Source organism: Rhinopithecus roxellana, chromosome 9, assembly GCF_007565055.1.
Source record: "Rhinopithecus roxellana isolate Shanxi Qingling chromosome 9, ASM756505v1, whole genome shotgun sequence".
Lineage (NCBI taxonomy): Eukaryota > Metazoa > Chordata > Mammalia > Primates > Cercopithecidae > Rhinopithecus > Rhinopithecus roxellana.
In genome coordinates this window covers 17,170,113-17,314,291 of record NC_044557.1, presented here as the reverse complement: position 1 = coordinate 17,314,291, position 144,179 = coordinate 17,170,113, and the positions used below count along the sequence as shown (strand labels likewise).

The 144,179-nt window shown below is 39.3% G+C and overlaps 1 pseudogene; it reads left to right on the top strand.

Annotated features, from left to right (window-relative positions):
- Positions 1 to 26,010: 26,010 nt before the first annotated feature.
- On the top strand, positions 26,011 to 96,462 carry LOC104667057 (annotated as a pseudogene).
- Positions 96,463 to 144,179: the final 47,717 nt, after the last annotated feature.

Here is a 144,179-nt window from a genome sequence, read left to right as displayed (position 1 = left end):
TTTTCAGGCTGGGAAGAGCCATGCTGGGCAGTGCTGGGTTGCCAGGATGACTCCGCGGTCCCCCACACCGCCTCCAGGCCCCCTCAGGCGCTGCAAGCCTAGCTCAGAAGCCTGGCCCAGGGAAAGGTTACCGCAGCAGGCTGGGTGCCTGCATTCTGAGTCAGGTGTGGACGAGCTGGGGCTCGGAGAAGTCAGGGGCTCTGATGCCTGAAGATGCAGGAGCCAGGCGCCCGAGGGGGTCTCTGGGGTAGGGGGTTCAGCTCTGTCACCTCCTACTCTTCACCTGCAGGTTGGGGAGCCCCTGCCACAGGGGAAGGAGGCTGTTTCTTTTGTAAACTTGTGGAGGTGTGCCTGGCCCCTGGGCCCGGCAACCTGAAGAGACATGCCTGAGACCTCGTGTGTTAGAAAATCTGCACTCAGGACTTTGAAGAAGTCCTTGCCCACTAGTCTTGGGCAATATTGATGATCTGACATATGAAACTTAGACAAACACGAAACAGGACAATAAACGCCAAACAGGACAATAGACACAAAACAGGCAATAGACACAAAACAGGCAACAGACCTTAGGGTATATAAACAATTATGGCAGTTTTTATAGACAGACAAAGGGGAGGGGGTCCCATGATGGGATCAGTCAGATGTCCACCTAGCCGCTCACCCTGAGGGGACTTAGGCTTCTCTTAGCATTGGCAGACCAGTATAAGCCCCTGGCTTGGATCAAGCTATGCCAAGTGCTGCCTTAAGCCTTATGAGGTTGCCACAGAACTGCAGGTGAGGGCCCATTCGAACTCTGTAGCTTTTGCCATAGAGCTACAAACTGGAGATTCAAGAGCAAGCCCTTGAATTCCGCATTCATGCACACATTCCCACAGAATTTATAACAATTTTTCTTATTCCCATTCTAAACAGAGGTCTCCAGAAGACCTGAATGAGAGAAGGAGGAGATAAAGAAAAAGCAGGGGGTGGGGGGGAGAAGGAGAGAAAGAGGGGGAGAAAGTGAGAGACGAGTCTTAATGGAGAGACCGGCCTGCCAGAAACCAGGACTCTGTCCTCCAGCGTCCTGGAATATGGACAGAGTCAAAGAGAGACACCCTCATCAGGGACAGTTCCCTCTCACCAAACCAGAACCAAAGGCGCCTAACAGAAAACCAAGGCGCTGTCATCCAGCATCCTGGAATGTGGGCAGAGTCAAAGAGAGAGATGCCCTCATCAAGGTCACTTCCCTCTCAGCAAACCAGAGTCAGATCTAACTTACCTTCCCGGGACCAGAAACTGAGGACTCAGAAGTTGAATTTTGTGGGCACACACTGGTGATCTATCCATTCTCCTCCGGAAGACGGGGTCTTATGGGGTCCTGGGACATCTTCAGGTGGTGCCTCCCCTATAAGTCCGCCATCTGTCCAGGGGAGCCTGGAATAAGTTTGACTCTCACCCGGTGGCAAATATCTCACTGGGGCCTTAAAATGTTGTAACCAAGTGAGTTATAGAGAAACACCACACTTTGAGACTAATTCAGGAGTCCTTTATTAGCCAGCGAATGAGAGATGGCTAATGTTCAAAATTCTCTTGGCCCTGATGAAGGGGCTAGATTTTCTTTTATACTTTGGTTTAGAGAAGGGGTGGGAAATTGAGCTGAAGCAATCTTACAGAAGTAAAACAGGCAAAAAACAGGAGAAAAGACAAATGGTTACAGGAAAACAAACAGTTCCAGGTGCAGGGGCTTTAAATTCATCACAAGGTGATAGGTGTGGGGACTCCTGACCCAAATGCAGGGGCTTCAGAATACTGTCACCAGAACAAATTCCCAGGAACTGTGGGCATAGATTGCCAGAGTAGCTTATCAGTTAATTGCACTCTTTGATGTGCTGAGAGTCAGCTTGCACTAGTTAAGTCCTTGAGGAAGGGGGTGGGTAAGGAGACCTTAATGTCTTGCAAATGAAGGAGCCGAATGGAATCCATCTGGCTTTCTCAGTTAAGGGAGAGTCAATCAAGTTAATACAAGTTAGGGGATCACACATCACATAGGAACAATTTAAACACAGCTGTTATACGTAACTCTTTATTGCCTATCAAAAAAGCTCCAAATTCCTTAACATAGGAAAGATACTATAATCTGATCCTCACTCTCCTCTCCCACATCAGTCTCTCTCCAGACATTCTCTCTTTGTAGACTCTTCAGTGCTGCTTTGTTTCAAAGCAAGGCTTTCATTTTTCAGCTCCTTTTTTCTCACTCAAATTTACCTTTTTTGTCCATATACGTTTTTGCTGTCTGTTTCTTTATATTCAGAAGTTTTATAACACCTATTGGAGTTTTAGGAGATTGTAATTAATAATATCCTGTTTCCTTTTTTGAGTTAAAAATCATTATAAATATGGCATACAGAAAGGAAAATATTACCTGAATTGGAACAGATTTTGAACTTCAGGCCAAATAGGCTAGGTAGGACTTGCTCTCCAGGTCTTCAGGAAGTCCACTCCAGAAGTTGAACTACAGGGCTGATACATTTATGCAGAATCACTATTTTACATCCACTGAGAAAGAGAGGGGAATCTTCTTACTGTTTGCAGCCTTTTTAAAAAATAAAGGAGCATCATGTGTTAATCCACTTTGCATTACTATAAAGAAATGCCTGTGGCTGGGTGATTTATAAAGAAAAGAGGCTTATTTGGCTCATAATTCTGCAGGCTGTATAAGAAGCATGACACCAGCATCACTTCTGGAGGGCCTCAGGAAGCTTCCATTCATAGTGGAAGGCAAAGGGGAAGTGGACATAACACATGACAGGACAGAGGGAGCAAGAGAGGGATGAGGAGGTCCCAGTCTCCTTTAAACAACCAGCTCTCATGTGATCTGCCAGAATGAGAGCTCACTCATTATCATCAGGATGGCACCAAGCCATTGATGAAATATGCACCCCCATGACCCAAACACCTCCCATTAGGCTCAGCTCCAACATTGGAGGTCACATATGAACATGAGATTTGGAGGAGACACACATCCAAATTATATCACATCAGTAGGTAGCAATGAGATCTGACTCAAGGACATGCATATACAAAACTTAGGCTTTCCTGGATATTTTTGGAGAGAAAAGCTAGGATAGGGAAAACCCTACTAATTTTTCAGGTACAATCTCAGAGTCACTGTAATTAGGGAGTTAAAGGAAATATGGTAAGCAGAAGAGAGATGGTCTATGGGAGAAACTTACTATTATATAAACATTCATATCTTAAGCATATGTTAAAATTATGACAAGATATAAAGCATAAACCAGCACATAGATAAACTGTATAAACGATTGTTTTACAAAAAACAACTCTAGGAATGTGTTTTATTCTTTTACTGTAAATTTTAAGGCATTTTTGTTTTGGTATATTACAAACAAATAAATAATACTTTACAACAAATTGTAGAGAATACTATAAAGGACACCCATATACTTATGACACAGCTTTATTAAAGCCCCCATGTAAAATTTAAAAAATATAGTTTAAATACAAAATGCAACTTTAAAAAAACTTCCCCAAACACGTCAACATTTCATGTTCCTCCAAATAAACTTTGGGGATCATGAGCATTGGGTTATGTGGCTGACAGTCTCTACGAGGGCTCTCAATGTTTCTCTGCTGCCTGGCATTTATACCTTTGCACAACCTACCCACCTTCAGTGTGGGCTGAGTCTAGTGACTCATTTCTAATGAACAGATTATGGTTAAAGGGAAGGGATATTACTTCTGAGATTGGATTACAAAGATTTGGGGCTTCCTCTTGGGGATTCCCTTTTGCTCTCTTGCTCACTTGCTCTGAAGGAAGCCAGATGTCACATTGTGAGCTGCTCCATGCAGAGGCCCATATGGCATGGACCAGAGGGAGACATGTGGCTGACAATGAGAAAGGAACTGAATCCTGCCAGCAACCACATCAATGGGCTCACAAGCAGGTCTTCCTTCAATTGAGCCTTCAGATGAGACCATGGCCCTGGGAAACACCTTGATTGTAGCCTTATGAAAGATCCTAAGATATGCTTTACTCAGAAACTTTAAGATACTAAATTTTTTTGTTGTTGTTTTGAGCTACAAAGTTTTGGGATAATTTGTTATTTGGGATGCCAAATGTGAAATGGTTCTTAGAAACATGGTTAAGCTAGGAGGAGTGTAACTCACAGACTCAATCATAATAATTTGCAGACAAGGAGACAACAAAAGCAATCTCTTTCAGTGGGCTTTAAATATAGTGTTAAGAAGGGATAATAATTCCCTTGTTAGTACTGAATGAGAAAAGTTCTACCAAGGGCTTTTTTCAGTGCATGGTCAACTCTATAAAATGAGTTATGATGTAGTATTGTGAAAAGTTTATAAGAAATTCAAGAAATTCGATTATGAGCAAAGTTGGGGATGTGAATGAAAGATGGGCGGTTTGGAAACCATAGGGGATGCAAGAAAAACAGAAGGAGTTAGATGTCTTAGCAAGGGAATCCAGGCAGTTTGGAATCCTAAACATAAGAGCAGGGAATATACAGAATATATAGAGTCTGCTGTGTGTAACTACACCAGAGGAAATTCTTTAAAGAAATTAATGTAGGCCAAATTGATACTGTCAGAAGTTGTTTCTATTCCTTTTTTTTTTCCTTCGAGTTTTCAGAGATACTGCCTTTTTCATTCATACTAGAATTGGGTGAAAATATTTGTCTTGCCTGTATCTCTTAGTCATTATTTTTCAGACTTCTGTTTTGCCACACTTTTTTCTTTCTTGAACAATGATCCCTAATCATTTAAGTATCTTTTGTCTCCTCTGACAATAAATTTGTATGCAGCCTCCAGTGAATTCTTTGGCATCCTCCCTTTCTCATTTCCCTGACACCTCCTTGTCCACTTCCTCATTGTCTCTTTCCTGGATAACTGCACAGCCTCTCAGCAGGACTTCCTCAGCACCGCTGACAAGGATTCTGAGCTGAGCTGTGAAAGTGCTTATTATACTTTATAAACAGTACTTCATATGAAAAAAATAACTGTTACTTTTATAATTATCCAGCAAGACTGTAGCAGAGAGATAAAAGGAGTCTGACAAGGCAGATGAGAAGGGAATGACCTGGGTAGAAGAGAAAAGCTACTAAACAATAAAGGGATATAGATGCCTAAAATCAGCATGACAATGTGGTCTGGGAGGTCAGTGATATTTACTAGGCTGATTTAAGGCTAAAAGGAGTGGCAGACTTCGTGAGCAATTACACTGAGGCCAGACAGGCCCAAGGAGCCAGATGTCTGAATTAGATTATCAAGCATGAGACCCGAGTAAGCTGAGCTGCTTGTGCACAGCATTTGCATTTGGAATCAATAAGCAGCAATGGTTATTCCTCCCAGACTTTAACCCTAGGGGTAGTCTGGATGAAATGACTGTGACAGCTTAAAAATAAACATTGTGGTTTATGTGACTCAAAAGAGACAGAGGTTAATTTATTTCTAGGTTGCCTCAAAGGCTTGCTTTCTCCTGATTGGTGTGTAATTCCCCTGGCCTACTGTTTTATCACTTGTGACCAGAGAGTCCATAATTCACATTTTAGTGATACTCTTACCCTTCTCTCCCAGCACCCAGAAACTGCTTCAGACCTAGTACAAACCCTTCCTATAAACCTGCCCTTGTTCTTTTCTGGCTATTTTGTGTCTAGGCCAGAATCTGTAGCTGACTGCAGCTTGTATTCATGGCTACAAGTGAAGGTGAAAGGGAACCAGTGTGTGCAGAGGTCACATGGCAAGAATGGAAGCAAGGGAGAATGGGGAGGAGGTGCAAGGATTTTTTCAACAATCAGTTCTTCTCAGAGCTAAGAATGAGAACTCACTCCATTCCTTGAGAATGGCACCAAACCATTCAGGAGGGATCTGCCCCCATGGCCTAAATACCTCCTACCAGGCCACACCTCTCATACTGGTGATAAAATTTCAGCATGAGACTTGGTGCAGCCAAACAAACCATATCTAAACCGTAACAACAAGTAGTTTATAATTTCAGAAATTATAACTAATTAGGAATGAATTCTGGGGTCTTTAACTATAGCCCTAGGGCCAAATCTGCTTTTGAAAATGAAGTCTTATTGGAAGCACAGCTATACCCATTTGTTTACATGTCATTTGTAGCCCACTGCTACAATGGAAACTTGAGTTGTTTCAACAGAGACATACATGACCAGCAGAGTCTAATATATTTACTCTCTGGCCCTTTGCAGAAACGGTTTTGCTGACCCTTCTAATCCATTATTCTTAATGGCTAGCCATGGATTCCCAGGAGCCCATTAAGCTGTTAAAAATGCCAGTGAGGCTGTATATTCTACAAGCTTAACTGTTATGTGAATGAATATGGCTCAAATATGAATTTTCATATTTACGTTGTCATAAACAAAATATAAATTAATTTCAAAGCATTAGGGGATTTATGGTAGCTTTTAATCTTTATGTATTTTTTTCAGCTAAGGGATAAATCCAAATACAGTTTATATAATTTCTATCACATAGAGTCCTGTGAAATGTTTTTTGCATTATGGGCTTCATTTTTATTTTATTTTTTTAATGATTGTAAACCATTGATCTAGTTAGACTCCATGGTCCAAGATTGCCTTAATGAACCATAGAAATCTTAGCCAATTTAAATATTTGAGATTAGTTATACCATGTATGTGGTAATTGATTCCCAGGGCCAAATTCTATTTTACAATAAATACGATGGGTGAAAAATAATAACTTGATACCGTTAAGATGCAATAATAATAATTTCTTGAACACTTGGCTTGTGCCAGACATTGTCCTGTTTTTCATGAATTTACTTCTTTAATCATCATAACATCATGTGGACATAAAGCTGCATATTAGATTCAGGACATAAAGCTGCATATTGTGTCAGGACATAAAGGTCAGGACATAAAGCTGTCAGGACATAAAGCTGCATATTAGATTCAGGTTTAGAAACTGTTATTAATGCTTTAATTTTACAATTTAAAATATTATAGGCTAGGCACAGTGACTCACACCTGTAATTTCAGCACTTTGGGAGGCTGAGGTGGACAGATCACTTGAGCCCAGGAGTTACAGACCAGCCTGGACAACACGGCAATATATTGTCTCTACAAAAAATACAAAAATTAGCTGGTGTGGTGGTGTGCACCTGTAGTCCCAGCAACTTGGGAGGCTGAAGCAGGAGGATCATTTGAGCCTGGGAAGTCAAGGCTGCAGTGAGCAGTAATAGCATCACTGTACTCCAGCCTGGGTGACAGAGTGAGACCTTGTGTCTAAAAAATAATAATTTTATTTAAAAATTAAAAATAATTGGTTTTATTAGCTTATATAAAAGGGGCCACATTAATCTTAGTCTTTATCAAAACAAAACACAATTTTTCTCTCTTGTGATGGCTTTTTGGAGAACAAAGAAGAGAAAAAGAAAAAATCACACCTTAACTGGTATACATTTTATTAACATTACCAGAAGAGTCCTCTTTTTTTTTATAGTGAAAAGAAGGAAATCACACAAGAGGAAAATTGCCATGACTTATATAGAGGAGTTTCATAGTTAAATGTATTCATATCATATTATGTTTTTTTTGTTGTTGTTTTTTGTTTTGACAGGGGCTCATTCTGTCACCTGTGGTGAAGTGCAATCTCAGCTCACTGCAGCCTCAACCTCCCAGCTTGCACAATCTTCCCTCTCCAGCCTCCTGAGTAGCTGGGACCACAGGTGCACACCACCACGCCTGGGTAATTTTTGTATTTGTTGTATAGACAGGATTTTGCCATGTAGCCCAGGCTGGCCTGAAACTCCTGGGGTCAGGTGATCTACTGACCTCACCCTCCCAAATTGCTTGGATTACAGGCATGAGCCATCACACCTTGCCAGCTTTGCCTTTACTTAATCAAGTTTTAGTACCATTTCCATTTCATCATCCACTCAAAATAAGACATTTACATCAACTGTTTATCAATAAAGTATCTGTAGTTTCTTCATCACTCTTTTGCCTTCAAGTTTCCTTAGCTGATTTCTTTTAACCAAGAATGGAAAAAAAAAAAAAAAAAACAGAACTATATCTTTTTAGCTCTTCTTTATTTTCTGTAAGAAAAGGGAGGTGTGTTTTAAAATTCCATAATAGTTACTGATGTTTTCTTAATTTTTCCAGAAGTGAGAAGCTGAGGCAGGAGGAGGCTGAGTAACTTGTACAAAGTTATATATATGGTCACCAAGAAGCAGAAATCAAAGGAGGCTGTTAACCTATGCTGCCTCTTATGTACACGAGGGTTTTATTCTGAACCCTTAAGGATATAGCTAAGAAATTTTTAAATGGCACCATTGAGACTTCAATGTCAAGAGTGGGGATGAAGTCAAGAAGAGATATTTCATAATAAATTTTACAACCGAAATAAAATTGCAGTCACATCCTGCAGTAAAATTAGAGTATATGAATTATTTTCCATTCTTCTCTTGGCTGCATATCCTTTAGTCATTCTTTCAAGGGCCATTCTGTGTAGGTTAGGCTTCCTCAGCAAAAGCAGAGGGTCATGGTGGAGAGAACATAGGTTCTGTATTCAGACAGACTTGGGGGTATGTGGGAGTCCTGGATCCACCCTTAAAACTTCTGTATCATTTACAAGTAATTCATTTGGCATTTGTTTCTTTCATTTGTAATGTGGGGAGACACCTATTTCTGAAAGTTGTTTGAAATTCAAATGGGATTGTGGTCGCGACTGTTAATAAATACTTATTTCTTTTCCTTTAGTGCTGTGCTTCAAAGTCACCCATGCTTGTTAAGTATACTCATGCTTAGGTGTACATTATATTGTATGAGTCTCTCATGAGGAGTGTTTTTTTTCTTCTTCTACTACAGGAGTCTTTTGAGGACTACTTGCTTGGGACATAGAACTTGAGGACTGGAAGTATTAGCTTGAATCATGTGAAATAGATGATTTGTAATCATTTTTGAACCACACAAATCCCATTTTCATCTGGGCCAATATTATACCTTAGGAAAACACAAAAGAGGGTAGCTATATGGTCAAATGTCATACTACTAGCTAATTATAAAACTGCACATAAAACTCGGTTGTCTTGGCTCCTGGCTAATGTACATACAGATTTTATTTCCTATAGAAGATAAGACTGGTCTTATTGGCAATCAAGTACCAATAAGATGTTGTACTGAATATTTTCATACCTGCTTGGTGCTTGGCCCCTGAGCTGGGTATCAGTTGTTAAAAGGTGAAGAAGAGCAGGTAGCTGTGTGCAAGCCACAGATCTGAGCACAGCCACAATATTTCAAATCCAAGATGTCAGTTCTATTGGATGTTCTAAGTGCTATAGGTGCAACCAGGAAAGAGTGGTTAATTGCCCTAGAAACAAATGTTAAGGACTGGTTCATTCTATTAATACTTTACATGTGATGAATCTTCCTCTAGCTAAACCCTCCTATCACATATCTCATTCAGCAGATATTCATGGAGCACCAACTATGTGTCAAACATTATGGAATGTTGGTGGTGGGATAATAAAAATGAACATTTATAGAATACTTAGACTATGCCAGGTACCATTCTATGATCTTCACAGGTATTAATTCCCACAATAACTCCAAGGAAGTAGCATCACTATTGTCATAATATCATTTTTATAGATGAGAAACTGTTAAGTAACACACCCAGTATTATACAACTGGTAAGTAGGGAAGGCAGCATGTGAATCAGGAAGCCTGTCTCTATAGCATGTGCTCATAACTGTGCTATGTGGCCTACTTACTTAAAGAGGTAAATAATGTCATTCTCAAAGTATATACAGCTAAGGAGAGAGGTATGATGAAATGGAGACAATAATCATTATGGTGAATCTTTTCATTTAAAAGTTGAAGTGAAGACACCACTCTTTTCATAAAACATTAGAGTTACTTCTCAAAAACCTGATCTGTGTGGCCTTTTTAAGAGACAGCCTGGTGAGTCAGAGAGCCAGGGCCCTGTCCTTCCAGTGAGCTTTAAAGTATCTAGATGCTTAAACTCCTCAAAAAATTAAATGTAGAGTTCCCACATGATCCAAAATTACTCTTCTAGGTATGTATCCAAGAGAAACAAACATATGCATTCATGCAAAACTTATACATAAATGTTCATAGTAGTATTATTTGTAATCATCAAAAAGTAGCATGTGTCTGTCAATAGATAAACGGCTAAACAAAATTGGCATCTACATACAATGAAATATCATTCAGTCTTAAAAAGGAATGAGGTGACTGACAAGATGGCTGAATGGGAAGAGCTCTGGTCAGCACCTCCCAGTGAGATCAACGCAGAAGGGAGGTGATTTCTGCATTTCCAACTGAGGTAGCCAGCTCATCTCACTGGAACTGGTTAGACAGTGGGAGCAGCCCATGGAGGGTGAGCAGAAGCAGGTTGGGGCACACCTCACTTGGGAAGCACAAGGGGTCTGGGAACTCCCTCCCCTAGCCAAGGAAAACTGTGAGGGACTGTGCCATGAGGAATGGTGCATTCTGGCCCAGATACTACACTTTTTCCATGGTCTTTGCAACCCACAGACCAGGAGATTCCCTCAGGTGCCTACACCACCAGGGCCCTGGGTTTCAAGCACAAAACTAGGTGACCCTTTGGGCAGACACCGAGCTAGCTGCAGGAGTTTTTTTTTAAATACCCCAGTGGTGCCTGGAACACCAGCAGGACAGAACCATTCGCTTCCCTGGAAAGGGGCCTGAAGCCAGGTAGCCAAGTGGTCTAGCTCAGTTGAATCCCACCCTCACAGAGCCCAGTAAACTAAGATACACTGGCTTGAAATTCTCGCTGCCAGCAAAGCAGTCTGAAGTCAACCTGGAATGTTCCAGCTTGGTGGGGATAGGGACACCTGCCATTACTGAGGCTTGAGTAGGTAGTTTTCCTCTCACAGTGTAAACAAAGTCTTGGGAAGTTCAAAGTGGGCAGAACCCACCACAGCTCAGCAAAGGCAGTGTAGCCAGACGACCTCTCTAGACTCCTCCTCTCTGGGCAGGGTATCTCTGAAAAAAGGTAGCAGCCCTAGTCAAAGAATTATAGATAAAACTCCCATCTCCCTAGGACAGAGCACCTGGGGGAAGGGGTGGCTGTGGGTGCAGCTTCAGCAGACTTAAACATTCCTGCCTGCCAGCCCTGAAGAGAGAAGCAGATGTCCCAGCACAACACTCAAGCTCTGCTAAGGGACGGACTGCCTCCTCAAGAGGGTCCTTGACCCCTCCTGACTGGGAGACACCTCCCTGTAGGGACTGATAGACACTTCATACAGAGGAGCTCTGGCTGGCATCTGGTGGGTGTCCCTCTGGGATGAAGCTTCCAGAGGAAAGAACAGGCAACAATCTTTGCTGTTCTGCAGCCTCTGCTGGTGATACCCAGGCAAAGATTGTCTGCAGGGGAACTCCAGCAAACTCCAGCAGACCTGCAGCAGGGGAACCTGACTGTTAGAAGGAAAACTAATAAAAAGAAAGGAATAGAATCAATATCAACAAAAAAATGTCCACACAAAAACCGCATCCAAAGGTCACTAGCATCAAAGACCAAATGGAGATAAATCCAGAGATAGGAGGAAACACAAGTATATAAATGCTGAATATTCCAAAAACCAGAATGCCTCTTCTCCTCCAAAGGATCATAACTCCTCACCAGCAAAGGAAAAAAACTGGAAAGAGAATGAGTTTGATGAATTGACAGAAGTAAGCTTCAGAAGGTGGGTAATAACAAACTCCTCTGAGTTAAAGGAGCATGTTCTAACCCAATGCAAGGAAGCTAAGAATGTTGAAAAAAGGTTAGATGAATTGCTAACTAGAATAACCAGTTTAGAGAAGAATGTAAATGACATGATGGCGCTGAAAAACACAGCATGAGACCTTCGTGAAGCATACACAAGTATCACACCCAAATTGATGAAGGGGAAGAAAGGGTTTCAGAGATTGAAGATCAACTTAATGAAATAAAATGTGAAGACAAGATTAGAGAACAAGAAAATGAAAAGGAATGAACACAGCCTCCAAGAAATATGGAAGTATGTGAAAAGACCAAACCTATGTTTGATTAGTGTACCTGAAAGTGATGGGGAGAATGGAACCTAGTTGGAAAATGCACTTCAGGAGATTATCCAGGAGAACTTCCCCAACCTAACAAGACAGGCCAATATTCAAATTCAGGAAATAGAGAGAATACCACAAAGATACTCCTTGAGAAGACCAACCCCAAGACTGTATAATCATCAGATTCACCAAGGTTGAAAGGAAGGAAAAAATGTTAAGAGCAGCCAGAGAGAAAGGTCGGGTTGCCTATAAAGGGAAGCCTGCCAGATTAACAGTGGATCTCTCTGCAGAAAATCTACAAGTCAGAAAAGAGTGGGGTCAATATTCAAAATTCTTAAATAAAAGAATTTTCAATGTAAAATTTCTTTTTTGTTTTTTCAATGTAGAATTTCATATGCAGCCAAACTAAACTTCATAAGTGCAGGAGAAATAAAATCCTTTACAGACAAGCAAATGCTAAGAGGTTTTGTCACTACCAGGCCTGCCTTACAAGAGCTCCTGAAGGAAGCACTAAACACAGAAAGGAACAACTGGTACCAGCCACTGCAAAAACATACCAAATTGTAAGGGCCTTTGACACTGTAAAGAAACTGCATCGACTAATGGGCAAAATAACCAACTAGCACTTTAATGACAGGATCCAATTCACATATAATATTAACCTTAAATGTAAATGGGCTAAATGCCCCAATTAAAAGATACTGACTGGCAAATTGGATAAAGACTCAAAACCCAACCAGTGGGCTGTATTTAGGAGACCCATCTCCTGTGCAAAGGCACACACAGTCTCAAAATAAAGGGATGGAGGAATATTACCAAGCAAATGGAAAGCAAAAACAAAACAAAACAAAAACAGGGGTTGCAATCCTAGTTTCTGTTAAAACAAACTTTAAACCTACAAAGATCACAAAAGACAAAGAAGGGCATTACAAAATTGTAAAGGAATAAATGCAACAAGAAGAGCTAACTGTCCTAAATATATATGCACCCAATAAAGGAGCACCCAGATTCATAAAGGAAGTTCCTAGAGCCCTAGAAAGAGACTTAGACTACCACACAATAATAATGGGAGACTTTAACACTACACTATCAATATTAGACAGATCAACAAGACAGAAAATTAACAAGGCTATTCAGGACTTGAACTCAGCTTTGGACCAAGCGGTCTTAACAGACATCTACAGAACTCTCCACTTCAAATCAGCAGCATATACATTCTTCTCAGCACCACATTGTGCTTTTTCTAAAATTGACAATGTAGTTGGAAGTAAAACACTCCTCAGTAAATGCAAAAGAATGGAAATCATAACAAACAGTCTCTCAGACCACAGTGCAATCATACTAGAACTCATGATTAATAAACTCACTCAAAGCTGCAGAACTACATGAAAACTGAGCAACCTGCTCCTGAATGACTACCAGGTAAAGGAGTAAGGGAGAAATAAATAAGTTCTTTGAAACCAATGAGAACAAAGACTGCAACATCCCAGAATCTCTGGGACATAGCTAAAGCAATGTGTAGAGGGAAATTTATAGCACTAAATCCCCACAGGACAAAGTGGGAAAGATCTGAAATTAACACCCTAATATCACAATTAAAAGAACTAGAGAAGCAAGAGCAAACAAATTCAAAAGCTAGCAAAAGACAAGAAATAATTAAGATCAGAGCAAAACTAAAGGAGACAGAGAGACATGAAAAACCCTGCAAAAAATCAATGAATCCAGAAGCTAATTTTTTTGAAAAGATTAACAAAATAGACTGCTAGCCAGATGAATAAAGAAGAAAACAGAGGGGGCGGAGCAAGATGGCCGAATAGGAACAGCTCCAGTCTCCAACTCCCAGCGCGAGCGACACAGAAGACCGGTGATTTCTGCATTTTCAACTGAGATACTGGGGTCATCTCACTAGGGAGTGCCGGACAATCGGTGCTGGTCAGCTGCTGCAGCCTGACCAGTGAGAGCTGAAGCAGGGCGAGGCATCACCTCACCTGGAAGTGCAAGGGGGAAGGGGATCCGTTTTCCTAGCCAGGGGAACTGAGACACACAACACCTGGAAAATCGGGTAACTCCCACCCCAATACTGCGCTGTAAGCATACAGGCACACCAGGAGAATATATCCCACACCTGGCCGGGAGGTTCCCACGCCCACGAAGCCTCCCTCACTGCTAACACAGCAGTCTGCCGCGATCTATCCGCAAGGCAGCAGCGAGGCTGGGGGAGGGGCGCCCGCCATTGCTGAGGCTGAAGTAGGTAAACAAAGCCGCTGGGAAGCTCGAACTGGGTGGAGCTCACAGCAGCTCAAGGAAGCCTGCCTGTCTCTGTAGTCTCCACCTCTGGGGACAGCGCACAGCTGAAGACCAACAGGGGAAGTAGCGGGAGCCGGTGCAGACACGAACGACTCTGTCTGACAGCTTTGGGGAGAGCCGTGGATCTCCCAACGCAGAGGTTGAGATCTGAGAACGGACAGACTGCCTGCTCAGGTGTGTCCCTGACCCCTGAGTAGCCTAGCTGGGAGACATCCCCCACTAGGGGCAGTCTGACACCCCACACCTCACAGGGTGGAGTACACCCCTGAGAGGAAACTTCCAAAGGAAGAATCAGACAGGTACACTCGCTGTTCAGCAATATTCTATCTTCGGCAACCTCTGCTGCTGATACCCAGGCAAACAGGGTCTGGAGTGGACCTCAAGCAATCTCCAACAGACCAACAGACAGTCCTTCTGACTGTCAGAAGGAAAACTATCAAACAGGAAGGACACCTATACCAAAACCCCATCAGTACGTCACCACCATCAAAGACCAGAGACAGATAAAACCACAAAGATGGGGAAGAAGCAGGGCAGAAAAGCTGGAAATTCAAAAAATAAGAGTGCATCTCCCCCTGCAAAGGAGCGCAGCCCATCGCCAGCAACGGATCAAAGCTGGTCAGAGAATGACTTGGACGAGAGGAGAGAAGAAGGCTTCAGTCCACCAAACTTATCAGAGCTAAAGGAGGAATTACGTACCCAGCGCAAAGAAACTAAAAATCTTGAAAAAAGAGTGGAAGAATTGACAGCTAGACTAATTAATGCAGAGAAGATCATAAACGAAATGACAGAGATGAAAACCATGACACGAGAAATACGTGACAAATGCACAAGCTTCAGTAACCGACTCGATCAACTGGAAGAAAGAGTATCAGCGATTGAAGATCAAATGAATGAAATGAAGTGAGAAGAGAAACCAAAAGAAAAAAGAAGAAAAAGAAATGAGCAAAGCCTGCAAGAAGTATGGGATTACGTAAAAAGACCAAATCTACCTCTGATTGGGGTGCCTGAAAGTGAGGGGGAAAATGGAACCAAGTTGGAAAACACTCTTCAGGATATCATCCAGGAGAACTTCCCCAACCTAGTAGGGAAGGCCAACATTCAAATTCAGGAAATACAGAGAACGCCACAAAGATACTCCTCCAGAAGAGCAACTCCAAGACACATAATTGCCAGATTCACCAAAGTTGAAATGAAGGAAAAAATCTTAAGGGCAGCCAGAGAGAAAGGTCGGGTTACCCACAAAGGGAAGCCCATCAGACTAACAGCAGATCTCTCAGCAGAAACTCTACAAGCCAGAAGAGAGTGGGGGCCAATATTCAACGTTCTTAAAGAAAAGAATTTTAAACCCAGAATTTCATATCCAGCCAAACTAAGTTTCATAAGTGAAGGAGAAATAAAATCCTTTACAGATAAGCAAATGCTTAGAGATTTTGTCACCACCAGGCCTGCCTTACAAGAGACCCTGAAGGAAGCCCTAAACATGGAAAGGAACAACCGGTACCAGCCATCGCAAAAACATGCCAAAATGTAAAGACCATCGAGGCTAGGAAGAAACTGCATCAACTAACGAGCAAAATAACCAGGTAATATCATAATGGCAGGATCAAGTTCACACATAACAATATTAACCTTAAATGTTAATGGACTAAATGCTCCAATGAAAAGACACAGACTGGCAAACTGGATAAAGAGTCAAGACCCATCAGTCTGCTGTATTCAGGAGACCCATCTCACATGCAGAGACATACATAGCCTCAAAATAAAGGGATGGAGGAAGATCTACCAAGCAAATGGAGAACAAAAAAAAGCAGGGGTTGCAATCCTTGTCTCTGATAAAACAGACTTTAAACCATCAAAGATCAAAAGAGACAAAGAAGGCCATTACATAATGGTAAAGGGATCAATTCAACAGGAAGAGCTGACTCTCCAAAATATATATGCACCCAATACAGGAGCACCCAGATTCATAAAGCAAGTCCTTAGAGACTTACAAAGAGACTTAGACTCCCATACAATAATAATGGGAGACTTCAACACTCCGCTGTCAACATTAGACAGATCAATGAGACAGAAAGTTAACAAGGATATCCAGGAATTGAACTCATCTCTGCACCAAGCGGACCTAATAGACATCTATAGAACTCTCCACCCCAAATCAACAGAATATACATTCTTCTCAGCACCACATCGCACTTATTCCAAAATTGACCACATAATTGGAAGTAAAGCACGCCTCAGCAAATGTACAAGAACAGAAATTATAACAAACTGTCTCTCAGACCACAGTGCAATCAAACTAGAACTCAGGACTAAGAAACTCAATCAAAACCGCTCAACTACATGGAAACTGAACAACCTGCTCCTGAATGACTACTGGGTACATAACGAAATGAAAGCGGAAATAAAGATGTTCTTTGAAACCAATGAGAACAAAGATACAACATACCAGAATCTCTGGGACACATTTAAAGCAGTGTGTAGAGGGAAATTTATAGCACTAAATGCCCACAAGAGAAAGCAGGAAAGATCTAATATTGACACTCTAACATCACAATTAAAAGAACTAGAGAGGCAAGAGCAAACACATTCAAAAGCTAGCAGAAGGCAAGAAATAACTAAGATCAGAGCCGAACTGAAGGAGATAGAGACACAAAAAACCCTCCAAAAAATCAATGAATCCAGGAGTTGGTTTTTTGAAAAGATCAACAAAATTGACAGACCGCTAGCAAGGCTAATAAAGAGGAAAAGAGAGAGGAATCAAATAGATGCAATAAAAAAACGATACAGGGGTTATCACCACTGACCCCACAGAAATACAAACTACCATCAGAGAATACTATAAACGCCTCTATGCAAATCAACTAGAAAATCTAGAAGAAATGGATAATTTCCTGGACACTCACACTCTCCCAAGGCTAAACCAGGAAGAAGTTGAATCCCTGAATAGACCAATAGCAGGCTCTGAAATTGAGGCAACAATTACTAGCCTACCCACCAAAAAAAGTCCAGGACCAGATGGATTCACAGCTGAATTCTACCAGAGGTACAAGGAGGAGCTGGTACCATTCCTTCTGAAACTATTCCAATCAATAGAAAAAGAGGGAATCCTCCCTAACTCATTTTATGAGGCCAACATCATCCTGATACCAAAGCCTGGCAGAGACACAACAAAAAAAGAGAATTTTAGACCAGTATCCCTGATGAAGATTGATGCAAAAATTCTCAATAAAATACTGGCAAACCGGATTCAGCAGCACATCAAAAAGCTTATCCACCATGATCAAGTGGGCTTCATCCCTGGGATGCAAGGCTGGTTCAACATTCGCAAATCAATAAACGTAATCCAGCATATAAACTGAACCAAAGACAAGAACCACATGATTATCTCAATAGATGCAGAAAAGGCTTTTGACAAAATTCAAGAGCCCTTCATGCTAAAAACGCTCAATAAATTCGGTATTCATGGAAAGTACCTCAAAATAATAAGAGCTATTTATGACAAACCCACAGCTAATATCATACTGAATGGGCAAAAACTGGAAAAATTCCCTTTGAAAACTGGCACAAGACAGGGATGCCCTCTCTCACCACTCCTATTCAACATAGTGTTGGAAGTTCTGGCTAGGGCAATCAGGCAAGAGAAAGAAATCAAGGGTATCCAGTTAGGAAAAGAAGAAGTCAAATTGTCCCTGTTTGCAGATGACATGATTGTATATTTAGAAAACCCCATCGTCTCAGCCCAAAATCTCCTTAAGCTGATAAGCAACTTCAGCAACTCTCAGGATACAAAATTAATGTGCAAAAATCACAAGCATTCTTATACACCAGTAACAGAGAAGCACAGAGCCAAATCAGGAATGAACTTCCATTCACAATTGCTTCAAAGAGAATAAAATACCTAGGAATCCAGCTTACAAGGGATGTAAAGGACCTCTTCAAGGAGAACTACAAACCACTGCTCAGTGAAATCAAAGAGGACACAAACAAATGGAAGAACATACCATGCTCATGGATAGGAAGAATCAATATCGTGAAAATGGCCATACTCCCCAAGGTTATTTATAGATTCAATGCCATCCCCATCAAGCTACCAATGAGTTTCTTCACAGAATTGGAAAAAACTGCTTTCAAGTTCATATGGAACCAAAAAAGAGCCCGCATTGCCAAGACAATCCTAAGTCAAAAGGACAAAGCTGGAGGCGTCACGCTACCTGACTTCAAACTATACTACAAGGCTACAGTAACCAAAACAGCATGGTACTGGTACCAAAACAGAGATATAGACCAATGGAACAGAACAGAGTCCTCAGAAATAATACCGCACTTCTACAGCCATCTGATCTTTGACAAACCTGAGAGAAACAAGAAATGGGGAAAGGATTCCCTATTTAATAAATGGTGCTGGGAAAATTGGCTAGCCATAAGTAGAAAGCTGAAACTGGATCCTTTCCTTACCCCTTATACGAAGATTAATTCAAGATGGATTAGAGACTTAAATGTTAGACCTAATACCATAAAAACCCTAGAAGAAAACCTAGGTAGTACCATTCAGGACATAGGCATGGGCAAGGACTTCATGTCTAAAACGCCAAAAGCAACGGCAGCAAAAGCCAAAATTGACAAATGGGATCTAATTAAACTAAAGAGCTTTTGCACAGCAAAAGAAACTACCATCAGAGTGATTAGGCAACCTACAGAATGGGAGAAAATTTTTGCAACCTACTCATCTGACAAAGGGCTAATATCCAGAATCTACAAAGAACTCAAACAAATATACGAGAAAAAAACAAACAACCCCATCAAAAAGTGGGGAAAGGATATGAACAGACATTTCTCAAAAGAAGATATTCATACTGCCAACAGACACATGAAAAAATGCTCATCATCACTCGCCATCAGGGAAATGCAAATCAAAAGCACAATGAGATACCATCTCACACCAGTTAGAATGGCAATCATTAAGAAGTCAGGAAACAACAGGTGTTGGAGAGGATGTGGAGAAATAGGAACACTTTTACACTGTTGGTGGGATTGTAAACTAGTTCAACCATTATGGAAAACAGTATGGCAATTCCTCAAGGATCTAGAACTAGATGTACCATATGACCCAGCCATCCCACTACTGGGTATATACCCAAAGGATTATAAATTATTCTACTACAAAGACACATGTACACGTATGTTTATTGCGGCACTATTCACAATAGCAAAGACTTGGAATCAACCCAAATGTCCATCTGTGACAGACTGGATTAAGAAAATGTGGCACATATACACCATGGAATACTATGCAGCCATAAAAAAGGATGAGTTTGCGTCCTTTGTAGGGACATGGATGCAGCTGGAAACCATCATTCTTAGCAAACTATCACAAGAACAGAAAACCAAACACCGCATGTTCTCACTCATAGGTGGGAACTGAACAATGACATCACTTGGACTCGGGAAGGGGAACATCACACATCCGGGCCTATCATGGGGAGGGGGGAGGGGGGAGGAGGGAGGGATTGCATTGGGGAGTTATACATGATATAAATGATGAATTGATGCGTGCTGACGAGTTGATGGGTGCAGCACACCAACATGGCATAAGTATACATATGTAACAAACCTGCACGTTATGCACATGTACCCTAGAACTTAAAGTATAATAAAAAAAAAAAAAAGAAATAAGAACAGAAAGGAAGAGATCTGAGAACTGAGCCCTGTGGCTCTGTAATATTTACAAGTAGGGAAGAAAAAGAGGAAACAGAAAAGAAGGCTAAGGAAGGGTAGCCAGGCACATAACTGAGCTGACTTTATGAATATGAAGCTACTGCTCTCTGCTCTAGATTTCTCCATAGTGAATTGAAGACCCCCAGAGCACAAGCAATCTACCTTTGTATTTTTCATGTTTTCACAAGAAACTGAATCCCAGGAAAATCAACTAGCTGATGCAAAGTCATGCTACAGAATTAGCATAACCATAACTAGAACCTAAGTCTGCTAATTTAAAAACACTTTATCACTTTGTCATAAAGGAGTACCTAAAGATTAACTAGACAGTGGGAGCAACAACAGAATAATAGTTTTTAGTTTTATTTACTTCCAAAGATTTGCTAACTTAACACCATGATTGTAAATGAACCTAAAGAACTGTTTGAAAACCAAACACCATATGTTCTCACTCACAAGTGGGAGCTGAACGATGAGAACGCATGGACACATTGGGTGGAACAACACACACTGGATCCCGTCAGTGGTGGCTGGTGGGGGCATAGGCAGAGGGAGAGCATCAGGAAGAATAGCTAATGGATGCTGTGCTTAATACCTAGGTGACGGGTTGATCTGTGCAGCAACCCATCATGGTAAATGTTTACCTATGTAACAAAGCTGTGCATCCTGCACATGTACCCCAGAACTCAAAATAAAAGCTGAAGAGAAAAACAGAACAAAACAAAACAAAACAAAACAAAACAAAAGAAGAAAACAGAGAAGGATTAAATAGACACAATAAAAAGCGATAATGGGGATATCACCACTGATCCCACAGTAATACAAACTACCATCAGAGAATACTATAAACACCTCTACACAATAAACTAGAAAATCTAGAGGAAATGGACAAATTACTGGACTCATACACCCTCCCAAGACAAAACCAGGAAGAAGTTGAATCATGGAATAGACCAACAATAAGTTCTGAAATTGTGGAAGTAATTAATAGCCTACCCACCAAAAAATGTCCAGAACCAGACAGATTCACAGACAAATTCTGCCAGAGATATAAAGAGGAGCTGGTGCCATTCCTTACCAAACAATTCCAAACAATAGAAAAAGAGGGACTTCTGCCTAATTCATTTTATGAGGCCAGCTCCAACCTGATACCAAAACCTAGCAGAGACACAACAAAAAAAGAGAGTTTCAGGCCAATATCCCTGATGAACACCGACGCAAAAATCTCCAATAAAATACTGGCAAACTGAATCCAGCAGCACATCAAAAAGCTTATCCACTACAATCAAGTTGGCTTCATCCCTGGGATGCAAGACTGGTTCAACATACACAAATCAATAAGCATACTCCATCACATAAACAGAACCCATGACAAAAACCACATAATTTTCTCAACGGATGCAGAAGAGGCCTTCAATAAAATTCAACACCACTTCGTGTTAAAAACTGTCAAAAAACTAGGTATTGATGGAATGTATCTCAAAATAATAAGAGCTGCTTATGACAAACCCACAGCCAATATCACACTGACTGAGCAAAAGCTGGAAGCATTCCCTTTGAAAACCTGCATGAAACAAGGATGCCGTCTCTTACCATTCCTATTCAACATATTATTGGAAGTTCTGGTCAGGGCAGTCAGGCAAGAGAAAAAAATAAAGTGTATTCAAATAGGAGGAGTGAGAATTCAAATTGTCTCTGTTTGCAGATGACATGATTATATATTTAGAAAATCCAATCGTCTCAGCCCAAAACTCCTAAAACTGATAAGCACCTTCAGCAACTCTCCGGCAGAAAATCAATGTGCAAAAATCACAAGCATTCCTATTATTGTAAATCTATTATTACAACAATAATAGATAAACAGAGAGCCAAATCATGAGTGAACTCCCATTAACAATTGCTGCTAAGAGAATAAAATGCCTAGGAATACAACTTACATGGGATGTGAAGGACCTGTTCAAGGAGAACTACAAACCACAGCTCAGGGAAATAAGAGAGGCCACAAACAAATGGAAAAACTTTCCATGCTCATGGACAGGAAAAACCAATATCATGAAAAAGGTTATACTGCCCAAAGTAACTTACAGATTCAATGCTATCTCCATCAAGCTACCATTGACTTTCTTCACATAATTAGAAATAACTACTTTAAATTTTATATGGAACCAAAAAACAGCCCATATAGCCAAGACAATCCTATGCAAAAAGAACAAAGCTTCAGGCATCATGCTACCTGACTTCAAACTATAGTACAAGTATACAGTAACCAAAACAGCATGATACTGTCATCAAAACAGATATATAAATCAATGGAACATAACAGAAGCCTTAGAAATCATACCACACATCTACAACAATCAGATATTTGACAAAACTGACAAAAATAAGCAATGGGAAAAGGATTCCCTATTTAATAAATGTTGGGGAAACATGTTGGCTAGCCATATGCAGAAAACTGAAATTGGACCCCTTCCTTATACCTTATACAAAAATTAACTCAAAATGAATTAAAAGCTTAAACATAAGATGTAAAACAATAAAACCCTAGAAGAAAACCTAGACAATACCATTTAGGAAATAGGCATGGGCAAAGATTTCATAACTAAAACACCAAAAGAAATGGCAACAAAAGCCAAAATTGACAAATGGGATCTAATTGAACTAAACAGCTTCTGCACAGCAAAAGAAACTATTATCAGAGCAAACAGGCAACCTAAAGAATGGGAGAAAATTTTTGCAGTCTATCCATCTGACAAAGGGCTGATATCCAGAATCTACAAGGAACTTAAATAAATTTACAAGAAAAAAAAAACAACCTGAATAAAAAGTGCGCAAATGATATAAACAGACACTTCTCAAAAGAAGACATTTATTCAGCTAACAAACAAATGAAAAAAGCTCATCATCACTGGTTATTAGAGAAATGCAAATCAAAACCACAATGAGATACCATCTCACACCAGTTAGAATGGTGATCATTAAAAAGTCAGGAAACAGCAGATGTGGGAGAGGATGTGGAGAAATAGGAACACTTTTACATTGTTGGTGGCAGTGTAAATAGTTCAACCATTGTGGAAGAAAGTATGGTGATTCCTCAAGGATCTAGAACCAGAAATACCACTTGACCCAGAAATCCCATTGCTGGGTATATACCCAAAGGAGTATAAATCATTCTACTATAAAGACACATGCATACTTATGTTTATGGCAGCACTATTCACAACAGCAAAGACTTGGAACCAACCCAAATGCCCATCAATGATAGACTGGATAAAGAAAGTGGCACATATACACCTTGGAATACTATGCAGTCATAAAAAAGGATGAATTCATGTTCTTTGCAGAGGCATGGATGAAGCTGGAGGCCATCAATCTCAGTAAACTAACATGAGAACAGAAAACAAAACACTGCATATTCTCACTCATAAATGGGACTTGAAAAATGAGAACACGGCCGGGCGCGGTGGCTCAAGCCTGTAATCCCAGCACTTTGGGAGGCTGAGACGGGCAGATCACGAGGTCAGGAGATCAAGACCATCCTGGCTAACATGGTGAAACCCCGTCTCTACTAAAAAATACAAAAACACTAGCCGGCCGAGGTGGCGGGTGCCTTTAGTCCCAGCTACTCGGGAGGCTAAGGCAGGAGAATGGCGTAAACCTGGTAGACGGAGCTTGCAGTGAGCTGAGATCCGGCCACTGCACTCCAGTCTGGGCGACAGAGCGAGACTCTGTCTCAAAAAAAAAAAAAAAAGAAGAAGAAGAAGAAGAATCATTGTCAAGAAAGAGAACCAAGAAAGAATTTCACATTTTTATTTATGGAGTTTTGATTGGAAGGTTCACATTTTTTCACTACCCTTACCTAAAAGTGATTAAGTATTCAAAATTTTGTGTGATAAATATAGCAACTATAGAAATAATTTTAAAATATTTGTAAGTATTTTTATGTAAATTTAAATCTCATTCCACCTCAAGCTCTGTGAGATCAGAATGGTGGGAGATCTCTGTGGGGGAGGAGGGAGGTATCTGACTTTGCTCCACAGATGTCTAGAGACATGAGCCCAGGTGGTAAGACCTCAGGAGCAGAGTGCCAAATAATTATATTTTTCAGTTCATGGCATATTATCTTATATGTCCATGCAACATTGGGAGGCCTCTCTTGTTTTGTCTATTCCTTTTTATCCACAACCCTCCGTATGTAACCATTCTCAAATGTTTAACGTCTTTTTGTTTGTGGTCATGCATAATTTGTATCATTTTGTATGCTAAATTTCTAATATGTGGAAATTTATGTAAGCATTTCTAAGTTATGAATCTCATCTTATTTTTATGCCTTATTTCCCACTTTGGAAGGAATGAGGAGCTATCAGAGCCCTGCAATGAACATTCATTACATTTTTAATGGAATGGCTACTATGCGCACCAGTGTAATAAGGAGGAAGGCAGTATGACAATGTGGCCAAGAGCTCTGGCTCTGGGTTCTGAATGCCAGGTTTCAAATTCTCACTCCTCCATTTACTAGCTGCTTGGGCTTGGACAGATTACTTGGAACTTTTTGCTTTTCAGTTTAATCACCTGTAAAGTGTGAATTCTTTTCTTTCTTTCTCTTCTTTCTTTCTCTTTCTTTCTTTCTTTCTTTCTTTCTTTCTTTCTTTCTTTCTTTCTTTCTCTTTCTTTCTTTCTTTCTTTTCCTTTTCTTTCTCTCTTTTTCTTTCTTTTTTTTTTTTTTAGATGAAGTCTCACTCTGTCCCCCAGGATGGAGTGCAGTGGTACGATATTGGCTCACTACAACCTCCGCCTCTGGATCCAAATGATTCTCCTGCCTCAGCATCCCGAGTAGCTAGGATTACAGGCAGGCACCACCATGCCTAGCTAATTTTTGTATTTTAGTATAGATGCAGTTTCATCATGCTGGCCAGGCTGGTGTCAAACTCCTGACCTCAGGTGGTCTGCCTCAGCCACTCAAAGTAAGGGGATTACAAGCATAAGCCACTGTGCCCGGCCAAGTGTGAATTCTTTAACACAAATCTCAGAGGTGGTTATAAGAATTAAATATCCAGGGGGGAGAGGATGATATTACTCCCAATATCACAGGGGGTGTACACCCCCTCTGATATTGTTTATCATATTTAGGGAGGAGAAGACGATATTACTCCCAGTATCTCATAGGGGGTGTAAATACCTTTCTTCTACCTGTTCAGATCTCCTTTCTCATAGACTATCACATGGAACCTTTGGGGGAGCTATCAATTCGTCATATTTTCCAGTCCCAATGTCCTTTTTATAAAATACATCGATACTTGGGCACAGAGTTGGCACTCAATAAGTAGCTGTTACGTAAATGAATCAAAAGAAGTGCAAATACAAGACACAAAGTCCCTTCTATCAAAGAGTTTATAAATCAAGTATGAACTATAATACCTGAAACCACTTTAAAAATCTGTGTAAATACCATTATATGTGACATATTAGGATAAGAGGAACAACTAATGAATTTTGTAGACATTTAGTAAATGAAGAGCAAGGTTTTTGGAAATGAGGGGGTTGAGCTAGATCTTGTATGTTTACTATTAGATGCTTTCTGGGCTGGACACATATAAAAACTGCCGTTTGATTCTAATAGTATTAAAATGCTGTCTCCTTGGAAGCCAACTGACTATTGCTTTAGCTTTAAAATGATTTAGATCCAAGCATTCCATTTTGCAAGCCATAGAAAGACTGTCTTATGTGAAGATGCACTTTGACTGCACTTTACTTACTACATTTTATTGTAGCTAGTTGTTTAGAGCTGTCTCTGTGTAGAGTGTGAGGTCCTCGAGATCCTCGAGGGAAGGGACCTTGCTTGCTCTATTTATCCCCTGCATACTTTGCATAAAGGAGGCACTCCATAAATGTTTATAGAATAAATGCTACGCTCCTAATGGGTAAGAATGTGTCATATTATTCTTTGTTTCCTTATGTGCACTGAAACAAATCGTTTCTTGAGATTGGTCCTTAAAATATTTATTCAGTTTTCACTGATTCTCTGGCTGCAGGTTAGCTAACCATGCAGCAGGTGCTTGAGTTTCACCTTTCTCCAGTCCAGCAGAATTATATTTTGATGCCCTCCATTTCAATACTTGTAGACCAGATCTAATCCAAAGATTGATCTTTAGGTAACAAATGGAGAGTGATAATGATAACTTCTGTGAAGACAAACCCATGCACACATTCTGTTGTCTGAATAATGTTTAAATGAATCCTTCTGCTCCCAAGTCATCAACTTGCCCCTTAACACACATTTTTCTAGAGCAGAAATCTGAGCTCCTTCTAGAAGATCTTTGCCCTCTGCACTCTCCAGGCATTCCTAATTAATGTCTTCTCAGAATTTACCTTCTCTCTCTCTTAATCATTGTTTAAAAGAAAAAGTGGCTCATGTAACATCTGGGGATACATTGCCACATCCCCTTTCCTTTTCTATGAGCAGGATTTCCAATTTCCAAGCCTGATGAGCTCTCCCAGCTGGAACAGGATCTAAAGGTCTTTGATCTGGAAACTAAAACTAGAGAAGTCTTAAGAGATGACTGCTCAGGTGAGTAAGGCAGAATAAATCAGATGGAATTAGTAGGGAAGTTGTTGAACCAAGTTGTAGCTTGTAGCTGCTAGAATGAAGAGCTCTGTGTGTGTCCCAGTATGGAGAGTTCTTTCTTTTTCCCTTCAGTTAGGTTGACCCTTTCCATTTGTTTAGTACCTGTGTGCATGTTGTACTAGATTCCTAATCAAGTTGCTTATCTAAAATTCTTTCAAACTGTTTTCCTATTATCTCTTTAAGTGTTGTCTTCTTACTCTGCTGAACATGTCCGCTGTTTTACCTCACTGCTCCTGTTCATGCCCTTATTTCTGCTGTTGAGATTTTGTGCCTGTTTGTCAGAGTAAGTAAACTTTTCTTGTCCTTGTAGGTGCTACCTTGTTTAGTTTTCTCATCTGAGTTTTCTTTTCCTAGGCACAAGGTACAGATTACATTTGCATTTTCTGTTTATGTATTGTATGAGATGGAGAGACCAGAGAAAAGAACAAGCTGTTGATTCTTAAGCAGAAATTTTCAGAAGAAATACATTCATACAAAGTGAGAGTAGGAAGACTCAGACACGATATTACCTAAGTTCCTGAGACTAGAGAAGTGTATAAGTCTGAGGACAGATTAGAAAGGCCTTCAGGAAATTCAAAGGAAATTTCTGCACCTGGAGAGAGAGTTTAGGCAAATAACAATCAGCAAGGAAACCTTCAGCAGTGAGAAGAACAATGAATGTAATGAACCTGAAGAAACCTTCAGTCTGGACTCTACTATTGATGTAGATCAGAGAGTTCTTAGAATACAGAATACTAATGATAATGATAAGTACTGACATGAGCTTCAACCAGAATTCAGCCTCCTGTAAACATGAATACATCATCTCCCCCCCTGAGATATTACAAATACTATCACAGAGGGTGTACACCCCCTGTTATGTTATTAGGAGTGATATCATGTCACTTTTGGGATACTACAAAGAATCTCACAGAGGGGTAACATCCTCTGTGATATTATTAGGAGTAATATAATATCCTCCCCACTGGGATATTACAAAGAATCTCACAGAGGGAGTATACCCCCTGTGATATTATTGGGAGTAATGTCATCTTTCCCCTGGGATATTACCAAGAATCTCGCAGAGGGTGTACAGCCCCTGCGATATTATTAGGAGTAATATCATCTTTACCCCTGGGATATTACAAAGAATATCACAGAGGGTGCACACCTGCTGTGATATTAAGAGTAACATCATCTCCCCCTGGGATATTACTAAGACTATCACAGAGGGTGTACACACCCTGCGATATTAAGGGTAACATTATCTCCCCCTGGGATATTATAAATAATATCACAGAGGGGGTACACCCCCTGCGATATTAGAAGTAACATTATCTCCTCCCTGAGATATTATGAAAAATATCACAGAGGGTGTATGCCTTATGCGATATTAGGAGTCATACCATTTCTCCCCTGGGATATTATGAAGAATATCACAGAGGGTGTAAACCCCCTGCGATATTAGGAGCAACATCATCTACCCTCTTGGATATTACAAAAAATATCACAGAGGGTGTACATTCCCTGCAAAATTAGGGATAACATCATCTCCCCCCTTGGATATTACTAAGAATATCATAGATGATGTAAATCCCCTGGGATACTAGAAGTAACATCATCTCCACCTTTGGATATTATGAAGAATATCACAGAGAGTGTACACCCCGTGTGATATTAGGAGTAATATTATCTTCCCCCTTGGATATTTAAAATAATATCACACCCTGGGATATTAGGAGTAACATCATCTCCCACTTTGGAGATTATGAAGAATATTACAGAGGGTGTACACACAGGGTGTTTACAATATTAGAATTAATATAATCTCTCCCCTTGGATATTATGAATAATATCATGGAGGGTGTACACTCACTGCAACATTAGAAGTAATATCGTCTCCTCCTTGGATATCATTAAGAATGTCAAAGAGAGTGTACACACAGGGTATTTACGATATTAGAAGTAATGTCATCTCCCCCTTTGGATATTATGAATAATATCACGAAGGGTGTATACCCATTGCAACATCAGGAGTAATATCATCTCCCCCTTGGATATTACAAATAATATTTCGGAGTGCATACACCCACTGCGATATGAGGAGTAACATCATCTCCCCCACTGGATTTTGCAAATAATATTACAGAAGGTGTATAGACTTTGCGAAGTAATATCATCTCCAACCTTGGATATTGCAAATAATATCACAGAGGGTGTACACCGCCTGTGATATTAAGAGTAATATCATCTCCCGTCTTGGATATTATGAAATATATCACAGAGCGTGTACATCCCCTGTGAAATAATATCATCTTCTTCATTGATTATCACGAATAATATCACAGAGGGTGTACAACCCCTGCGAAGTAATATCGTCTCCCCATTTGGATATTGTGAATAATATCATAGAGGGTGTACACCTTCTGCGATATTAGAAGTAACAAAATCTCTTCCCTTGGATATTACAAATAATATCACAGAGGGTGTACATTCCCTGAGAAGTAGTATCTCCTCCCTTGGATATTTAAATAATATTACAGAGGGACTACATCTCCTAAAAGTAATATCATCTTTTCCCTTAGATATTACAAATAATATCACAAAGGGTGCATACCTTCTGTGAAGTAATATCATTTTCCCCCTTGGATATCATGAATAATATCACGGAGCTTGTACACACCCTGCGAAGTAATATCTTCTTCCGTTGAATATTACAAATAATATCACAAAAGGTGTACTGCCCAGTTCAAAGTAATATTATGTCCCCTCTTGGATATTACAAATAATATAGCAGAGGGTGTAAACCCCCTATGAAGTAATATCATGTCCCCCCTTGAATATTACGAATAATACCACAAAGGGTGTACACCTTCTAAGATATCAGAAGCAATATCATGTCCCCTTTGGCATATTATGAATAATACCATGGAGAGTGACCATGCCCTGTGATATTAGGAGTAATATCATGCCCTCCTTGGATATTACAAATAACATCATGGAGGGTGTACACCCTCTGCAATATTAGAAGTAATATCATGACCCCCCTTAGATATTGCAAATAATACCATGAAGGGGGTACACTCCCTGAGATATTAGGAATAATACAATGTCCCCGTTGAATATTATGAATAATATCATGGAGGGTGGACACCTCCTGTGAAGTAATATTATGTCTCCCCTTGGATATTATGAATAATACCACAAAGTGTCTACAACCCCTGCAATATTAGGAGTAATATCCTGTTTCCCCTTGTATATTATGAATAATACCATGGAGGGTGTACACCTTCTGTGACATTAGGAGTATTATGTCCCCCCCCCCGGATATTACAAATAATACCACGCAGGTAGTACCCCTTGTGATACCAGGAGTAATATAATGTCCCCCATTGGATATTACAAATAATACCAAGGACGGTGTAAACCCCCTGTGATACTAGAAGTAATATCACGTACCTCCTTGGATATTACGAATAATACCAAAAAGGATGTACACCCCCTGCAATATTAGGAGTAATATCATCTCACCCCTTGGTTATTACAAATAACAATAGAGAAGGTGTACACGCCCTGTGATATTAGGAGTTACATCATCTTCCCCTTTCATTATTAAGAATAAAATTACGAAGAGTGTACAGTCCCTGATGTATTGGGGGTAATATCATCTTCTCCCCACTTGGATATTACGAACAATAACACAGGGGGTGTACACTCTGCATTATTGAGGGCATATTATTCTCTCTTTTCCTGGATATTATGAACTATAACACAGGGGGATGTACACCATGTGCAATATTGGGGGCAATATCATTGTCTCCCCCTCCCCGAATATTATGAACAATATCACAGAGGGGTGTATATCATCCTCTCCACCATTGATATTGTTTGCTGTTACAAACAATATCACAGGGGAGTGTAAAATTTCTGCGATATTGGAGGTAATATCATCCTCTGCCCCCTGGATATTATGAACAATATCACAGGGGAATGTACATCTGCTGCGATATTGGGGGAAATATCATCCTCTCCCCACCTGGATATTATGAACAATATCACGGGGGGAGTACAGGTACACCCCCTGCAATATTGGGGGTAATATCATCCTCTCTACCCCTGGATATTATGAACCATATCAAAGAGGTGTGTACACCCCCTGCAATATTCTGGGTAATATCAATCTCCTCCACCCTGTATATTATGAATGAAATCACAGGGGGTGTACACCCCTGCGGTATTGGGTGTAATATCATCCTCTCCCACTCTGTATATTAGGAACAATATCACAGAGGGTGTACACCCCCTACGATATTGGGGGTAATATCCTCTCCCCCACTGAATATCATAATATCACAGGGGGGTACAACCCCTGATATATTGGGGGTAATATCCTCTCCCCCTCACCATGGATATCATGAACAATATCACAGAGAGGTTTACAAACCCTGTTTACAACCCCTCTGTGATATTGGTGGTAATATCTTCCTCTCCCCCCCCGGATATTACAAACAATATCATGGGGGGCTGTACACTCCCTGCGATATTGGGGTAGTATCATCCTCTCTTTTCCTGGATATTACGAACTATCTCACAGTGTACATCCCCAGCAATATTGGGGGTAATATCATCCTCTCCCTTTCTGGATTTTACGAACAACATCACAGGGGGTATACACCCACGGCGATATTGGGGGTAATATCATACTCCCCGCCCCTGGATATTATGAACAATATCCTAGGAAGTTGTTATCCCCCTCCTGGAATATTAGGAACCACATCACAGAGGGTGTACACCTTCTGTGATATTGGGAGTAACGTCATGTCCCACCCAGGATATTATGAACGGTATCACAGAGGGAGTACACCCTCTGTGATATTGGAAGTAATGTTATCTCCTTTCTTGTATACTAGGAACCATATCGCAGAGAAGGTACGTCCCCTATGATATTGGGAGTAATGTCATCTTTCCCCTTGGATATTGTGAAACATATCTCAGAGGGGCTACTCCTCCTGCGATATTGGGAGTAACATCTTCTCCTCCTTTAAATATTATGAACAATATCACAGAAGGGGTACACCCACTGTGATACTGGGAGTAATTTTGTCTCACTTCTTATATGTTACCAACAATATCACAGAGAAGGTAGACCCTCTGAGATATTGGGAGTAACGTCATCTTCCGGCTTGTATATTATGAACCATATCACAGAGGGGGTACAACCCCTGTGATACTGACAGTAATGTCATCTCCCCTTTGGATATTATGAAGAACATCACTGAGAAAGTACACCCTCTGCGATAGTGGGAGTAACATTATCTCCCCCCTTAAATATTTCGAACAACATCACGGAAGGGGTACACCCACTGTGATACTGGGAGTAATGTCATCTCACTTCTTACATATTACCAACAATATCACAGAGAAGGTAGACCCCCTGTAATACTGGGAGTAATGTCATCTTCCCCCTTAAATGTTATGAACAATGTCACAGAAGCGGTACATCCCCTGAGATACTGGGAGTAACGTCATTTACCCCCTTGGATATTACAAGCAATATCACAGAAGGGGTACACCCGCTGCCATGCTGAAAGTAACGTCATCTCCCCCTATTGGATGTTACAAACAGTATTACAGAGGCTATATACCCCCTGAGATACTGGTAGTAAAGTCATGTTCCACCTTGGATATTATTAAAAACATCACAGAGGGGGTACACCCCCTGCGATACCGGAAGAAACGTCATCTCCCTTCTTAGATATTACAAACAATATCACAGAGGAGGTACACCCCTTACAATAGTGAAAGTAACCTCATCTCGCCCATTGCATATTATGAACAATATCACAGAGGGGGAGCACCCCTTTTGATAGTGGGAGTAACATCATCTCCCCCTTTGGATATTATGAACAATATCCATTCCCTGACATACTAGGAGTAACGTCCTCTTTCCTCTTGGATGTTAAGAACAATATCACAGAGGATGTACACCTGCTGCAATACTGGGAGTAACGTCATCTCCGCCCTTGGATATTATGAACACTATCACAAAGGGGGTACACCCCATCCGATACTGGGCAGTAACGTCATCTTTGTCCTTGGATATTACGAATAATATCACCGAGGTTGTACACCCCCTGTGACGTTGTGCATAATATCAGCTAACTTCTTGGATATTACAAACAATATCACGGAGGGTATACACCCCCAGCGACATTGGGCGTAACATCCTCTCCTCCCTTGGATATTACAAACAACATCACAGAGGGTGTACAACCCCTGAGACATTGGGAGTGACATCATATCTCCCCTTGGATATTATGAACAATATCACAGAGGGTGTACACCAGTGCGACATTGGGAGTAATAACATTCCCTCCCTTAAATATTACAAGTAATATCACAGAGAGTATAAATCCCTTGCAACATTGGGAGTAATATCTTCCCTCTTGAATATTACAAGCAATATCACACACGGTGTACACCCCTTGTGACGTTGGGAATAATATCATCTCCCCCGTTGGATACTATGAACAATATTAAAGAGACTGTACAACTTCTGCGACATTGGGAGTAGTATCTTTTTCCTTTCATGTTACAAACAATATCACAGAGGATGTACATTCCCCGCGACAATGGAGATAGTATCATCTCAGATATTACTAATCGTATCACAGAGGGTTTACACCCCCTGTGACATTGAGAGTAGCATCATCTCCCTTCTTGGATATTATGAACAATATAACAGAGTGTGTAAACTTCCAGCAACATTGGCAGTAGTATCATCCTCTCCTTTGGATATTATGAACAATATCACAGAGAGTGTACATTCCCTGTGACATTGGGAGTGGTATCATCTCCCCCCTTGGATATAACGAACCATATCACAAAATGGATACAACCCCTGTGACATTGGGAGTAGTATCATCTCCCCACTTGGATATTACGAACCATATCACAGAGTGGATACACCCCCTGCGACATTGGGAGTAAGAAAATCTCCTCCCTTGGTTTTTATGCACCATATCACAGAAGGAGTACACCCCCTGCGACATTGGGAGTATGATCTCCTCACTTGGATAGTATGAACCCTATCACAGTGGTGGTACACCCCCTGCGACATTGAGAGTAACATCATCTTCACCCTTGTATATTACGAACCATATTACAGAGGAAGTACACCACCTGCGACATTGGGAATAACATCATCCATGCCCTTGGATGTTACGAACCATAAAATAATAAGTGTACACCCTTTGCGACATTGGGAGTAACATCAGCTCTCCCGTTCGATATAATGAAACATATCAGAGGGTGTACACCCCCTGCGACACTGGGAGTAACATCATCTCCCCCCTTGGATATTATGAACCATTTCACAGAGGTGGTACACAGGACATTGGGAGTCCTGCATTGGGAGTAACATCATCTCCTGCCTTGGATAGTACAAACCATATCACAGAGGAGGTACACTCCCTGAGACATTGAGATTAACATCATCTTCACCCTTGCATATTACAAACCATATCACGGAGGCGGTATACACCCTGCGACACTGAGAGTAACGTCATCCCCACCCTTGGATGTTACGAACCATATCAAGAAAAGTGTACACTCTTTGTGACATTGGGAGTAACAACAACTCTCCTGCTGGATATTAGGAAACATATCACAGAGGGTATACACCCCCTGCGACATTGGGAGTAACATCACCTCCCTCCTTGGATACTATAAATCATGTCACAGAGGTGGTACACACTCTGCGACATTGGGAGCAACATCATCTCCACCCCCTGATAGTACAAACTATATCACAAAAGGGGTACACCCCCTGCGACATTGGGAGTAATATTATCTCCCCCCTTGCATATTACGAACAACATCTATTTCCTTCAATATTATGAACAATATCATAGAGGGGGTACACCTGCTGCAATACTGGAAGTAATGTCATCTCCTGCTTTGGATATTACAAACGATATAACAGAGAGGGTACAACCAGTGCGATACTGCGAGTAACGTCATCTCCCCTTTTAAATATTACAAACAATATCACAGAATGGGAACACTTCCTGCAATAATGGAAGGAACGTTATTTCCTTTCTTGGAAATTACAAAAAATATCACGGAGGAGGTACACCCACTGCAACACTGAGAGAAACGTCACCTTGCCCCTTGGATATTACAAACAATATCAGAGAGAAGGGTACACCGGCTGTGTAATATCCGAGGAGGGAGATGATATTACTCCCAACATCGCAGATAATCCCCATGATACTGGGAGTGACGTCATCTCTCCCCTTGGATATTATGAACAATGTCACAGATGAAGTACACCCCCTGCGATACTGGGAGTAATGTCATCTCCCTTTTTGGATATTACGAACAATATCACAGAGTGGTTACACCCTCTGGAATACTGGGAGTAACTTCATCTCACCCCTTGGATATTACAAACAATATCACAGAGAAAGTGCACCCACTGAAATACTGGGAGTAACGTTAAATTTCCCCTTGGATATTACGAATCATATCACAGAGGGGGTACATCTGCTGCAATACTGGGAGTAACGTCATTTACCACGTGAGATATTACGGACAATATCACAAAGGGGGTACACCCCTGTGATACTGGGAGTAACATCATCTGCCCCCTTCCATATCATGAACAATAATACAGAGGGAGTACATCCCCCGTGATACTGGGAGCACCGTCATCTCCCTGCTTAGGTATTATGAACAATATCACAAAGGGAGTCCACCCCTGTGATAGTGGGAGTAATGTCATCTCCCCCATGGGATAGCATGAACAATATCATAGAGGTTGTACACCTTCTGCCATACTGGGAGTAACCTCTTCTACTCCTTGGAAAATTGGAACAATTTCACAGAGGGTGTATACCCCCTGCAATACTGGGAGTAAAGTCATCTCCCTCCTTGGATATTATAAACAATATCACAGAGGGTGTACACACAGTGTGTGTGGGGGAGTGATATCTTCTCCCTTGGATTTTACAAACAATATCACAGAGGTTGTACACCCCTTGAAACACTGGGAGTAATATGATCTCTCCCCTTGGATATTATGAACAATATCACATAGGGTGTACACCCCCTGTGACACTGAATGTAATATCATCTCCCACCTTGGATACCATGAACAATGTCACATAGAATGTACATTTCATGCAACATTGGGAGTTATATCATCTTCACCCTGGGATGTTATGAACAATATCACAGAGGATGTATACCCCTGTGACACTGGAAGTGATATTATCTAACTTCTTGGATATTACAAGCAATATCAGAGAAGGTGTACACCAGCTGCGACATTGCGAGTAATATTGGCTCCCCCGTTGTATACTATGTACAATAACACAAAGGGTGTACGCCCACTGTGACATTGGGAGTAATGTCATATCCATGCTTGAATATTATGAACAATATCCCAGAATGTGTACACCAGTGAGACATTGAGAGTAATATCATTCCCCCACTTAAATATTAGGAAATTATGAACAATATCACAGAGGGTATATACTCCTTGCGGCATTGAGAATAATATCATCTCCCTCCATAAACATTATGAACAATATTACAGAGGGTGTACCCCCCCCCCCGCGACATTGGGAGTAATATCATCTGCTCCTTGGATATTACAAACAATATCACAGAGGGTTTATATCTCCTGTGATATTGGGAGTAATGTCATCTTTCCCCTGGATACAAGCAATATCACAGAGGGTGTACACACAGGGTGTTTGCGACATTGGGAGTAATATCATGCCCCTCCTTGGTAATTATGAACAATATCAAAGAGAATGTACACGTCCTGTGATATTGAGAGTAATATCATCTCCCACCTTGGATATTAGGAAAAATATCACAGAGGGTGTACATCCCCTGCAACATTGGTTGTAATATCATCTCCTTCCTTGGATATTAAGAACCATATCACACAGGGGATAGAACCCATGCAACATTGGAAGTAATATTACCTACCCCCTTGAATATTATGAACCATATCAAAGAGGGGATACACCCTCTGTGACATTGGGGTTAATATAATCTCCCCCCTTGAATATTATAAACCATATCACAGAAAGGTTACACCCCCTGTGACATTGGGAGTAACATCATCTTTCCCCTTCAATATTATGAACCATATCATAGAGTGGGGACACCCCCTGTAGCATTGGAGGCAAGATCATCTCCCCCCTTGGATATTACGAACAACATCACAGAAGGAGTACACCCCCTGCGATACTGAGAGTAACATCATCTCCCCTCTTGGATAGTATAAACTGTATCACAGGAGGTGTACACCCCCTGCACACTGGGAGTAATATAATCTCCCGTCTTGGACATTACTAACAATATCACAGAGAGGGTACATCCCCTGCCACATTGGGAGTAGTATCATCTCCCCCCTTGGATATTAAGAACAATATCTCAGAGTGGGTAGGTCCCCTGCGACACTGAAAGTAACATCACCTCCCCCTTTGAATATTACAAACCATATCAGAGAGTGGGTACACCCCCTGCGACACTGGGAGTAACATCATCTCCCCCCTTGGATACTACAAATCATATCACAGAGCGGGCACTCCTCCTACGACATTGGGAGTAACATCGTCTCCACCCTTGGATATTATGAACCAGATCAGAGAGGGGGTACAGCCCTGTGACACTGGGAATAGCATCATCTCCCTTCTTGGATATTATGAATCATATCACAGAGGGGGTTCACTACTTGCGACATTGGGAGTAATATCAGCTACCCCGTTGGATATTATGAACCATATCACAGAGGCGTTACACCCCCTGTGACACTGAGAGTGACATCATCTCCCATCTTGGATATTTGGAACCATATCACAGAGGTGGTACACCCCCTGCGACATTGGGAGTAACATCATCTCCCCACTTGGATATTACAAACCATATCACAGAGGGGGTACATCTCCTGTGACATTTAGAGAAACATTATTTTCCCCATTGAATATTACGAACCGTATCACAGAGGTGGTACACTTCCTGTGACTTTGAGAGTAACCTCATCTCCCTTCTTGGATATTATGAACCATATCACAGAGTATGTACACCTCCTGTGATATTGAGAGTAGTATCATCTCCTCCCTTGGATATTATGAACCATAACACGGAAGGGGTAGACCCCCTGCGACATTGAGAGTAATATCTCCCCACTTGGATATTATGAACCATATCACGGAGAGGGTAAATACCCTGTGACATTGGGGATAATATCTCCCCCGTTGGATATTACGAACCATATCAGAACGGGGACACCCCCTGCGAGACTGGGCATAATACCATGTCTTCCCTTGGATATTACGAACCATATCACAGAAAAGGTGCACACTCTGCAACACTGGAAATAGTATTATCTCCCCCCTTGGATATTACAAACCATATCACAGAGGGGGTACACCCCCTGCAACACTAGGAGTTACATCATCTCCTCTCTTGACTATTATAAATCATATCACAGAGTGGGTGCACCCCCTGCGACATTGTGAGTAACATCATCTCCCCCCATGGATATTACGAACCATACTATAGAGGGGGTACACCCCCTGTGACACTGGGTGAAACATCATCTCCAATTTTGGATATTAAGAACTATATCACAGAGGGGATACAATCCCTGCTACATTGGGAAAAACATCATCTCCACCATTGGATATTACGAACCATATCACAGAAGGGTACACCGTTTGCAAATTGAGAGTAACATCAGCTCCCTCGTTGGATATTACGAACCATAACAGAGGGAGTACACCCCCTGTGACGTTTGGAGTAACATCATTTCCCCCATTGGATATTAACAACCATATCACAGAGGGGGTACACACTCTGTGACATTGGGAGTAATATCATTTCCCCCTTGGATAGTACAAACCATATCACAGAGGGGGTACACCCCTGTGACACTGGGAGTAATATCATCTCCCCTCTTGGATATTATGAACCATATCAAAGAGGGGGTACAACCCCGGCGACATTGGGAATAACATCATCTCTACCACTGAATATTACAAACCATAGCACAGAAGGGTACACCCTTTGCGACACAGGGAGTAACATCAGCTCCTCCGTTGGATACTATGAACCATAACAGAGAGGGGTACACCACATGCGACATTTGGAGTAACACCCCTTTCCCCATTGAATATTAAGAACCATAACACAGAGGGTATACACACTCTGTGACACTGGGAGTAATATCATCATTCTGCTTGGATATTACAAACCACATCACAGAGGGGTACACCCCCTGTGACATTGGAAGTAATATCATCTCCCCCCTTGGATAATACAAACCATATCACAGAGGGGGTATGCCCGTACACCTCTGCAACACGGTGAGTAATGTCATCTCCCCCCTTGGATATTATGAACCATACCACAGAGGGGGTACACACCCTGCCACATTAGGAGTAATATTATCTGCCTCCTTACATATTACGAATCATATCACAGAGGGGATATACCTCTGCTACATTGGGAGTGATATCATCTCCCTGTTGGATATTATGAACTATATCAGAGTGGGTAGCCCCTCTGCAACGTTGGGAGTAATATCATGCATTCCCTTGGATATTACGAACCATATCACAGAGAGTGTACACACTCTATGACTTTGGGAATAATATAATTCCCCCCCCCCCGGATATTACAAACCATACCACAGAAAGTGTACACCCCCTGCAACACTGGGAGTAATATCATCTCCCCCCTTGGATATTATGAACCATATCACAGAGGGGATACATCTCCTGTGACATTGTAAGTAATACTCCCCCATTGGATACTAGGAATAATGTCAAAGAGGGGGTACATGCCCTGTGATATTGTGAGTAGTATCATTTCCCCCCATATTATGACCCATATCAAGGAGAACATACACACAGGTGTTTACAATAGCGTCCTCTCCCTCTTGGATATTTTGAACAATGTCACAAAGGGCTGTACCCGTCCTGTGATATTGGTAGTGATATCATCCTCTCCCACCCCTGGATATTAAAAGCAATATTACATACACCAACTGTGATATTGGGAGAAATATTATACACCAACTGTGATATTGGGAGAAATATTATCCTCCCTTTCAAGATATTATAAACAATAGCATAGGGGTGTGTACACCCTCTGCTACATTGCGTGTAATATCATCTCCCCCATTGGATATTATGAACCATATCAAAGAGGGCAAACACTCTCTACAACATTGGGTGTAATATCATCTCCCCCCTTGGATATTTCGATACACCCCTATGATATTGGGAGTAATATCATCCTCTCCCAGCTTGGATATTACGAAGAATATCACAGGGGCGTGTACACCCCCGCATTATTGGGAGTAACATTAACTTCTCCCCCTTGGATATTATGAACAACATCACAGGGGTGTGTACACCCCCTGTGATATTGAAAGTAATATCATCCTCTTCCCCCTGAATATTACAAAAAATATCAGAGGGGCGTGTACACCCCCTGCGATATTGGGGAATATATCACCCTTGAATCCCTCTAAATATTGCAAACAATATCACAGGGCATGCACCCCCCCTTCGATATTGGGAGTAATAACCTCTCCCTCCCCAGATACTATGAACTATACCACAGGGGCATGTACACCCCTTGTGATATTGGGAGTAATATCCTCTCTCCCCCTGGATATTACAAACAATATCACAGGGGCGTGTGCAATTTCTGCGAATTTGGAGTAATGTCATCCTATCCCCTTCCCCAGATATTAAGAACAATATCACAGGGGTGTGTGGACCCACTTCAATATTGGGAGTAATATCCTCTCCCCCACCAGATATTACAAACAATATCACAGGGGCGTGTGCTCCCCCTGAGATATTGTGAGTAATATCCTCTCCCCCACACGGTTATTATGAACAATATCACCGGGGGCGTGTGCACCTTCTGTGATGTTAGTATAATATCATAATCTTCCCCCCCCCAGATATCACAAACAATATCACAGTGGGGTGGACACCCCCTGTGATATTGGTTGTAATATTATCATCTCCACCCCTGGATATTACATACAATATTACAGGGGGTGTTCACACCCTGGGATATTTGGAGTAATATCACCATCTCCCTCACCACTTGAAGTCATGAACAATATCACAGAGGGAGTACACCCCATGCCATATTGGGAGTAACATCATCTGCCCTTTTGGATATTATAAACAATATCACAGAGTGGGAACACTACCGGCAATATTGGAAGTAACAACATCTACTCCCTTGGATATTATGAACAGTATCACAGAGGAACTACACGCCTGCCTATATTAGGAGGGATATCATCTCCATCCTTGGATATTACAAACAGCATCCCAGAGAGGGTACATCCCCTGCAATATTGAAAGTAACGTCATCTCCCCCCTTGAATATTACGACAACATCACAAGGGGTAAAACCCCTGTGATATTGAGAGTGACATCACCTCTTCCCTTGTACATTACAAACAATATCACAGAGGTGGCACACCCCTGCGATATTGGAAGTAACATCATCTTCTCTTTAAGGGATTATGAACAATATAACAGAGGGGTTACACCCCCTGCCATATTGGGAGTAACATCATGTCCCTTCTTTGATATTACAAACAATACCACAGAAGGGGTACATTCCCTGCGATATTTGAAGTAACATCATCTGCCCTCTTGGATATTACAAACAATATCAGAGAGGGGTTATATCCCCTGTGATATTGGGGGTAACACCATCTTCCCCAGTGGATATTATGACCAATATCAGAGAGGAGGTACACCCCCCTGCGATACTAGGTGTAACATCATCTCCCCCCATATATATTACAAACAATATCACAGAGGGCATACACATCCTGCGAATTGGGAGTAAAATCATCCCTCCCTTAAATATGAACCATATCACACAGGAGGTACACCCCCTGTGATATTAGGAGTAACATCGTCTCCCCCTATGGATATTATAAACAATATTTCAGAGGGGGTACACCCCCTGCAATAAGGATATTACAAACAATATCATAGAGGGGGTAATATTGTGATATTTGAAAGTAACATCATCTCCCCCCTTGTATATTATGAACAGTATCACAAAGGATATACAGCCCCTGTGATATATTGAAAGAACATCATGTCCCCACTGTATATTAGGAACAATATCACAGAGGGGGTATACCCCCTGTGATATTAAGAGTAATATCATGTCCCCTTTTGGATATTATGAACAATATCATGGAGGGAGTACACCCCCTGCGATATTGGGGGTAATATTATATCCCATTTTGAATATTATGAACATTACCACAGAGATGGTAGACCCCCTGTGATATTGGGAGTAACATCATCTCCCCGCTTGGATATTTCAAATAACATCACAGAAAGGGTAACCCCCTGTGATATTGGGAGTAACATTATCTCCCCCTTTGATATTACAAACAGTATCACAGAAGTGCTACACCCCTAGCCATATTGAGAGTAACATCATCTCCCCTTTTGGATATTACAAACAATATCACAGAAAGGGTAATCCCCCTGTGATATTGGAAGTAACATGGATATCCCAGTGTTGAAGTTTGGGTATATGTACCTCTATATTGGTTAACTTTTTATTGAAGTAAACATATATCATAAATGTGAAGCTAGATAAATTTTCACAAACTGAACAAAACTGAGTAACCAGCTTCCAAATCCAGAAACAGATTCTCGTCAGCAGCTCAAGAGAGCCATTAGGAGGACCCCTTTCCAGATACTGCAGCCCGGTGAAAGTTGTCAACATCCTAACTTCTAACATCATGGGTTAGTTTTGTTTATTTGTGAAACTAAAATAATAATAATAATAATAATAATATACTCCTGTGCTAGCTTCCTTCCCTCAATGTTATATGACATTGACTCATATTTGTTGCAGGTAGTTGTGATTTTTTTATTTTCATTGCTTTATAGTATTTTATTTATTGAATAAGCCACAATTTATCCATTTTACTATTGATGGGAACCTACGTAGTTAACAATTGATAAATTGGAGTATATTAAAGTTAGAGAACAACAAAAGTTTAACAAAAGTCACTATTAAAGAGAATGATACGTGAAGAAAAATATTCTCAATACATATATAAAAAAAAGCACTGTACCCTGGTGAGAGGGAATGAATATATAGACAAGAATCCTAAGTATTAACCAGTAAAACACAGCTCAATTTTAAAAATATTTGGCACACCTCAAAGAAAATGTGCAAGTAATAAATATATGCTGAACTTCATTTATGGCTCAGGTAATAAAAATTAAAATACAAACTGGAGTGGTTAAAATTAAAAACATGTAAAATACCAAGCAATGGTATCAAATATGGAACAATGGGGATTCTCATACTGCATTGGTGTGAGTGTTAATTTGTACAACAATTTTGGAAAACTCTGTAGTGGTATCTATGAAAGTTAATCACATGCATATCCTGATTTAGCAATTACATTCTCAGATATACACTTCACAGAGATGCATACATATGTGCCCCAAAAGAAAGGCACTACATAAGATGTCCTTATATGTATATTAGTAATGGCCCCAAACAGCCATCTTTATGTTCAAGATGCTCTACAAGTGATTCTTAGGAACAATCTGGGCTGGAAACTTTGACAATAAATATACTTTTGACAGAAATTTAAGTTAAAATTGCATTTTATGTGCTGACTTAATAGGGAAATCATAAGCCTTTACCTTTCTCCTTTGTAAGAGATAAAGCCTAAATGACAGTTATGGCTAAAATTTATTTATCTATAAAATACTAAGGTTTTTTGTTATTAGTTGAAATACTAAATGTTTTCAAGATCATTTCTATTTTTTATGTGGTAGAATCTTAAGAAGTCTTATCCTTCCCATTTCTTACATTCTTGTTTCCTTTTCTTTCTTTTTTAACTTATGTAGACATCTATGGTCTATCCCAACAAGTACCATAAATGGAAATCTTGACTTGTGACACACTGGGATTTTGTGATATGTTGGAACGGGTCAGATTGGTGGAGGTCATACTTTGTGGTCTCAAATTGGTAAATTTGAAGAAGATATTGTTTAAAGGAGACTACCTGCAGTTGAAGGAAGTTATATTAATTATCTAATAAAATATTTAGGATTTAAAGATAATTAACAATATTTGATTAGGAGAGTAAAACAATAACACACAATGCAGGAGTTTCAATGTTTATTCTGAAAAGCAGTAGAGCAAGGAAACCTTGAACTTTTATCTTTTAGGATATATGACAAGAAGTTCTGTTTGTTATGGAAACTGCTTTTCTTTTTCTCACCTTCCCCTCCCTTGTAAATTTTAGCCCAAATATGTATACCTATATATTTATGGGTCTTTCTAGGGGTGTAATGATTGACTACCACTTCCAGTGACACTTGACAGAGACATATGTGGTTAGAAGCAGAGAAGAAGGATCCTTCCACTGGGGTATTGGCTCAGTGGTTTACCAGTACATATCCAGGTCCTAATGTTATTTGTCTGAGTCTCCTTGAGGAACTTAGAGTTTCTTTGAGATCTTCACTCAGTTTGGTGGAGATAGCACAAGGTATACTATCTTTGTTTTCTAAGCTAAAGATGCCACATATTTTTAGATATGTGGGAGGATTTCATGGTTACAAAAACTGAGGAGCTGAAATTTCCCACAATCCCCAGTATTATAACTCAATTTTGGGGGGTGAGTATATTATTGAGATATAATTTATATACCATAAAATCTACCTATTAAAGTCAATTCAGTGCTTTTTACTTGATTCATAGAATTGTGCAACCATCACCACAGACAATCTTAGAGTATTTTCAACACATCAAAAAGAAATCCTGTACCTTTTAAGGAACTACTTTCTAACCCCATCCCAGGCCACCATCACCACCACTAGGCAATCACTAATCTCTTTTGTCTTTATTGATTTGCCTATTCTGAGCATTACAGCTCCATTTAACAACAACAACAAAAAATTATAAACCAATGATTTTTAAACTTTTTAAAATTACCCTTTTTAAAATCTTAGGACTTCTTTAGAGCCTGAGAAAATTATTTAGGAACCCAAAGAGCTTTTGTTTAGATGAATGGTACTGATCAACACTTACAGCATAAGAAATTAGAAAAGGAAAATTTTAAATATACTTATCCTTCTCTTCTTTTTAAATTAATGATATATGCTCCATTGGACTCAGGCTCCAGAACTGAATCCCGGATGCAGGTTCCAGTTCCAACCCTACAGACCTAGTTTCCAGGCCTGCCCCGGTAGACCCAAGCACCAGGGATGGCCCCTGCATACACACACTCATAAACACAGGCCTACACTCATAAACCCAGGTTCAGGAAACCCCCATCAGACCCCAGATACTAGGACTGCCTAGGGCTATACAAGCCCTTGTGTATTCAAGATCAAGAATTTCCCCAACACTAGAGCATCCCCCATGGACCCATGCTTCTGAAATAACCCTGTGGCTCCAGTTTCCAGATCCACATGAGTGGACCCTAGCACCAGAACAACCTGTGTAAACTCAAGATCCACACTTCACTTACAGACCTAGATTCCAAAACTAACTTGGTGGATCCAGGTACCAGGCTCATCTACTCACTGACCAAACACCAGACCAGCTTGATCAAGTCTGTGGAACTTCCTTAGAGCCTCTTAAAAATGACTATTTTGAATTCCTCTTTAGACAGTTTATAGATATCCATTTTTGTTGTTGTTGTTGTTTCCCTGATTATTTATAATCTTGTGGTCTTGCATTGGTATTTGCACAATTGAAGAAGTAGGCATCTCCTCCAGTCTTTATAAACTGGCTTTGGCAGGGAAAGCCCTTCACCAGTCAGCCTGTCCACACATTCTGGACAGGCTTTCTACTGAGTTTCACACATATATGAAAATTAAGCAACATAATACTTAACAATGAATACATCAAAGAAAAATTGAAGGAGAATTTTTTAAATCTTGAGGAAAATGGAAATGGACAACAGCATAACAAAACTTATAGAAAGCAGCAAAAGCAGTTCCAAGGGAGAAGTTTATATCAATAAACACATATATCAAAAAAGAAAAAAATTTCAAGTAAACAGCCTACTGTTACATGTCAAGGAACTAGAAAAAGGAAAGCAAACTAAGGCCAAAGTTAGTAAAAGGAAGGAAATAACAGAGATGAGAGTAGAAATAAATGAAATACAGGCAAGAAAAGCAATAGAAAAGATCAATGCAACTAGGAGCAAGTTTTCTGAAAAGATAAACAAAATCAACAATCTTTTAACTAAAATAAGAAAAGAATGAAAAGACTCTAATAAATAAAATCAGAAATAAAACAGAAATTACACCAGGTGCCACAAAAATATAGTGTCATAAGATACTGCTATGAAAAATTATACACCAAATAAATCAGAGAACCCAGAATAAATAAGTAAATTCCTAGAAACATACAGCCATCAAGACTGAGTTATGACTAAACAGAAAATCTGAACAGACCAATAAGGAGTAAAAAGATTGAATCAGTAATAAAAAGAAAAGCCTAGAACCTGATGGCTTCACTGGTGAATTCTACCAAATATGTAAAGAATTAATGCCAATCCTTCTCAAATTTTTCCAAAAAATTGAAGAGGAAGGAACACTTTCAAACTCATGTAATGAAGCCAGTATTCTAATACTAAGGTCAGACCAGAATACAAGAAAATGAAATACAAGCCAATATCCCTGATGAACATAGATGCAGCCATCCTCAAGAAAATACTAACAAACCAAATTCATCAGCACATTAAAAGGATCATTCACCATAATTAAATGGAATTTGTCCCTGGGGTATAGACTTTTAAATATAAATAAATTAATAAATGTAATATACCACATTCACAGAATGAAGGACCAAACCATATGATCATCACAATAGATTAAAACACACACACACACACACACACACACACACAGCCAATAAAGTAGCAAGAGAGAAAAACTACCTAAACATAACAAAGGTTATATATGACAAGTTCACAGAAAACATTATACTCAACAGTGACAAACTGAAAGCTTTTCCTTTAAGATTAAGAACAATACAAGGTTGCCCAATGTCCCCTCTTCCATTCAATATAGTACTAAGGTGGGCACGGTGATGCACTCCTATAGTTCCAGCTACATGGGAGGCTGAGATGGAAGAATCACTTAAGCCCAGGAGTCCAGCCTGTGCAACACAGCAAGACTCCCCTCCAAACAAACAAACAAACAAATTATGTAGTACTGGAAGCCCTAGCCACAACAATTAGACAAGAGAAAGAAATAAAATCATCCAAATCAAAAAGAAAGAAGTAAAATTTTACTTGTTTGCAGATGACATGATTTTTTACACACACACACAAAAAAAAATCCTACAGAAACCATCAAAAAACTTTTAGAACTAATAAATTTAATAAAACTTCAGGATACAAAACAACACACAAAAATCAGTAGCATTTTTGTATACTAACAATGAACTACCCAAAATAGAAATCAACAAAACAATTTCAATGACAATAACTACCATAAAAACACATAAGAATAAATTTAACCAAGGAGGCAAAAGGTCCATACATTGAAAACTATAAAACATTGATTAAAAAAATTGAAGAAGATACAAACAAATGGAAAGATACCCTGTGTTCATGGATTGAAAGAACTAATATTATTAAAACGTCTATACTACCCAAAGCAGTGTACAGATTCAATTCAATATCTGCCAAAATTCTAATGACATTGTTCACAGAAATAGAAAAACAATCCTAAAATTAGTATGTAAGTACAAAAGAGCCAGCACAGCCAAAGTTATCTTAAATAAAAAGAACAAAGCCAGAAGATAAATAGAAGATGGATAGGGGACAGGACTGATGTACAGCACCCACTTAGATAGACACAACAGTGTATAAAGACTCACCATGGACTTTTGCTTAGGAACCACAGCAGGACCATATCAGGAAAACTGAAAGAATTCACAGATCCTTTGAAAGAAGTGACAGGATGCTGTAAATTCCATGAGATAGGCAAAAAACCATGCATTCCCAAAGTGTGAGTGGGGGAAACCTGCCTCTGAATACATGCCACACTGGAGATCCTGAAAATTCAAATCATGAGAAAAGGATTTAACCTTACCTAGAGCTGAAACTGATTTCGCATAAAATATAAAAGCAGAAGCAGCAGGGGGAAGAGCCTTGTAGGCACTCTCATTCTCCAGCTTGAGCCCAGAGAAGCCATCCCTGACTATCTCACAGGGGACCTTGAGAAGGCATCTTGCAAAATTCAGGAGGGGTCACAGGGTGAAAGGAACTTCCAACTGAACTTTATAATAATTTTGACTGGGTGCACACTTCCTTGAGTAGAATCTGGGCGTGAACAGGAATTGCTGCAAAGAGTAGAGCAGGAGTTGAGGAAGACAGGGTGGGCAGACAGGGAGGGGCATGGCCTGAAAGCCCTACTTGCTTTCTCAGTGGGGAAGCTTATAGTCTGTGGCAAGGTCTGAGTCCTGTGGACAGGCTGCCTGGAGACAAACTCAGTGCTGTTAGCAGGGCACAGAGGGAATAATACCAGTCTCACTAACATGTGGGATCTGGGTGAGGCCTATCACTAACACCTTTCCCCCACTCCCCTAGCCACAAAGGCAGCCATATAATTCCCTCTGGAACATAACCCTATTGGCCCAAGAACCACTCCCTTCCCCTACAGTGGCCACAGCAAGCCCCACCCAAGGGTTTGAGCTCAGACCCACCTAACCCTGCCCCCACCTGATGATATTTCTCTACCTGCCCTGTTAGTATATCACAAAATATAAACTCTTGGGGACTTTATGACCCTGCCCATTGCCTGAGAACCCAAATACTTATCCTGGCCACCTTAGGGCAAGCTTATATCCGCCTTCTACTATCGCAGCTGGTGCTCTCTTGAAAGCACCACCTCCTGGCTGGAGGCTAACCAACTCAGGTTATTACAGCAGCTCATGACAAAATAAGCCTGACCCGCAGGAAGAAGAAGGCAACAGCTAATTCCACTGCCCGCAACACCCTGGCTAACCAGAGGTCCTAAGTGTATCCATGTAACAACTTCACTGCTAGTGTAACCAGTATTTGAGAAAGCCAGCAAGCTTAAAATATCTACAACCAAGGACTGTCATAAAGTCTACTTCACTTCCCTGCTACCTCCACCAGAGCAGGTGCTGATATCCATGACTGGGAGACCTGAAGATGGATTACATCACAGGACTCTTTGGAAATATTCCCCAGCACCAGCCCAGAGCTGGTAGTCCAAATGGGTGGCTAGACCCAGAAGAGCAATAACAATCACTGCAGTCTGGCTAACAGGAAGACCCATCCCTAGGGGAAGGGGGAGTGCACCTCACCAAGGGACCACCCCATGGAACAAAAGAATCTGAACAGTAGCCCTTGAATTCCAGACTTTTTGTGCAGAAATAGTCTACCCAAATGAGAAGGAATTAGAAAAGTAATTCTGGTAATATGACAAAACAAGGTTCTATAACACCCCCAGAAGACCACACTAGTTCCTCAGCAATGGATCCAAATGAAGAAGAAGTCTCTAAATTGCCAAAGAGTTCAGAAGATTGATTATTAAGCTACTCAAGGAGATAACAGAGAAAGGTAGAAACTAGCTTAAATAAACTAAAAAAAAAAAAAATCCAGGATATACACAAAAAATTCTCCATACACACACACACACATACACATAATACATACACACACATATATACACATATATACATATATAATAAAAAATCACAACTTCTGGAAATGAAAGACAGAGAAATACAAAATGTAGTGGAAAGATTCAATAATAGAATCAAACAAGTAGAAGAAAGAACTTCAGAGCTCAAATAGAAGGCTTTTCAAATTAACTCAATCAGACAAAAACAAAGAAGGAAGAATTTGTTTTAAATAAAGAAAGCCTCCAAGAAATTTGGAATTATGTTAAATGGTCAAGTCTAATAATAATTGGTGTTCCTGAGGAAGAAGAGAAATATAAATTTTGGGAAATGTATTTGAGGGAATAATTGAGGAAAATGTCCCTGGTCTTGTGGGAGAACCAGACATCCAAATGCAAAAAGCCCAAAGAACCCCTACGAAATTCATTGCAGAAAGATCATCACCCAGGCACATAGTAATCAGGTTATCGAAAGTCAAAACAAAGGAAAGATTCTTAAAAGCTGTGAGACAAAAGCATTAAGTAACCTGTAAAATAAAATCCATCATATGAATAACATATTTCTCAGCAGAAATCCTACAAGCCAAAAGGGTTTGGGGTCATATATTTAGCCTCCTCAAACAAAATAATTATCAGCCAAGAATTTTGGCTCCAGCAAAACTAAGCTTCATAAATGAAGGAGAGATAAAGTCTTTTTAGGCAGACAAATGCTGAGAGAATTCACCACTACCAAGCCAGTGCTACAAGAAATGCTGAAAGGAGTTCTAAATGTTGAAACAAATCCTCAAAATATACCAAAATAGAACCTATTTAAAGCGTAAATCTCACAGAGCCTAGAAAACAAAACACAATTTTAAAACACCAAGGTATTTAGGCAACAAATAGCACAATGAATACAACAGTACCTCTCATCTCAATACTAATGATGAATGTAAATGGCTTAAATGCTGCACTTAAAAGATACAGAATGGTAGATTGGAAAAAAAAATCCATCAATCAAGTATCTGCTGTCTTCAAGAGATTCATCTAATGCACAAGGACTCACATAAACTTAAGATAAATTAGTGAAAAAAGATATGCCATGAAAACGGAAATCAAAAGTGAGCAGATAGCTATTGTTATCTCAGAAAAAATGGACTTTAAAGCAACAATAGTTAAAAAAAAGGGGGCATTACATAATGATAAAAGGATCAGTCCAACAGGAAAATATCACAATCCTAAATTTATGTGCACCTAACATGAATACTCTTAAACGTATAAAACAATTACTAGACATTTGAAATGAGATAGATGGCAGCACAACAATAGTGGGGGACTTCAGTACACCACTGATAGCACTAGACAGGTCACCAAGACAGAAAGCTAACAAAGAAACATGGACTTAACCTATACCCTACAACAGAATGGATTTAATATATATCTACAGAGCATTCTATCTAACAGATACAGAATATACATTGTTTTCACCAGAACATGGAACATTCTCAGAGATAGACCACATGATAGGCCACAAAACAAGTCAGAATTAAAAACAAAAATCACAGGATCATCTCAAGAGATGCAAAAATTTGACAAAACCCAGCTTCCTTTTATGATTAAAACCCTCATCAAAATCGGCATAGAAGGGACATAAGTTAATGCAGTAAAAGCCATTTATGACAAACCCACAGCCAATATAATATAAACAGGGAAAAATTGAAAGCATTTTCCCTGAGAACTGTAACAAGACAAGGATGCCCACTTTCACCACTTCTATTTAACATAGTACTGAAAGTCCTAGCCAGAAGAATCAGACAAGAGAAAGAAATAATGGGCATCCCAATTGGTGAAGAGAATGTCAAACTGTCACTGTTCCCAGATTGTATGATTGTATATCCAGAAAATCCTTAAGACTCATCCAAAAAGCTCCTAGACCTGATAAACGAGTTCAGTAAAGTTTCAGGATACAAAATCAATGTACACAAATCAGAAGCACTGCTATATACCAACAGTGACCAAGCTGAGAATCAAATCAAGAACTCAACTCCTTTTACAACAGCTGAATAAAAAATACTTAGACATATACCTAAGCAAGGACATGAAAAGTCTCTACAAGGAAAACTACAAAACATTGCTGAAAGAAATCATGGATGACACAAACAAACGGAAACACATCCCATGCTCATGGATAAGCAGAGACAATACTGTGAAAATGAGCATACTTCCAAAACCAATCTACAAATTCAATGCAATTCCCATCAAAATACCTTCATCATTCTTCACAGAACTAGAAAAAACAATTCTAAATTCATATGGAACCAAAAAAGAGCCTGCATAGCCAAAGCAAGACTAACAAAAAAAAAAAAAAGAAAGAAAAAACCTGGAGGCATCACATTATCCAACTTCTAAGTATACTTCAAGGCTATAATTACCAAGACATCATGGTACTGGCATAAAAATAGGTACATAGACCAATGGGACAGAATAGAGAACCCAGAAATAAAGCCAACTGATCTTTGACAAGGCAAACAAAAACATAAAGTGGGGGAAAGGACACATTATTCAACAAATGGTGCTGGGATAATTGGCAAGCCACATCTAGAAGAATGAAGCTGGATCTTCACCTCTCACTTTATACAAAAATCAACTCAAGATGGATCAAAGACTTAAATTTAAGATATGAAACCATAAAAATTCTGGATGATAACTACAGAAAAACTCTTCTACGCTTGGCTTAGGCAAAGAGTTCATGACCAAAAACCTAAAAGCAAATGCAACAAAAACAAAGATAGATAGGACTTAATTAAACTACAAGCTTCTGCACAAAGAAATAATTGGTAGAGTAAACAGACAACCCACAGAGTGGGAAAAAAAATTCAAAAACTATGCATTTGAGAAAGGACTAGCATTCCGAGTCTATAAGGAACTCAAACAAATCAGCAAGAAGAAAGCAAAAATCCCATTAAAAAACTGGGAAAAGAACATAAATAGACAATTCTCAAGAGAAGATATACAAATGGACAAAAAAAAAGAAAGAAAGAAAGAAAAAATGCTCAACATCACTAATTATCAGGGAAATGCAAATCAAAATCACAATGAGATACCACCTTATTCCTGCAAGTATGGCCATAACAAAAAAATAAAAAAATAAAAATAACAGACGTGGATATGGATGTGGTGAAAAGGGAACACTTTTGTACTGCTGGTTAAAATGCAAAGTATTACAACCACTATGGAAAACAGTGGAGATTCTTTAAAGAACTAAAAGTAGAACTAGTTTGATCCAGAAATCCCACTCTTGGGTATCTCCCAGAAGAAAAGAAGTTATTATATGAAAAAGACACTTGCACACACATTTATAGTAGCATGATTCACAATTGCAAAATAAGAACCAGCGTAAATACCCATCAACCAACAAGTGAATAAAGAAAATATGGTATACATACACCATGGAATACTACTCAGCTATGAAAAGGAATGAAATAATGGCATTTGCAGCAACCTGGATGGAGTTGAAGACCATTATTCTAAGTGAAGTAATTTAGGAATGGAAAATCAAACATTGTATCTTCTCATTTATAAGTAAGAGCTAAGCTATGAGGACGCATAGGCATAAAAATGATATAATGGACTTTGGGGACTTAGGGGGAAGGATGGGAGGGGGATTAGGGATAAAAGACTATACACTGGATATACTGTACACTGCTCGGGTGATGGGTGCACTGAAATCTCAGAAATCACCAGTAAAGAACTTTTCTTGCAGGCAAACACCACACCAGCTGATCCCCCAAAACTATTGAAATAAAAATTAAAACAAAAAAAACTTTTGAAAGACGAAAGCAGTAGAACAAAGCTGGAGACATCACAATATGTAACTTCGAAATATACTATGAAGCTACAATAATCAAATCAGCATGGTAATGACATAAACAGAAATGTCTAGACCAGTGGAATAGAATAGGGAGCCCTATTTTAAATAAATCCACTTATGGTCAATTAATTTTTGACAATGATTCCAAGAACACATGATGGGTAAAGGATAGTCTTTTCAATAAATGGTGTTGAGAAAACAGGATTCCACATTCAAAAAATGAAATTGGACCCTTATCACATATCATATACAAAAATAAACTAAACATGGATTAGAGAGTTAAATACATGATCTGAACCTGTAAAACTACTAGACAAAATATAGGGAAAAAAGTGTTTTGACATTGGCCTGGGAAACGATTTTTGGATATGACCCCAAAAGCATGAGCAACAACAGGAAAGATAGACAAATCGGACTGCATCAAACTAAAAAGTTTCTGCACAGCAAAGAAAACAGTGAACAGAGGGAAAAGACAACCTACAGATTAGGAAAAATTATTTGCAAACCATACATTTGATGAGGTGTTGATATCCAAAATATACAGAAACTCAAACAACTAATAACAAGAAAAAAAAACCCAATTTTCAAAAGTGCAAAAGGCTTGATAACCATTTCTAAAAAAAAGACATGCCAATAGTCAACAGGGGTATATAAAGGTGCTAAAAATTACTAATCATCAGGAAAATGCAAATCAACACCACAGTGAGGTATCACCTCATATCTGTTAGAATAGTTATCATCAATAAAAAGAAGGATAATGAACGTTGGTGAGAATTAATTGAAAAGAGAAAACCCTTGCACATGGTTGGTGGGTACATAATATGTTATAGCCATTATGGAAAACAATATGAAGGTTCCTTAGAAAATTAAAAATGAAGCTACTATATAATCAAGCAATTCAACTTCTGGACATATATTGAAATAAAATCAGTATGTCAAAGAGACATCTGCACTCCCATGTTCACTGCAGCATTATTCACATTAGTCAAGATATAGAATCAATCTAAGTGTCAATGGATATGTAAAATGGAATATTATTCAGTCATAAAAAGTGAGGTGATCCTGTCATTTACGACAAAACAGATGAATGTAGAGAACTTCATGCTGAGTGAAATATGCCAGGCACAGAAACATAAATAGTAATATGATCTCAGTTATATGTGGAATATGTAAGTCAACCTCACAGAAGCAGAAAGTAGCATTGTGATACTGGAGGCTAGGGGATAAGGCAAAGGGAGAGATGTTGGAGAGCATGTCCAAAGTTTAGTTACGCAGAATAAAAGTTCCCGAAATCTAATGGACAGTGTGGTGACTATAGTTAATAATACTATATTGTATACATGAAATTTGCTAAGAGAGTAGATTTTAAATGTTCTTACTACACATACGCATATGCAAAATGCTAACTATGTGAGGGGATGGATATGCTAACTAGCTTCACTGCAGTAATAATTTCATAATGTGAATATATATCAAAATATCACATAGTGTACCATAAATATATACAATTTTATTTGTTAATTATACTTCAATAAAGCTGAAAAAAAGTAAACAAAAGAACAATCATAAACACTTTACATTTTAATATAAATAACTTTTGTGAGATAATTGTTTTCCCAAATGTAAAAATAAAAATTAATTATAAGTGTTATTGTCTACAAATTTTGTAATCTCTGTTATGTCTGACCTAGAAGATAGCTGGATTCTCATATCTGCTTATTTCTAATCTGCTGTGATATACTGTGTTAGATAAGTGCATGAAGATAATTTGACCTCATGCAGATGTATAACTAGAAGAGGGAGTAGTATTTTAAAGGCCTTTTAAGGTAATTGTGAATATTTTTTGACATGACACCAAACTGTTTAAGTACTAGTTTACTAAAGATTTGTTATAATGTGAAAACAGAAATGGTATCAATGAACTTTTGTTCTCTGTACATTTGGGTGTATGAAAGTGAAAAATTCAGGTAATGTCTTAAATTATGAAAATAGCTTTGACACCATGGACTTTCTGAAAGGATCTCTGTGAGAACTATAATTGCTACTATAGACCAAAAATAATAGTAGTTTGACATGCACCTAGCAGGAGTAGGACATCCTCTTAAATTTTGATCTGAGGAAGTCTCATGAAAATTGATTGAGATGAGGCATCATTTAACAAGACCTGCAGTCTTAAAGGGTCATAAAGGAAGATTGTAAGAAGTGGGAAGGGTAACTAGGCAGACAGATTCAGCTTTATGATTCCTCCAGAAACCAAAGTCTTTCTGAACAGAAACCAACTCAAGGATAAAGCTTATCCACAGCATCCCTGTGCAGCAGAGGGGGTTTAAGGAAAAACCTGAAGTAAGACATCAAAGGATCCTACCCTGAGCTCACAAAGTCCCTGCCCTATAGTTCTCCTCTGTCATTTTCAAGGTTTTTATTGTTTCACATTCAAACAAAACCTGCACCAAACTGTTGAGACTCAGACTCAGGATTTATCATAAGACTCTGTTGCTTATCAAAATTATACCACAGAAAGGAAGGAGGAGTACACATTAGTCAGAGATGGAAGATCACCCTAATGAACTGTTTTAGGTTAATCAATAGAAAATTATAGTTTCTGAAAGAGCCTGAGTTATAACAAAAGCTATCCTTGGACCACATTCTGTCATGTATATAAGAAAGCATGAAATAGTGTATTTGACATTTGCTATTAGCTTGATGAAGCCCAAGCTCTCTGTTCTTTAAGGTGCTCTGGACACCACCTTGCATGAAAGGTTCTTTCAGGATAAATACAACAATATTTCAGAGTCATGATGTGGTGCCCCTTAGACAAAACATCAGTCAATCAGAAACTGAAACCAGTGACTCATCTCAGGACTGTTGAGAGAACAAATTTAGGTGCTATCCCTATGGGTACAAGCTGGAGGGCTCATGAGACTCGCACTTCTACTGAAATGGTTTTCGTTCAGTTTCCAATAAATTCCTCATTTTCTAGTCCAGTGATAAAATTTTAGTTTTATTATTTCTTGGTCCCAGTTTGATGCTACTGACCTATCCTAAAACTATTAAAACACTTTTCTCCGTTGCTTCTAGTTCACCAACCTCTGGGAATCTACTCTGGCCCCTGTGCTTACTTTCATGGTACGTTTGGTTGATCTTTCTCTCTTTACTCATCATTCTCTCCTTAATTCTAAAATACTGTCACTGTCATCTCCAAAGTCTGCCCTTTAATTCCTACTTCTTTTGCTCTTCCAGGATGATTGTTTCCACTCTTTAAATATGCTGATGACTTTGAAAATCTCCCATTTCTGAGCAATTATTATGTGCCAGGAACTGTTTATCTCTTTATATATTTTATTTATTTAAAATTTGACAACAAACTAATGGTTATTTTTAGCATCCCTATTTTGCATGAGACTCAAGAAAGTTGCACGTCTTGTTGAAGTCATAGCTTAGAAGAGCTGGGATTTTATTTTGGATCTGACTAAAATGGTTGTCTTAAACTTACCGTATGCCATCCAACATATTGCCTAGCCAGATTTCCGTCTTGAACCTGAGACTAGGTCTTCAAACCTTTGGAGCACATTGGACACTTCAGTAAAAATGCTTTTAAATATAGACATCATTTTCCCTCCTGATTCTTAGATGATAAAAATCTTGGCAGTTAGTTTGATGTATGGATCTTTATATTCAGTTTTCTATTGGAACATCACCAGGATGCTTCCCAGTATCTTTGATTTTAGATTGAACAAACTGAATCCACATTCTCCCAAATCTCCCCTTTTATTTCTTATATTGTTAATATATCATCATTCACACAAAGATAGACATTTAGGAGACATCCAAGAGCCCTTCTCCTCCCTCACTCTTCTGATCCTTTTGACTCCGAGTCCTGTAAAATTTACCCCAAAGATGTCTGGACATCCCCACTGGTACTGCCATCATCTGTCACCTCCTAATTAGTCTCCTTATTTCTACTCTCTCCATACTCTAAGTCTGTCCTGCATCTTGCTGCTAAGTCCATTTTAGCTTTTTTAAGAAGTGTCTTTGGGTGACCATGTTAATAATTATTTTATTGTTTTGCACAAGGAAAATGAGGTGGAAAGAGATTAAATATCTGATCAAAATATCATAAAGTGAAATCATCATGGCAGTTTAATGGGACACTGGCCATTCTTGAATTTTACCTCTGCCATTTAACCTTTTGAACTGTAGTTCGGATGTGAGTAGATGTAGGTGATACTTCAGGAAACCATGAGAGAACACGAGTAGGGGACCAGAGGGCTAAATAAGATAATTTCTGTTTTTCCCATTTGAATTTTAATGCGTGAAAATAGAATTCCTAGAATAATGTTCTGAAATGAAGAGAAACAAGGAATCAGTCATCTGGACTAAATGTTAATTCAAAAATAAATTTTAAATAGTGAGCTTCACTTCGAAAGCATAAACATTTGGGGATATATATACATTAATTGGTAATCTAGTTGTGTTTTTCAACTTGTGAAGCATGGATCCTGAATAGTTGAGAAATTATATACCAAGGAGTTGGTGAATCCAAATGTTGCTGTCTCATTGTCTATAAACAGAAAAAACATAACTGATGCATCTATGAAAATGATTTTTCAGATGTATAGAATGGCAAATAAAATACAAACTTAAAAGTGTAACAAAAGTCATAGTGGGTTGTTTTATTATGAGTTTTTCTATCAGTGGATACCCAATTACAACTATTCTCATGTAAGCAATTTGTTTACCATTTTAATGTTGAGAAAGGGCCTCACACACCTGAAAAGGTTAAGATGTATTGCTTTTCTGACAAAAACAATCAATAGGGAAAAGACTCCCTGTTCAATAAATGGTGCTGTTGTAAGTGGCTAGTCATATGCAGAAGATTGAAACTGGACTCCTTCCTTACACCATATACAAAAATCAACTCTAGATGAATTAAAGACCTAAATGCAAAACCAAAAATTAAAACTCGAGAAGAAAATGTAGGCAATACCATTCAGGACATAGGCATGGGCAAAGATTTTATAATGAAAACATGAAAAGCAATTGCAACAGAAGCAAAAATTGACAAATGGGATCTAATTAAACTAAAGAGCTTCTGCACAGCAAAACAAACTAGCAACACAGTAAACAGACAACCTACAGAATGGGAGAAAATTTTTGCAATCTATCCATCTGACAAATGTCTGATATCAGAATCTACAAGAAACTTAAACAAATTTACAAGAGTAAAACAAACCCATTAAACAGTGTACAAAGAACATGAAAAGACATTTCTCAAAAAAAGACATGCATGCAGCAAATGAACATATGAAAAAAAAGCTCAACATCACCGACCATTAAAGAAATGCACATCAAAACCACAGTGAGATACCATCTCACAGCAGTCAGAATGGCTTTTATTCAACAGTCAAAAAAAACAAAAGATGCTGGCAAGGTTGAAGAGACAAAGGATCACTTTTACCCTGTTGGAGTGTAAATTAATTCAACCATTGTGGAAAACAGTGTGGTGATTCCTCAAAGACCTAAAGGCAGGGAAGCAATTTGACCCAGCCACCTCATTACTGGGTATATACCCAGAGGAATATAAATTATTCTATTATAAAGATATATGCATGTGTATGTTAATTGCAGCATTCACAATAGCAAAGACATGGAATCAATCTAAATGCTCACGAGTGACAGACTGGATAAAGAAAATGTTGTACATATACACTACGGAAAACTAGGCAGTCATAAAAAGAAATGAGATCATGTCCTTTGCAGGGACATGGATGGAATTGGAAGCCATTATCCACAGCAAATTAACACAGGAACAGGAAACCAAATTCTGTGTGTTCTCACTTATAAGTGGGAGCTGATTTATAAGAACACATGAACACATTGCGGAGAACAACACAAAACAGCACCTGTTGGTTGTGCAGGGGCAGGAAGAACATCAGGAAGAATCGTTTATGGATGTTGGGCTTAATACCTAGGTAATGGGATGAGCTGTACAACAAACCACATGGCACAAGTTTACTTTCATAACAATCCTGCACATCCTGTACATGTACCCTTGAACTTCAAAGAAAATAAGAATAAATAAATAAAAACTTTAAAAGATGGATTGGACAATTAAATGTAAAACCCAAAACTATAAAAACCCTGGAAGGCAACCTAGGCAATACCATCCTGGACATAGGAATGGGCAAAGATTTCATGACAAAAACACCAAAAGCAAACACAACAAAAGTAAAAATTTACAAATGAGATCTAATTAAACTTAAGAGCTTCTGCACAGCAAAAGAAACTATCAACAGAGTAAGCTAATAACCTACAGAATGGGAGAAAATATTTGCAAACTATGTATTCAACAAAGGCCTAATATCCAGCATCTATAAGGAACTGACATTTATAAGAGAAAAACAACCCCCTTAAAAAGTAGGCAAAGGACATGAACAAACACTTTTCAAAAGAAGGCATATATGTGGCCAATGAACATATGAAAAAAGTTCAAAATCACTGATGATTAGAGAAACGCAAATCAAAACCACAATGTGATATCATCTTAGTTCAACCATTGTGGAAGGCAGTATGGTGATTCCTCAGAGACCTAAAAGCAGAATTACTATTCCACCCAGCAATCCCATTACTGGGTATATACTGAGAGGAATATAAAACATTCTACCATAAAGACATATGAATGGGAATGTTCACTGCAGCACTATTCACAATAGCAAAGAAATGGAATCAACCTAAATGCCCATCAATGACAGTTTGGATAAAGAAAATGTGGTATACATACACCATGGAATATTATGCAACCTATAAAGAACAACAAGATCATGTCTCTTGCAGGAATATGGATGGAGTTGGAGGCTATCATCTTTAGCACACTAACGTAGGAACAGAAAACCAAATACTGTATGTTCTCACTTTATGAGAGGGAGCTAAATGATAAGAACTTATGAACACAAAGAAGGAAACAGCAGACACTAGGGTTTACTTGGAAAGTGAGGGTGGGAGGAGGGAGAGGAGCAGAAAAGATAACTATTGGAGACTGAGCATAATACCAGGATGATGTATTAATATGTACAACAAACCCCCATGACATGTTTGTCCATGTAGCAAACATTCACATGTACCCCTAAACCTAAAATAAAAATTAAAAGAGATAATGCATTGTTTTTCTTATTTATTTTTTAAATGCACAGTTTTAAAAAAAAGGAGAGTTTCAAATAAAAATGTTAAAATGAAGATGGATATAGTAGTTTGGAGTTTCTGGAAAGTTCTAGGCTTAAAATACAAATTTAGGAGTTACAAGTATATTTTTTTAAGTCGCAAGACTGGATTAGACTGTTGAGTGAGGAGTGTAGATTTAAAAACATATATTGGAGAAGTGTAAGGACTGAGCTTAGGGATTTTCAATATTGAAAGGTCAAGATAAACAAAAGGGAACAAGAAAAGGAGACTCAGAGAGTGGCTGATGAAAAAAAGAGGAAAATCAAGAGAATGTGCATTCTGGAAACTAAATGAATCAAGTATTTAAAGAAAAAGGGTGATTAGCTGTATCAAATGTTCCTAATTGGGCAGCTAAGAGGAGGACCTAGAATTGACCATTGGATTTTGCAATGTGGAGGTCCCTGGTGACTCTGACAAGAGTTTTGGTGGAATTCCAGGGAGAAAGGGAGAAAGCATTTTGAAGTAGGTCTAAGAGAGAATATTAAAAAATTGGAAATAAGGAATATAGATCAAGCATTGGAAGAGCTTTTCTGTTAAGGGAAAGAGAGAAATGGAGCAGAAGTAGAATGAAGAAAGAAGTTGGGCTGCAGAGTTGTAAAGTCAAGAGATTTTTTTGTTATTGTGTTGTTTGTTTTTGTTTTTACTTTTTTGAGAAGGGAGAAATACTAGTATGATCACACACTGGGGGGAAGGTTCCTGAAGAGATCCACTTCAGCTGTGTTAATACTAGTAATTAGTCGCTTCCTGGCTTTTAGCTAGATTATGTTCACTCTTTTAGAATTATATGGCTATTTTTAATAATTAAGCTTTCAGACTGATAGGAAAGCTGAATGCTGTCTCTGTTCATTGTCTCTACCCTGTCTTTTATTCAAATTGCTGTTTGTTCAGGTCAACAAAGACATCCTCATTGAGAGATCTAATGGTTCATTTTCTGCTGCTTATCTGCTTAATATGATTCTGACCATCCTCCTAGTTGTTGCAACTCTTTCTTTCATTGGTTTCCGGGTTGCCACCCAATCCTGATTGTCTTTCCCCCTGTCTCTTTGTGTTCTTACTCCCTTTCACCTGCTCCAGCTCTACTTGCCCCCCTGGGTTGGCATCTCCAAGGCTCTGTCTTTAATTCTCCTGTCTCATGTACTTCAGGGTTATCAGCTTCCATCCTGGCTTCAATTCCTACTCTATTCATGACTCACTAACCTGTGTAATAGTAACAGCATCTAACATTTACTGAGCATTTACTGTAGTACTTTTGCAAGGAACTTTGCTAACTGCTGTACCTGCCTTGTCTCACCCAATCCATACCAAATACTCTTCTAATAACTACCATCTTCATTTTAAAATGAAGAAGTGTATGCCCAGTAAGGCCCCAAATCTTGCCTAATCCCATGGCAGAGCTTTGATTGAACTCATTGTCTATTTGATTCTGAAACTGTTATTGTAACTACTATATTTTATTATCTTCTAAACCTCTAACTCAGATCTCATTAGTTGTAGACTATGACATCCAACTATCTACTGGATGTAGCTCAGGTACTTCTGCCTTAGTAGGTATTAAACTAAATTCATATTACTTGTCCCTCATTTCAACCCCTTTTCTACCCTCCAATTGTCTCTATTTCAATGTCTCCTTCTCTGATATTTCTTATTTCTTATCATGGTTTCTCCTTTAGAACGTCCCCTAAGAACCCTTTGAATTTTCTCTCTCCCTCATTGTCATCTCCATTGGTCTCCAAGTCACCACAGAGGTGTCTCTATATCCTAGTTCAGCTGGCATTCCCCTCTGCTTCCTTTTGCTGACCTGTGGCTGCCGGGCTCCCAACTGCATTTAGTTCCCCCTATAACTGTCAAGGTTAGCTCTTCAAAAAATCAATCTCATCATTCCACTCCACCTAAAAATCTCCCATGGCCCTTGTCACCTACAGAGTTATTTGTGTTCTTAGAAGACTTCTCTATAAATGATCTTGCCTCCCTTGCCTGTCAGATACATGATGAAAATATGTGAAGAATTATATTTTAAGATATATGTAGATACTTCTTACACTGAAAAAAACAAAATGAGTTTCAAAACCTTTACTAAATTTTAAATAAATTCATTAAATTAAAAATAAATTATCTACCTGGTGTGGTGGCTCACACCTGGAATTCCTGCACTTTGAACGGCTGAGGCAAGAAGATTGCTTGAGCCCAGGAGTTTGAGAAAAGCCTGTGCAACATGGTGAAACCCTGTCTCTACAAAAAATTAGCTGGGAGTGGTGGCACAGGCCTGTAGTCCCAGCTACTGGGGAAGTTGAGGTGGTAGGATCGCCTGAGCCTGGGGGTTCAAGGCTGCAGTGAGCTAAGATCATGCCACTGCACTCTACCCTGTGTGACAGAGCAAGACCCTGTCAAGAAAAAGGGCATGGGGAAATAATATCACTCATTTTTTCTCAATGGGTAACTAAATGCACAATTGTCATGTGAGTCTACTCACATTTTTTGACATTAAAACAGATACTCTTATTCCTAACTACATCCAATTTGATTATTTTATGTAAAAGCTCTCCTTTTAACTAATACTCTTTGCTGTATCTGTTCTCTGGCTGTGGACCTTGTGACTAGGTCATGTTAATTTTGGGTAATAATCTTTGGTAACATATGAGTGAAGAGTAGAAATAGTTAATTGGTGTGGGAGAAGATGGGGATAGTGACACTAGAGTCTTTTCAAAACTGGAATGGAATAAATTCCACATTCTAAAAAGTTCAATTAAAATTATTAAAAATTCCCTGTGGTCTTTTATTAACTTCCAAAAGAGGCATTTAGGTAAAGCCTGAATATACAGTATAGTGATATACTACTATACGCATCTAAGACTAGACCTCAATATTCTAGCCTCCTAACCTTGCATTGTTAACATGGCTTGAAGGGGCCAGTAGGATCTCACAACCTAGTAGGAGACATACCTCAACTCAGTTTCTAATCTTATAAGCTGGAATATCAACTGTGAGAGAGGTGAGAGCTTCAGAAAAAAACAATGTATTTTCCTGGGAACCACAAGAAAAGCTTCATCAACCCTTCTATAGTAAAAGGAGAACATTCTACGCTTCTCACACTTTCCACTTCAACTCATCACTTAGTAATTCAACAGATATTTATGTGGTAACAACTCAGCCAGGCAGTGTTTGAGCTAATCTGAAAGTCAGAGTTTACAATCAAAGGAGGAGGGAGAAATGAAATGTAGAGGAGGATAATAGCAAATAGTGATTATATCCCTAAAAGAAATAAAAACAAATCCAGAAGCATCTTCTTTTATGTAAGGGCAAACTGGGCAAACTCCAAATAGCCAGAGATGAGGTTCCTTCTCCTACCCTATGAAATAAAGAACCTAGTAAGAACATTTTTCCTTTTATTAAAATTCAGAATCATTTTTTCTGTCTGGCTCACAGATGTAGCTTTAATACTTCCCTTTATTTATGCCACCCGATTCCCTTTCTCCTTACCTCTTTTGACCAGTGCAAGATGATACCTCATTGTGGTTTTGATTTGCACTTCTCTAATGATTAGTGATGTTGAATAGTTTTTCACATGTTTGTTGGCTGCACCAATGTCTTTTTTTGAAGTGCCTGTTCATGTTCTTTGCCCAATTTTTAATGGGGTTGTTTGTTGTTTGCTTGCAAATCTAGTAAGATTTTGTCTTAGGTGAAATCTCCCTGGAAGCAACAAGCCCTTTCAGAAATGAGGTACCGCCAAGTCTATATTCATATGCCAGACAAACAGACTTAGAGGTGGGGAGGAAGATGGGTTGCTGGGGGGGAAATGGGGTGGGTGGGCATGGTGGGTGGTGCAAGGAAAGGAGGTCAGCGGGAAAGCTGGAGACAGCCGAGCATTGGAGTGTTGTCTGCTACACCCTGGCTCTTCCTCTATAGCCTCTCTCCTCCAAATCTCACAGCACTCTGCTTCACTGAAGAGCCTCAGTCAACCCAGAAATTTCATATCTCCACTTCACACCTCTCATCAGGACACAAAGGGATGCTGAGCTGTGCTTGGGGACCCCCATTTTTTTGTAAGAGTTTCACAACTATTTTATTTTGTTTTTGAAACTTTTATTTTGGGTTCAGGAGTACACATGCAGGTTTGTTAAATAGGTAAATTGCATGTTGCAATGGAAGGATGGTTGGTGTACAAATTATTTAATCTACCCAGGTAATGGGCATAGTACCTGACAGGTAGTTTTTCAATTATCACCCTCTTCCCACCCTCCACCCTCAAGTAGGTCCCAGTGTCTGTTGTTTCCCCTCTTTGTATCCATATGTACTCAACATTAAACTTCCACTTATAAGTGACAACATGGGGTATTTGGTTTTCTGTTCCCATCTGTTAGTTTGCTTAGGATAATAGCCTCCAACTGCATCCATGTTGATCCATGTTGCTACAAAGGACATATTTCATTATTTTTAGGGCTGCATAGTATTCCATAGTATATATGTACCACATTATCTTTATACAGTCTATCATTAATGGACATTTAGGTTGATTCCATGTCTTTGCTATCGTGAATAGTGCTGCAATGAACATAGGTGTGCATATGTCTTTAGGGTAGAATGATTTATATTCCTTTGGGTATATACCCAATAATGAGATTGCTGGGTCAGATGGTAATTCTGACTTAAGTTCTTTGAGAAATCACCAAACTGCTTTTCACAGTGGCTGAACAAATTTACCTTCCCACCAATGATGTATAAGCATTCCCTTTTCTGTGTAGCCACACCAGCATCTGTTGTTTTTTGGCTTTTTAGTAATAGCCATTGTGGCTGAGCACGGTGGCTCATGTCTGTTATTCCACCAGCACTTTGGGAGCCCAAGGTGGGCAGATCACTTGAGGTCAGGAGTTTGAGACCAACCTGGCCAACGTGGTGAGACCCCATCTCTGCTAAAAATACAAAATTTAGCAGAGTGTGGTGGCATACATCTGTAGTCCCAGTTACTTAGGAGGCTGAGGGATGAGAATTGCTTGGACCTGGGAGGCGGAGGTTGCAGTGAGCTGAGATAGCACCACTGCATTCCAGCTTGGGTGACAGAGACTCTGTCTAAAATAATAATAATAATAATAATAATAATAATAATAGCCATTGCAACTGGTGTGAGATGGTATCTCATTGTAGTTTTGATTTGCATTTCTCTAACGATTAGTGATGTTCAGCATTTTTTCATATGCTCAATGGCCACACAAATGTCTTCTTTGAAAAGTATCTGTTCATGTTATTTGCCTGTTTCTGAATGGGACTATTTTTTTTTTTTCATTGATTTGTTTGAGCTCATTATAAATTCTGGATATTAGACCTTTGTTGGATGCATAGTTGGCAGATATTTTCTCCCATTCTGTAGGTTGTCTGTTTACTCTGTTGACAGTTTCTTTTGCTCTGCAGAAGCTCTTTAGTTTAATTAGGTCCCATTTATCAAATCTTACTTTTGTTTTTGTTGGTTCATTTATTTGTTTGTTTATTATTATACTTTAAGTTTTAGGGTACATGTGCACAACGTGCAGGTTTGATACATAGGTGTACATGTGTTGTGTTGGTTTGCTGCACCCATCAACTCATCATTTACATTAGGTATTTCTCCTAATGCTATCCCTCTCTCAGCCCCCCACTTCCCAACAGTCCCCAGTGTGTGATGTTCCCCGCCCTGTGTCCAAGTGTTCTCATTGTTCAATTCCCACCTATGAGTGAGAACATGCAGTGTTTGGATTTCTGTCCTTATGATAGTTTGCTGAGAATGATGGTTTTCAGCTTCATCCATGTCCCTGCAAAGTACATGAACTCATCCTTTTTTATGGCTGCATAGTATTCCATGGTGCATATGTACCACATTCTCTAAATCCCATCTGTTATTTACAGATATTTGAGTTGGTTTCAAGTCTTTGCTATTGTGAATAGTGCCACAATAAACATATGTGTGCTTGTGTCTTTATAGTAGCATAATTTATACTCCTTTGGGTATATACCTAGTCATGGGATCACTAGATCAAATGGTATTTCTAGTTCTGGATCCTTGAGGAATTGCCACACTGTCTTCCACAATGGTTGAACTAGTATACACTCCTGCCAACAGTGTAAAAAGCATTCCTATTTCTCCACATCCTCTCCAGCATCTTTTGTTTCCTGACTTTTTAATGATCACCATTCTAACTGGTGTGAGACGGTATCTAATTGTGGTTTTCATTTGCATTTCTCTGATGACCAGTGATGATGAGCATTTTTTCAAGCCTCTGTTGGCTGCATAAATGTCTTCTTTTGAGAAGTGTCTTCACATCCTTTGCCCACTTTTTTTTTTCTTGTAAATTTGTTTAAGTGCTTTGATTCTGGGTATTAGCCCTTTGTCAGATGGGTAGATTGCAAAAAATTTCTCCCATTCTGTAGGTTGCCTGTTCACTCTGATGGTTGTGTTTGTTTGTGTGTGTGTGTGTGTGTGTGTGTGTGTGTTCATGTGTGTTTCTTTGCTGTGCAGAAACTCTTTAGTTTAACTAGATTCCATTTGTCAATTTTGGCTTTTATTGTCATTGCTTTTGGTGTTTTAGTCATGAAGTCCTTGCCCATGCCTATGTCCTGAATGGTATTGTCTAGATTTTCTTCTAGGGTTTTCATGGTTTTAGGTATAACATTTAAATCTTTAATCTATCTTGAATTAATTTTTATATATGGTACAAGGAAGGGATCCAGTTTCAGCTTTCTAGCCAGTTTTCCCAGGACCATTTATTCAATAGAGAATCTTTTCCCTATTTCTTGTTTTTGTCAGGTTTGTCAAATCAGATGGTTGTAGATGTGTGGTGTTATTTCTGAGGCTTCTGTTCTGTTCCATTGGTCTGTTTATCTATTTTGGTACCAGTACCATGCTGTTTTGGTTACTGTTGCCTTGTTGTATAGTTTGAAGTCAGGTAGCATGATGCATCCAGCTTTGTTTTTTTGCTTGCTATTGTCTCTTTTTGGTTCCACATGAACTTTAAGGTAGTTTTTTCCAGTTCTGTGAAGAAAGTCATTGGTAGCTTGATGGGGATGGCATTGAATATATAAATTACCTTGGGCAGTATGGCCATTTTATTGATATTAAGATACATCCCATCAATACCTAGCTTATTGACAGTTTTTAACATGAAAGACTGTTGAATTTTGTCAAAGTCCTTTTCTACATCTATTGAGATAATCATGTGATTTTTGTCATTGGTTCTGTTTATGTGATGGATTACATTTATTGATTTGCATATGTTGAACTAGCCTTGCATCCCAGGGATGAAGCCGAATTGATCCTGGTGGATAAGCTTTTTGAGGTACTGCTGGATTCAGTTTGCCAGCATTTTATTGAGGATTTTCACATCGATGTTCATCAGGGATATTGGTCTAAAATTCTCTTTTTTTTTTGTTGTGTCTCTGCCTGGCTTTGATATCAGGATGATGCTGGCCTCATAAAACGAGTCAGGGAGGATTTTATCTTTTTCTATTGTTTGGAATAGTTTCAGAGGGAAGGGTACCAGCTCCTCTTTGTACCTTTGGTAGAATTTGGCTGTGAATACATCTGGTCCCGGACTTTTTTTGGTTGGCAGGCAAATAATTATTGCTTCAATTTCAGAGCCTATTATTGGTCTATTCAGAGGTTCAGCTTCTTCCTGGTTTAGTCTTAGGAGGGTGTATATGTCCAGGAATTTATTCATTTCTTTTAGATCGTCTAGTTTATTTGCATAGAGGTGTTTATAGTATTCTCTGATGGTAGCTTGTATTTCTGTGTAATCAGTGGTGATATCCCCTTTATCATTTTTTATTGCATCTATTTGATTTTTCTCTCTTTTCTTTATTAGCCTTGCTAGCAGTCTATTATGTTGATCTTTTCAAAAAAGCAGCTCCTGGATTCACTGATTTTTTGAAGGGATTTTCTGTCTCTATCTCCTTCAGTTCTGCTCTGATCTTAGTTATATCTTGCCTTCTGCTAGCTTTTGAATTTGTTTGCTCTTGCTTCCCTCATTCTTTAAATTGTGATGTTAGAGTATCTATTTTAAATATTTCTTGCTTTCTCTTGTGGGCATTTAGTGCTATAAATTTCCATCTACACAATGCTTTAAGTGTGTCCCAGAGATCCTGGTACTGTGTGTCTTTGCTCTCATTGGTTTCAAAGAACATCTTTATTTCTGCCTTCATTTCATTATTTACCCAGTGGTCATTCAGAAGCAGGTTGCTCAGTTTCCATGGAGTTCTATGGTTTTTAATGAGTTTCTTTTGTTTTTTTTTATTATACTTTAAGTTCTAGGGTACATGTGCATAACGTGCAGGTTTGTTACATATGTATACTTGTGCCATGTTGGTGTGCTGCACCCATCAACTCATCAGCACCCATCAATTAATCATTTATATCAGGTATAACTCCCAATGCAATCCCTCCCCCCTCCCCCCTCCCCATGATAGGCCCCGATGTGTGATGTTCCCCTTCCCGAGTCCAAGTGATGTCATTGTTCAGTTCCCACCTATGAGTGAGAATATGCGGTGTTTGGTTTTCTGTTCTTGTGATAGTTTGCTAAGAATGATGGTTTCCAGCTGCATCCATGTCCCTACAAAGGACGCAAACTCATCTTTTTTTATGGCTGCATAATATTCCATGGTGTATATGTCCCACATTTTCTTAATCCAGTCTGTGCATGTGTCTTTATAGCAGCATGATTTATAATCCTTTGGGTATATACCCAGTAGTGGGATGGCTGGGTCATATGGTACATCTAGTTCTAGATCCAATTAACATCACAATTAAAAGAACTAGAGAAGCAAGAGCAAACACATTCAAAAGCTAGCAGAAGGCAAGAAATAACTAAGATCAGAGCAGAACTGAAGGAGGTAGAGACACAAAAAACCCTCCAAAAAATCCATGAATCCAGGAGCTGGTTTTTTGAGAAAAATTAACAAAATTGACAGACTGCTAGCAAGACTAATAAAGAAGAAAAGAGAGAAGAATCAAATAGATGCAATAAAAAATGATAAAGGGGATATCACCACGGACCCCACAGAAATACAAACTACCATCAGAGAATACTATAAACACCTCTACGCAAATTAACTAGAAAATCTAGAAGAAATGGATAATTTCCTGGACACTTACACTCTCCCAAGACTAAACCAGGAAGAAGTTGAATCCCTGAATAGACCAATAGCAGGCTCTGAAATTGAGGCAATAATTAATAGCCTACCAACCAAAAATAGTCCAGGACCAGATGGATTCACAGCTGAATTCTACCAGAGGTACAAGGAGGAGCTGGTACCATTCCTTCTGAAACTATTCCAATCAATAGAAAAAGAGGGAATCCTCCCTAACTCATTTTATGAGACCAACATCATCCTGATACCAAAACCTGGCAGAGACACAACAAAAAAAGAAAATTTTAGACCAATATCCCTGATGAACATTGATGCAAAAATCCTCAATAAAATACTGGCAAACCGGATTCAGCAGCACATCAAAAAGCTTATCCACCATGATCAAGTGGGCTTCATCCCTGGGATGCAAGGCTGGTTCAACATTTGCAAATCAATAAACGTAATCCAGCATATAAACAGAACCAAAGACAAGAACCACATGATTATCTCAATAGATGCAGAAAGGCTTTTGACAAAATTCAACAGCCCTTCATGCTAAAAACGCTCAATAAATTCGGTATTGATGGAACGTACCTCAAAATAATAAGAGCTATTTATGACAAACCTACAGCCAATATCATACTGAGTGGGCAAAAACTGGAAAAATTCCCTTTGAAAACTGGCACAAGACAGGGATGCCCTCTCTCACCACTCCTATTCAACATAGTGTTGGAAGTTCTGGCTAGGGCAATCAGGCAAGAGAAAGAAATCAAGGGTATCCAGTTAGGAAAAGAAGAAGTCAAATTGTCCCTGTTTGCAGTTAATGAGTTTCTTAATCCTGAGTTCTAATTTGATTACACTGCGGTCTGAGAGACAGTTTGTTGTAATTTCTGTTCTTTTACATTTGCTGAGGAGTGCCTTACTTCCAATTTTGTGGTCAATTTTAGAATAAGTGTGATGTGCTGCTGAGAATGACTTATATTCTGTTGATTTGGACTGGAGAGTTCTGTTGATGTCTATTGGGTCCGCTTGGTGCAGAGCTGAGTTCAAGTCCTGGATATCCTTTTTAACTTTCTGTTTCATTGATCTGTCTAATATTGACACTGGGGTGTTAAAGTCTCCCATTATTATTGTGTGGGAGTCTAAGTCTCTTTGTAGATCTCCAAGGGCTTGCTTTGTGAATCTGGCTGCTCCTGTATTGGGTGGATATATATTTAGGATAGTTAGCTCTTCTTGTTGAAATGATCTCTTTACCATTATGTAATGGCATTCTTTGTCTCTTTTGATCTTTGTTGGTTTAAAGTCTGTTTTATCAGAGACTAGGATTGCAACCTCTGCTTTTTTTTTTTTTTTTTTTTTCACTTTCCATTTGCTTGATAGATCTTCCTCCATCCCTTTATTTTGAGCCTATGTGTGTCTCTACACATGAGATGGGTCTCCTGAATACAGCACACTGATGGGTCTTGACTCTTTATTCATTTTGCCAGTCTGTGTCTTTTAGTTGAGGCATTTAGCCCATTTACATTTAAGGTTAATATTGTTATGGGTGAATTTGATCTTGTCATTATGATGTTAGCTGGTTATTTTGCCTGTTAATTGATGTAGTTTCTTCATAGCACCGATGGTCTTTATAATTTGGCGTGTTTTTGCAGTGGCAGGTACCAGTTGTCCCTTATCATGCTTAGTGCTTCATTCAGGAGCTCTCATAAGGCAGATCTCATGGTAACAAAATCTTTCAGCATTTGCTTGTCTCTAAAGGATTTTATTTCTCCTTCACTTATGAAGCTTAGTTTGGCTGGATATGAAAATCTGGGTTGAAAATTCTTTTCTTTAAAAATGTTGAATATTGGTCCTCACTCTTTTCTGGTTTGTAAGGTTTCTGCAGAGAGATCCACCATTAGTCTAATGGGCTTCCCTTTGTGGGTAACCTGACCTTTCTCTCTGGCTGCCCTTAACATTTTTTTCCTTCCTTTCAACCTTGGTGAATCTGATGATTTTGTGTCTTGGGATGGCTCTTCTCAAGGAGTATCTTTGTGATATTCTCTCTATTTCCTGAATTTGAATGGTGACCTGTCTTGCTTGGTTGGGAAGTTCTCCTGGATAATCTCCTGAAAAGTACTTTCCAACTTGGTTCCATTCTCCTCGTCACTTTCAGGTACACCAATCGAATGTAGATTTTTTCTTTTCACATAGTCCAATATTTCTTGGAGGCATTGTTCATTCCCTTTTATTCTTTTTTCTCTAATCTTGTCTTCTCTCTTTATTTCATTAAGTTGATCTTCAATCACTTTGTTCTGCTTGATCAATTCATCTATTGGTACTTCTGTATGTGTCACAAAGTTCTTGTGCTGTGTTTTTCAGCTCCATTAGGTCATTTATGTTCTTCTCTACACTGGTTATTGCAGTTAGTAATTAGTCTATCTTTTTTCAAGGTTCTTATTCCTTGCGTTGGATTAGAACATGCTCCTTTAGCTTGGAGAAGTTTGTTAACACCCACTTTCTGAAGCCTACCTCTGTCCATTTGTCAAACTCATCATCCATCCAGTTTTATTCTCTTGCTGAGGAGGAGTTATGATCCTTTGGAGGAGAAGAGGTATTCTGGGTTTTTGAATTTTCAGGATTTTTGTGCTGGTTTCTCCCTATCTTTGTAGATTTATCTACCTTTGGTCTTTGATGTTGGTGACCTTTGGATGGGGTCTTTGAGTGCATGTGCTATTCCTTTCTGTTTGTTAGTTTTCCTTTTGACAGTAAGACTCCTCTGCTGCCAGTGTGCTGGTGTTTGCTGAAGTTCCACTCCCTACCCTGTTTGCCTTGGTATCACCAGTGGAGGCTGTAGAACAGCAAAGATTGCTGCCTGATCTTTTCTCTGGAAGATTTGTCCCAGAGGGGCACCTGCCAGATGCCAGCCAGAGCTCCCCTGTATGAGGAGTCTGTCAGCCCCTACTGGGAGTTGTCTCCCAGTCAGGATACACAGGGTCAGTGACCCACTTGCGGAAGCAGTCTGACCCTTAGCAGAGATCGACCGCTGTGCTGCGAGGTCCACTGCTCTCTCCAGAGCTGGCAGGCAGGGACATCTGAGTCTGCTGACGCTTCGCCCACAGCTGCCCCTTTCCTCAGGTTCTCTGTCTCGGGGAGATGGGGGTTTTATCTGTAGGGGCTGCTGCTTTTTTTTTCAGAGATACTTAGCCAGAGAAGACAAATCTGGCAGTCTGGCCACAGCAGCCTTGCTGAGCTGCTGTGGGCTCTGCCCAGTTTGAACTTCCCAGTGGCTTTGTTTACACAGTGAGGGTAAAACTACCTACTCAAGCCTCAGCAATGGCGTGCGTCCCTCCCCCCACCAACATGGACCATCCTGGGTGGATCTCAGACTGCTGCTGTGCTGGTGGCATGAATTTCAAGCCAGCAGATCTTAGTTTGCTGGGTTTTGTGGGGGTGGGACCCGCCAAGCCAGATCACTTGGTTCCCTGGCTTTAGCATCTCTTTCCAGGAGATTGAACACTTCTGTCTCACTGTCATTCCAGGCGCCACTGGGGTATGGAAAAAATGAACTCTTGCAGCTACGTTGGTGTCTGCCCAAATGGTCACCCAGTTTTGTGCTTGAAACCCAGGGCCCTGCTGGGGTAGGAACTGGAGGGAATCCCCTGGTTTGAGGGTTGTGAAGACCATGGGATAAGCACAGTATCTGTGCCGGAGTTCCTCAGGCTCAGTCCCTCATGGCTTCCCTCGGGTAAAGGAGAAAGTTCGCTGACCCCTTGAACTTCCTGGGTGAGGCAATCCCCCATCCTACTTCAGCTTGTCCTCCGTGGGCTGAACCCACTGTCCAACCATTCCCAATGAGATGAACCAGGTACCTCAGTTGGAAATGCAAAAATCACCTGCCTTCTGTGTCATCCTCACTGGGAGCTGCAGACCACAGCTCTTCATATTCAATCCTCTTGCCAGCCTCCAACTCTTAGAATTTTTTTCTCCTTCTGTCCAGCTTTTGAAAAAATGTCTAGCATAAAGAAAAGAACAGAACAGTGAGCATCTAGATTGAATAATCATTAATGTTATGCCATATTTGCTTGATGTTTCTTTCTACACCTACACAAACACACACACACATTTTTTTGTCAAATTATTTGAGAGTATTGTGCAGATATTATGACACTCCTAAATATATAAGCATTTCTCTCCTAAGAATAAGGATACATTCTTATTCTTCTACATTCTTCTACATAACATCAATACCATTATTAAATCTAGGAATCCATAATACCACCTAATATCCAGATTATACTTAAGTTTTGCTAAGTGTCTGGAGAACTTTTTTGGGGGGTAGGGGACAGAATCTCACTCACTTAGGCTGGAGTGCTGGAGTGCAGTGGTATGATCTTGGCTCACTGCAACCTCTGCCTCCTGGTTTCAGCATTCAAGTGATTCTCCTGCCTCAGCCTCCTGAGTAGCTGGGACTACAGGCACCTGCCACCATGCCCAGCTAAGTTGTATTTTAGTAAAGATGGGGTTTCACCATGTTGCCCAGGGTGGTCTGGTACTCCTGAGCTCAGGCAATCTGCCCACCTTGGCCTCTCAAAGTGCTACCAAGAATATTTTTATAGCTGGTTTTTGTTTGTTTTGAGCCAGATTTCATTCAAGGTTAATGCATTTGGTTGTGATGTTTCTTGGTAGTTTTCTGAGACTTCTTGATCGATACCTGTCATGCATTGATGGAGATTTATATCCTAACCACGTTTTGGACATTTTTATCTCTGAACAATAGCTTTTGTCATTGTTGCCTGTTCATAGGAACACTCTTAATAATAATCTTCTCATTTAAAAATTTTAAAATATTCATGAAATTCCTTTCACACATTTCTTTATTCCTTTATTAAAGGCCTAGTATGCACCAAACATAATTTTTCTAGATGATTGGAGATGAAATGGTGAAAAGGAAAGGCAAGAATGGAAATTCCTGCTAGTGGGAAGTAGAATAAGAGAGTATTAATTTTTTTTTTTCTTTCTAAGTCAAGTCAGTGTCGTATACAAGAGAATGCTAGATGGTATTATGGGATTATCAGCTTGGGTTCCCCTTAAATGAAATAGGAAGTGCCCTGTTTTACTTGAACATTGTGTCTTTGGTTAAGAAGTTATAAGAAGTTAAATATTTTGAAAATAATTAATTTCAATTATAAATTAGTCAAATGTTATATTTGTAAAAACAGAGAACTTTGTTCCATTGCTTCTACCAAGCATCTAAGCTTATGTAGTTGGGGCATCTAGAAACCTGTCTAATGAGTAGAATGTATATTTTAGGCTTATATAAAGTGTTCTGCAACATAAGTTCAAAAATCCCTCCCACCTCCTTTTTGATAAAAGTAAAGTTTACTACTAATAATAAAATACAGCCAGAGGTGTCCTGGGAGTGGAGGGAGACTGAATGAAAGAAAGGAGGAATGGGGTAAAGGCTGGGGCAAAGAGCAGAACTTCTCCCTGCAGGGGAGGATCAGGGGCCTGCAGCCAAGTCAAATGACAGCATGACTTCAGAAGGCAAGATTTGATGGCTTCTATCTAAGATGCAGCACTGGAGTTTGCTTTAAGAGAGAGTAGGAAGTGATACATCCATTACTCAATGGACCCTTCTCTTTTTAAAATAAATTACCTGCAAAGTTTAAGCCAAAGAGATGGGCAAGGTAGATTTGGGAAGCTCTTCCTTGCTAATATCAATGAATGTTTTATGGTCACTTACCCTTCAGGAAATTCAGCCCAGAACAGTCAGCAGAAGACTGTTTCCAGACCCTACCTGCTAGTTACAGGATCATCCCTCATAGAGCAGAGAGGGGTGACCAGGAAGTTGTTGTGGGAAGTCGGGGACCCCGAATGGAGGGACCAGCTGAAACCACAGCCGAAGAACATAAATTATGAAGATTTCATGGACATTTATTAGTTCCCCAAGTTAATACTTTGATAATTTCTTATGCCTGTCTTTACTGCAATCTCTGAACATAAATTGTAAAGATTTCTTTTTTTTTTTTTTTTTTTTTTTTTTTTTGAGACGGAGTCTTGCTCTGTCGCCCAGGCTGGAATGCAGTGGCCGGATCTCAGCTCACTGCAAGCTCCGCCTCCCGGGTTCACTCCATTCTCCTGCCTCAGCCTCCCGAGTAGCTGGGACTACAGGCGCCCGCCACCTCGCCCGGCTAGTTTTTTGTATTTTTAGTAGAGACGGGGTTTCACTGTGTTAGCCAGGATGGTCTCGATCTCCTGACCTCGCGATCCGCCCGTCTCGGCCTCCCAAAGTGCTGGGATTACAGGCTTGAGCCACCGCGCCCGGCCGATTGTAAAGATTTCATAGACACTTACCACTTCCCCAATCAATACTCTTGTGATTTCCTGTGCCTGTCTTTAATCTCTTAATCCTGACATCTTCATAAACTGAGGATGAATATCACCTCACGGCCCTGTGATGATTGCATTAACTGCATAAAGTGTTTGTAGAGCACGTGTATTTGAACAATGTTAAATTCTGGGCACCTTAAGAACAGGATAACAGCGATTTTCAGGGAACAAGGGAAATAACCTTAAAGTCGGGCTGTCTGTGGGCTGGGTGGAACAGAGCCATATTTCTCTTATTACCAAAAATAGGTAAGATAAATATTGCTGAATTCTTTCCCCAGTAAGGAATATTAATAATTAACAGCCCTGGGAAAGAATGCATTCCAAAATGAGGCCTCTGAAATGGCCGCTCTGGGGGTGTCTGCCTTATGCAGATGTAAATAGGGATGAAACATGCCCTAGTCTCCTGCAGTGCCCCCAGGCTGGCTAGGATTAGGAAATTACAGCCTGGCAAATTCTAGTTAGACTGGTTCTCTGCTCCTGAACCTTGTTTATCAATGACAATGCATGCACAGCTGGACATGGAAGTTCATTAGTGATTCTAGTTTTGCCCTGACCTTGTGATCTCGCCCTGACCTCCTGCTTTGTGATCTTTTGTTGCCCTTAAAGCATGTGATCTCTGTGGCCCACACCCTATTCATACACTCCCTCCCCTTTGAAAATCATTAATAAAAACTTGCTGTTTTTACGGCTCAGAGGGCATCACGGAAACTTGCTGACATGTGATGTCTCCCGCGGACAACCAGCTTTAAAATTTTTCTCTTTTGTACTCTTTCCCTTTATTTCTCAGACCAGCCGACACTTAGGGAAAATAGAAAAGAACCCACGTTGACTACTGGGGGGCTTTATAGTCACTGCAGGCAAAGACCATTTTTGGACAGTTCAGTGAGGGCTTATAGACAAAAGGTTCACAAGTTATGGAGTGAGCTGGATGGAGTGTGAAGCATATTTATGGGTCATGCAATAGATAATACGTTTACTTTTTGAAATTCAAAAACATGTTTTAAACTTATCTAGGACTTCCACCTGATTTAAACCTCTTCTTTCTCTAATGTCAGCCAAAAAATGTACAATACACAAAGAGGAATACATCAATGACTTTTGGTCCTCATAGTTTGCCAGTGATGGTGGAGAGTGTCTCACTCTGCATGCAGTGGCAATCCCTTTGCAGTTCCTTTGGGGCATGCAGACTAATAAAGTGCCACCATAATTTTATATATCAGTGAGGAGTAGCTTTAATACTACTGCAGTGGTGGAAGCACTGGACATTGTCATCCATCCCTGGGTACCATCACTTTGTTTTGGATCATGTATCTGTTATTGTGACAGAGCTATTTATTTTTCAGGGAATGATGCCAAATGACGTTTGTCCCTTTGCTTTACATTTTTATAGCTAGATCTTTGAAGCTGAACTGGAGAAACTTCTTAGTCAATACTATTTTCTCAAACCAAAGGTTTACATTTGCAGAAGACACGTTTTTAAGTGTCATGGCAACCAGGCAACTTATTATCTTAAATTTAGGGGTTGAACATCCCTAATCTGAAAATCTGAAATTTGAAATTCTCCAAACTCTGAAACTTTTTGAGCACTGACATGACACTACATGTGCATTTTGATGTCACAGTCAAAATGCAGGTGTACAACAGTTTATTTGGCATTCTCTATGGAAAAAAGACCCTCTCACACCCTTCAGCTGCAGTATAACTTTTCTACACATGCTCAGATTTTCCCGTGCAAGCACACCCACAAAGGGTAATAGAATGGCACATGTGCAAGCTGGACATGCCAATGGCAGGATCCCCACAGATGGAACCTATGTGCATTACCCATTGTGTATTTTTGCTTATTCTCTGCTCTGTGATGTTAAGATACTGAAAATGTCAACAAGGCCTGTAGATATCCATATGAGCAGCAATGATAAGGAAAAGTAGAAACATTTATAACACAGAAAGTCAAACTGTTGGAGAAATTGGAAGGTAGTTTAAAGGTGTAGATGACATGGTGAAAATGTGTGATAGAGATATTGAAGGACTAGAGCTACCTGCATTCATAACAGAACAAGAGGTCATGTCTGCTTATAAAATCAAAGAGAGACTTCCAAGACAAAAGCCATTGTAAATGAGGCAGATGACTCAGGAGAAACATTTTAAAAAGCCATGTGACAGTATGCATCCTCAACCTCAGAGGACCTGCCTCCTAGTCGCTCAACTCTTCTGATATTTCTTCTCACCTAAAAAAAGAAAAAAACACAATGTACAGTAACCTTTTAATAAAAAAAACACAGCATTGTAGGTGGAGTCTGAAAGCCTGTCATTGTTTGTACAGCTGTTTAACAGCTGATGCAGGTATTCTGGTGATGTTACTATGTTGCTTATTATTTTTGGTTGCATTAATGGTATGTCATATTTTTTACTTAGGTGTGAATAAGTGTACGAAAATAATTGCTTATCACCAGCATATAAATTCAGAGTCAGGAATGATGGTCAAAGATGTCAAACAGCCACAGATTTCCCACATGGTAGCTGAGATAGTGATGCCTTTGCTTTCTGATGGGTCCATGTACACAAACTTTGTTTCATGCACAAAATTACTTGAAATATTATATAAAATTACCTTTAGGCTATGTGTATAGGATATATGAAACATAAATGAATTTCATGTTTAGACTTGGGTCTCATCCCCAAGATATCTCACATATATACAAATATTCCAAAATCAAAAATAAAAAAAAAAAAAAAAAAAAATCCAAAACCCAAAACACTTCTGGTTCCAAACATTTCAGATAAGGGATACTCAATCTGCATATTCATAAATATACATGTATACATGCATAGTATGTATATAATATGCATTTCCATTCTTCCACAAGTTACGTTTTCAGGTTACAGGTTCTGGTACATTCCCATTATATTCTGTTTATCAGACTGCAACTAAAATTTTCATGGATTCAGCTTTATGTTGAACAGAATTTGCAGAATTAGGAGTTGAAGCAAACCCTAGTTTGATAATGCTATGATTCTCCTAAATCACCAAAGTGAATGAAATGATTATAGAGCTCAGAAATACTGAAGAAACTTTGCAATAAAAAAATTATTAATGAACGCACAAGGAGTCTAACATTTTGGTTTTGCTATTGCTTCCTAAGGTTCAACAACATTTTGAATTTGAATATCAGACCAAAGTGGATGGTGAGATAATCCTTCATCTTTATGACAAAGGAGGAATTGAGCAAACAATTTGTATGTTGGATGGTGTGTTTGCGTTTGTTTTACTGGATACTGCCAATAAGAAAGTGTTCCTGGGCAGAGATACATAAGGATTCAGGCCTTTCTTTAAAGCAATGACAGAAGATGGATTTTTGGCTGTATGTTCGGAAGCTAAAGGTAATAATAATTTTTCTATAGATTTTCATTATTGTCTTAGTTGTGTGTTTTCTTTTAAATCACATTTGAAAATCTCTTAGAGAGCAATTCAGAATTTTACAAGTGACTAATTTAGTTGAGTCCTTACCTTTTTTAAAGAAACAGAGGAGTTGTACTCTCCTTTTCAGCATTTCAATTCTGTAATCCTTGAAGGATGAGTCTTCAGTGCAGTCATTTGTTTTTTGCTGCGTGAATATGCTCTTCATCTAACTTGATCCTAAGTGCAGTTTTAAGTTTTCCTGTGCCATATGTAATGGTAGGGTTGGCTCTGCAATTATTGCCCTGCGATGGTTTGCTGCAGTTATAGCACAGCAAATATTAGGATTTCTAAAACTGCTTTATCGGTAATTCACATACCATGTCATTCCCCTACTTGAAGTATACAGTTCAGTGGACTTTAGTATATTCACAGATGTTGGTAAGCAACACTCCAATCAATTTTAGAATTGTTTTTCCACCAAATCCTATGCTCTTTACCTTATTTTTTACTGGCAGGATCAATCAGATTTTTTTTTTTTTTTTTTTTTTTTAAGAGATGGGGTCTTGCTCAGTCACCCAGCCTAGGCTGGAGTGCAGTGATGTGATCATAGCTTAGTGCAGGCTTAAACTCCTGTGCTCAAGTGATCCTCCCACCTTAGCCTCCCTAGTAGCTAGGAGTATAGGCACACACCACAATTCCCTGCCTCCTGTGCCCTTTAGCTTTCAATTCCATCTCTCCATACCCATCATCTGCACCCCTGAAGTTGTAACCCTGGCAATCACCAATCTTTCTGCCTCTGTATTTCCAATTTTGTATGTTTCATATAAGTTGGATTATATATCATATGGGCTTTTGTGACTGGATTCTTTCACTTGGCATAATGCTTTCAAGATTTGTCTATGCTGTGACATGTATCAGTACTTACTTTTTATGGCCAAATGATACTCTGTTGCATGGATACACTGGCTTTTGTTTATCCACTTGTCAGTTGATGGACATTTAGGACATTGTATACCCCTTTTGGCTATTACAAATAATGCTACTATAAACATTGGTGTATGAGTTTTGTGTAGGCATTTCTCTTGGGTATATATCTAGGAGTAGAATTGCTGGGACACATGATAAGTATGTTTAATTGAGGAACTGTCAGACTACTTTTTGAAATGGCTGCATTAGTTTTATTCCTTCCAGAAGTGTATTAAAATTTCAGTTTCTCCACATCTTCACAAACACTTACTGGGTCACTTTTTAATTCTAGACATTCTAGTGTATGTGAAGTGGTAGCTCATTGTGGTTTTGATTTGTATTTTCCTGTTTACAATGATGTCCAGCATCTTATCTCATGTTAATTCGCCATTTGTATTTCTTCTTTGGAGAAATATTTCTTCAGATCCTTTGCCATTTATTTTCCTCCTAGGGATCATATTATTTTAAAATCATAATAGACTTTATTTTTTTAGAGATGTTTAAAAACAATTGATAGAAAGTTCAGAGAGTTCACACATGTTCCCCCTACAGTGCCCCTGCCCAGTTTTCCTAACTCTTAACATTTTGCATTATTGTGCTACATTTATTAGATTTGATAAACTGATACTTATATATTAACAGAAGTTCATAGTTTACATTAGGGTTCACTCTTTGTGTTTTATAGATTTTTGGATTTGACAAATGTATAATGTCATGTGTCCACCACTACAGTATTATGCAGAAGTTTCATTGCCCTAAAAATCTCCTGTGCTCCACTGATTCATTCCTCTCCCTCCTCTTCCTCCTAAACCCCTGGTCATTATCAATCTTGTTACTTTTCTAATTCTGCCTTCCCAGAATGTCATATAATAGTTGTAATCATATAGTTTGCAGCCTTTTCAGACTGGCTTCTTTCACCTAGCAGTATACACTTAGGGTTCTTCTATGTTTTTTTTGTGGCTTCATAGCTCATTCTTTAAATTGCTGAATGATGTTCCATTTGTTTGCATGTACTGCAGTTTGTTTATCCATTCTTGAATTATCCATCTCTAATTGGGTTATTTTGCCTTTTTATTACTGAATTGTAATAGTTCTTTATGTATTCTAGGTACAAATCCCTTTTGCTCATCAGGGTTTCAGGATACAAGATCAATATACAAAAATCAATGGTATTTGACACACTTTAGCAGAGTACTACATACTTATAATGAGCAATCTGAAAATGAAATTAAGAAAGCAGCTTCGTTTATCATAGCATCAAAAAGAATAAAATACTTAGAAATAAATTTAAGAAGTGTAAAACTTGTACTCTGAAAACCATAAAACATTGTTGAAAGAAATGAAAGATCGAAATAAATGGAGAAGTATCCCATTATCATGAATCGAAGGCTTAACATGTTAAGATGGCAGTCCTCCCTAAACTCATCTGCAGATTTAACCTCATCCCTATCAGAATCCCGGATGAGTTCTTTGTAAAATCGACAAGCTAACTCTCAAATTCATATGGAATTGCAAGGGACTAAGAATAGACAAAATAATCTTTTGAAAATGAGGAACAAAGTAGGAGAATTCATACTTACTGACTTTAAAACTTACTACAAGACTATGATAATAAGAACATTATAATACTGGCAGGATAGATGTATAGACCAGTGGGATAGAATTGAGAGTCAGATATGAATATATGTATATATAATATATATAATATGTATAATATATATTATATATATTTAAAATAAGCTAACAATTGATCATACACACACACACACACACATATACGTATATAATCTTGGCTCCCTTGTCAAAAATCAGTTGATCATATATATATATATATATATTCAGTGGGGAAAGAAGTTCAAAAACCGGCACAGAGACAACTAGATATGTAAACATATGCAAAACCTGGAGTTGGACCTTTATGAAACACCATATACAAAAACTATGGATACAAAAAAATGGATCAAATGGATCCATTTTGAGCTATTCCACATAAATGTAAGGGCTAAAACTATAAATCCTGAGAAGCAAACATAAGAGTAAATTGTCATGACCTTGGATTTGGCAAAGCTTTCTTAAATACAAGACCAGCAACAATAATAAAAACTGATGAATTGGACTTCATCAAAATTAAACATTTTTGCACTTCAAAGGACACAAGAAAGTGAAAGGCAACCCACAAGATGGAAGAAAATACTTGCAAATCATGTATAGCACTTTTGGATGGTAAACTTGAGGAAGACATTTATTTTTTATCCCTTACCTATACAGCAGTAACATCCTAAAATCTCTCTCCCTGCCTGTTTTTGCCACTCTTTAAATCCTTTCTCACTTAATTTTCAGATTTAATATTGGTTGAAGCATGGATAATGAGATCAATTAAAGGGGTCCTTAGTACACTAGTCATAGTGTTTGTACTAATACCGGAACAGGTTTATTTTCAGGCATTTCTAGGTGATCAGATGGCAAAGAACAAATATACACACACACACACACACACACGTATATATATGCACACACATATGTATATATACACACATACATATATGTGTGTATATACACACACACACACACATATATATGTCAGTTGCCAGGCCTCCTAGGCAAGCCTGGCAAAGAGAACACTGGGGAAAAGCTGCTTCCTTCTCTCTGTGCCTTCTTTGAGTCTGATGATCACTTGATATGGAACTGTAATGACATCCAGTTTACCCTCTGAAATTCCTTGATTGTTCTTTTTTATATCCTTGACACTGTCCTTTTCCAGACCAAATGATCTTATCTGGAATATTGCAACAATTTTCCTTTCTCAGTGCTTTTAGAATAACCTGTGAAAAACTCATCTGATTATAGTACTGCCTGCTTAAAACCTTTTAATTACTCCCTACTCGTTACCCAGGCTGTGTAGCTCACTTGAGCTCTGCTCGCTGTTGAGGGAATATGTGTACTTTTCCTGGTATTTGAATTCAGTGCTACACAGGTTACTGGCTGGGTTGACAATCTCAAATTGTAAATCACTAGTATTGCATGTAGGTAGTCTGTTACAACTTACAATGAAACATTGATGTTTGTGCCAAAGATCGTGGTGATGTGATGTCAGGTGCTGTCATCTTGATGTTTATCAGGAATGTACATCCTCTGTCCCTGTCTTACGCAAGGCATATAACTAGGACTCTTCCACTTCCTCTTTTGCATGTAGGGGGCTTGGACTCCACCTTGTTGCCGCCACCCTGTTGAAGCAGCTGAAAGAGGCCCAAGTACAGTATCCTCTCCAGACATTTGCAGTTGGCATGGAAGACAGCCCTGATTTACTGGCTGCTAGAAAGGTAAGGTGCTGTCTCTGTCCCTTGTGTAGTTAGACTTGTTATTACAATGAAAATGGAGTCAATAATGGATAACTCTGCTTCTGCTACGGTATTGATGGGGCAGCTGTTTTAAATTAAATGTATTAAAATGGAAGGAAATGGCTGTTGAATATTCACTGTGTTGTACACTGTCCTCTGTGTACCTTTATCTATTATGACCCATACAATTCTCACAAAGACTCTATGATGATAATTATGCTTTTTTGAAAGTAAAGGTGTCTGGATGTGGTGACCTACACCTGTAATCTCAGCACTTTAGGAGGCCGAGGGAGGTGGATTGCTTGAGGTCAGGAGTTTGAAACCAGCATGAGCAATGTAGTGAAACTCTATCTCTACAAAACAATACAAAAATTAGCCAGGTTTAGTGGCGCATGCCTGTAGTCTTGGCTTTGTGGGAGCTTGGGTGACAGAGTTAGAACTTGTGTCCAAAAAATCAAAAACAAAAACAGAAAAGAAAGAAGGAAAGAAAGAAGAAAGAAAGAAAGAAAGAAAGAAAGAAGAAAGAAAGAAAGAAAGAAAGAAAGAAAGAAAGAAAGAAAGAAAGAAAGAGAGAGAGAGAGAGAAAGAGAGAGAGAGAGAAAGAAAGGAAAGAAAGAAGAAAGAAAGAAAGAGAGAAAGAGAGAAAGAGAGAGGAAGGAAGGGAGGAAGGAAGCAAGGAGGGAAGGAAGGAAGGAAGGGAGGGAGGGAGGGAGGGAGGGAGGAAGGAAGGAAGGAAGGAAGGAAGGAAGGAAGGAAGGAAGGAAGGAAGGAAGGAAGGAAGGTCGGCCAGGAGCAGTGGCTCATACTTATAATCCCAGCACTTTGGGAGGCTGAGGCAGGCAGATCATGAGGTCAGGAGATCAAGACCATCCTGGCTAACATGGTGAAACCCCATCTCTACTAAAAATACAAAAAATTAGCCAGGTGTGGTGGCGGGTGCCTATGGCCCCAGGTACTCCAGAGGCTATGGCAGGAGAATGGCATGAACCCGGGAGACAGAGCTTGCAGTGAGCTGAGATCACTCCACTGCACTCCAGCCTGGGCAACATGCAAGACTCTGTCTCAAAAAATAAATAAATAATAATAATAATAATAATAAAGTAAAGGCATAAGTCAGGTGCAGTGGCATGCACCTATAGTCCCGGATACTTGGGAGGCTGTGGTGGGAGGTCTGAGCTCAGGAGTTCAAGTCCAGTCTGGGCAACATAGCAACTCTCCATCTTGAAAAATTCAGTAAGGAGGTCTCTCATTTGTTCGTTTGGTTTTTGTTTCTTAAAAAAGAACATACAGGCATGGTATCGTGGTGAAGACTGCAAGCTTTGGAGCCTAACTTGTAGTGTGAAGTCCTGGTTCTACTCATTTATGTGACCAAAAATAATAGTGTCTGCTATTGGGGTAGTTTTAAGGTGAAATGACATAATCCATGTAAAGTAAGTACGGTAGAACTTAGCATGTAGTAACTACTTACTGAGTGTTGGCGGTTATTGTTATTTTTTAAAGTGCTGTATTTGGAATACTGTGGGCAGAGGGCAGCTTGTCTGTATTCAGTGAGCAGGTGACCTAGTTCCCACTATGGAGAACTTTCATAGCATAGATGAGAAGGAGCTAGAGAGGACTCTCAATGCAAGGTGATTAATGCTGAGAGAATCCAAAATATCCAAGGAAAGCAGAATGAGGGGAGGAGCCATTCTATATAGGAATAACATTCTGGATATAAAAGTAGGCATTTCAGAAAGACCAAGCTTAGCATGGGACCAGGTTGGACTAGAGAGAGATGAGGTGGGTTAGGTAAAATAGGTGAGGTGGGAGGTGCCTACTGGGAGAAAGGTTGAAGCCTCGGCCCCAGAGGAGCTGAGGGGAGATTTCCTGGTGGTGAAGTTGAAGCAGGTGAGGGAACAGGCCTAGATGGGGCTTGTATGTGGTGGCCTATAAAATCATTTTTCCCCCTTTCCCTTGTTTAGTTTTCACCATTGTTAATTCATAAAGCTTTGTGAACTCCTGTCATGTTTGATTTTAAAGGGAAGTTATTTTCTTTAACAAGTAGGCGGGTATTTCTTTATATAATAAGGTGGCAAATCATATTGGAAATGAACATCATGAAGTCCTCTTTAACTCTGAGGAAGGTATTCAGGCTCTGGATGAAGTCATATTTTCCTTGGAAACTTATGACATTACAATAGTTCATGCTTCAGTATGTAAGGTGTTATGATGCTATTAAATAAAACTTTTTTTAATACTGAAAAAATGTAAGGTTTAAAAAAATTATTTCAAGCAATAGTCCAAAAATGTTATTTAAAGATTAATGCAAATTAAATCCCTGTGTTACTGATCATTTAAGACCACTTAAGAATTCTCTGAATCTCTTTTGGAGTGAAGGGAACAATAAGTATATAGTTCAACCTCCTCTGTTTTGGTGTCACTGTTGGTGTTTTCCCAGGGAATAGATACATATTTTCTGCCCTCTACCTCCCATTTTTCTTATAGTTTCCAGGGGTACAGTCAGAATACAGTGAGAAAATAGGTCTATTTGGTAATGCATTTTTGATAAGAAATATTCATTTTAGATATAATTTGGTAAATATTCCATCACACAACTTACCAGTCACTAGCTACCATTGCTCTGCAAACAATACTAATTTTATCTTGTAGATAATATATCTACTGAGATTGGAAGTATACCCCAAATCAGACTGATCCAATGTTATTGAGCCTTTATATGCTACTGCCTCTCTTGAGACACTTGCCTTGGAGGGCAAAAATATCTTAGGTATTACAATGGTTTATGGCCCTCCAAAGCATCACAATAAATAACCAGATAGACAGTATAGCTCTGATATTGGAATTTCATGGGGCTGGCATGGGGTTAGGAAAACAAATGTCTAAAAAGGCTCTCTAGCTGAGGTGATCATAAAAACAAGGTTGAGAAGAAACACTAGTTTAGAGGCATGTGGTGCAGAACCGAGGAGGTAGGTTTAATAACTTATATAGCCTCCTCAACTCTGTGTGAAATCTGGTGAATGGTGAGTGGCAGGGGGAAAATACCTAACAAAATTAACACTAAACCACCAAAATGCTTATTCTTGTTTTTGTGTCATAATACCACCAGGAAAGGCAAGATTTTTAGGTATTTGAGTCGTTGTTCAACAAAGTTTTGAGGCAGACATTCTTGATCTAAAAATATTAGAATTTTAAAACCTGTTTATAAAATGACAGAATGATTCTGGGTTATTTTACAGTAGTACTTTTTGATTAAGTACATATAAATTGCTTGTAAATATAAGGTCATTATTGTAGAAACTACTTTACATTAATATGAAGTCCAGTATAGTAGTAAAGCTTTCAATTATTTTCAAAAATCAAATCAAAGGCATTTTTGGTGGAAGGTTATGTTGACATTAAAGTTAATGTCTGTCTTTCATTTAAGGCATGTTTTTAATTTCCAAGTATATTCGAAAGAACACAGATAGCGTGGTGGTCTTCTCTGGAGAGGGATCAGATGGACTTATTTGGAGTTACATATATTTTCACAATGTAAGCACTCTGAAGCGGAGGGATATTCATGCTATATTAAGAAAATAATTCAGATATTCATGCTATATGAATTATTTGACTATTTTCTATCATCTTTCAGTATGACATTAACATTTTTGAGTCTCTTGTGAGGCTACAAAAGGGAATCTGATAGAGTTTGTTTTCTATCTCTTGGGAAAGAAAGAAATTTTAATAGTATCAGATAATTTTTATTCCTTAAAAACACTTATAGCCGGGTATGGTGGCTCATGCTTATACTCCCAGCTACTCAGGAGGCTGAGGTAAGAGGATCACCTGAACTCAGGAGGTCGAGGCTGCAGTGAGCTATCACTGCACCACTGCAGTGCTGCATGGTTGACAGAGAAAGACTCTCTCAAAAAAAAAAAAAAAAAAGTTAAAAATAAATAAATAAAACTAGTTAAGCTTGAGAATCACCTTTCTGCTGTTTCTTAGGCCCCTGTGGAATTATGACCGTTGCTCAGCATGTTCATTTTATTCTAATACTAGCATTTTGGTGGGAAGGAAGGTATGTTTTGCAAAGTATTTCTTTCTTCTGTTCAGTTATTTCCTCCCCTAAATTTGTTTATCTTTTGTCTTAGCCACCTTTAGCATTGGAGAGGGAGAAATAACAACTGCTTTGTGTGCCAAAAGCAAAACTCTTGGTGTTTTTGTTTGTTTGCGAAATAGGCTCCTGCTCCTGAAAGAGCTGAGGAAGAGAGTGAGAGGCTTCTGACAGAACTCTATTTGTTTGATGTTCTCCACGCAGATCAAACTACTGCTGCTCACGGGTAACATTTTAAGAAATTATTGTAAAACAAACAAAACAAAAACAAAAAACAAACAAAAAAGCCCAATACCCTGAAAAAATAAAAAGACCAATAGCTGATTGGGTATATGTTACATACAGTTAGCTATATGTTACAAAGTGTGACTTTTATAGAGAAAATGAAGCTGTTTCTTAACTTAGTCCCAAAAGGATTAGGTCCAAAGTGTTGTTGTGGTATATGGGGAGAAGTCTTCTTCCATAGGTTGTTTGAGGTGGAGTTTTCATCTTAAAGGTTAACAACATTCTGCTCATCTCTGAACAACCAAGAGGAAGAGGGAAGGCTGCTACAGCTATTGTTAGTGTTTTTTTTTTTTTTTTTTTTTTTTTTTTAATATATAAGCATGCCCATTTTATTTTTTTTTCTTTTTTTTTTTTTTTTTTTATTATACTTTAAGTTCTAGGGTACATGTGCATAACGTGCAGGTTTGTTACATATGTATACTTATGCCATGTTGGTGTGCTGCACCCATCAACTCGTCAGCACCCATCAATTCATCATTTATATCATGTATAACTCCCCAATGCAATCCCTCCCTCCTCCCCCCTCCCCCCTCCCCATGATAGACCCCAGTGTGTGATGTTCCCCTTCCCGAGTCCAAGTGATCTCATTGTTCAGTTCCCACCTATGAGTGAGAACATGCGGTGTTTGGTTTTCTCTTCTTGTGATAGTTTGCTAAGAATGATGGTTTCCAGCTGCATCCATGTCCCTACAAAGGACGCAAACTCATCCTTTTTTATGGCTGCATAGTATTCCATGGTGTATATGTGCCACATTTTCTTAATCCAGTCTGTCACAGATGGACATTTGGGTTGATTCCAAGTCTTTGCTATTGTGAATAGTGCCGCAATAAACATACGTGTACATGTGTCTTTGTAGTAGACTAATTTATAATCCTTTGGGTATATACCCAGTAGTGGGATGGCTGGGTCATATGGTACATCTAGTTCTAGATCCTTGAGGAATTGCCATACTGTTTTCCATAATGGTTGAACTAGTTTACAATCCCACCAACAGTGTAAAAGTGTTCCTATTTCTCCACATCCTCTCCAACACCTGTTGTTTCCTGACTTCTTAATGATTGCCATTCTAACTGGTGTGAGATGGTATCTCATTGTGGTTTTGATTTGCATTTCTCTGATGGCCAGTGATGATGAGCATTTTTTCATGTGTCTGTTGGCTGTATGAATATCTTCTTTTGAGAAATGTCTGTTCATATCCTTTCCCCACTTTTTGATGGGGTTGTTTGTTTTTTTTCTCGTATATTTGTTTGAGTTCTTTGTAGATTCGGGATATTAGCCCTTTGTCAGATGAGTAGGTTGCAAAAATTTTCTCCCATTCTGTAGGTTGCCTGTTCACTCTGATGGTAGTTTCTTTTGCTGTGCAAAAGCTCTTTAGTTTAATGAGATCCCATTTGTCAATTATGGCTTTTGCTGCCGTTGCTTTTGGTGTTTTAGACATGAAGTCCTTGCCCATGCCTATGTCCTGAATGGTACTACCTAGATTTTCTTCTAGGGTTTTTATGGTATTAGGTCTAACATTTAAGTCTCTAATCCATCTTGAATTAATCTTCGTATAAGGGGTAAGGAAAGGATCCAGTTTCAGCTTTCTACTTATGGCTAGCCAGTTTTCCCAGCACCATTTATTAAATAGGGAATCCTTTCCCCATTTCTTGTTTCTCTCAGGTTTGTCAAAGATCAGATGGCTGTAGATGTGCGGTATTATTTCTGAGGACTCTGTTCTGTTCCATTGGTCTATATCTCTGTTTTGGTACCAGTACCATGCTGTTTTGGTTACTGTAGCCTTGTAGTATAGTTTGAAGTCAGGTAGCGTGACGCCTCCAGCTTTGTCCTTTTGACTTAGGATTGTCTTGGCAATGCGGGCTCTTTTTTGGTTCCATATGAACTTTAAAGCAGTTTTTTCCAATTCTGTGAAGAAACTCATTGGTAGCTTGATGGGGATGGCATTGAATCTATAAATAACCTTGGGGAGTATGGCCATTTTCACGATATTGATTCTTCCTATCCATGAGCATGGTATGTTCTTCCATTTGTTTGTGTCCTCTTTGGTTTCACTGAGCAGTGGTTTGTAGTTCTCCTTGAAGAGGTCCTTTACATCCCTTGTAAGCTGGATTCCTAGGTATTTTATTCTCTTTGAAGCAATTGTGAATGGAAGTTCATTCCTGATTTGGCTCTCTGCTTGTCTGTTGCTGGTGTATAAGAATGCTTGTGATTTTTGCACATTAATTTTGTATCCTGAGACTTTGCTGAAGTTGCTTATCAGCTTAAGGAGATTTTGGGCTGAGACGATGGGGTTTTCTAAATATACAATCATGTCATCTGCAAACAGGGACAATTTGACTTCTTCTTTTCCTAACTGGATACCCTTGATTTCTTTCTCTTGCCTGATTGCCCTAGCCAGAACTTCCAAGACTATGTTGAATAGGAGTGGTGAGAGAGGGCATCCCTGTCTTGTGCCAGTTTTCAAAGGGAATTTTTCCAGTTTTTGCCCATTCAGTATGATATTAGCTGTGGGTTTGTCATAAATAGCTCTTATTATTTTGAGGTACGTTCCATCAATACCGAATTTATTGAGCGTTTTTAGCATGAAGGGCTGTTGAATTTTGTCAAAAGCCTTTTCTGCATCTATTGAGACAATCATGTGGTTCTTGTCTTTGGTTCTGTTTATATGCTGGATTACGTTTATTGATTTGCGAATGTTGAACCAGCCTTGCATCCCAGGGATGAAGCCCACTTGATCATGGTGGATAAGCTTTTTGATGTGCTGCTGAATCCGGTTTGCCAGTATTTTATTGAGGATTTTTGCATCAATGTTCATCAGGGATATTGGTCTAAAATACTCTTTTTTTGTTGTGTCTCTGCCAGGCTTTGGTATCAGGATGATGTTGGCCTCATTAAATGAGTTAGGGAGGATTCCCTCTTTTTCTATTGATTGGAATAGTTTCAGAAGGAATGGTACCAGCTCCTCCTTGTACCTCTGGTAGAATTCAGCTGTGAATCCATCTGGTCCTGGACTTTTTTTGGTGGGTAGGCTATTAATTGTTGCCTCAATTTCAGAGCCTGCTATTGGTCTATTCAGGGATTCAACTTCTTCCTGGTTTAGCCTTGGGAGAGTGTAAGTGTCCAGGAAATTATCCATTTCTTCTAGATTTTCTAGTTGATTTGCGTAGAGGCGTTTATAGTATTCTCTGATGGTAGTTTGTATTTCTGTGGGGTCAGTGGTGATATCCCCTTTATCATTTTTTATTGCATCTATTTGATTCCTCTCTCTTTTTTTCTTTATTAGCCTTGCTAGCGGTCTGTCAATTTTGTTGATCTTTTCAAAAAACCAACTCCTGGATTCATTGATTTTTTGGAGGGTTTTTTGTGTCTCTATCTCCTTCAGTTCTGCTCTGATCTTAGTTATTTCTTGCCTTCTGCTAGCTTTTGAATGTGATTGCTCTTGCCTCTCTAGTTCTTTTAATTGTGATGTTAGAGTGTCAATTTTAGATCTTTCCTGCTTTCTCTTGTGGGCATTTAGTGCTATAAATTTCCCTCTACACACTGCTTTAAATGTGTCCCAGAGATTCTGGTATGTTGTATCTTTGTTCTCATTGGTTTCAAAGAACATCTTTATTTCCGCTTTCATTTCGTTATGTACCCAGTAGTCATTCAGGAGCAGGTTGTTCAGTTTCCATGTAGTTGAGCGGTTTTGATTGAGTTTCTTAGTCCTGAGTTCTAGTTTGATTGCACTGTGGTCTGAGAGACAGTTTGTTATAATTTCTGTTCTTTTACATTTGCTGAGGAGTACTTTACTTCCAATTATGTGGTCAATTTTGGAATAAGTGCGATGTGGTGCTGAGAAGAATGTATATTCTGTTGATTTGGGGTGGAGAGTTCTATAGATGTCTATTAGGTCCGCTTGGTGCAGAGATGAGTTCAATTCCTGGATATCCTTGTTAACTTTCTGTCTCGTTGATCTGTCTAATGTTGACAGCGGAGTGTTGAAGTCCCCCATTATTATTGTATGGGAGTCTAAGTCTCTTTGTAAGTCTCTAAGGACTTGCTTTATGAATCTGGGTGCTCCTGTATTGGGTGCATATATATTTAGGAGAGTTAGCTCTTCCTGTTGAATTGATCCCTTTACCATTATGTAATGGCCTTCTTTGTCTCTTTTGATCTTTGATGGTTTAAAGTCTGTTTTATCAGAGACTAGGATTGCAACCCCTGCTTTTTTTTGTTCTCCATTTGCTTGGTAGATCTTCCTCCATCCCTTTATTTTGAGCCTATGTATGTCTCTGCCTGTGAGATGGGTCTCCTGAATACAGCAGACTGATGGGTCTTGACTCTTTATCCAGTTTGCCAGTCTGTGTCTTTTAATTGGAGCATTTAGTCCATTAACATTTAAGGTTAACATTGTTATGTGTGAACTTGATCCTGCCATTATGATATTAACTGGTTATTTTGCTCGTTAGTTGATGCAGTTTCTTCCTAGCCTCGATGGTCTTTACATTTTGCCAAGATTTTGCGATGGCTGGTACCGGTTGTTCCTTTCCATGTTTAGGGCTTCCTTCAGGGTCTCTTGTAAGGCAGGCCTGGTGGTGACAAAATCTCTAAGCATTTGCTTATCTGTAAAGGATTTTATTTCTCCTTCACTGATGAAACTTAGTTTGGCTGGATATGAAATTCTGGGTTTAAAATTCTTTTCTTTAAGAACGTTGAATATTGGCCCCCACTCTCTTCTGGCTTGTAGAGTTTCTGCCGAGAGATCTGCTGTTAGTCTGATGGGCTTCCCTTTGTGGGTGACCCGACCTTTCTCTCTGGCTGCCCTTAAGATTTTTTCCTTCATTTCAACTTTGGTGAATCTGGCAATTATGTGTCTTGGAGTTGCTCTTCTGGAGGAGTATCTTTGTGGCGTTCTCTGTATTTCCTGAATTTGAATGTTGGCCTGCCCTACTAGGTTGGGGAAGTTCTCCTGGATGATATCCTGAAGAGTGTTTTCCAACTTGGTTCCATTTTCCCCCTCACTTTCAGGCACCCCAATCAGACGTAGATTTGGTCTTTTTACGTAATCCCATACTTCTTGCAGGCTTTGCTCATTTCTTTTTCTTCTTTTTTCTTTTGGTTTCTCTTCTCGCTTCATTTCATTCATTTGATCTTCAATCGCTGATACTCTTTCTTCCAGTTGATCGAGTCGGTTACTGAAGCTTGTGCATTTGTCACGTATTTCTCGTGTCATGGTTTTCATCTCTGTCATTTCGTTTATGATCTTCTCTGCATTAATGAGTCTAGCTGTCAATTCTTCCACTCTTTTTTCAAGATTTTTAGTTTCTTTGCGCTGGGTACGTAATTCCTCCTTTAGCTCTGATAAGTTTGATGGACTGAAGCCTTCTTCTCTCCTCTCGTCAAAGTCATTCTCTGACCAGCTTTGATCTGTTGCTGGTGATGGGCTGCGCTCCTTTGCAGGGGGAGATGCGCTCTTATTTTTTGAATTTCCAGCTTTTCTGCCCTGCTTCTTCCCCATCTTTGTGGTTTTATCTGTCTCTGGTCTTTGATGGTGGTGACGAACTGATGGGGTTTTGGTATAGGTGTCCTTCCTGTTTGATAGTTTTCCTTCTGACAGTCAGAAGGACTCTCTTTTGGTCTGTTGGAGATTGCTTGAGGTCCACTCCAGACCCTGTTTGCCTGGGTATCAGCAGCAGAGGTTGCCGAAGATAGAATATTGCTGAACAGCGAGTGTACCTGTCTGATTCTTCCTTTGGAAGTGTCCTCTCAGGGGTGTACTCCACCCTGTGAGGTGTGGGGTGTCAGACTGCCCCTAGTGGGGGATTTCTCCCAGCTAGGCTACTCAGAGGTCAGGGACACACCTGAGCAGGCAGTCTGTCCGTTCTCAGATCTCAACCTCCGCGTTGGGAGATCCGCGGCTCTCCCCAAAGCTGTCAGACAGAGTCGTTCGCGTCTGCACCGGCTCCCGCTACTTCCCCTGTTGGTCTTCAGCTGTGCGCTGTCCCCAGAGGTGGAGACTACAGAGACAGGCAGGCTTCCTTGAGCTGCTGTGAGCTCCACCCAGTTCGAGCTTCCCAGCGGCTTTGTTTACCTACTTAAGCCTCAGCAATGGCGGGCGCCCCTCCCCCAGCCTCGCTGCTGCCTTGCGGATAGATCGCGGCAGACTGCTGTGTTAGCAGTGAGGGAGGCTTCGTGGGCGTGGGACCCTCCCGGCCAGGTGTGGGATATATTCTCCTGGAATGCCTGTATGCTTACAGCGCAGTATTGGGGTGGGAGTTACCCGATTTTCCAGGTGTTGTGTGTCTCAGTTCCCCTGGCTAGGAAAACGGATCCCCTTCCCCCTTGCGCTTCCAGGTGAGGCGATGCCTCGCCCTGCTTCAGCTCTCGCTGGTCAGGCTGCAGCAGCTGACCAGCACCGATTGTCCGGCACTCCCTAGTGAGATGACCCCAGTACCTCAGTTGAAAATGCAGAAATCACCGGTCTTCTGTGTCGCTCGCGCTGGGAGTTGGAGACTGGAGTTGTTCCTATTCGGCCATCTTGCTCCGCCCCCTTGTTAGTGTTTTAAAGAGAAGTAAAGATTGTAAACATCACGTGACAAGTATTGAGTGCCCACCATGCCTATTTGGTACTGTAGTGACCCTGAGGGGATAGGGTAGTGAAGATGCAGGGGGTTTGACTACATTATAAAGAACCAGGTTTCTTTGGTATCATTTCTGGTTTTCTAAAGTTATGTTGAGGAACTGAAGACTTACTGTATAGGGTAAACAACTGATATGAAATGTTTTAGTTATCTCTGCTGAATCACACTTAGATTAGAATATAATTAAATATGGGTTTGGGGAATGAACTGAACCTGGTTATTATCCTATCTGCTTGTCTTAACTAGAGTCACTAGGCTTCAGGAAACCGGTGATATGGCATTTGACGAAATATAGTGGAACACTGGTTTATATTCCATATTGTATGTGAATTGTTAACCAGTGGTTGTCATCACAATTGTTAGAAGAGATGGTCTCACCTAGAAAACACTGATTTAGAAAGGTCCAATCAAGGTATCTTCTTAATGATTGGGTCACTCATGATTTGTAACTTTTTCTGCTTTTTGAAATATGCATTTAACTATTCCTAAAAAAGGAAAGTAAAAATAACAGTCTCAAGCAGTTAGTTTTACTCCTTAGATGACATGATACATATATTATTTTAAATGAAGATTTTTTTATATTCATTCATTAGTGTAGGGCAGTCATTCAGAGGCTTGTGACTGTATGACCTTAACATTTCTTAGGATCTGGTTGAACTGATGGAAAACTGAATCAGTACCTAAACTGTTGGGCACTACACACCCATTTTAATTTAGATATTCTTCTTTTCTCCTTTAAACCTTGAACTGAGAGTCCCATTTCTAGATCATCAATTTCCTTCCGATTACTTGTCTCTGACACCAGAAATGAGAATTCCAAAGGGAGGTAAATCAACTCAAGATAAAACAGTTCATTGCCATCAGATTATGTTTGTAACTTTTACTGGTGCTCCTTTTTTTTCATGTCAGAATGTGATAGAAAAACATCTCCTTAGAGAGACATTTGAGGACTCCAATCTGATACTCAAAGAGATTCTCTGGTGACCAAAAGAAGCCTTCAGTGATGGAATAACTTTAGTTAAGAATTCCTGGTTTAAGATTTTACAGGAATACGTTGAACATCAGGTATAATTACTTTTAAAACATTTTCAGGAATAGGACTTTGGATGCAGAGCTGTCATTGCTGTTCATTTTGTATTTAGTTTGAATGCTTTGTCCCTGTAAGAGAGATTCATCGTCTCTGTAAACAATTATCTCTTTTATGAGAATTATATAATAATTAAGTAGCATAAAGGATTATAAAGTACCATCTAGAATTGAAAGAGAGAGGAGACTTACTACTAACCATCACTGACCTTCATTTAACACATTTAACACATTTAACACCTTCATTTAACACAGATCTTGTTAGGCACAAATGACTAAAACAGAGCCACCAAGAATTAAAAATTTGCACATGAATGTTCTCTAAAAGTCACTGCAGCTATGCATATTATGAATACTTTAACATTTTCTGAGTGATGGGTGATTCAAAGGGTCTCATGCAATTTACAGTCATGTCTTATCTTAATGTTTTCTATTTTGTGAAACCAGAGTAAATATAAGTATTTCCATGCCATTTTAAAAAACTGTTTTGTTTTTATATGCTTATTCTTACAGGTTGATGATGCAATTATGGCAAATGCAGCCCAAAAATTTCCCTTCAATATTCCTAAAACCAAAGGAGGATATTACTACTATCAAATCTTTGAATGCCATTAACCAGGCCAGGCTGACTGGCTGAGTCATTACTGGATGCCCAAGTGGATCAATGCCACTGACCCTTCTGCCCGCACACTGATCCACTACAAGTCAGCGGCCAAAGCTTAGGTGCTCTTTATGCTGTAATGTGAAAGCATATATTTATTCTTGTTGTAGGGGGTCTGTGGGTAGATAGGGGAACAATGAGAGTCAATACAGGCTAACTTGGGTCTGAAAAAAATAAAAGCCCTAAATCTAAAACATTGCTATAGTCATTTATGTTCATACAGTCTCTTCATAAGAGGTAACTAGAAATTTTTTGCTGTATCACAGTAAAGTGGAGGGTAATCTAGGAAAAGGAAAAATGCTCTGATGTCCGCAAGAACTCACAGCACTCTCCTGGCAAAGCTGCTTTAGATGACATTTTTGTCTTGTGCTCACATGGCTTTCTTCCAGTCTTTGCCTCATCTTAGTCATCAAAGGACTACATTACTTTTGTTCTGCCTGCATTCCTAACAGCTCCCTAGGCAGACTCAAGACTTGAGTCTTCTATAGGAATTCATGACAACTCTATTTTGCAAGATAGTCGTTCATTTTTCATTTTTTTCTCTTTTATGTTGAGCCAAAGTCGCTTCTGGAGACTTGTCCAGGAGCAGGGGTCAGGCTTTTCTTTTTTAATAAAGAGTCAGAGAGTAAATATTTTAGGCTTTGTGGACCTCTTTTGGAACTGTTCAGCTCTGCCATTACAGTGCAAAAGCAGTCACATAGACAATATGCAAACAAATGAGCATGGCTGTGTTCTATTAAAAGTTACTTATAAAAGCCAATGGTGGGCCACATATGTTCCATGGGCTGCAGTTTGTTGATGGCTGTTCTAGAGGAACAACCAAGCTAACTAAACATTTCTGATAAAAGTCTAGACCTACTTGAAAGAGAAAGTATAATAACACATTCAAAGAACAGGTAAACGATTTTCATTTGAATGCTTACTGGTTGTTTAAGGACAACATTTTGAAATATAAAGGTGAATTTAGCTCTCAAAAAATTTTGAAAAGGGAACCGCTGGTGTACAGATAAAGTTGGAAGAAGGACATACTTTAGGCTAGCTATAGGCTAGGCCTTTATTTACAATTTAAGAATAACTCTAAGAAACTGAGGAAATGTCATTAATATTAGATGATTTTCTTTGTTTGTTTGTTTGTTTGTTTTAGACAGTCTTGCTCTGTCATCCAGGCTGGAGCACAGAGGCACTATCTCGGCTCACTGTAACCTCCACCTCCTGGGTTCAAGCAATTCTTGTGCCTCAGCCTCCCAAGTAGCTGAGATTACAGGCAGATGCCAATGTGCCTGGCTAATTTTTGTGTATTTAGTAGAGATGGGGTTTTGCCATGTTGGCCAGGCTGGTCTCAACTCCTGGCCTCACCCAGGAGCCACCCACCTTGTCCTCCCTAAGTGCTAGGATTACAGGTGTTAGCCACCATACCCAGCCCTAGTAGATGACTTTTAATGATTATCTTGTGTTTGTAGGTGCTTAAATTGCCAAAACCTAGAAAGATTTGATTTGATTCTAGGCATATTTATTCCTGGTAGAGCCTCAGACAGCCAAGCTAAACGACATCGAAAATACTTGGGAAACTTTGTTGATAATGATTGTACAGTGTATGTGACAAGATTAACATAAACCCCAAACTGCCAGTTTTCCAGGGAGTGGAGTTTGGCTCTAGATTTTTAACTTTAGTGACTGAGATCTGTCATATTTAATTATCACCCAAAAATTTCATAGTAAAGACACTTAGTTAAGGCAATTTCATAGCAGCAAACTATAGGTCAATTATAATGGCAGCAACTTCCTGGGTTTCAAACCACACACAAGATTTACAGAAGGTTCTTGGCACAAAGAATAAAGATAGCTTTTTCTCTTCTTTTGCAATTTAAATTGTAGAAGGTTTGAAGTAATGGTGGTCCTTGGGTTGTTGTACATATGACTTAATAGCTCACTTATTGGCCAAGTCAGTTTTCCTGGATATTGGTAATTTAGTGCCCAAGGAGGCAATAATCTACACAGCATCTCTAACAACCAGTAGTCCATTGCTTTTAAGCATGAACTAAAGGATTTTTAGCTGATGTCATTCTGCCATTTCAGTCTGATATGAGCACTGTCATGAATGACCTGCCCTTTGGAGGTTCATTTCACTTTCTCTTAAAATCCGCTGAAAGGTACCAAATAGTTTGACAGAATGATACACTTCTATTTAAAAAAAATAAAAAGCAAAATCCACTTAAAATCTACTTTTAAAGTTTTAATGTTTTCTTGAAGATCTCTTGCTATAAAGGGACAATTGTAAATGTGTAGGTAGATTATCTTGGTTAACATAAGGCCTGAAAGCTTCTTAAGTCCTTTATAAGAAAAATATAAAAAGGAAAGAATCCTAAGCCTGTCATAGCCCAGCCTCCAAAGGATTATACTTTGTGGGAAATTTTGCTTGAATTAGACTGTGGTATGAACACCTTGAGGCCACAGAGTCAGAGCATGCTCCTGAATGCCTCCCATCTTGGAATTGCCTTAGTTTGGTCTAGAATCCGTGATAAAGGATCCTCAGAGTAGGTCCCTAGGAAGGGAAAGTCTGGCTACGAAGAAGCAGAGTGGAAGTTGCTCAGGCAGGCGGTTATGTGTGTTTCTAGACTGTGTAGTGGAAAAATCAATACCAAGCACATACTTGGCAGCTTTTCTAAGTACTTTTATATTTTAGCTCATTCCGATCCTAGGAAATGTGGCAGATTTTCTTTTCTAAAAGTGGCTATAGCAGTTTCCCGGTGCCATGTACTCTCCCAGAGCCTGGCTACCCCTCTGAGGAAGCAGGCTATTTCCTCTCTCTTTGAGCCTGGGCAGGATTTTGCAATTGCCTTGTAGTAGAATCCAGGGGACGTGATGCTGCGTGACTTCTGAAACCAGGTCACAAAAGGTGATCTGGCTTCTGCTTTCTCTCTTTTGATGTATATTATAAGGAAGCCCAGACCACTTGGAGAGGCTGTACATGTGATAGGGCTGACTGCCCTATCAAAGGGCTCAGTCGACAGCCAACAACAGCTACCAACATCTGCCAGCTGTGTCAGGGAGTGAGCCTCCAGTGACTCCAACTTCTAATATTTGAGTCATCTACCAGGAGCCCACACATGGGAAGGAAACATGAGCCATTCCTGCTCTGTGCTCTGCCCAAGTTCTTCATTCACAAATCTGTGATCATAATAAAAGCTTGTTTGACACCATTAAGTTTTGTGGTTTCTTACACAGGCATAGTAACTGGAACACGTAAACACTGTTACCCCCGTTTTGCACATATTAAATACATTTCTCAGTCACTTGGCTAATTACTAAGTGGTGGAACCTCAAATTAGCCAGGTTGGTTGACTGCAGAACCTCTGAGTTGTTCTTTTTTAAATATTGTCTTGCAATGTCAGCCTGAAACTATAGCCTGGGTCTCTGGTGTGAATCAGGAGACTAAGGGAAAGGGCTTTTATCGGGAGCAAGAACAGGGAGTTCAGGGAATCTCCCAGGGATGGCAGTGAGGCTAATCATTTTCTGTAATGGCATACACTAGGTGAACTGAGAAAACAATCCCCAAATTTCAGTGCATTACCACAAAAGGGTTTTGTGGTTTTTTGTTTGTTTGTTTGTTTTGCTCAAACTGTATGTCCACCTTGGCCTACCGGGGGCTCTGCACATTGTTGAGGGGGTTTTAAGTACTCTAGAACCCAGACTGATGGAGGCACAACGTTGACATCATTCCACCATCAGCAAGGCAGGGGATGGAGAAAATGATGAATTATTATTATTTATTTATTTATTTATTTATTTATTTATTTATTTATTTTTGAGACGGAGTCTTTCTCTGTCACCCAGGCTGGAGTGCAGTGGCGCGATCTCGGCTCACTGCAAGCTCTGCCTCCCGGGTTTGTGCCATTCTCCTGCCTCAGCCTCCTGAGTAGCTGGGACTACAGATGCCCGCCACCATGCCCAGCTAATTTTTTGTATTTTTAGTAGAGACGGGGTTTCACTATGGTCTCGATCTCCTGACCTTGTGATCCACCCACCTCGGCTTCCCAAAGTGCTGGGATTACAGGCGTGAGCCACCACGCCCGGCCATGTGGTGAATTATTTACTGAAACTTAAAGCATCCACTCTGAAGTGATACATCACTTTTGTTTACATTACATATAAGTCATGTGGCCACACCTAACTTCAAGGGAGCATATATCAGAAAGGAAAATAAAATATTTGGAAAACAGCACTAGTGACTCCTCAAATCTGCTCTTTAGTAACAAAATATTGAATTCACTCTCCTATGCAAGAAATATATTCACCCCTTTTTGAGGGTGACAACTGAGGAATTCCACTGTGCAGGGGCTCCAAGCCCAGAGTTTAGGATCTCTGGGTGATGTACTTATGTGGAAGTCTATTTCAGGGCTGGAGATGGCACTTCATAAACTAAAAAAAAAAAAAAAAAAAAAAAAAAAAAAGTGATCTGCTCCCCATCTGTCCAAAACATAATTCAGCAGCAGTAGAATAACTGCGGCAACAACAAAACATATTCAAAAAGAATAAAACAGAAGAAATATAGAAAACCCTACTCAGGAGCAATTTTGACATCATGCAGTCAGTCATTTGAGGGCCTCCAGCTCCAGCAGAAAATTGCCCTTCAGGGGTCAGCAGCAGCCATGACATCAGTGTGTTGGCAGAAGGAGGCAGAATGAAAGAAATGGGGGAATCAGTATCTGATCATGGGTGAGAAATGGAACAGTTTGAAGGGGAAAGGCTGATTTCTAGCAATAAAGCCAATTTGGTTCATACTATTATAATTTTGGTTATACAGAGTAAATGTTAACATTAATTGGTTACCCTTCCTGAGTGCCAAGGACTGCTCTAAAAGCTGTAATCAGTCTTCACAACAGCTTGTGAAGTTTGTTCCTTTGAGCTCATCCATGTTTTGCGGATGAGGAAGGCAAAATACAGAGGGGTTACATTGCATGCCTGAGATCACATAGCTAACACATAATAGAAGTGGAATATTGGATCCCAGGTTCAGGGTTTTCGACACCTTATGCTTAATCCCTACTCTGTTACCTTTCCAAGGGATAAACTATAGAATATAATTATGTACATTGAAAAAATATAATTCCATATTTTTTCTGTCTTGTTAATGGGAGTATATGGTCTGCTTTATAGGTAGCTCATAAGTTATTTAACACATCTATAAATTTCAGCATAAGATACTATTTTAATTTTTTAAAGTTGTCATGAGCATGTATGTGTATGCATCAGTGGTGCAATTTAGCTCTTCTGTGACTTAGATGTGATTTTGATCTCTGTGAGTTTTTACCTGATTTCAGGTCCCACCTAGTCAATAAATTGATACCAATAAACTAATTCATAGTCCTCTTTGCAATTTGGTGAATTTTTAACAATACTAGGAAGAAAGCCATACCTAGAAGTTGCCAGTATATTTTAGAAATTGGCTGTGGCTATATAAAACATTTATTTAATATCTGAGGGCTATAATACAAAACAAAACCACAGGGTGGCAGCCGCAACATATTTTTTTCTCTGGAGGCAATTTTATGCCTTTTCTGAAAGGTAGTAGTGAGGGGAAACTATCTTATGCTAAATTGAAGAGATGACATCTTTATTTCATAAAATCATCCAAGCCTAGAAGTTCTAGAAGTTCTATAATTTGCTATAGGTACTTAGTGAGCAGTTTTAACTTGTAGGCATCATATGATTGTTGTACTTGCCACTATGAAGTTGTATATGTATTGTTTCTGTGAACCTTTTGTCTCCCTCTTCTTTGATCCACTAGCCTAAAGATACCTGCACAATGTGTGTTCTTACATAAGTGAGATCCTTTATACTCTGGAAGGTAAGAAAAGATGTGAACAAACTCAAATCTGTTATTTGCTTTTTGAATGTAGCAAAAATCTACATAAACTCATTTTCATAATCACCCACTCTACTGAACACTGACTTGTCAGTTTATGCAAATATAGCTAAAATGCAAAATGTCTATTGAGCACTTAGTTACACATAATATCAGCTAACGTGTGCTGATGACTAACTGTGCACCTAACCCTGGTGTAAGACCATACTCAGTCTCTATGACAATTCTGAGAGGCACCCACTGTTGGTACCATCCCCATTTTATGGTTGAAGAAACATTGTACAAGCAGCCCAAACACTGAACAAGAATATGGTCAATTTGTGGCCAATGGAATAATCTATCAACTATAATGGATACCACAGAAAAGAGTTCTATATTACAAGGCAATTTTCATATGTAGATAGATGACTCATAGAACTTTGTGAGCCACCATTATGATGACCTCCTTTCTGTGCAAGAAGTGCCTTTAGTTCTTGCCAGCAAAGAACTCACAGGCAGTAGTTTTAGTGGAAGTGTTGGAAGTTATGGAGCAGCAGGTATGAAAGTGGAAGAGCAGGGAAGAACCCAGCATTTATGTTGGTCCATTTCAGGAAGCGAGAAGAAAACACAGTTAAAAAGAATGAGTCATTATTGGATAAAGTGGCCGGGTTTCTGGGGCTCTTTACCAACTGACCAGATCAAGTTCAATAAACTGCTAGCTTCGAAGCTTTGCTAAACACACCAAAGGCAACGTTATAGCAATTCTATTACATTATCCTGTGACCAAGGATAATGTAAGACATTATCTGTTGTATTTGGCACATGAGTTATCTAGGTTGTATGCTCCCAAATGACCACAAGGTGGAGCAAGATGATACTCAACTGACTGTTCCACAAACTTCGGGGAATTTTTCTGTCACTTTTAAAATCTGAATCTTGTGCATCTGTTAATTTGTAGTTTCGCACTTTTTGTGTTCATAGATTAAAACCAAAACCCCAGCTAATGATTTTGTACACATCTTTGTCATATTGTGCCATGTGATACGTAATGTCACAGACCTTGGACTGCATTGCAAAGCCAGCTTTCTTCCATCTTCCTGTCATTGAAATACACTATGTCCCGTGGTTCACCCTGACTCTGATTCATCTTGGCTAGTGGTGGGGGAGGTGGTTTTTCAAGCTGAGATAGGGAATATAGGAGAAAGAAAGGGTTGGGGAGAGCCAGTGGAGAAAAAAAGTGCGTTCTTTGGGCAGTAATATGGTTTAGATGTTTATTCCCTCCCAAATTATGTTAAAGTGTGACCTCAAATGTTGAAGGTGGGCCTAGTGGGATGTATTTGGGTCATGGGGGAAGATCTCTTATGAATGGCTTAGTGCTATCCCCTTGTTGATGAGTGAGTTCTTGCTCAGTTAGTTCACATGAGATCTGGTTGTTTAAAAGAATCTAGGCTCTTCCCCCACCCCCACCCCCACTGTTTGCTCCTTTTCTGGCCACATACCTGCCTGCTCTTCCTTTGTCTTCTACCATGAGCAAAACTTCCCTGAGATCTCCCCAGAAGCCTAGCAGATTCAGGTGCCATGCTTGTACAGCCTGCAGAACTGTCAGTCAAATAAACCTCTTTTCTTTATAAGTTACCCAGTGTCAGGTATTCCTTTGTAGCAATGCAAAAGGACTAGAACCGGCAACAAAGTTTGTGATGACAGCAGTGGACATATGGACCATGTGATATGTAATGTCATACATTATCACCCAACCAGAACATATGCTGCAAGGGGCCAGGCAGGTGGACTTGTGAAGCCTCTTGGGCAGGGGTGGGGAGCTGTGGCCAATGGCAAAGAAAGCCCAGGTATAGTCCACTCCTCAGATCGAGGCTTTTGATGTCATGTGGCAACACTGGTGGTCTTTTATTGTGAGAGAATCCAGATACCCAGATTTTTGTGAAAAAAATTCCTGATTTTAAAATATCAATTAAAATGTTTAAGAATTTTCAGGTCAAACAAACCATGTCCTGTGTGCTAACATTAATCTAGATAGATTAATCTCCACATACTCTGTATAACTCACACACTCAGTCGCCCTCCCTTGACTCCTCTTCTTGATATAAGGACCAGAACATTGTTAAACACCAGAAGGAATTTTTTGTGCAGTTTTATTTCACTTCTGCATTGAGGCATTCCTTCAACAATCCTGTGTTCAGTGCTTTCTTGTCAGGCATTACTCTGTTCAGTGGAGAAAAAAGGCTGTACGTGTAGGAAAGGAAAATAATATTTTCCTCATCCACCCTAGGTTCATGGCTGAGGCACTTGTAACAAAATACAGATTAACAAGAAAAAGGCATACACATTTATTTATTTATTTAGGAGACAGAGTCTTGCTCTGTCACCCAGGCTGGAGTGCAGTGGCACAATCTCAGCTCACTGGAACCTCCACCTTCTGGGTTCAAGTGATTCTCTTGCCTTACCCTCCCAGGTAGCTGGGACTACAGGCATGTGCCACCATGTCCAGCTAATTTTTTTGTATTATGGTAGAGATGGGGTTTCACCATGTTGCCCAGGTTGGTCTTGAACTCCTGAGCTCAGGCAGTCTGCCTGCCTCGGCCTCCCAAAGTGCTAGGGTTACAGGCATGTAACCCTAGGACAGGGGAAAAGTTAAGCAAAGATGAACTTTCTGTGGTAGTTCATCCTTAGCCTACTCCCACAGAGAGTTTGAAAAGCATCACAAAGTTGGCATCACCTTAAGGTGAGGGGGTCAGGTTTTGCAGGCCTGTATATCAGCCCTCAGTTGTGAATGCCTTTGGAGGAAGGCAAAGTCCTCCAGAAACTTCCAGGTGAATAGCAATTCTTCAGAGAAGTGTGCACTTGTGAGCCATTGGTGGCTATCACTCACAGCAGCTGGGGAACTTGGTGTACTAATCTGGTAAGGGTTTGAGGCAGATGAAGCACCAACAGCATTACTGCATTTTGCCACACTGATTTCTACAAACGTATAATGAGCTTTACAGGAATGGTAATCATGCAAGAAACCTGTTGTTTTATTCTTCACCAACAGGCTTATTGTAAGTTTGGTAACTGTTTTAGTCTTGTGTGTTTTCCCCTTTAAATATACTTTTATTTTTGGTTATCCAGTCCTTCTAAAAACCTAACTTTTTTTCTAAATATCTTAGTTTCTGAATCTTTCTTTGCACCTAGATAATTTATTTTCATTTTTCAGACTTACCTTAGCTGTCAGTTTCTCTGGGAAGCCTCCCTTAATCTTCTAAAGCTGGGATACTTTCCTGTTACTCAATTCTCACAAAATCTGATGTCTGGTTTTCATGACACTACAGCAATATTGTAGAATTACCTAGTTATGTGAATTATCTAGCTATGTGTCTGAGTCAGTCAGGGTTGGTCAGGAAAACAGAAGACACTCCATGTTTTGGGGGCAGAAGGGGTTTGTTATTAGGAATTAGGGGCTTGCTTGACTGTTGGAAAAGCTGGAAAGTATTGAAGGCCAGGGAAGCCATGGAGGGAAAGCAGACACTGGAGATCTCATCCAGAAGTGACAGGGCAGGGGCCTCTCAGGAACTTACCAGCAAGCTGCTACAAGTCTTAGGAATCTCTAAGAGGTCCCCCACTGCCTCCGAGTGTAGCAGTGACACAGATGACTTCTCAAGAGCTCACCAGGGAGTCATTCTGAAGCTCTCATTTGCTTCAGTCAAGATGAAGTTGCCTCTAGAGGATAGAAATTCTCTTTTTCTTCTGTCTTCCAAATCTTGAGTGACTTCTATGGGGAGTTCCACGTCCTAGGTAAATGGATTGTGGGAGAAGACCTTAAAAGGAATGACGGTGATGCCTAGTTGACAACAGATCATTCAGCATAGTAGCTCATGATAAATGTTAAGAGACAAAATTCCAACAAGTTTAGTTAAATGGTCAAATTGGCTTTTATTTGTGATTCATGAGTCAGGTAGCATCTCATCTAAAAAATAGAGTGGTGCTCTGTTGGGAGTGATGGAAGAGTCAGGTGTTGTTGTTAATGTTGTTGTTGCTGAGACGGAGTCTCACTCTGTCACCCAGGCTGGAGTGCAGTGGCATGATCTCGGCTCACTGCATCCTCCACCTCTTGGGTTCAAGCGATTCTCCCATCTCAGCCTCCCGAGTAGCTGGGACTACAGGCATGTGCCACCATGCCTGGCTAATGTGTGTGTGTGTGTTTGTGTGTGTGTGTGTGTGTGTGTGTGTGTGTGTGTTTAGTAGAGACAGGGTTTGCCATGTTAGCCAGGATGGTCTCGATCTCCTGACCTCATGATCCACCCTCCTGGGCCTCCCAAAGTGCTGGGATTACAGGCGTGAGCCACCACGCCCGCTGGAAAAGTTCCTTTTTAAAGGCTTTTCCTTTAAAACCTTCTGGCTTGGTCTGTTGGGGCCTAGTGCAGGAGCTCAGTTGAAACCAATGGCCTTCTAGAAATTTTATTTAACATACAGTATGAGCGTTTCACCAACTGGAGAGTGTATCTTTCTCATGTTTATGTTCCCAGAGTCTAGCGCAGTTCCTGGAAAATAAAGGTGTATGATAAACGTTCATTAAATACCAGAATAAATAATGAGGAGAGGACAATAGCTCCCCGAAACCAGATAATTTTGGTTATGTTATAAACGGTGTTATGAGAGATCAGTAGTTAATCTCCAGAAGAGCCTCCTGTTTAGTAACTTATGGTAGAGATAACGGCAATTCAGGTTGATATTTTTTCTACGCTGACCAAAACTGTCACATTTCTGAAAACTAAAATCCTCGGTAGAAGGAAACCTTTGCGATTCAGGGCACTGAAGCTGTTGAGGCATGTTAGGCCAATCTCTGCAATATTATTACCTCTTTTCAACTTTTTCTTAAGTTTCTTCCAGCGCTCAGGAACCATGTGTACAGTAAGTGAGCTGCCACGAAGTGGCACCCTTGCTTATTTGTTGTAGTAGGCCACTCCCTTCTACATAAGGGATGTAATGGAGCCAGAAATTTTAGTCTTAAAGCAACTAAACTGTCCCTCCAATTATAATGTTGTCGTTAGATGACGTAAGATACACACGTTGCTTCAAACAAGCATTAAAGCAAGTGCAAAAGTGAAAGAGAAAATCAAAGCCTAATGTCGTTGTCTGTAATGCTTTCACCATCTGAGTTACTGGACAACTGGCACTAGAACCTTGGTCTCTGAGGTGTCTCCAGGGGATCTTCTCAGTTACTCTGTCTCCGCTTACTGTGTAAGGTGGGATGATTCAGAATTTTATTGTCTTATCTTAATTCTGAAGTCTATAGGAGGACTCACTCCTCCTCCTCCTCCTCCTCCTCCTCCTCCTCCTCTTCCTCTTCTCCTTCTCCTTCTTCTTCTTTCTTCTTCTTATTTTTGTTTGTTTTTGAGACAGTACCTCCCTGTGTCATCCATACTGGAGTGCAGTGGTGCAATCACGGCTCACTGCAGCTTTGACCTCCATCCAGGGTTCAAGCGATTCTCCTACTTCAGCTTCCTGAATAGCTGGGACCACAGGCATGCACCACCGTGCCAGGTTAATTATTTTATTTTTAATAGAGACAGTGTTCCCCTATGTTGTCCAGGCTTGTCTTGAACTCCTGGGCTCAAGCTATCCCCCTGCTTCGGCCTCCTAAAATGCTGGGATTACAGACGTGAGCCACCACTCACTTTTCTATGGGAAGAAAAACCCCAGCAATGAGTAGGCTTTTGAATTAGCTCAAATTATGTCTAAGAAAGAGTTGATCGTGACCAATAGAGGCAAACTTGCTGTATCATGACTGAAATCCTTCCCTTTAAGATCCACAAATTTATTTCCAACAAATTTAAAGCTTTCCATAGGGCTACACTTTTTATGAAGTCACAAAAATAATCCTTGCTCATTGTATAAAACCCCCAAAATAAATGTAAACAGAGAGAAGAAAGAAAAACGTAATTAATCTCAGCCTCAATAGCCAATAACATTTTAGGGAATGTCCTTTATTACCAATTTATTTATACATGTGATTGACTTGGTACACTCTTACTACATAACTCTGTTCCAGGCACCATGCCAGGTTTTGAGTTTGCAAAGAAGAGTAAGATAGACAGTCTTTCTCTCCAAGACAAATATAGCCCCCTCTCTCTGATTATATAAACACATGCATATATGTTTTATAAAAAGAGTGTCATATTTTACAAACAGTGGGCCCTCTGTTTCTCCCGTTCTGCATTCATTAGTTCAACCAACCACAGATCAAAAATATTTGGGAAAAATTTTTTACAGTACAATAGAAAATAATACAAATAGAAACCAATATAGTATAACAACTACTTATAAAGCAATTGCAATGTATTAGGCATTATAAGTAATTTAGAGAAGATTTAATGTATTTGAGAGATTGTGTGTAGGTTAGATGCAAATACTATGCTAGTTCATATCAGGGACTTGAGCATCCTTGAATTTTGATATCCACTGGGATCCCGGGACCAATCTCCATGGATGTGAAGCCTTGCTTTTTCCCATTAATGATATACTAAGAACATTTTTCCATGTCATTAAATAATTTTCAAAGCATTATTTTAAATTCATAATATTTTATTTTCTGGATATGCCATAGTTTATTCATTAAATTTTCCTATTCTTGAAAATATGCATGTATCTACTTTTTTACTACAAAAAAAAGATTCATGGCTATGAAAATATAGTCAGAATGAATAAGATCTAGTATTTGATAGCACAACAGGGTGACTACAGTCAATAATAGTTTATTGTACATTTCAAAGTAACTAAGAGTATAATTGGATTATTTGTAACACAAAGAAAGGATACATGCTTGAGATGATGGGCAGTTCCATTTACCCTGATTTAGCTATTACCTATCATATGCCTATATCAAAATATCTCATACGCCTACTACGTACCCAGAAAATAAGAAAAAGAAATTCAGTAAACAATGTTGTAGCCAAATTTTTGCCCACAACCACAATTATATTCCTTGTCTAAATTCCCAAACTTGCAGTTGATGGATTAAATGACTTGCAAAATTTTAAGGGTTTTCTAGCTATGGCTAAATTTCCTTCGTAAGGGCAGTATCAATTTTGTCCCTATTCTCGTACTTCTGTGAATCCTTACCAATACTGAGTATTTTCATTTAAAAATATTTTCACTGTAGGTAAAACAAATAAGTATATTTATATTTCATTGCTTAAATGTGTATTAGTTATACTCGATTACTAATGAGGTTGAATATATTTTTTCTGTTATTAGCCATTTTGCTAATTGTTTGCTTGCTAATTCCTCAGTTCAATTTTTTACTGGACATTAGTTTTTCCTCATTGCTGTGTGGGGATTTTTTGTATGTTTAAGTTATTAATCCCTGCAATTACATTTCTAGTTTCATGTTTGTGTTTTATTTTGTATTCTGTTTTTGTCATACAGAATTTAACATTTTATAAGTATTTTCATTTTATTTTATTTTATTTAATTTTATTTTATTTTATTTTATTTTATTTTATTTTATCTTATTTATCTTAGTTTTTGACAAGTATGTTTCCTTTAAAGTTTCTAATTTCAGATTAGAAAATCGTTTAGGCATCATTTAGAAAGGGGTAGAAGCAAGGACGAGCATTTTTATGGCTCATTAGAAATTATCCTCTAGAATTAGCTCTCTTTTCTTTGATTTAGAATTTCTCTAAAGAATACTTGACCCTGCAATAGGGAAATGACTAAATCCTTCAGCTTTTTCGGGGAAGCCTTCCCAAAGGTTTTTAATTGGGAGAGAGAGCAGCACTGTTTCCTTGGGGGCCATTCTGAAATATATGGGATCATTTCTGGTTCCCATACATATATCCCAAGTATATGACTGGGACAATCTACTGGCACTTAGTGGTTGGGATCTAGGAATGCTAAACATCCAGCAATGTACAGAACAATGAAGAAGTGTTCCCTCTGACTGCCAATAGCAGTTCCCATTGAGAAAAACTATTAGACTACTCAAGGACATCTTTAAAAAGTGCTGTTTCTTGAAAGCATCGTATCAAAACACATTTCCAGCTGAGATGTAGTAGTATTTTTTCCACAGCATATTTATATATGTAAACGTAATGGATTGGAATACATCAAACCTTTGCTTTAATAAGGTTTAAATTGCTTTATCCAATCTGTCAAGATAACATAGGCTTGAGTTGAGTATGGACACTAGGCAGGTGACTGGTTATCAATTTGATTTATCAGTAACTTAAATTACTTATTTGCTCAGAAAGAGTTGCAGAGGGTGTTGGAATGAATTAATTGGACTTGAAAACTGAGAGTAGTTATAATCATAATTATGCTAAAAAAAAACTGCTATTGGGGATACCTCTATGTCCCATTTCCTCGTGTTCTCACTCTGTATTATTTAGTAAAAATTGTGACCTCATGGCTGCCAATGCAACTGCTTTTGCTCAATATTGTTCTTCTGATTGCTCTGGGTACTGTTTGCACCAACGCAAATGTAGAGGTCAGGAAATAGACAAGTATGTTTTTATATATGCGGGCGTTGTTCCCTGGAACTATAATTATTTTGTTCACTTGAAATTGCCTTTGATCAAACAAGTTGGTATAAACCAGAGATTTTTGTTTTTGTTGTTGCCTGCAGATGGCAATGATTATTAATTTGTCATTCTAAATACAAGGTATTGGTTTTACCTAGCAGTCTAAAGTGCTATATTAATGGCAGGGTTTTTTGTGTTCTAATAAAAATTAGTAAGAGTAACACACTGCCTTTGGGAGAGAGGCCTGAATTTATATGTTTGATATAATGTTGTTTAAAATATTAGTTAACCGGACATGGAACACGAAATAGTTATGAAATTAACTTCACCTGAGTATGCAAAATATTGAATAGTGCCAAGGATTTAAGAACAAAATTTGATTATTGTGACCAAATCAAGTAATGTGTCTTGGAAAATTAGATTCCAAAATATACTTAAGATATGACAAACTTTGTTCTCTAAGTTTAGCCCCAGAACAGGATGTGGTGGTAATGGTTGATTGTTCTTTGCAGACACTGGCAAGAGACATCGTGGAATACACACAACAAATGATGCAGTCCAAATGGAAGGAATCATCAGAAAGGTAATGGAAATCAAACTACAAACACCACCTTTCTGTTATGTAAGTTATTGGATAGTGTATGCACATCTGAGGAAGATATAGTGGAAATGCAGAAGTCTAGGAAGAGTACACTAAATGGTCAAAAGAAATGAACAGGAACTGTGTTAAGGAGGACTCAAAAGATGAGTCTTCATCAAACAATAAAGAGGAAATGGGAATGTGATCAGAATCATTTTTCCATTGTCATTGGGGATTGCTTTATCTTCTAAAGGGGTTAATATATGCTTTCAGATGTGTACGTTCATGGAATTTGCATATCAAGAGTGTGTAGAAGATAAAAATCCAAACATGTTGAAGGTGATGCATCTAAATAAGGTGTTTTCTGATAAGTTTCAAAAGGGAGAAAATGAAAGTTTTGGAGATACATCCTGATTTGCTCCAGACGACCACCAGAGTAAGTGCCAGAGAACAGGCAAGTAGGCAGGGTAAAAGAAAACTTTATTAACTAGCCAATGTGAAGGAGGGGCAAGGTTCACCGGTCTCCGGTGGTGGAGTCCAAGGAAGTCACTCAGGCATTCTCGGATGAGGTTCCTTGGTCCCGTGTATGAGGAGGGGCCGAGGAAGTTCGGCCACACACCCGCCGGGAGCGGCTTTTATGTCCTGGGCCTGGGAGTGGGAGGGCAGTGGGTGTGACATAGGCGGGTCGGGGGTGGGGTGGTAGGCATGGCTAGGTAGGTTTGATTTTCTCCATCAGATGTCAGACTGCACCTGCACAGTTGACCTGTATCTTTCCTGGGTGCAGGAAAGTTGACAATGAAGAACCTGGAAATGCGCCATTTTAGTCCCTTTGTTCTTTTGTTCCCTCCCTCCCTCCGTCCAGACAGCCCAACCTTTTATTGATTATAGTGATAGGGGGCGTCGTTGTCTGTCTAGCTGCTTCCTGCTGTTAGGGGGCATTGTTATGAGGGTCTATGGTTGGCACCTGGACATAGGGATGTAGAAGGATCTGGTTGAAGGCGACATGGGTGATCTCTTGAACTTTGGCTCAGAGAAATTTGATTAAAACAGGAGCGAAACATAAGACAAGACAGAGGATTAGTATGGGAATTAGGAATGGGAGCATCTGCTGTATTACAGGCAGCAGCCATACCGGTGGTCCGGGGGTGAAGGGGGTATTGTAGGTTTTTAATTCTGCTTTAATCCTGTTTAGGGTTTGGATGTTAGTGTCTACTAGGCCTGACTCATTTACGTAATAGCAGCATTCTTCTCCTAAGAAGAGACATGTTCCTCCTTTTTCGGCAGTAAGTAAATCTAATGCTCGCCTATTTTGTGCTGCTACCTGGGCCACTGAGGTAATTTGACGCTGCAGAGAAGCCAGGCTTTCAGCTGAAGCCTCTATGGCCTCGCGGATTTGAGCTGCTAGAGATCGGGTAGACTGTACTGAGTGGGCAAGTGCCCCAGTTCCAAGCCCTGACACCACTAAGGAGGAGGCCAGGGAGACTCCGATGACTAGGGGAAGGAAGACAGCCCGTTTTTGGAGATCATTAGGAGGAGGGTTAAATTGTATGACGAGTTCAGCTACTTCCGCTTTGCTATATAAGGTTAAACTAGGTACTAGGGACACTGGGACACAGAGGGATTGACCGATGGATGTGTGATTAAGGACCTTGAAGAGGGTTTTGTTGCACCAGAAATAACCTCCGATGGGAGCCGTCTGGGTCTTAATGGGTGGCTGGGTATAATTACACCAGGAAGTGTTTGGGGTAGAGTAGCAGAAAGGAAGGATTGGACTTTCTGGGTTTTGGTATAGTGGGACTTGAAGTAAAAATGGTTTTTGGGAGGTGCCTATAAAGTTAGTTGTAGCCTTGAAAGCAGTAGGTAAGGGGACTGCCACTAAGGGGGCTCTTTCAAGGGCCACACAGAGGAAACAGTGGGAGAGATTTGTTAGGTTGGCTGCCCGTGTTAGGTTTAACCCTTGATGGGCTAGTTTTAACCATGAGAAGGGGTCCTTATTGGAGGAGTGTAATTGATCTTGTAAGGCCTGTTATTGTGACTGTATGGCTAAGGTTAAATTCTGTAGGACTTGTATGTTTTGAGGAAGGGATTTTTGCTGGACTAGTGCTCTTTTTTTCAGGAGAGTAGCCATGGGATATGAACTAAGAATTATGTAGCCTGTGTAGAGTCCACCTTTGACTCCATCTGCCCATCGGGGATCCCATGGGTCTTTGATATTTAATTGGTATTGAAGGGTGGTTCATTGATTCGTAAAGGCTGAAGAGGGCAGTGGGTTTCTCCTGTCTCAAGGTTGCATAATGGATTCTACAATAAATATAAGGACATCCTAGGTTCTTTTGTTTCCAGTAAGTCTTACAATTGTAATGTGTCTGATCGTGCAGGAAGCAGAGAGCCTTAGCTCTGGCCACACTGCAACATGATAGGGTGAAATTTATAGTAAGATGGGGTTGGCAGCCTGAAGGGGGGCAGTCAGCAGTGCCTTGTAGCTGTGAGTGCTGTTTATTTTTGAGTGACCAAGTTTCAACTATAGAGAATCTCCATATGAAAGTTGGGTTAGTAATAGAGATTGAAATACAAGAGAAAGATAGTAATATAAGTATGAGATAAGACTTCATCTTCAGTGTAATCACAGAGTACACCTTGCCACTGAAGATGTTCTATAAAGGTAAGCGGGAAAACCACTGTGATGGACTATTATCTGGAGGCAAGTAGGGATCTGGGGTAATATATTGGAATTCTGTTATATTTATATAGAGTATGGCGAGAAATCGGGATAAGCATAAGAGGTCAGGGAACATGTGGTGGTTGAGGGAGTTTGGTGAATTTGAGGCAGGTAGGGGTAAGTCTAGTAGATGTCCACTGATTGTCTTCGGTGGGGGCCTTTTTTAATTGTGATATATGGACCCAGTGCATTTGTCCTAGAAGTTTGGCTGCTGTGTATGTGGATAGGAGGACAGTATAGGGGCCTTTCCACCTGGGCTGAAGGTCTTTGGCTTGGATATCTTTTAAGTATACTTGGTCTCCTGGGCTGAGAGAGAGATGTGGGCTATAGGTGTCTGTTGGAGGGGGGTGTGCTAGTTCTGCATGTTGTCTCAAGAGGGTGAGGTATGGAAGATAAGTTGCCAACGGGGAAGAAAGGGTGGGTAACAGCTGGAGGGTGAGGGGCTGGCCGTAAACTAATTCAAATGGACTGAGGACTGTTGGACTCCGTGGGGCTGCTCGCAGCCGGGTTAGGGCCAGGGGAAGGAGAGTTACCCACCATTGTTGAGTCTCGAGGGAGAGTTTGGTGAGTTGCTGCTTGATGAGCCCGTTGGCCTTCTCTACTTTACCGGAGGACTGAGGTCTATAAGGGATGTGGAGTTTCTAGGTAATGTGTAGAAGGGTCGCCACTTGCTGGACTACTTTGGAGATGAATGCTGGGCCATCATCAGACTGAAGAGTGAGTGGGAGGCCAAACCTAGGAATAATGTGTTCAATGAGTATGGAGGCAACTATATTGGCGGTTTCTCCTGTAGTAGGATAGGCTTCTATCCATCCTGAAAAGGTATCAACGAGGGTTAAGAGATATTTGAATTTTTTATGCCTTGGCATGTGGGTAAAGTCAATTTGCCAGTTTTCACCTGGTTGGTGCTCTCTGAGTTGATGGCTCGGATGGGGGTTGTGCAATGTGCCTTGAGGATTTGACTGGAGACATGTGGAGCACTGTCGGTTGATTATAATTAGGTGTTTCATGAGTGTGGGGCAGTGAATGAGGGGGCTTAGGAGGTTATATAGAGCTTTGGGTCCTATGCGTAGGGAATTATGTATGTCTTTTAGAATGGTGTGGAGTTGAGTTTCAGGAATAACTAATTTATTATTGAGGTAAATCCCATTGTCTGCAGCTAGTTTGGCTGTTGAATCTTGTAATAGTTTGGTCTTTTCCTCTTGGGTATAAGTAGGGGTATATTGAGGAGAGAGAAAACAAATAGAGGGAAGCGTGGGAGTGGAGAATCCGGCAGCCGACTTGGCAGTGGTGTTGGCAAAATTATTGCCAGCCGCCACTGAGTTAGATGGAGTCTGATGACCTTTACAGTGTATGATGGCTGCTCTGGAAGGCGCTGATAAAGTGTCTAGCCGTTTGAGTATCTGTTTTTTTGTTGTTGTTGACCATAGGCGTGCCACTGGTGGTTAGGAACCCTCTCTCTTTCCAGATGACAGAGTGGGTGTTACAGGGAGAATGAATGGGGATGAGGATGTGTTGGCTGAGTAACCTAGTAATGATTGGTTTTAGTCCTCATAAGTGTTGTGGAGAGAGAACTGTGGGCGGGTTGGAAACTGAGATGGGTTTTTAAGTTTTATAAGTATTGGTAGATGATGGTCCGCCACGACAGGAGTGGAGGTGTCCCACACTTGGGGGTTGATAAGAATGGGGAAATCGGGGAAAGGGTTAGTAGGATTGTTGGAGTCATTTGAGTTAGTCAATACTAGAAGCAGATGGTGGGTGGGCTGGGGGGCGCTAGTAGGGATAGAGATACGGGCTTTCAGTTGACTTAAAACATCTAGGCCCAGTAGGGGAGTGGGGCATGAGGGGATAATGAAGAACGAGTGTGCAAAATAGTTGTTGGCCAGGCAGCAATTAAGGGGTGGGGTTTTCTGAGGGCTGGATGGGGAGCCATTGATTCCTACAACAGAAATATTGGAGGGAAGGCTAGGCCCTTCGAGGACAGCAAAACAGAGTAGGTAGCCCCGCTGTCGATTAAAAAATTAATTGTCTTACCCACTACCAGGAGAGTTATCTGCAGCTTGGCGAGGGTGATGGGGGTCCCCAAGTCCTGGCACCTTCAGTCGTCATCCAGATGTAAGAGTTGGAAGGAGCTCCCAGGGTCCTGAGAAGGGACATCATGTTGAGGCGCCATGCCCGTTTTCAGGGTGGGGCAGTCAGGCTTCCAGTGCTCTTCTTCATGGCACGCTGGACAAGGAGTTGTTGGCAGACGAGGGTTAGGACACTTTCTAGCCCAGTGTCCAGCTACTCCGCACTTATAGCACGGCCGCATTGGCTCAGGTGGTTGGAGACTCTGGGGACATCTATTAGCCCAATGCCCTGGGTCACCGCATTTATAGCAAGCCCGTTTTATTGTCTTTGAGCTTCTGGGGGTTTTGCTCTCTGGTTTTGGGTTATGGCTAGGCTGCAAGCAGCAACTAAGGCTTGAGTCTGGAGCTGTACCTTCTGTCTTAGGCGGGCCTGTCATTGGGCCTCAGCCATTTCCTCCCTTGAATTATAGACCTTGAAGGCCAACTTGACTAGGTCTTGAATAGGAGTTTGAGGTCCATCCTCTGCCTTTTGGAGTTTTTTCCGAATATCCGAGGCCGATTGTGAAATAAAATATGATGCTAGAATAGTGGCCCCAGCTGGGGAAGCTGGGTCTAACTGAGTGTATTGAATTAAAGTCTCAGTTAGCCTGTTTAAAAATGTGGCTGGGTTCTCATCTGGACCTTGAATAATTTCTTTTAGTTTGTTAAAATTTACTACTTTATTTGAGGCTGCCTGCATACCAGCCAGAAGACACTGAGTCATCATATCTCGTCTTCAGCGGCCTGACTGGCCTACTTGATAGTCCCAGTCTGGGTCTATAGAGGGGACTGCTTGTTCCCCTAGTGGGAAGGCAGGGTCTGTTAAGTGTAATTGGTTGGCATGCTGCCTGGCGGCCACTAGGATGCGCTCTTGCTCCTCAGGGTTTAGAGTAGAGGTAACAATAACCTGGAGATCATGCCAGGTTAAATTGTAGGCCTGGCAAAGGTATCTAAATTCTTTGGTGTAAATTGTAGGATTGGCAGAAAAATCTCCTAAGCATTTTTCAATCTTTGAAAGATCTGCTAGTGAGAAGGGAACATGAACTCTAACTTTGCCCTCTGCTCCAGCCACCTCACACAAGGGTGCTAAGACTGCAGGGGGGTTGGATAGGGTGGGAGTAGGAGCGGGGGCAGTTAGGCAATCTTTAGAGTGGGTATGGGCAGAGATAGGCGAACTAAGATGACCAGGTGGAAGTGCCGAGGGGTCGGAGGGAAGTGTAGCCTCAACAATGGTGGGAGGGGCTGAGGAGGGAGGTGGAACAACAGCGAGAGTGAGGGGGGAGGTGGAGCCAAAAGAGAAGGTGGGGCCGAAGCGGGAAGGGGTGGTGGAGTATAGGGCGGGAGTGGAAGGGAGAGAGGGGAAGTAAGGTCTTCGGGCAACTCAGACAGAAAAGATGACTCCTCTTTTTTGGACTTTGTTAGGCCGCATCCTTAGCCAACATGACTTGAGCCAAGGAACACTGGCTACACAGGTCCCAACGAGAACGCAAGGCCCAAATTCCTTGTATATAATTAATTTCGGACCACTTGCCTAAGCGTTGGCAGAAACTACTGAGGTCGATTAAAATGTTATGGTCTAGAGTGCCCTCAGGCGGCCATTGAGACTGATTGTCTAATTTATATTGTGGCCACGCCACAGTGGAGAGGAACACCAATCGCCTTCACCTGAGATCTTGTTCTAATTGCAAAGTTTTGAGATTTTTTAGAAGACACCCTAAAGGGGATTCTCTAGGTATTTTGGATTGGGGGTTTCCCATTGCCTTCCTCTCGCCTACAGGCGGAAATGGAAACCGAACTCTACCTGGCTACAAAGCGTCCTTTGGAACCACTAGAGACCGGCGGGAGGCTCCTGGAGCCGGAATGGAGATTACCTCCAGGCGGACATCTCCATCCTGGACGGGTCTCCCATGGAATGGAATGGAGTTCCTTTGGGCAGACGTCTCTGCCTTTGGGAACTTCCCTGGGTCACCTGGTGACCGGAAAAAAGCCTTGGGCCTGCACAGGACTTCTGGTCAAGGAATATGAGAGGGAGGCAAAAGGTACTCACCCCTCGGAGACTTGGAGGTGGGGAAAGCGATGTTCAGGTCCTGGTCCGTCTGAGGCGTGGAAGGAGGAGGCTCCTTGGACCTTGGGGGCCCTGAGGAGGGGTCTCCTCCTGGGTTTCGGCACCACCTGATTTGCTCCAGAGGACCACCAGAGTAAGTGCCAGAGAACAGGCAAGTAGGCAGGGTAAAAGAAAACTTTATTAACTCGCCAATATGAAGGAGGGGCGAGGTTCACTGGTCTCCGGCAGTGGAGGCCGAGGAAGTCGCTCTGGCGTTCTCGGAGGAGGTTCCTTGGTCCCGCCTATGAGGAGGGGCCGAGGAAGTTCGCGTCGCATGCCTGCCGGGAGCGGCTTTTATGTCCTGGGCCTGGGAGTGGGAGGGCAGTGGGCGGGACATAGGCGGGTTGGGGGCGGGGCGGTAGGCACGGCTAGGTAGGTTTCGATTTTCTCCGTCAGACGTCAGACTGCACCTGCGCAGTCGACCTGTGTCTTTCCCGGGCACGGGAAAGTTGACAATGAAGAACCCAGAAATGCACCATTTTAGTCCCTTTGTTCTTTTGTTCCCTCCCTCCCTCTGTCCAGACACATCCCATCTTCTGAGGTTGAAGTAACTGAGTGAAGATCTCTCTGCCTTTTTACAAATGACTGTGGGTTATGGAGACAGGTCACTTGAGCTAGAAAAAGTCCAACTCAGTGCTGGAGATTATGTTTCTATTTTCATCAGAATTATAATTCAGTTTGGAAAGGTAAATTCAAAGCATTGTACCACCATGAGTCTAGAAAATTCATAGATTGAATTGACTATTCAGTACATATATTGAATAGTCTTATTGGAGGTGTTCAGAGGAAGCTGGGCAGATCTTATTAGAGATGGTAGAGGAGACTTATGCATTTGATGTGACTAGATTAGATTTGTGATTCTATGGATTACTCTTTTGAAAGGGCTGTTAAGAGAGGAAAATAAAGATCAATCTTATGAGTAGTGTGAATCTAAATATAAAATGTTTTGATTTAGCAACAGACAATGGAGCTGCAAGTTTTCTTTATTTCTTTCATTTCCCTGTCTCCAAATTGAAATTTCCACATTTATTTATTCAGTAGATACTTGTCAAGCTCCTATTCTGAGTCAGCACTATAGGCCAACAGTACTTTCTCAATACATGCTAATTTAGTGGACAAATTATAACTAGTAGGAGAACAAAGAAAATCAAACCATAGTTTCCCTCCTCATGTGGACAGAAAGAAAACAATGAGGAAGAGAGGGAGTTGAAGAAATGGGCTATAGATCTACTAAGGAAATAGCATAATTTGAAGTACTGAAGGTTTTCCTAAGTAATTCTTTAACATTATTCCATAAATGTTGAAAAGTATTTGTGTTGTCACCTGTCCCAATTTCCTTATTGATTTCTTCTTTGAACTGTGGGTTTCTTAGAAGTATATGATTTAGTTTTCAAGTATTTGGGGAATTTTCCAGCATTTCTTTATTTGATGATTTCTATTTTATTTCCATTATGTTCAGAAAACATTGTTTGTGTGATTTGAATTATTTAAAATTTAGTAAGTTTTTAAACTTTTGTTTTAAGTTCAGGGATACATGTACATGTTTGTGTATAGGTAAACCCATGTCATGAGAGTTATTTTGTCATCCAGATATTAAGTCTAGTACCCAACAGTTATTTTTTCTGACCTTTTCCCTCCTCCCATCCTCCACCCTCTGATAGGCCCCAGTGTTTATTGTTCTCCTCTATGTGTCCATGTGTTATCATCATTTAGCTCTCACTTATAAGTGAGAACATGTGGTATTTGTTTTTCTGTTCCTACATTAGTTTGTTAAGGATAATGGCCTCCAGTTGTATCCATGTTACTGCAAAGAACATAATCTCATTCTTTTTTATGACTGCATAGTATTCAATGTTGTATATATACCACAGTTTCTTTATCCAGTCTACCACTGATGAGCATTTAGGTTGATTCCATGTCTTTATTTTTGTGAATAGTGCTGCGATCAACATGCACATGCACATATCTTTATGATAGGATTTATATTCCTTTGGGTATGTACTCAGTAATGGGATTGCTGGGTCAAATGGTATTTCTGTTTTCAGCTCTTCAAGGATTTACCAAACTGTTTTTCACAGTGGCTGAACTAATTTGCCTTCCCACTAACTATGCATTTTCTTTTATTTTTCTTTTCTTTTTTTTTTTTTTTTACACACTCAACCTCTCCCTCGTTCTATTTTTTTATTATTATTATTTTTTATGATACTTTAAGTTCTAGGGTACATGTGCACAAAGCACAGGTTTGTTACTGTGTAGCCTCACCAGCACCTGTTGTTTTTTTGGCTTGTTAGCAATAGCCATTGTGACTGGTGTGAGATGGCACCTCATTGTGATTTCAATTTGCATTTCTCTAATGATCAGTGATGCTGAACTTTTTTCATATGCTTGTTGGCCACGTCTTCTTTTGAAAAGTGTCTGTTCATGTCCTTTGCCCACTTTTCAATGGAGTTATTTGCTTTTGCTCGCTGAATTTTTAAGTTTCTTATAGATAGTGGATATCAGACCTTTGTTAGATGCAAAGTTTGCAAAAAAGTTCTCCCATTTTTTATGTTCTCTGTTTATTCACAGTTTCTTTTGCTGTGCTGAAGCTCTTTAGTTTAATTAGATCCCATTTGTCAATTTTTGCTTTTGTCACAATTACTTTTGGCATCTCTGTCATGAAGTCTTTGCCAGTTCCTGTGTCCAGAATGATACTGTCTAGGTTGTCTTCCAGGGTTTTTATAGTTTTGGGTTTTACATTTAAGTCTTTGATACAGCTTGAGTTGATTTTTGTGTGTGGTGTAAGAAAGGGGTGCAGTTTTAATCTTCTGCCTATGGCTAGCCAGTTACATCAATATCACTTATTGAATAGGAAGTCCTTTCCCCATTGTTTGTTTTTGTTAGCTTTGTCAAAGATCAGATGGTTGTAGGTAGGTGGCCTTGTTTCGGGGCTCTCTATTCTGACCGATTTTTCTATGTGTCTGTTCTTGTACCAGTACCATGCTGTTTTGGTTACTGTAGCCCTATAGTATAGTTTAAAGTTAGGTAGTGTGATGTCTCCAGCTTTGTTCTTTTGCTTAGGATTGCCTTGGCTATTGAGGCTCTTTTTTGGTTACATATGAATTTTAAAATATTTTTTTCTTTTCTTTTGAGTGACTGTACAGAATGAGACTTTAGGATTTGGGTAGTCACTTAGTATATTGTAAGGTTAAGTAAAACTAACTGCTAGCACTGCTGTAACAAACAACCCACAGATCTCAGGGCTTAACATAATAAGTGTTTTATATTTTTCATAGCCTAAATAGTGAGAGGCAATTGTTTCTTTAATGATTGAGGTACTCAGTCTCCTTCATTTAGTGGCTTTATCATCCTCTAAGTTCTTTTGAAATTTCTGCACTGGAACCTCTGCATTCAGCTGCCTAATGAGCAAAGAGAAAGAACATGAAAGATTATACAAGAAGTTCTAGAAGTCAATTTTGAAAGTGTTTTACAATACCTCTGCTCACTTTCCATTAATTGGACTTCAATCACATGGCCCAACATAGTAGTAAGGCAAGCAGAAGGTATTTTTTAGGGGAGTTCTCAGGAAGAAGAGAAACAATATGGATAATGAGGAGTGCTAGTGTTCTCAGTTGTAATAAGTTTGGAATTATGGACTAGGCATAGGTTCTTTGAATATTTATAGTTTCTGAAGTTGTTGATTACTTTCATCTCTAAACAGAACACCTTAAGCTTTCTTCCTGTAAAACTGCAGAAAGTTTCAATAAAGTCACTTTAGGATGGCTGGTTGTCACCTCCCACCCAACAACTGTTCCTGGCTTTTGATATTTTGTCTCTGCTACTTCAGGCTGACCCAATTTGCTATAAACATGAGCATAGCTCCTTTTCTTCATTCTTTAAGACCACACCAACACAGGCTAGACAATAGGTAGTAGTGATTATCAGCAACACTTTATTGGAGGCCTAGATGTACAATCAAGGTGGCATTCCAACATAGAAAAGAAGGAAATTTGATTTGCTGTTTCAAAGCTCCAGCGACAAACCCTACCATGGAAGTTTCTCTCCAGATCTTAGAATCTGACCTATTGGCATGACTCTAGGGGCCATTCGAAGACTGTCTCCCAGTTTCTTCTTTCTCTTTTCCCAAAGTCCTTCTCTAAACAAACAAACCAAACAAATAAACAACTGTTTCTCAGCTGCCAGAAGAAATCAGCAAAATTCTCACTTAAGAATACCATACCTGTTGGCCAAGCAACCAACCAAGCAACAACAAAAACTATGGGAAATAGCTTTTCTGCCAAAAGGAAACATCTTTAACCTCTTACGCTGGAAAATTTCAACAACTTGGAGACTCAGTATTTCCCAAACAAAGTAGTCTTTTGTTTTTGGTTTGTCCATCTAAAAAGCCTTATTTAATTAATTATTTATTTATTTAGAGATGAAGCCTTGCTCTGTTGCCCAAGCTGGGGTATAGTGGTGTGATCTCAGCTCACTGCAGCCTCCACCTCCCAGGTTCAAGCAATTCTCCTGCCTCAGCCTCCCAAGTACTTGAGACTACAGACGCATGCCACCATGCCCAGCTAATTTTTTTTTTTTTTTTTTTTTTTTTTTTTGTATTTTCAGTGGAAACAGCATTTTGCCATGCTGGCCAGGCTGATCTCAAACTCCTGACCACATATTATCCACCCGCCTCAGCCTCCCAAAGTGCTTGGATTACAGGCGTAAGCCACCATGCCCTGCCATAAAACGCCTTTAAATAATTTCCCCAAACAACAATTTTCTCCCTCAAGTTCTCTCCTACTTCCTAGAAAAATGATTCCTCATACCCCCTTCTTTGTTTTTTTGTTTGATTCCCTGTGACATTATTTCTCTTTATACCAGTGGTATATTCTAATAAGGCTTTTATTATAACTTTAGGAAACATTTGAAACATGAAAGGAAATCTGAACTTTCAAAGAATCATTAGGAAAATGGTGCAGACATTCTCAACCTTGTCTGCACATTAGAGTCACTCGAGGAGCTTCTAAAAATCTTGATCCTCAAACCACATTCCAGAACAATTTGATTAGAAAGAGGAAGAAGATGAGAGCTAGATATTAGTATACTTTTGAAAGTTCTTCATGAGATTCCAATGAGCAGTTAAGATTGAAAGCTACTATATTAGAGAGACCCATCGTCAATTTAAAGGAGTTAACTTTTAGATGACGGCTAAATTACAACAAGATATATGTGTTTTCAAAAGTAGAGAGCTAGGTATACCTTTAGAGTGATTTCTCTTGGCAAATAACCTACAATTCCCTGGGATTATCACTGTTTGAAGATAGTGACACTAGGATATGATGTATTGGCTTTCATGTGGATTTAGATTGCTATTTTTTCTGCAAGCAATAGTATCAACCATGATAATAACTTGGCTGTCAAATATGCACATTTCAAACCTGGAAATGACCCCATTATCAGTTAAATTTTATCATGTAGGGGTAATTAAAACATTTCACAATAAGTGTAATTTAAAGTAAAGGAAATTGTATTAAATTTCCCATGGCTAAGTTTATTATACAACTAGTAAAGCTTTTAGAAGCAGTGGCATGAGGGAAATGCAAGGACGATTAAATAACTTTACAGATATTCTAAACTCTCAGCCCACCCAGTATATAGCTCTGTGTGGTAATAGTAAATTACCTTTAACATTAATTTTCTGTGCCTGGGATTATCTTCCCAAAATAATGAAAATTGTCTGAATTCCACCTTTTCTATTACTAAATAGGTATTTACAAAGTGTGTTAGCCCATTTTCATACTGCTATGAAGAAATACCCAAGACTGGTTAATTTATTTTTTAAAAAAAGATATTCAATGGACTCACAGTTCCACATGGCTGGGGAGGCCTCCCAATCATGGCAGAAGGTGAAGGAAGAGCAAAGGCGCCTCTTACATGGCGTCAGGCAAGAGAATGTGTGCAGAAGAACTGCTCTTTGTAACACCATCAGATCTTGTGAGACTTATTCACTAACACTAGAACAGCGTGGGAAAACCTACTCCATGATTCAATTACTTCCCACTGGGTCCCTCCTACAACATGTGGGGATTATAGGCACTAAAATTCAAGATGAGATTTGGGTGGGGACACAGCCAAACCATATCACAAAGGAATTGGAGAATTTTGTATGTATATATATATGTATTGTTTTCAAGATTTTTATTTTTTTATTTTTTTTAAGATGGTGCCTCACTCTGTTGCCCAGGTACTACAGCCTCCAACTCCTAGGATCAAGCAATTCTCCCACCTTAGTGTCTGTTTGTGCTCCTGACTAGCTGGGACTACAGGCAAGTGCCACCATGGCTGGCTACAAAATGTCTTCCTTACCCTAAAAGTACTTTCAACTCCTACTTATCAGGGACTTATTAAATGGCTGCCTTCCTTCTGTTGTTCCCATTCTTATCATTCCATATCTGTCTAGTGATGTCAATACATTTTAGCCTTCCAAATCAGAAACTTTCAAGTTGTCTTTGACTTTTTATTCTGCTCCATTCCTAAACACCAGGACCATTAAAATAAATGATTTCTCCCTTTGGAATATCTTTCAGATGTTGTGCATCCTCTACATTTCAGCTGCCACTTTGTAAAATAGTCTTTTATTACCAAACTTCCTAGCTGGTCTCCCAGCCTTCATCACACTCTCTCTCTCTTTTGAATTAACTCTGCTTTTCTCTGAATTTTACCTTCATGGTGATCCCTTTCAGCAAAGCCACAAATTCTAAATCCTTTAGCCTGCCTCTTAAGGCCCTTCATAAGCAGATTTTTCTCTGAGTCTCCAACTTATTTCCTGCTATTCCAACAGCCATCTAGGGTGACAATGTAGATTTACTATAGGAAAGTCTTAAAAAATCTTTTAAAGAAGAGATGATGTTTACAGATAATTATTAGGCAGCTTAAAAATTGTTTTCAATGCAGCACAATTCCCTGAAGATGCAGTCTAGTTGATATAAAAAATGCAATTTATTTATTTCCCCTAGAACCAATTGCTCTGTGCCTTGGGTAAATCACTTGGTCACTTGCCTTGATTATAAAAAAAAGATAGTAACTTCTGATTCCCATTTATTTCTCATAACAATGAGCAATCAAAGGAGATGGTAGGCAAATACATGTGGGACTCATGAGAAGTTGATAAGTCAAAAAGATGTTATTGTTGCCTTTGGAATATGTGTGAAGCTGATCCATTAAAGAATCAGCTCCTCCCACCCTCTGGAAGATAGCACTAGAGGTGCTGATTAGTGTGTCTGCTCCTCTCTGTTTTTTCTACTCTATGGAATCGCCCTAGTCTTCAACTCCTGCTGAAGAAACAGGCTCGGGGGATTAAGGTTTTTTTTTTACTTTGTAACCTACTTTTTCCAGTTTTTTGGACCTAGGGTGAGTGGGCAATGTCTGTTTGGACTGCTATAACAAAATACCATAGACTGAGTAGCTTATAAACAACAGAAATTTATTTCTCACAGTTCTGGAGGCTGGAAGTTCAAGATCAAGGCACTTGTAGATTCAGTGTCTAAAGAGGATCTGCTTCCTGGTGCATAGACTTCTAGCTGTGTCCTCACATGGTAGAAGAGGACAACTGTGGTCTTTGCAGCCCCTAATAAGGGTACTAATCCCATTTTTCTTCAGAATTCCACCCTATGACCTAATTACCTACCAAAGACCCTACCTCCTGATACCATTACATTAGTAATTAGATTTCAACATACGAATTTTGGGGGAATGCAAACATTCAGTCCATAGCCGACAGTAAACCAAAGATAGCTCAACCACAGACCCAGCCAGTGGCCTATGGCTTAGCTGACTCACTTATATTTACACTTCAGGGAGTTTGACTAAGTAACATAAAGAAGCTTGGGAAGTTAATGGCGGTAGAAGAAGGATGCGAAAAAAATATTTTTAGACCAATTTCATCAACATTTTGCTCATTTTGTTTCATTCACCACCTTCACTTTCTTCTCTTACATTTTAAAAGCAAATCCCAGATACCATGTTATTTCATCTCTAAATACTTTACTATGGACCTTGAACAGATAGTTTTTTAAAAAAATATTTTTACAGTGCTAATGGTAATTTTTAAACATTGTCTGATACCCAATCCATGTTCAAATTTTTCCAGTTGTCTCAATTATGTCTTTTTAAGTTAGAATCCATACCATACCTTCATATTACATTCAGTTACTCTGTGACTGCTCCCTCCAGTTGTTGATCCTCTAGAATTTCTCACATTCTGAATCTGGCTGATTGCTTCTTTAACCTTTTAAAAGTTAAACATTTCCTTCTATCCCTTATATTGCCTATAAACTGAGAGTTAGAGGCCTGATAAGACATTCAAGTATAACTTTTAAGGCAAGATCACCTTGTAGCTACTGTCATATACTTTTTAGTATGCCCTGTTATGAAACACAACATGTCTGGTTGTCCTGCTTTTAGAAAAGCTGGCCAAATATTGTTTGACACATTTCCCATGGAGAGTTGGAGTCTCTTTCTCCTCCCTTCAGTCTAGGCTAAATCTTGTGCCCTGCTTGGACAGCAGAATGCTCACAGTCAGTTACAGGCCCAGACTTCAGGAAAGCTGGACAAATCTATATCTAGGGAAGCTTCTGTCCCTGGCTCCTCCATCCTATTTTCTCCCTCCCACTATAGTGAAGCAGTTTTAAAAATTAATTTTGACTTGTCATTTCATTATTTCTTTATGAAACTATAAACAAATATGTCCATTTATGTGTTTTATTATCCTTTATTTTACACAAAAGTTAAAATACTGGAAGTAGGATACCATACAAAGCTTTTGTCCCTTTACAATATAACTTAAGATCGTTCCCTATCAGTTTATATTCTTCTCATTACATTTTATAGTTACACAGCCTTCCATCATATGCATGTCTAATAGTCTACTCAGTCTCCTTTTGATGGAAGTTGGGTTGTTTTCAGCTTTATGCTTATGCAAATGATGTTACAATGAACAGCTTTGTGTAGATATCATTTGGTGTTTTTTGCCAACATGTTAGAGCTAGATTTCCAGGAGTGAGGTTGATGGGTGAAAGGGCCCATGTATAACTTTGCTAGGTGAGTACAGCTGAAATTAAAGATAGCAAAGGAAATCTATTGGAAGAGGTTAGAAGGCAATAGAAGAAGCACTGAGGAAAGTAGAGACCCAGTGAGAGGAATGAGGTGGCCCCTTAGCTGGCCACTGGGAGAGAAGGCAGTTCCTAGAGCCTCCTGAATGTACTTTGAGTGTCAGATTCCAATGTTAGGTCTGATTCCCATGTATCTTTAAAAACTATTTTCTTAAAGTAACTTGAGTGGGATCCTGATCTTTGGAAACAAAAGAATCTAGCTAGAACAGTTAGTGGAACTATATTGAAAAGTTTTTCTCATTATAATTTTTATAAATTTTATTTAATCTCTGACATTTTATTATGAAAATTATCAAACACACAGAAAAGTTGAAAGAATAATGCAATGATAATCTCTATATCCACCATCCAAATATGACAATTAATAATATTTGTCATATATACTTTTATTCTGTAGGGTAATTTACACTAAGTTTCACATATCATTACATTTCGGTTCCTAAATACTTCAGTATGCATTTCCTAAGAATAAGGACATTCTCCTAATAACTACAACACTATTATCAAAACTAAGAAAATAAGCAATATTTTCCTAACATCATCTAATATTTTATAGATATTTAAATTTCTGCATAATTTCTAGAATGGTTTTATAAATTCCTTTTTTTCAAGGCATAACCAACCAGGATACATGTACTGCATTTGAAATATATGTGTAAATACAAATTCATGTTAAGGAAATATGCTTCACTTTACAGTTTATTAAGTTTTATTAGAAGAGTTTTATACTTTTGTTGAATAAATTTTAGCATCTATGGGGAAGATCAAGTGATTTTTTCCCCTGACCTCTTAATATGATGAAATTTATATTAATGGGTTTTTCAATATTAATTTTCTCTTTGATTTCCTCAATAAACCCCACTTGGTCATGATATATTTTTGGAAGGCTGCTGTTGTCTTTTGCTTGCTAATATTCTATTTAAGGTTTTTGCATTGCTCTAAGTCCCAGTGGTCCATGATTTTCTTCTGTGTGTGTGTAAATAAACAATGTTTAGTAGATTTTGTTCTCAATGTTATGTTCACTTCAAACTCTTGGAGTTTTCTTTTTCTTCTTTATGGTTTAGAACATTTAAAATAGATTGACATTATCCACTCTTTGAAGGTTGGTATATTTCCCTTGGGATAGTTTGTAAACCTGGTGCTTTCATGGGGGTAGGGATAGGTCTTCTATTTTTGCTATGTCTTCTATAAAATGTGATATATTTAAATAACTTGAGAATAATCTTTGCTGGATTAGTTTAGGTATATTAAGTTTTCCTGGAAAATTACTTATTACATTGAGGTTTTCAATGTGTTTGTTAGTTTTTTAGCATACATGCAAGTAATCTATTATAATTTTTAATATTCTACATTTACTTCCTCATTGCATCTTTTTATTTTGGGTATGTGTGCTTGGAGTCCTTTTCTTTCTTTTTTCTTTTTCTTTTTTTTTTTTTTTTTTTTTTGATGAGGAGAGCTAGTGCTTTTTCTTTTTTTCTTTTCTTTTTTTTGGGGGGGGGGGGTTGGAGTTTCGCTCTTGTTGCCCAGGCTGGAGCGCAATGGCGCAATCTCAGCTCTCTGCAACCTCCACCTCCCAAGTTCAAGCAATTCTCCCGCCTCAGACTCCCAAGTAGCTGAGATTACAGGCATGCACTGCCACATCTGGCTAATTTTTGTATTTTTAGTAGAGACAGGGTTCCTCCTTATTGGTCAGGCTGGTCTCGAACTCCCGACCTCAGGTGATCCACCCGCCTCAGTCTCCCAAAGTGCTGGGATTGCAGACATGAGCCACTGCGCCTGGCTGAGCTAGTGCTTCTATTTTTTTGATCCTTACACATAACCTTCTACCATTTAAAATTATTTATACTAATATAGTTATACTTTTACCAATGTATTCCTTCTGCTTTTTTGAGATAGTTGCTTTCTTGTTCTGTTTGTAACTTTTTGAGTTGGATATCTAATTCGTTAATTTTTATTTCATTTAATTGATTTAATTGATATTTTTAATGTTATTAATTTTCCTCTGATTACTGTTTTAATTATACTCCATAGATTCTAAAATGTAGTATTTGTATAAATATTTCTTAGAAATTCTGAAATTTTAATTTGTTTCTACTTTGACCCAAGAATTATGAAATATTAAGTTTTAAAATATCCAGATAGAAGGGTGTTTTAAAATTTTATTAAGAACTTCTGGTTTATTACATTGTAATTAGATAATATTTTTATTATCCTTACTTTGATGAGACTTATAAAGCTTTGTTTGCTTTGAGATGGCATCTCCCTTTGTCCCCCAGGCTGGAGGCCAGTGGCGCAATCTCGGCTCACTGCTAACTCCGCCTCCTGGGCTCAAGTGAGTCGCACGCCGCAGCCTCTTGAGTAGCTGGGATTACAGGCGCAAGCCACACGTCATATTTTTAGTAGAGACAGGGTTTCGTCAAGTTGGCCAGGCTTGATCCACCTGCATCGGCCTCCCAAAGTGCTGGGATTACAGGCTTGAGCTACCGCACCCGGCCTAAGGTTTTCTTTATCAGTTAATACATGATTAATTTTTATTGGTGTGCCATGTTTACTTGGAAAACAAAATATTACCTAAGTTTTTGTCTATTCTTGCTTCTCTTGTAGCTTCTGAGTTTTGAAGGTTGTTTTTATATCATTTGGGTACATAAGATTTTGTACCTTTTTGTAAATCGTAGCCTTTAGCATTAAAACTATCCCTTTTTTGTCTTGTTTAATGTTTTCTGATCTAAATTCTACATTACCAGATATCCCAATCTACAGTTTTTGTTTGCATTTTCCTAGTATTCCTTTGCTGTCTCTTTTTCAGCCTTTCTGAATCACTTTAAGTATGTCTTGTATTCTGCAATTATGTTTTGACTTTTTGTGAGTCTGTCTGAACATTTTTAAAAAATCTCTTTTTGATTATAAAAGTAGTGTGTGCCTACTGTAAAATAACTGGGAACTGCAGAGGTATAAGAAAGAAAAAAATCCAAGCACTTCTAACCTTCTACTCCAAGGACAACTACTAGCATTAGGTCATATTTCATTTAGTTGTTTTTCTCTTCTTTATAAAACATTTGTTATAAAATACTTCTATTTCATTTTTTGCCTCTTTTGAAAGGAGCATTATTCTTCAGGACATGAATTTAATTTTTATGTGCTCCCACTTTCAAGTTTTCAGGATAGCCACTCTTGTATATATAGTGAATTTCACATTTTTTTGTAAAGAACTGTCATCAGATTTCTCATAAAAATTTTGAGTGTCTTACATTTTGTGATTATGTGCAAGATACTCTCTACTCTCTGGTCTGGCAACCTCTTCAATGGTGGATCAACATGAGTTGAATGACCATGTAATTGGTTCTCTGAACTGCGACTCAAAGTGAAGGGGGTGCTATTAATATTTAGCTCAAAATAACTGGCATAGGAAGTTGACACTTTGATTACTAGTGCTGCCTTATGGTTGAAGGATATGAAGCACAGAGAGATTAAATAACTTACTCAAGGTCACACAGTTTATACATTTAAACAATTATTTTAGAGATAGAGTCTTGCTCTGTCATGTGAGCTGAGAATACATTGGTATAATGATAAGTCACTGAAACCTCTAACTCCTGGGCTCAAGGAATCCTCCTCCTTAGCTGGGACTACAGACGCACACCACAATGCCCAGCTAATATTTTAGATTTCTTGTAAAGGCAGAGTCTTGCTTTGTTGCCCAGGCTGATCTTGAACTCCTGGCCTCAAGCAATCCTCCCTTCTTAGCTTCCCAAAGTGCTGAGATTACAGGCATGAGCCACTGTGCCCAGCCTCACAAGGCTCATAAATTGCAGAATTGGGATTTGAACCCAGGCAGTGTGGGTCAGGCATCTGCAGCACTAACTGATATGTGACCTAGTCTTGTGCAATCATTTTTTAAATTTACAATTCAGTGGCATTTATTATATTCATAATGTGCAACCATCACTACTATCTGATTTCACACCTATTTTCCCCCAAAATATAATTGTTTACTTTATTTCTTACTGATAAATAACATATGCACATATTTGTGGGGTATATGTGATATTTTGATACATACATACAATGTGTAATGATCAAATCAGGGTATTTAGGATATTCATCACCTTAAACATTTATCATTTCTTTGTGTTGGGAACATTTCAAATATTCTCTTCTAGCTATTTTGAAATGTATAATGTATTATTGTTAATTATAGTCACCCTACTGTGCTATCAAACACTAGAACTTATTCCTTCTATCTGTTTATTTGTATCCATTAACTAACTTCTCTCCCTCTTCTCTTCCCCCATAAAACCTTCCCAGCTCCTGGTAGCTATTATTCCACACTTTACCTTCATGAGATCAACCTTTTTTAGTTCCCTCATGTTATTGAGAACATGTGATATTTTTGTCTTTCTGTGCCTGGCTTACTTCACTTAACATGGTGACTTCCAGTTCCATCCATGTTGCTGCAAATAACAAGATTTTATTATTTTTTGTGACTAAAGAGCATTCTATTATGTACATATGCTACATTTTCTTTATCCATTCACTCATTGATGGACATGTAAGTTGAGTTCATATCTTGGTTATTGTGAAGAGTGTTGCAGTAAACGTGGAGTTGCAGGTATCCCTTTGATATATTAATTTTCTTTCCTTTGGATAAATAATTAGTAGTGAAATTATCAGTAGCTGGATCATAGTTAATTTTATTTTTAACTTTTTTAGGAGCCTCTGTAGTATTTTTCATAATGGCTATAATAATTTACATCTCTGCCAGCAGTGTAGAAGAGTTTCCTTTTCTCTGGATTCTCCACAGCATGATTTTTATAATAGCTATTCTAACTGGGGTAAGAAAATATCTCACTGTGATTTTGATTTATATTAGTGCTGTTAAGCATTTTTTCATTTAGCAGTTGGCTTTTTGTATGTCTTCTTTGGAAAATATCTTTTTACTCTGTTGGTTGTTTCCTTTGCTGTTTAGAAACTTTTTCATTTAATATAATCGCATTTGTCTATTTTTGTTTTAGTTGCCTGTGTTTTTGAGGTCTTACCATACAATTTTTCCTAGATGAATGTCCTGAAGGGTTTCCTCTATGGTTCTTCTAGAAGTTTTATAGTCTTGGGTCTTTTGTTTAACTCCTTAATCCCTTTGAGTTGATTTTTGTATTTTGTGTATAGGAAGAGACAGGGATCCAGTTTTATTCTTCTGCCTATGAATATCCAGTTTACCTAGCACCATTTATTGAAGAGACCGTCCTTCCCCCTCTATATGTTTTTGACACCTTTGTCAAAAATCAGTTGGCTGTAATGATTTTCTGTTAGATCTAATCCGTTTGTTTTATATATCTGGTTCCTCTGGTGTTGGGTGTATATATATTTAGAATTATCATATCTTCTTGCTGAATCAACCCGTTTATCATTATATAATGACTTTATTTGTCTCTTCATACTGTTTTTGACTAAAAAGGCCGTTTTATCCTGATATACATTAGATACGCCTGCATGATTTTGGTTTCCATTTGCATGGAATATCTTGTTCCATCCCTTCATTTACAGTCTGCATGTGTCTTTACAGGTGAAGCAATTTTCTTGTAGGCAGCAGCATATAGTTGGTTCATTTTATTTTTGTTTTTATTTTTTTGAGATGGAGTCTTGCTCAGCCACCCAGGCTGGAGTGCAGTGCCATGATCTTGGCTCACTGCAGCCTCCGCCTTCTGGGTTCAAACGATTCTCCTGCCTCAGTCTCCCAAGTAGCTGGGACTACAGGCATGTGCCACCAGGTGTGGCTAATTTTTGTATTTTTAGTAAAGACAGGATTTTACTCTGTTGGTCAGGCTGGTCTTGAACTCCTGACCTCAAGTGATCTTCCCACCTTGGCCTCCCAAAGTACTGGGATTCCAGACAGGAGCCACCATGCCTGGCCTCAGTTGGGTTACTTAAAACAATTTATTTAGGCAGTCTATATCTTTTAAGTCAATAATTTAATCCATTTGCATTCAAAGTTGTTACTGACATATGAGGTTTTGTTTTTGTCATAGTGTTCATTGTTTTCTGGTTGTTTTGTATATTCTTTGTTCCATTCTTTCTGTCTTATTTTTTTGTCCTAACAGTTTGCTCATTTTCTGTAGTGGTAAAAATTTTAGTCCCATCTCTTTCTCATTTGTGTGTCTGCTCTGCCAGTGAGTTTTATACTTCTGTGTGTTTTCATGATGATAGATATCATTCATTCACTTTCAAATGTAGAACTCCCTTAAACATGTCCTACTTTAAGTAGTAATAAATTTCCTCCAGTTTGCTTGTCTTGGAAATTCTTTATTTCTCCATTTTTGAAGGATGGATTTACTGGGTGTAGTATTCTTGGCTCTCAGTCATTTTTTTTTTTTCTTTCAGCACTTTGAATATTTCATCTCATTTTCTTCTGGCCTCTAAGACTTCTGCTGTGAAATCCAATGTTAGTCTGATGGGGTTCCCTTCTAAGTGGTTATATGCTTTTCTCTCACTGTTTTAGAATTCCATCTTTATTACTGACTTTTGACAGTTCGGCTATAATGTACCTTCTCAGAGAAGGCCTTTTTGCTTGAATCTATTTGGGGTATGCTTGAGCTTTCTGCATCTATTTCTCTTGCAGATATCTATTTCTCTTGTAAGACCTGGGAATTTTTCAGCTATTATTTCATTGAATAACTTTTCTCTGTCTCTGCTCATCTCTTCTTCTTCTGGAAAATCCAAAATTTGAATATTTGTCACTTTGTTGTGTCCCACATGTCACATAGACGATCTTCATTCTTTTTTATTTTTATTTTTTGGTTTAGGTTATTTCAAAAGACCTGTGTTTAAGTTTAGAAATTGTTTCTTCTGCTCCACCTAGTCTATTGTTAAAGTTCTTGATTGCATTTTTAATTTCCTTTATTGATTTTTTTACTTCCAGGATTTCTGTGTGGTTCTTTCTTAATGATATTTATCTCTTTATTGAATTTCTGATTCAGATCATGACTTTCTAATTTCTAATTTCACATTTATCTAACTTCTTTGTATTTTTTAATCTATGTTTCCTTGTATCTAACTGAGCTTTTTTAATGCCATTATTTTGAATTATTTCTCAGGAATTTAATAGGATTTTCCCATCCCATTGGAATCTATTGCTGAAGAATTATTGTGATCCTTTGGAAATGTCATATTCCTTGCTTTTTCATATTTCTTGTGTCCTTATGTTAATATCTGCACTTCTGGTCCATCAGTCACTTCTTTAAATTTTTTGGATTGGTTTTATGTTGATAGGCTTTTTCTGTACATATATCTATAGTGTTAGTTGTATAGGTGTTTTAGCTTTCATTCTGGGTATGTGTAGTAGTGTAATATTTGAATGATTTCTTTGGCTACAACCAGCATCAGTGGTGCCTGTGATTTTCTGTGGCTTAGGCTGCAGTTGTTAGTGAAGGTTATGGTTATGCTTTGCTGGGAATAGCTAGGCAAGGCAGGATAGTCTTCAGGCCCGCTTGGTGGTAGTGGTGGGCTAGGCATACCTGTCTTTGGGCCCCTAGGCAACATATAAAGGTGTTAGTGAGCCCAGATAGGCCAATTATTGGGTTTCCAGGGAGCTTGTTCAGGTGTCAGCTGTGGCAACAGTAGAATTTGTGGTTAGATGGGGCGTCCTTGGGTTTCCAGGCAGCATGTGTGTCATCAGCCATGGCAGTAGTGATGGTGGGCCAACTTGTGTACCCCCAGGTTGCATGTGTTGGTGCCAGCAGTGACTGCAATAGGTTGGTAGGGCCAGTCTCCAGTTCCCAGGTGGTTTGTGCAGTTGGGTCTCACTGATGTTGATGGCAGCAGACTGTGAGTATCCATCCTCAGGCTCCTGGGAGAAGCACATGGACACTGGCAGTAGTGGGTGGGGTGGTCTACAGGCCCCTGAATGACATGCTCAGAAGCCAGGAGTGGGTGAGCCAGGCCATGGTATTAGGCCCCGTGATGGTGCACATTTTTAACATAAATGGCAGGCAGGGCTGGTTGATCCCCAGGCCCCCAGACAGTGCTCAGATAGACTTCTTGTTTTCATTACTGTCTTTATTTGCTTTTGACTTTGACATTCGAATGGTTGATGCTTGGTTAAGGAAATTTTTTTGTTTTGTTTTGTTTGTTTTTTGAGATGGAGTCTCACTCTGTCACCCAGGCTGGAGTGCAGTGGCATGATCTTGGCTCACTGCAACCTCTGCCTCCCGGGTTCAAGTGATTCTCCTACCTCAGCCTCCTGAGTAGCTGGGATTACAGGTGCCCACCACCATGCTCAGATAAATTTTGTATTTTTAGAAGATATGGGGTTGGCCAGGATTGTCTCAAACCTCTGACCTCAAGTGATCTGCCTGTCTTGGCCTCCCAATGTCCTCAGATTACCGACATGAGCTACTGTGCCCAGCTGAGTTAACAAAATTTTATCCACCCAAAGAATGTCCTTAGGTAAAAAGTAGAAATCAAGGATACCATCTTCACAAGTGAGGATGGACACATCAAAAGTGCTGCCTCCTGTTTCAAGGATCAACACATTTTGTTTGACAACAACCATCCTGATCAAGCCTTAAGTAGTAGCAGTGGCATTTGGGTCACTATATACAGGCACCAGTAACATTTATAGCATTGTTGGCACCTTGGCACTGAGAGTCATTAAAGTTCTGGTACTGTGGTGATGTCCCAGCTTGCCAAACTGAGCTTCTGTAATTTTGTTCATCTTCTTCAAACCAAAATTTATATATATATGGAGTTTTGCTCTTTTTGTCCAGGCTGGAGTGCAATGGTGTGATCTCAGCTCCCTGCAATCTCTGCCTTCTGGGTTCAAGGGATCCTCCTGCTTCAGTCTCCCAAGTAGTGGGGATTAGAGGCATGCACCACCACACCAAGCTAATTTTGTATTTTTAATAGAGATGGGGTTTCACCATGTTGGCCAGGCTGGTATCAAACGTCTGACATCAAGTTATCCACCTGTCTCAGCCTCCCAAAGTGCTAGGATTACAGGCATGAGCCACCACCCCCAGCCAGAAATTCTTTTTTTCTCTCTTTCTTTCTTTCTTTCTTTCTTTCTTTCTTTCTTTCTTTCTTTCTTTCTTTCTTTCTTTCTTTCTTTCTTTCTCTTTTTCCTCCTTTACTTCTTTCCTTCCTTCCTTCCTTCCTTCCTTCCTTCCTTCCTTCCTTCCTTCCTTCCGTTCATCCATCTTTCCTTCTTCGGAGTCTCATTCTGTCACCCCGGCTGGAGTGCATTAGAGCAATTTTGGCTCACTACAACCTTCGCCTCTCAGGTTCAAAGGATTCTCATGCCTCAGCTTCCCGAGTAGCTAGGATTACAGGTGAGTGCCACCACACTCTACCAATTTTTGTGTTTTTAGTAGAGGCAGGGTTTCACCATGTGACCAGACTGGTCTCAAACTCGTGATGTCTAGTGATCCTCCTGCCTCAACCTTCTAAAGTGCTGAGATGACAGGCATGAGCCACAGCACCTGGCCCCAGCCAGTAATTTTTAATCTCCTCTTTATATTCTACCTACACTGCTTGTCTCATTGGAGAGTTGAGTAATCAAATTGTTGGCCAAGTGTACATTTGGCCCCAAGAATCATATTGTGGAGTTCATTGTAACTTGAGTATTTGCAGTATCAGTGATCAATCATGTTATATCTGTAAAGGTGACATAATGTGGCTGAGTATTGGCAGTGATCTCAGTCTTCTCATCTTGAAAGACACCCACTTAGAAACGGATGGTAAAAGATCAATGCCAATTGCAAGTTTCTTCAACATGGCTGCAGGGGAAGCCTGATCTAGCTCACTAGAGAAAGTGACACCAGAACTGCTGCTGCATTCAACATATTTATTATTTCAACATGCAAAAATATGAATGCATTCAAATAACTGTATGATAAGCCTGACTTTGAAGTTTGTTTTCTCATATGTTTCTTTATACTTTATGTTTAATCATTTTATTTTAATGTATTTTATTTTACTTTATTTTGTTTTTTAGAGACAAAGTCTCAGTCTGTCATTCAGGCTGTAATGAAGTGGTGCAATCATGGCTCACTGCAGCCTCAACCTCCCTGGGCTTAGGTGACCCTCACACCTCAGCCTTCCAGATAGCTGGAACTGCAGGCATGTGCCACCACACCTACCCAATTTCTGAATTTTTTTCTAGAGATAGTGTTTTGCCATGTTACTCAGGATGGTCTCAAACACCTGGAATCAAGCCATCTGCCTACCTCAGCCTCCCAAAGTGCTGGGATTATACATGTGAGCCACTATGCCTGGCCCATTAAATCTTTTTAAAAGATTTTTAAAGTTTATGTATGTTTATATTGCTTTTTGTCTTCTTCAACTTGTATTTTTCATTCAATGTTTTGTTTATGAGATTTACCTGTGCTTATATGTATAGCTCTAATTCACTGCTACATAAAATTACATTGTTTGAATATATCTAAATGAATTTATTTTTCCATTTTTCTCATGATATGTTAATATTATGAATTAATAGAATGCTTTCATTTTTTTTAATTTTTACAAACAATACTGCTGTGACTGTGAATAAAAAGATCAATGGATTCAATTATATTAAAATAAATTCTGTATCAAAAATATCTTGCAGAAAAGATAATCTACTGAATTTATTTTCAGTATGTATAACCAACAGAGGGTTAGTATTCAGGATGCATAAAGAACTACTGCAAATCAATAGAAAGAAGATTTTTTTAAAACAGTATAAAAGTGAGGAAAAATTGTGAGACAATTTAAGAGCAGAAGAGTAAACTTGAGTGAATAACAAAATATTAAAAGGTGCTCCATCTCACTAGAAATAAAAAATGCAAATAAAACTACAAGAACTATGCACATCATGCTATAAAAAATTGAAAAAACTGATGACCCCAAGTGTTAGCAAAGATATGGATTGATGAATATATTTTTTATTTGGCTTGAGGAAGTTTAAATTTGTACAGCAAATTGTAAAAGAGTAAATTGGCAGTATCTAGAAAAGTTAAAGATAAGAATCCCCACAACACAGTACCTCCAATGCTGAAAATATATTCTAAACTCTTATCCAGGTATCCAGGGAGATGTATACAGATGTTCTTCATAGTTACTTTCAGTGAACGTTTTTCTTTTAGCATAATTCAAAGCATGCTGCTCAGACTAATTTTAACAATAGAATGATTTAGCTATCTCCATCTTTATTAGTGTTAATATAAAATAATTTTGATTGCCAGTAAAATTACTTAATGATTGTAATTCATGTGTTTATTTTCTTTTGCATTTATTATGTGACTACTACTTACTAGGTGCTATGTTAGATGGTGGAGTGAATAAGGCATAGTAACTACTAGCTGTTACTTTTAAGTTTTAAAAATTACTTAAATATTTTTCTCTCTTTCTTTCTTTCTTTCTTCTTTCTTTCTTTCTTTCTTTCTTTCTTTTTTTGATGAGGTCTTGCTCTGTCACCAGGCTGGAGTGCAGTGGCATGATCTCAGCTCCCTGCAACCTCCACCTCATGGGTTCAAGCGATTCTCCTGCCTCAACCTCCTGAGTAGTTGGGACTACAAGCATGCACCACCATCCCCAGCTAGTTTTTGTGTTTTTAGTAGAGACAGGGTTTCACCATGTTTGCCAGGATTGTCTCGATTTCTTGACCTTGTGATCTGCCCACTTCAACCTCCCGAAGTGCTGGGATTACAGGCGTGAGCCACTGCGCCCAGCAAAACTACTTAAATATTTCTGTCTCTGTTCTTATAAACATCTCTATCCCAGGAGACAAGTTCCAGCTTTACAGGAAGTGTAATATTCTCTGGATTAACCCACTCTTAATTCCTGTCATCTATATCTTATCATGACCATGGCGGATGCTCAGTAATCACTGGTTGGTGATGATCACTGATAAAGTTCTTGTCTACCTATCTCCTGGGCTCTTATCTGTAAGGAGACATTAAAGATATTCATTTAGTCAATAGCAGGAAATGAATAAATGGATAAAAAATGGCTTGTAAAACTACAAAACACAGACAGAATAATTTGTTGTCTTTTCATCTTTCAGAGCTGTTCCATGCTCAGCTTCTGAGAGTCAGAAAAAAAGTAAGAATAACAAAATATTAAAAAGAAAGACGAGAAAGCACTTGTGGTGTGCTCTTAGTATACTATCCAATACATTGCTCCTAAAGCATTTTAAAGTGAAAATGAAATACATTTTTAAAAGTTTTTTTCTTTAGACGTTGTTTGTTCTCTGTTTCTCAAATGCAGTATTCTATATATTTGAGACAAACTGATTTCTCTGCTTCCACATATTCATCAAATTGGTGAACACTCCCCTTTCAGTTGGCAAGCTGGATCTTAATCTGATAAGCTTGATTGCACATTCTGCAGTTTTCATCTCATCAAACCTGCCAATAGGATGGAAATATTTGAGCCAAGCAATTAATAATTACCAATCATTTTGTGTGAAGTTTTGGGAAAAGTAACCCAACATTATAGGCAACATGAAAAAGTCTCTCTCTTGTGACAAAATAATCTCTGCTTGCAGCATTCGTGTCCCAACTATGCACTTCTGGCTGGATTTTTCCTGCTTTGTGTGGAAGCTATGAACAGCAGAGATACAATTTGCTTATCTTTGGTTTTCCTCCAACAAAACTGGTCAGACTCAGGGGATGGTCATCAGCATCCATAGCAAAAATGTGTCAATTTCATAGTAACAGTACATGGCAGAGAGAATAGATAAACTTTGAATAAACTACACCTTCACTAGTCCTACTCAAACACTTTGGGATAATTTCTGCTATCCATCATGACCTCCTTTGCTTTATTGCTATTGAAGAGTTCTAATCCTTGGGGTCCTGCGGTAAGAATGTGTCTCTTCTATTCCAATATACTATGTGATGTTACCACCCCACAGAAGGAGAATTAGCCCCCAACTACAATTTAGTTTTAATGTCAAGATCAATGATGCTGTATACACACAAGGTGTGAAATGTTTCTTACTTATATAAGGAGACTTTCTGAGGAGAACAAGGCTTAAGAGAGCAAAAAAAGAATGGCTTGGAGTTTTTATGGTGGTTAATGGGTGGGGTTGGGATTAGATTGGGATTGCACATAGGCAGAGGCTTGTTATATGGTTTGGCTGTGTCCCCACCCAAATCTCATCTTGAATTGTAGTTCCCAGAATCCCCACTTGTCATGGGAGGGACCTGGTGGGAGGTAACTGAATCATGGGGGTGGTTTCCCCTTGCTATTCTCATGATAATTAGTTAGTTTTCACAAGATCTGATGGTTTTATAAGGAGCTCCTTTGCTTGGCTCTCATTTTTCTTCTTCCTGCCTCCTTGTGAAGAAGGCTGTGTTCCTTCCCCTTCCACCAAGATTGTAACTATCCTGATGCCTCTCCAGCCATGCTGTGAGTCAATTAAACCTCTTTCTTAATAAATTACCCAGTATCTGGTATTTCTTAATAGTAGCATGAGAATGGACTAATACACTTGTGTAATTTGAATTTCCTGCTGGACCCAAAGGTGGAAGTACCCAGGGTTTCTTATCAGTGTGCCCACATATGGGGCAGAAAGTGAGGCATAAAAGTTCTCATAAACAAATACTGTCAAGCCTTTATTATACCATGTGTATCCTCTGTTTCTATCAAGCAAACCTCCCACTTATTAGACTGGGGAGGATGATAGAGAACAAACTGCTGTTTTTAGCAAGACACTGACACTTAGAAATGCCATCCACTTTTCATGCACAAATTATGTTAAATCATTACTTCTTCAATTTAGGCTTATTCTCTCTGCTTATTTGTAACATCATGCATTGTATTAAACTTTATCTAAATTTAACATTTATTTGCATATTTTTGCTTGCTTAAACTCCTCCGTACCGTGTTCAAATAGAGTTTAAAAATACATATTTATTAACCCAATCTGATTAAACAGTTAAATATGTGCTCTCAATTTTAGACTAATAATTCTAATTTCAAACAATGATATTCAAAGTCCTAGAAGACAAAAGGCAGAGAAATAAGTATTCTGGGGATTTGTGACCACTGTGAATGGAAAGTGGGTGAGCAGCAAGTAGTCACAGAAAAGGGAAAACACCCACACTCACTTCAAGCAAAGCTCTGCCCTGGGGCTGGACCAGACATTGCAAAGCAGTGCTTCTTTGTATATCCACACATTGAAAGCAGTTTCACAAATACATTCTTTCTTGTTTCTGTTTCAGGATATTCGGTTTTTCACTATAGGCCTCAATAGGATCCTAAATATCCCTTCACAGATTATACAAAAAGAGTATTTCCAACATGCTAAATCAAAAGAAAGGCTTATATTTGGGAGATGAATGCATACATCACAAAGCAGTTTCACATATAGCTTTTTTATTAGTTTTCATTGCAGGATATTGTGTTTTTCACTATAGGCCTCAATGGATTCCTATAGAATTCCTGCAAAGGTACAGATTTTGTAGATTCTATAAAAAAGAGTGTTTCCAATCTGCAGAATCAAAAGAAAGGTTTAACTCTGTGAGAGAAATCCACACATCACAATACGAATTCACATACAGCTTCTTTCTAGTTGTTTTGCAGTATATTCAGTTTTTCGCTATAGACCTCAATGGGTTGCGAAATGTCCCTTCACACATTCTACAAAAAGAGTGTTTAAAACCTGCTGAATCAAAAGAAGGGTTTAATTCTGTGAGAAGAATCTACACAGTTCAAAGCGATTTCACAGATAGCTTCTTTCCAGATTTTGTCACAGGATATTCAGTTTTTCCCTATAGGCCCCAATAGGCTTTGAAATGTCCTGTTGCAGATTCTACCAAAAGAGTGTTTCCAACCAGCTGAATCAAAAAAAAAGATTAAACTCTGTGAGATGAATCCACACATCACAAAGTGGTTTCACAGATAGCTTCTTTCTAGTTTCTATCATGGGATAATTGGATTTTCACTGTAGACTTCAATGGGCTCTGAAATGTCCCTTCGCAGATTCTACAAAAAGAGTATTTCCAATCTGCTGAATCTAAAGAAAGGTTTGACTCTGTGAGATGAATGCAAACATAGCAAAGCAGTTTCACAGTTAGCTTCTTTCTAGTATTTATTGGGAGTTATTCGGTTTTTCCCTATAGGCCTCTATGGACTCCAAAATATTCCTTTGCAGATTCTACAAAAAGAGTGATTCCAACCTACTGAATCAAAAGAAAGATTTAACTCTGTGAAATGAATTCACATGTCACAAAGTGAGATCACAGATAGCTTCTTTCTAGTTTTCACAGTAGGATATTTGGTTTTTCCCTATGGGCCAAAATTTTCTCTGGAATGTCCCTTCGCAGATTCTACAAAAACAGTGTTTCCAAAGTGCTCAATCAAAAGAAAGGTTTAGCTCTCAATCCAAACATCACAAAGTGTTTTCACAGATCGCTGTTTTTTTAAGTTTTTATGGCAGAATATTCAGTTTTTCCATGTAGGCCTCAATAGGATCTGAAATGTCCCCTTGCAGATTCTACAGAGGGGTAGAATCTACTCTTTTGGTAGAATCTGCAACAGGACATTTCAAAGCCTATTGGGGCCTATAGGGAAAGGGTGTCTCCAACCTGCTGAATGAAAAGAAAGGTTTAACTCTGTGAGATAAATCCAGACATCACAAAGCTGTGTCAAAGATAGCTTCTTTCTTGTTTTGTATCACAGGATATTCAGTTTTTCTTGTAGGCTCAAATGGCTCCAAAATGTCCCCTTGTGGGTTCTACAAAAAGAGTCCAGCCTGCTGAATCAAAAGAAAGTTGTAATTCTGTGAGATAAACTCACACATCACTAAGCATTTTTACAGATAGCTTATTTCTAGTTTTTACCATAGGATATTCAGTATTTCCTTATAGGCCTCAATGGGCTCTGAAATGTCCCTTCACAAATTCTACAAAAAGAGTGTTTCCAACCTGCTGAATCAAATGAAAGATTTAACTCTGTGGGATGAATTCACACATTGCAAAGTGATTTCCCACATAGCTTTTTTCAATTTTTTATTGTGGGATATTCAGTTTTTCCTTATAGACCTCAATGGCCTCGAAATGTCTCTTTGCAGATTCTACAAAAGAGTATTTCCAACCTGCTGAATCAAAAACAAAAAAAAAACGTTTAACTCTGTGAGATGAATCCACACATTGCAAAGCAGTTTTATAAATAGCTTCTTTTTTGTTTTTATCATGGGATATTCGGTTTTTCTTTGTAAGTCTCAATGGGTTCTGAAACATCCCTTCGTAAAGTCTACAAAAAAAGTGTTTCCAACCTGATGAATCAAAAGAAATGTTTACCTCTGTTAGGTGAATCCACACATTTCAGAGTGATTTCACAGATAGATTCTTCCTAGTTTACATTACACAATATTTGGGTTTTCCCTATAGACCTCAATGGACTCTGAAATGTGCCTTCGTAGATTCTATAAAAAAAAAAAAAAAAAAAAAACTGTTTCCAATGGGCTGAATCAAAAGAATGCTTTTGCTCTATGAGATGAATCCACACATCACTAAGGATTTTCACAGATAGCTTATCTCTAGTTTTTACCATGGGATATTCAGTATTTCCCTATAGCCTCAATGGGCTTCCAAATATCTCTTCACAGATTCTACAAAAAGAGTGTTTCCAACGTGATGAATCAATAGAAAGGTTTAACTTTGTGATATGAGTCCACACATTGCAAAGCAGTTTCACAGATATATTCTTTCTAGTTTTTATAGTGGTATATTTAGTTTGCCTTAGTATGCCACAATGGGCTCTGAAATGTCTCTTCTC